Source organism: Lepus europaeus, assembly GCF_033115175.1.
Source record: "Lepus europaeus isolate LE1 chromosome 21 unlocalized genomic scaffold, mLepTim1.pri SUPER_21_unloc_2, whole genome shotgun sequence".
Classification (NCBI taxonomy): Eukaryota; Metazoa; Chordata; class Mammalia; order Lagomorpha; family Leporidae; genus Lepus; species Lepus europaeus.
This window is the reverse complement of record NW_026909007.1, coordinates 17,548-161,726: the sequence shown is the minus strand read 5'-3', so window position 1 is coordinate 161,726 and position 144,179 is coordinate 17,548. Positions and strand designations below refer to the sequence as shown.

Genomic DNA, 144,179 nt, shown 5'->3' with positions numbered 1-144,179 from the left:
TATTTTGGTGTAATTTTTTTGAACTTTTATTTAGTAAATATAAATTTCTAAAGTACGGTTTGAGGATTACAATGGCTTCACCCCCCATAACTTCCCTCCCTCTCCCTCTCCCTCTCCCTCTCCCATTCCATTCACATCAGATTCATTTTCTCTTATCTTTATATACAGAAGATCGATTTAGTATATATTAAGTAAAGATTTCGTCAGTTTGCACCCATTCAGAACATAAAGCATAAAATACTGTTTCAGTACTAGTTATAGCATTAATTCACGTTGGACAACACATTAAGGACAGAGATCCCACATGAGGAGAAAGTACACAGTGACTCCTGTTGTTGACTTAACAATTTGACACTCTTGTTTTTGGCATCAGTAATCTCCCTAGGCTCTAGTCATGAGTTGCCAAGGCTATGGAAGCCTTTTGAGTTCGCTGACTTCGATATTTTTTAGGCAAAGTCATAGTCAAAGTGGCAGTTCTCTCCTCCCTTCAGAGAAAGGTACCTTCTTCTTTGATAGCCCCGTTCTTTCTACTGGGATCTCACTCACAGAGATCTTTCATTTAGGTCCCCTCCCTCCCTCCCTTCCTTTTTTTTTGCAAGAGTGTCTTGGCTTTCCATGCCTAAAATACTCTCATGGGCTCCTCAGCCAGATCCAAATGCCTTAAGGCCTCATTCTGAGGCCAGAGTGCTGTTTAGGACATCTGCCATTCTGTGAGTCTGCTGTGTCTCCCACTTCCCATGTTGGATCTTTCTCTCCCTTTTTGATTCTATCAGTTAGTATTAGCAGACTTGTTTGTGTGATCACTTTGACTCTTAGACCTATCAGTGTGATCAGTTGTGAACTGAAATTGATCACTTGGACTAGTGAGATGATATTGGTACCTGCAGCCTTGATGGGATTGAAATGGAATCCCCTGGCACATTTCTAACTCCACCATTTGAGGCAAGTCCTATGGAGCATGTCCCAAATTGTACATCTCCTTCCTCTCTTATTCCCACTCTTATATTTAACAAGGATCATTTTTCAATTAAATTTAAACACCTAAGAATAATTGTGTGTTAATTACACAGTTCAACCAATAGCATTAACTAGAACAAAAAAATACTAAAAGGGATAATGTATTAAATTGTACATCAACAGTGAGGACAAGGGCTGATCAAGTCACTGTTTCTCATAGTGTCCCCTTCACTTCAATAGGTTTCCTTTTATGTACTTGGTTAGTTGTCACCGATCAGGGAGAACATATGATATTTGCCCCTTTGGGACTGGCTTAATTCACTCAGCATGATGTTTTCCAGATTCCTCCATCTTGTTGCAAATGACTGGATTTCATTGTTTTTGACTGCTGTGTAGTATTCTATAGAGTACATGTCCCATAATTTCTTTATCCAGTCTACTGTTGATGGGCATTTGGGTTGGTTCCAGGTCTTAGCAATTGTGAATTGAGCTGCAATAAACATTAATGTGCAGACAGCTTTTTTGTTTGCCAATTAAATTTCCTTTGGGTAAATTCCAAGGAGTGGTATGGCTGGGTTGTATGGTAGGGTTATATTCAGGTTTCTGAGGAATCTCCAGACTGACTTCTATAGTGGCTTTACCAGTTTGCATTCCCACCAACAGTGGGTCAGTGTCCCTTTTTCCCCACATCCTCTCCAGCATCTATTGTTGATAGATTTCTGAATGTGAGCCATTCTAACTGGGGTGAGATGGAACCTCATTGTGGTTTTGATTTACGTTTCCCTGATTGCTAGTGATCTTGAACTTTTTTTCATGTGTCTGTTATCCGTTTGGATTTCCTCTTTCGAAAAATGTCTACTGAGGTCCTTGGCCCATCTCTTAAATGGGTTGTTTATTTTCATGTTCTGGAATTTCTTGATCTCTTTGTAGATTCTTGGTATTAACCCTTTATCTGTAGTATAGTTTGCAAATATTTTTCCCATTCTGTTGGTTGCCTCTTCACTTTCCTGACTGTTTCTTTTGAAGTACAGAAACTTCTCAATTTGATACAATCCCAAATGTAAATTTTGGCTTTGACTGCCTGTGCTTCTGGGGTCTTTTCTAAGAAGTTTTTGCTGGTACCTATATCTTGCAGGGTTTCTCCAATGCTCTCTAATAATTTGATGGTGTCAGGTTGTAGATTTAAGTCTTTAATGCATGTTGAGTGGATTTTTGTGTAAGGTGGAAGGTAGGGGTCTTGCTTCAAGCTTCTGCATGTGGAAATCCAATTTTCCCAGCACCATTTATTGAATAGACTGTCCTTGCTCCAGGGATTGGTTTTGGATCTTTGATCAAATATAAGTTGGTTATAGATGTTTGGGTTGATTTCTGGTGTTTCTATTCTGTTCCATTGGTCTATCCATCTGTTTCTGTACCAGTACCATGTTGTTTTGATAACAACTGCCCTGTAGTATGTCCTGAAATCTGGTATTGTGATGCCTCCAGCTTTGTTTTTGTTGTACAAAATTGCTTTCGCTATTCGAGGTCTCCTGTGTCTTCATATGAATTTCAGAATCATTTTATTCCAGATCTGAGAAGAATGTCTTTGGTATTTTGATTGGTATCGCATTGAATCTATAAATTGCTTTTGGGAGAATGGACATTTTGATGATATTGATTCTTCCAGTCCATGAGCATGGAAGATTTCTCCATTTTTTGGTATCCTCTTCTATTTCTTTCTTTAAGGTTTTGTAGTTTTCATCGTAGAGATCTTTAATGTCCTTGGTTAAGTTTATTCCAAGGTATTTGATTGTTTTTGTAGCTATTGTGAATGGGATTGATCTTAGAAGTTCTTCCTCAGCCATGGCATTGCCTGTGTATACAAAGGCTGTTGATTTTTGTGTATCGAATTTATATCCTGCTTCTTTGCCAAACTCTTTTATGAGTTCCAATAGTCTATTAGTAGAGTTCTTTGGATCCCCTAAATAAAGAATCATATCATCTGCAAAGAGGAATAGTTTGAGTTCTTCCTTCCCAATTTGTATCCCTGTAATTTCTTTTTCTTGCCTAATAGCTCTGGCAAAAACTTCCAGAACTATATTGAATAGCATTGATGATAGAGGTCATCCCTGTCTGGTACCAGATCTCAGTGGAAATGCTTCCAACTTTTCCCCATTCCATAGGATGTTGCCCGTTGGGTTTTTTTTTTTTTTTTTTTTGGCAGGCAGAGTGGATAGAGAGAGAGAGAGACAGAGAGAAAGGTCTTCCTTTTTGCCGCTGGTTCACCCTCCAATGGCCGCTGCGGCCGGTGCATCTCGCTGATCTGAAGCCAGGAGCTAGGTGCTTCTCCTGGTCTCCCTTGCGGGTGCAGGGTCCAAGGACTTGGGCCATCCTTCACTGCCTTCCCGGGCCATAGCAGACAGCTGGCCTGGAAGAGGGGCAACCAGGACAGAATCCGGCACCCCAACCAGGACTAGAACCTGGTGTGCTGGCTTCACAAGGTGGAGGATTAGCCTGTTAAGCCACGGCGCCGGCAACCGTGGGTTTTTCATAAATTGCTTTTATTGTATTGAGGAATATTCCTTCCATATCCAATTTGCTTAGAGTTTTCATCATGAAAGGGTGTTGTATTTTATCGAATGCTTTCTCTGTGTTTATTGAGATAATCATATGGTTTTTCTTCTGCAGTCTGTTAATGTGGTGTATCACATTGATTGATTTATGAACATGGAACCATCCCTGCATACCAGGGATAAATCCCACTTGGTCTGGGTGGATGATCTTTCTGATGTGTTGTTGCATTCTATTGGCCAGAATTTTATTGAGGATTTTTCCATCTATGTTCATCAGGGATATTGGTCTATAATTCTCTTTCAATACTGCATCTTTTTCCGGCTTAAAAATTAAGGTGATGCTGGCTTCATAGAAAGAATTTGGGAGGATTCCCTCTTTTTTTGATTGTTCTGAATTGTTTGAGAAGAATTGGAGTTAGTCCTTCTTTAAATGTCTGGTAGAACTCAGCAGTGAATCCATCTGGTCCTGAGCTTTTCTTTGTTGGGAGTGCCTTTATTACTGATTCAATTTCTTTCTCAGTTATGGGTCTGTTTAGGTTTTCTATGTCTTTCTGGTTCAATTTGGGTAGGTTGCATGTGTCCAGGATTCTATCCATTTCTGATAGATTTCCCTTTTGCTGGCATTCAGGTACTTGTAGTAATTTCTGATGATTCTTTTTATTTCTGTGGTGTCTGTTGTTACGTTTCCTTTTTCATCGCTGACTTTATTGATTTGGGTCTTTTTTTAGTTAGTTGGGCCAGTGGAGTATCAATTTTGTTTATTTTTTCAAAAAACCAGCTCCTCGTTTGGCTGATTTTTTGTAATTTTTTAAATTCAATTCTATTGATTTCTTCTCTGATTTTAATTATTTCTCTTCTACTACTAGATTTGGGTCTGGTTTGCTGTAGATTTCCTAGATCCTTGAGATGAATTGAAAGCTCATCTATTTGGTGCCTTTCCAATTTCTTGATGTAGGCACCTATTGATATAAACTTTCCTCTTAACACTGCTTTTGTTGTATCCCATAGGTTTTGGTATGTTGTGCTGTTATCCTCATTTACTTCCAGAAAATTATTGATTTCTCTTTTAATTTCTTCTATGACCCATTGTTCATTCAGGAGCATGTTGTTCAATCTCCATGTGTTTGCACGTGCTCTAGGGATTCCCGCGTTGCTAATTTCCAATTTCAATCCTTTGTGGTCTGAGAAGCTGCATGGTATGATTCTAATTCTTTTGAATTTGCTGAGACTTGTTTTATGGCCTAGTATGTGGTCAATCCTAGAGAAGGTTCCATGTACTTCTGAGAAAATGTAAAGTCCTTAGATGTAGGATGAAATGTTTTGTAGATATCTGTTAGATCCATTTGGGCTATAGTGTCATTTAAATCTACTGTCTCCTTCTTGATCTGTCTATCTCTGAGAGTGGAGTATTGAAGTCCCCCAGTACTATTGTATTGGTGTCTAAGTCTCCCTTTAAGTCCCTTAACAAGTCTTTTAAATAAGCTGGTGCCCTGTAATTAGGTGCATATACATTGATAATTGTTATATCTTCCTGTTGAATGGATCCCTTAATCATTATATAGTGCCCCTCTTTGTCTCTCCTAATAGTTTTTGTGGTAAAATTTATGTTATCTGATATTAAGATGGCTACTCCCGCTCTTTTTTTCATTTCTGTTGGCATGGTATATATTTTTCCAGCCTTTCACTTTCAGTCTATATGCATCTTTGTTGGAAAGATGTGTTTCTTGTAAGCAACACAAAGATGGGTTTTGTTCCTTAACCCAATCAGCCAATCTGTGTCTTTTAACTGGAAAAGTCAGGCCTTTAACATTCAGTGTGACTATTGAGAAGGAGTAACTTTGCCCTGCCATTTGCCAAAGATATTTTCTAATATATGTTTTGAGATTCCTGTGATCTTTTGCTGTGAGGTTTCCAACCTTTACCTTCTTTCATATTGGTGACCATGTTTCTGTGTTTCTATGTGTAACACATCTTTAAGCATCTTTTGCAGGGCTGGACCAGTGGCGACAAATTCTTTCAATTTCTGTTTGCTGTGAAAGGTCTTAATTTCACCTTCATTCACAAATGAGAGCTTTGCAGGATATAATATTCTAGGCTGGCAGTTTTTCTCTCTTAGTACCTGGGCTGTATCTCGCCATTCCCTTCTAACTTGTAGGGTTTCTGATGAGAAGTCAGCTGTGAGTCTAATTGGAGATCCTCTGAGAGTAATCTGACGTTTCTCTCTTGCACATTTTAGAATCTTTTCTTTATGTTTCACTGCGGTGAGTTGATTACGACGTGTCGTTGTGAGGATCTCTTTTGAGCATGTTTACTAGGAGTTCTATGAGCTTCCTTCCACCAACGTGTTGTGGTGAGGATCTCTTTTGGTCATGTTTACTAGGAGTTCTATGAGCTTCCTGTACTAGGAAGGTTACCTTCTCCAAACCTGGGAAATTTTTGCTAGTATCTCACTAAAAATGTCTTCTAATCCTTTCTCCCTCTGCATGCCTTCAGGAACTCCTAGAACCCGAATGTTGGGTTTTTTAATAGTACCCTGTAGATTCCCAACAATACTTTTTAGATTTCTAATTTCCTCTTCTTTTCTTTGGTTTGACTGTATGCTTTCCCTTTCTCTGTGTTCTACGTCCGATATTCTCTCTTCTGTTTTACTGACTCTGTTTTTAAGGCTCTCTAATGTGTTTGTCATTTGATCTATTGAGTTCTTGATTTCATTTTGATTTCTCTTCACTATCACACTTTCCTGTTCTACTAGTTTCTGTGTTTCCTTTTGATTCCTCCTTAAGATTTCATTTTCATGAGAGAGATTTTCTATCCTGTCCAGTAAGGATTTCCGTAGCTCAAGCATTTGTTTTTGAAAACTTCTACGTGTTCTTATCATAAATTTTTTGAAATCCGTATCTTGCATTTCTTTCATCTCATCATCTTCATAATCTTGACTTGGGGTGTCTTGTTCATTTGGGGTTGTCATAATGTCTTCCTGGTTCTTGTTTCCTCGGTTTCTGTGTTTGTTGCTTGGCATTGTGGAGATATTCTTTGGATTCTTCTTCCCTCGCTGTGGTGTTTTTTTCTTGTTATACTATGATTGTATTAAGTGGACTGTCTGTTTTTGATGGAGCCTTAGAGGCTTGAGATGGGTGTGGCCAGAGAGCTCTGTTTGGTTCCTCGGGGTTAAGGGTGTCCCCAAGTTGACACTCCCAGGGTGGCGTGGTAAATCTCTCTTTCTTTCTTTTTATTTTTTTTAATTCCGAAGGGATGTAATTCTGCACAGCTGGGTGGAATTGAAGGTAGTTAGCCTCCGATCTCTGGTTTCTGGTGGTGTAACATTCGCCTGCTGTTTTCCAAAGATCACACAGGGAATCTGTGCTGCCCTCAATGTGGGCTCAAATTCTCCTGCAGTCTCCCACTGGGTTGCCAAGGTTACCAAATTGTAGCATCTCTGGAAAGTACTCACATGAACTCCTTGAGTTCTCTTACCCATTGTCTCTTTTTTCACAGTCTCATTTCATTAGCACCACACATTCACTAGATCCTAATCCCCTGTTATTTCACCCCCCAAGAGTCAGGTTTTTCTGCTTGGCAGAGGGCAGTTGCAGCCCTGAGGTCGTGCCGCTTATGACGTATGTCCAAAATGGCACCTTCTCTTTGTCTTGCTCACCTTTCAGAGGTGAGCGGAGAGAGAGAAACTCATTTCTGTACCAGTCACTTTTTTTTCCTCTCTCTTCTAGTTAGCCTGGTTAACATTCCCCTACAGGGCTTCAAGCCTCATTCCATCTATGCTCCTCCTTTTGATTTCCCGCCAGTGTCTCGGGCTATTGAGGTTCAGCTCACCTCGTGTTGCAGCGCTGGTGCGTTGATTCTGCTACTGGTGTCCCAAGCTGTGGGCTCCCACGCCCTCCACGCAGGTCCACTGTGAATCACTAGTTCCAGAAGAGTTTCCTCTGCTGTTTCTTCCCCAAGTCTTCCTTGAACCTGCAGTATCTCCACTTTTATTAAACTGTCTCTTCGCGAACTATCAGTGTGCTCCCTTCCTATTCTGCCATCTTGCCGCTCTCCCTCTGAAATTTTTTGAAACCCACGCATTTTTTTGTAATACATATTTTTCATATAATGTTTGAAGATCGCACATGTATCATAACAAGTCTTTACAAATCTTTATATTTTTTATATTTTTTGATAGGCAGAGTGGACAGTGAGAGAGAGAGACAGAGAGAAAGGTCTTCCTTTACTGTTGGCTTACCCTCCAATGGCCGCTGCGGCCGGTGCACTGCAGCTGGTGCACTGCGCCAATCTGAAGCCAGGAGCCTGGTGCTTCTCTTGGTCTCCCATGCGGGTGCAGGACCCAAGGACTTGGGCCATCCTCCACTGCACCCCAGGGCACAGCAGAGAGCTGGACTGGAAGAGGGGCAACTGGGACAGAATCCAGCGCCCCAACCAGGTCTGGAACCCGGGGTGCTGGCACTGCAGGTGGAAGATTGAGCTGCGGCGCCAGCCTCCAAACTTTGTGATTGTCTTGTTCCTTTAGTTATTCCTATAAGTTATTTTGTTAGGTTGAAATTAGCCTATTTGAATTAGTGTCAAATCTTATTTGCTGTAACATAAAGAATTCCTTTATGGATAATTAAAGCAATTTTAGTGGTGTGGTCTAAAGAAAAAAACAATATTGCTCAAGCTGTTAACATCAGGGGACTTCTTGCTGACTTCTTACAGTGCCCTGCAGACTGTACATTATTGCACTCTTGAGGATCCAGGGGCTGAAGTCTGACCTGAAGTTATTATAGAGAATGCTCCATGTGCAAAAGTAATAAAAAACCTGAGAAATATAAGTAGCAATAAATGAGAATGCAGAAAAGACTTCTAGAATTGAACTGACCACAAGGTTTGCTGGGATTTTTTGAGCAGGACAGCACTAGGTTGTCTGTATTGGGCACCAGGTATAATCAGTACAGCCTTGTGAAATTAAAAACTCTATGAAGTTTTGCAGAATGGTGTTTGAGACTCACTAATAGGACCCAACCTACAAGGAATGCAGATGAGACAGAGCATCTCTGACCTTAACATTGGCACTGTGATTGGTCATTCTTTACTTTCCCTTTATATTGCTATAGCAACTTTAAAATGCCTTTTGTTTAAAAACCTGAGGAAATGTATGTGAAAAGTGTTTTTGGTAATCTTTTGTTATCTGTAAATTAACCATCTTAAGTTTGTTATAACTTATTGAACCCATGGTACTAGGAACTTGATAGAACTTTGCAGCATTAGAATACAATTTGCTGCTTGCTCAAACCTGAGGGAGTTGGAGCTTACCCAGCATAATTAGGAATGTAGCCTCTATTTGAAGCCTTGGCAAGAACCATAATTTAGGATTGTGGCTGTGTGTCACTGGTAGAACGTGCTGTTCAGTCCTGAGTTTGGACACCTTGTTTGTATATGACAGAAAAACAGCTTTCATAAACTTCCTGGTGGATAAAGTATCCTTTTCACAATCTGGTGGTTTCATTGTTTTTCTTCTAAAGGTTTCATTTTCCCTTCAAGTGCAGGCAGGTTCATTTTATCAAAGCTGGCATTTTCTCTTCTTTAAAGTAAATCTTGAGTATTTGCTAGCGTATATAAAAGCATGTTGTGTGAGCATAATTACAAGGATGAACTGCTTTGCTTTTGAGTAGTAATGGACCAACCCTTGGTGTGATAAGAAACATAGTTTTTATTCTATCTTGTGGTTCAAAGCCTGCTTACCACTGCTCTTGATCATAATCTTAGTCCATTTTATCAAACGGATTTAGAGTCCAGCGCACCTTTTTATCCACCATCTCTCTGAAAAGCAGTGGGAGATAAAGCAAATTTTTAAATATTTATGTATTTATTTGTGAGGTAGATTTACAGAGGTCTTCTGTCCACTGGTTTTCTCCCCAAATGGTTACAATGGCCAGAGCTGAACCGATTCAAAAGCTGGAGCCAGGTGCTTCTTTGAGGTCCCCTACATGGTTTCAGAGGCCCAAGAACTTGGGCTATCTACCGCTGCTTTCCCAGGCCATAAGCAGAAAACTGGATTGGAAGAATAGCATCTGGGACACGAACCTGCACCCATAAGGGATGCTGGCACCGCAGGCGGAAGCTTTATCTACTTTACCACAGTGTTGGCCCACAGAGCAAGTTTTTAAGTCAGAGCATTTGATTCTCATTCTGCATTCTGAGAACAAAACTTAATTTCTCCCTGCCCTAGTTTCGTTTTCTATGAAAACCAAAGTACTTCTTAGAGAGTATTCGTGAGTGTAAGTGATATGTAATGCTCCTGAGAAGCTTAAAGCATATACGTGATGACCTCTTTAGGCTTAACAGTGATTTAAAAATGTTTCTGAAAGGACATCATGTTAAGTGAAAATAAGCCAGAGATTTAATAATGATTTAAACATGTTTCAAAAGGATAGGATGTTAAGTGGAACAGGCCAGACAGATAAATACTTCCCATTATCCCTCAGAAGTGGAAGCTAAAAACCTCCGTTTGAATACAAAATGATGTTTACTCGAAGATGGGTGGTGGGGATAGAGGGAGTTGGATAACACACACCAAATCAGAGTTTGATCAAAAACCCCATCACTGGTGTTCAGGCATGGCTGGCTGACTGTATTTCACAGTAACCCATTATGGGTTACATGAACAAGCAGGATAGGGCTGTTTCAGGACTCCAGTATCCAAAAAGTGGTATTGGTAAAGGAATGTTGGTTACCCTGATTTAATCAGTAGACATTGTATATGCGTTTGGAAATGTCACATTGTAGCCCATAAATATGCATGATTATTATTAACAATAAATTAATGTCAAAATTCAAGGGTTTTTAAAAATATTTTTAAATATTTATTTATTTGAAAGTCATAGTTACACAGAGAGAGGAGAGACAGAGAGAGAGAGAGAGAGAGAGAGAGAGGTCTTCCATCTGCTGGTTCACTCCCCTATTGGCTGCAATGGCCCGAGCTGCGCTGATCAGGAGCGAGGAGCCAGGAGCTTCCTCCGGGTCTCCCACGTGGGTGCAGGGGCCCTCTTCTACTGCTTTTGCAGGCCATAGCAGAGAGCTGGACCGGAAGCAGAGCAGCCAGGTCTTGAACCGGCGCCCATATAGGATGCTGGCGCTTCAGGCTAGGAAGTTAACCCACTGTGCCAAAATGCCAGCCCCTAAAAGATATTTTTGAAAGGCATAATTACAGAGAGATGGGGAGAGCGAGAGACAGAGAGAGAGAGAAAGAAGGAGGGAAGGAGGGAAGGAGGGAGTGGGGGAGGTAGGGAGGAAGAGAGAGGTATCTTCCATCCTCTGGTTCACTCCTCAAATGGCTGCCATGACTGGAGCTGGATGCATCTGAAGCCAAGAGCCAGGAGCCAGGTTTCTCATTAGGGGTTGCAGGAACCCAAGAGTTGGGCCATCCTCCTCTGCTTTCTCAGGCACATTAGCAGGGCGCTAGATTGGAATTGGAATACTAGGAATCAAACTGCTGCCTATATGGTATGCTGGCAGGAGTCAACACTACAGCACAGCGCTCGCCCCTAAGTCTTTTGTTTGTTTTGTTTTCGCTTTTAATTCTTCCTCTGGCTTTATCCCTGAGCAGAATGTGATTTACTTGTCCCTAAAGTGTGCACATTACAAAATTTATGATTTAGAAAGTGGAAGTTGAGAAAAAGAAAATGGAAGTTACACCTCAGTTCTGTTTGGAGATGTCCGAAGCACTGTTGACAGTTTTGTGTGCCCTTTTACAGGTACTTTCCCTGCATTAATAAAAGTGTGTGTTTGTGTTTGTGTGTGGAGGGGTATTTGTATGTGACAGTGCTCACATGCACATAGAAATGACTTTGTGCAGAACTGTGCTCTTAATAGGATGGTTTTCCATCTTCCCTTTTATACTTGCCAGTATAGTAATTGTTGTATCATTATAAATATATAGATTTAATTCTCTTCAGTGACTGTATAAGATTACATTGTATTCCAACATAAGTGGTTGCTATTTTGTATGAGAATTCTGATTTTTCACCATTAAAATAATACTGCAGTGAGAAACCTGGAATATCCATACCTGAGCATTCCTGGAACTGCTGTTTTGATGACCTGTGTTATTTGAGAATCACTAGCTCAAGTACAGTCCTGTTTAAAATGTTGCTAGGTCCTTCTAAATTATCCTCCAGGGTTGCCTCCATCTACACTTCCACAAACAGTGAGGTAAATCTCCTGTGCTTTCCATCAACACCAGGTTTTGATAATTCACATTCCTTTCAGTGATGCCTCTCTGCTTTAGCACAAGACATCTGGAAGGGGAGAGCTGCCCTTCCATCACTGCCTGTTGGCACACCAAGGGCAGTCAGTGTAGAGGAGTCTGTTAAAGCTAACAGGGAGGTGAGCATCTCCAAAGCTAGAAACAGAGGTGTTTGGCTTCCATTCCTGTTTATTAATTGAGATAATGTTTATTGAAAGCTGTTACTGGCCGGGGACCCTGGGAATAGCATGGTAAACAAGACCATGCTCTGCCTTCACAAGCTTGCATTCTAGAGTGGGTTAGCCTTGAACACATCCAGTAGGATATAATGTCAAGTATGGTGAAGACTTCAGATGAAAAATAAAGCAGAGAAAAGGACAAGGGAGGAGGTGTGTGTGGGGAGACCAGGTGCAGGAGAGGATGCCACTCGGATGGTCTTGGAAGGTTCTCTGCTGATGGGTCTCTTGAATAGAGACCCACGTGCAGTAAAGCCTGAGCCCCACTGATAACCTGTATAAGGCCCCATCCAGCTGGGTCTGGCAATAGCAAGTACAGAAGGCCTGAGAAAAGAGCCAGTCAGGCAGGTTCCAGAAGAAGCCGGGGAGCTGCACTGACTTTGGATTTGCTAGAGGGAGATAATTGAGCTACTTACTTTCTTTGTCAAATGCCATGTTCAGGAGAATGAAACGGTGAACCGCATGTGTGTGTCTTTGAAAGAGTGATGCTGCTCATGTACAGTAACACTTGAACCACTAGAATGCAGCATCTTAACCACTGGACAGCAGGTCTCTGTCAGCATTCTGTAGAATGAAGTGGCGTTGCATGCCAGCTCTCTTACTACCACAAGGCTGACTGTTGAAATTTACACAGGTGTTGAACAGACCTCGGCACCTTCAGTGTGGAAAAGACTAGAGCAGTGCACTCTTGTGCCTGACTGCCCTTCGTTCTGCCTCTTTGTGTTGTACATCATTAAATGTGCTTTCAAAGCTCTGGTGCTCACAGCTGAAAATAAGTAGGTTTGGGGGACAGTCACAGACAGCACTGTCCACTCAGCAGGTCAGGTAGTTTCTCCTTAACCATTGTACCAAATGCCCTACTCCACCCATTATTAACTCTCGTCCTTTCAGAGTTATTAGCTGTGTTATAAAATTTCTAGATTTCTGGGTGGTTTTGTCAATCTTAAAGTAAAAAATAAGAACATTGGTTGCCAGCATTGTGGCTTAGGTGGTAAAGCCACCACCTGTGATGCCAGCATCCCATATGGACACTGATTCAAAGTCCCAGCTAAACTTCCAATCCAGCTCTCTGCTAACGCACTTGGGAGGGCAGCACAAGGTAGCCCAAGTGCTTGGGCTGCTGCATCCATGTGGGAAAGCCAGAAGAAGCTCCTGGCTCTTGGCTTCAGTCTGGCTCAGCCCTGGCCATCGTGGCCATTTAGGGAGTGAACTAGTGTATGGAAGACCTCTCTCTTTCTCTGTCTCTCCCTCTCTTTCTGTAAGTCTGCCTTTAAAATATATGAAATGTTTTTAAAAAACAACCTTTAAGCATTCAAAGAAAGCCTCAAGTAGAAAGAAAAAGAATCTTGCTGACCCACAGTACTCACTGACCTAAAACCTTGCCTGAAAATTTTGTTGAAGTTTGCTGATAAAGTGTTCACCAGAAATGACACATACTGACTTGTGTGAGGTGAGCTGGTAGATATTCTTGAAACTGTAAAAATCACTTCTGCTAGTTTTTACACGATGTACCTGTTATACTCTTGAGCTACTCGAGAGCTGTTGGGTAGAGATGTTATTACTGGCAAAGTGGTCACACTGCACAGCTCCCGTGGGCACCATTATACTCTTTGAGTGGCATTTCCAGGGCTGGTGCTGTGCACACCTGGGATGTCTTGCCCACAGGTGGTGTGGTATCTGCACAATGTCTGCATGATGGTTCTCTTTTCATTTAGATGGTTGGCAGGGTTCTGTTAGTACACAGTCTCTCAACTTGTGGTTTTTCAATATTGCTCACTCACATGTTTTTGAGTCCCTTCGGGGGTTTGGGTACATTTGTGGCCCTGAGGGCTTGCCCACTTTTCTAGAGACAAGGATAGGCCTGACTTTGCCTCCTGGAACTTCCTCTGAGTTAGAAACCTCTTAGAGTTATTGTACATCCTTGAAATTTTGTATTTAATGGTGGATCTTTAAGCAGAACAATCTTATAAACATAGTACAGCAGACATAGACTTATTTTTATTATTCTATTTTTATTAAAGAGGAGGGAGTAAAGTATTATTGGTCAGTGCACATGGTGCTTAATGTGGAATCTGGAGGTAGAGATGGTGTTTTCTTACTTATATATAGTTTATGATTTCCAATTATCGCCAAGAGGTAAACACTAAATTTAGGTCTAGACTGTGGTTCTAGCTGGTATGCCTCTGTTTTAAATTTCATCTCACATCTGTTTAGCATCAAGATTTCCAGCTTTCCAAGGCTGGCCACAAACTTAAAGCAAGCGTCTAAACCAATTGTTAGAGGAAAAGATACAGCAATGGTAACGATGATGCTAAATCAATCATCTGTGTGATATCTTTCACCTCATCATCTAATTGAAATATCTTTGTTTTCTTGTTTACTGCAATGAAAATAATTCTGACTTACCGAAACTATGCATTTGCATTCCTTCCACATATGAGACAATCAATTTCTGAATCATTGGGCTTCTAAAATTCTGTGGGTAGGGGCTAGTGTAGTGATGCAGGGGGTTAAGCCACCACCTGCAATGCCAGCATCCCATACTTGTTTTCTTTCTGTAATCCAGAGGTTGAAAACCAACCACCACTCTGAAGACATGAGTCGTATGAAAGCAATTTCACTTTATTTAACACTCTCAGGAGAAAAAGCAGATGAGTGTATACGGTACCTAAAGAGAAAAACTCTGTCAAATTTTAAATGGAATGGTGGAATAAATTCCATGACAAAAGTGAAACAATCGACCTGTGGCCCCAACACACTGGAGCCTGGCCTTGCTTCCTACTTGGGACAGAAAGTAAGAGCTCAGGAGAAGCCTGGAGCCATACCCCCTGTGCAGGCCTGTGCAGGCTTGGTCTTTGTTTTCTGACTGGACAATCAGAACTGATGCATGCCATTGAATTCTGAGTTTATAAAAAGGGTGCTCAGTGCTGCTGTTTCCCTTTTCTCTTCTTGGTGTCCAGCGATGTGGAATTCTTCATTGGAACGTGTGCTAAGCCCTGGCACTAAGAATAAGGAAGGGAGCAGCCAAGAGCGACACTGCAGGAAGGGCCGGGCTTCTGGTCAGGGGAGTGGCAGTGGATTCCACAGGACCCTCAGGTTTGACCATCCTTGCCTGGTGAGTCTTCTTGAAATGTTTGTGCTTATCATATGCCGGCCTGGACAGAGGCAGGGGACACTTGGGCCTTCAGGAGTCAGGGGGAAGGAAGAAAAATTGTGTATTATATTATACGTTAGAAATTGAATGCTATATTTTACATTATAAATTTTTATTATGTAAGTTTCATATCATATGTTCTAAATAGATTTTAAATTGTGTATTGTAAAACGTACATGTGCTTGGAGATATCACCTACAGTTCCAGGAGGTGTGAGCCTGCCTGGCTGAATTCTGATGCCAGGATGGGTGAACCAGCAGGTGAGTCATCTTCTTTTGGGTGGGCAATTAAGATGCCCAGTGACTGTGTTAATTTCCAGGTCTCTTGCTTTATTTTCTGGGTTTATAGTTCTACTTAGTGTATAGGAGCTGAGAAAATGGATCTGGTCCTCCAGAAAGGAAGTTTCTGCTCTCCGGATTTGCTTCCTGTTTTTCCTAATTTGCTAAGATAGCTTATCTCAGTTGGCATTGAAGGTTCTGCCACACAGCAGTGATAGCATTGAGTGGTAAACCCAAAAAGATGGTTGTATATTGTTGTTATTGCCCCACTGAAATCTGATGCTATCCAGTGTTTCCCTAATTTTATGAAAAAGTTCCTGAGGAATACATTGTTATATTGTGTTAATGAATGTGGTTATGTGGGGAGACATATCATGTAAAATTTACATGTCCCAGTCATATTATTGCATTAACTAGGAATATGGGGACTCTGTTTATCATCAGAAGCACCTAGATCAGAGGATGGCACCGGAATTTGTAGAAGTCAGCATTACTTTCTAAGTATATTTGTTTCAGTTATAAAACTATAAGGTTCTGAATAACTCAATACAGGTTCTTTTTACTTCTGAATTAGATTTTGAAATATGAGATATTGAAATCATTTGGATTATGATATGTTTAGAGCATTTTAGGTCTGAGAAGGCAGGGGCATTGTTTCTGCATAGTATCCACAATGGTTGCCATATAATTAGTTCTAAAACTTTGGTTGATGAAATGAAATTCTTATTTGTTCTTGTGTTTTAAACAACACAGAATTTCAAAATCTGTAGGTATTGTGTTTTGTGGTTTGGTTCTTACAGTATGTGGTGAATTAAGTCTCCCCTCCTTCTGGCTAGCAGTTACTTGTGTTGACACCCAAGGATCATTCCTTGAACCTCATCTAATGAGATGCTGACCAGTAACTACTCAGAAACAGCCCCTTGGTACAAGTCCTCATGGCTGTTCCAGTTTCCTCATTATCCACTCTTGCTGTTCCTGTTAGTGCTGATTGTTCAGATCCAGAAGTTGAAATGACCCCATGTTAAGTCTAAGCGTTTGTTCTCACTGGTCTTCCCATCCTAGACAGCCTTATCTCTGTACCGTGTTTCAGGAAGGTCTTGGCTTTTTCTCCCATCATTAGCTAGACCTGTTTATATTGCCCGTGGTTTTCTCCTTTTGGCTATTTTCAAACTGGATTCCTTGATTCCATAATTCTTTTCCCTCACACACAACACACCAAGAAAAATCTGTTCTTTTGTTTTCTCATGCTCCCCATCCACAGATGTTCTCTGATAACAATCACCAGGCATCTCAAAGGCTGGCTGGTCCCTGCACCCTTCTCAAAGCCACTCGAATATGTGATTCTTTGCTTTTCGCTTTTATGTCTCAATTCTGTCACCTTTTCCACACCTCTGCTCATGTGACCACCATTAAACTTTAGCATCTCCCACAAAAATCCTAGGCTAGCATCTACTAGTGCACTACAAATAAGAAGTTAAAATATAGATGCTTTCTGGGGAAATTCCAAAATTAGAGTGGTTTATGCCAAGCATCTTAAGATGCTTTTTCTGTTTAACTAAAGTCACATCTAAGGGGGAAAACTAGATGCAGAGTTTGCTACAAACGATGCCTTTGTTTCACCTTTATACAATTTTGTTTGTGAGTTATGTAGGCCTCAATAATTATGAATGGGAAAACTAAAACTGACTTGCAGTTCAATATTGGAAATATTTTGAAGCTTTTCTACTGAAGTGCTGTAGTGAGAGAACAGGCATGGAGTCCAGGAAATCCTTCAATGAATTGGTATATGTGTAGTTTTCAGAGTGCAGCTTTCAAAGACATTTAAACTTTGTAAACATTTTCTTACATATGATGTTAAATTTCAAATTGCTGCTCTAACGAACACTGAGCTCTATGTGATTGGTAACCCCCCTACCCTATTGAATCACCTTGGTTGATTTTCCCACCTGATTACTGTGGAAGATGGCATGTGAGTGTCAAATAGGGAAAGAATGATTTTTTAAGATTTATTTATCTATTTGAAAGGTAGAGCTACACACAACACAGGTAGGGGCAGAGAGAGAGAAAGAGATAGATCTTCGATCTGCTGGTTCACTCCCCATAGGGCCGCAGTGGCCAGAGCTGAGCTGATATGTAGCCAGGAGCCCGGAGCTTCTTCTGGGTCTCTCACGTGGGTGCAGGGGCCCAAGCACTTGGGACATCTTCCACTTTCTTAGGCCATATCACAGAGCTGGATCAGAAGTGGAGCAGTGGGGACTCAAACCAGCACTCTTATGAGATGCCGGCACTGCAGGCAGAAGCTTTTCCTGCTCTGCCACAGTGTCGTCCCCATGAAATATTCTTGTGGTAGACTAATGTTCATGGTGTATAGCCCTCTGCTCTGTGCAGGTAGAATTTGAGTAATTCTTGGCAGACCCCTGTATTTTGAGGTACATAGAGATAACATGATAAATGTAATGGGATCCACAGTTTTCCAGTAAAATATCTCATGATATCTGCTGGGGTCCTGCCATTCATGAAAATGGGCTGTAAAGCAACCTGAACAGTGAATACATTGCCACCTATTGATCCAGTGAAACAAGTCCAGAGTGAGCACCTCTAACCCTGGCAGAGGCTACACCCCTGGTGACTAAGATGCTGTAGATCTGTGCTGCTACTCATTCCACGAAGAAGGCCCTGCCATACTGCTGTGAGCATCCTGGCTTAATATTTTGGTATTGTCATGTTTTGGTTTGTTCTTCAACTTAAATACACGGAATCTCCATTTGGTTTGTATATTTCATCTTGCAGTTTTCACAGGTAAATTTCTTTTTTAATAATTTTTATTTATATAAAGGTGAACAGATATCATGTATTTCATATACAGAGGTTGAGGAGTGTGGTGATACTTCCCACCTTCCCCTCCTCCCCCCAGCATCCTGCCCTCCTTCCTCCTTCCTTTCTTGTGATTATAAAATGAACTGAAAGAATGTCATCGTGAAAATTAAAAGAAAGTGTAAATTCTAAACCTTGACAGAACTAACTCCATAATGTGTAGCTCCTAGTAGGAACTGAAAATGCAGATTGTGTTGTTTAAAAATTGTCATGCATTTAAATATGGAAACCCTAGGAATTTAGGTTGAGTTTAGGTGAGAAACTACCATGGTGCCTCCCCAAGCATGTGTTCTGTAAACATAATGTGCCCACAACCAAGTATTGCTTTGAACCAAGGGCCATAGTGGTCACCTGTGATGGGAAATGGAAGGCTTTTTAGGGCAGTGAACCTGAGGACTGTGACCAAGACCTGTCCCAGTGAGTCAGTGAGAGCTCAGACTGTGCACTGGCCCCATCTTCCTATCAGACTTCATTTACGAAGCACAAATTCAAGTTAAATTCAGTAAGAATTTCGACAGCAGGGAGTATATTCTTTAGAGTTTGGTACAGTTGCAGTGTCACTGGTCACATCCTGATGAAGCAGGCCCTGCATTTTCAGTTCCATGGTTTAGTTGGGCTAATTCTCAACCTGCCTGTAATATGTAACTGTGTTACATGCACATAGGAATGTACACCCATTGGTGGGAGAATAGCATGTAGTAATTTATAATTCTCATTTCACTTTTCACTTTCCTGGTTTCCTTTAGATACACTTCCTTTCCTTTTCTATTTCTGAGTTTTCAGTTTGAGGGAGGTGAGATGACAGTGTAATATGTTACTTGGATATTGTCTTAAATATTCTCTTGATAGAATTCTCAAATCTGTATTTTCAAGATATAAACTGCCTGAAATTTAGTTTAGTCAAGCTCATGAATTTTTTTTAAGATTTATTTATCTGAAAGTCAGAGTTACACAGAGAGAGAAGGAGAAGTGGAGAGAGAGAGGTCTTTCATCTGCTGGATCACTCCCCAGTTGGCCGCAATGGCCAGAACTGTGCTGCTCTGAAGCCTGCAGCCAGGAGCTTCCTCCAGGTCTCCCACGTGGGTACAAGGGCCCAAGGACTTGGGCCATCCTTTACTGCTTTCCCAAGCCATAGCAGAGAGCTGGATCGGAAGTGGAGCAGCCAGTACTTGAACCGGTGCCCATATGGGATGCCAGTACTGCATTTGGTGGCCTCACCTGCTACGCCACAGTGCCAGCCCCAATCATGAATGATTTAAAAATCATTGCTGTCCCATGAAGCCTACCAAAACCCCACAGTATTAACCTAAGTTCCTTAATTTTTATTTGCATTTTAATTATAGGGACCTATTTTTGCATGTTTTATTTTCCAGCCTTATTACAATATAACTGAGAAACAAAAATTCTATATATTCAAGGCACGCAATGTGTGTTTTGATATGAGTCTCATCTTTATAATGCTTTTCCACACAAACCTTTCGGCTCTGCTGGTACTTACAGTACACTATGAAAGGATAGTACAATGAAGCTACTTAACAAATTTATCATTCTTACAGTGTTTTTTAATTTTTTTATTTATTTATGTGTTTTTCCAGAAAGCTTTTCTTTAAGGTTTACATACTTCATGCAATCATTCAGTACAGCTTTAGCAGCATAGTAATTCTTCCTATGATACCTGCTCACTCATTTATACCCCTGTCCTTTTTGTAGTGATTTTTAAGAACATTGACCTAGGAAATTACAAGTTCAGAATATAGTGTGAACTGGTTACCCACTCCTCCACCTGTGGTGCCGGAATCTCATATGGGCGCCGGGTTCTAGTGCCGGTTGCTCCTCTTCCAGTCCAGCTTTCTTCTGTGACCTGGGATGGCAGTGGAGATTGGCCCAAGTGCTTGGGCCCCTGCACCTGCATGGGAGACCAGGAGGAAGCATCTGGCTCCTGGCTTCGGATCGGCGCAGCGCCGGCTGTAGGGGCCATTTGGGGAGTGAACCAACAGAAGGGAGACCTTTCTCTCTGTCTCTCTCTCAGTGTCTATAACTCTACCTGTCAAATAGAAAAAAAGAAAGGCAGGAAACAGAGAAAGAGAGTAAGACAGAGACAGAGAGAGAGAGAGATGACGAGGGATAAACATCTCATGCATTATTTCACTCCTCAAATGTCCTCAGTGGCAGGGCTGGCCCCAGGTCTCCCACTTTGGCACAGGGGCCCAAGTCATGGGGTCATCTTCTAGTGCTTTCCCAGGCACATTAGCAGGGAGGTGAATAGGACGTGGAGCAGCTGGGACTCGGTGGCAGTCCAGGTGGAGGCTCAAGCATTTACACCCCAGCTCCAGCACCATAACCATATATTTGTATCTTTTGACTAACATCTCTTCATTTTCCTGCTCCCAGTTCATCACAAACACCATCCTGATCTCTGACTATGTTAGTTTGACTTTTGTATATTCCACATGTAAGTGTGCTCATGTAGTGTTTCTTATTTCTGTGTCTTGCTTCACTCCTTGTAATGTTCTATAGTTCCATGCTTTTGGATCCATCTTGTGACAAGTAGTAGTATTTCCTTTCTTTTTAGGTTTGGCGAGGATTCCACTGTGTGTGTATCCCATTTTTCCTTATGGGTCCGTCAACAAACATTTGGGTTATTTCCGTATCGTGAAATTGTGAATGATGCTGAAGTGAATGTGGGGGTGCAGACAGTTCTTTGAGATGGTGATTTTCTTTTGGATTCGTGGCTAATAAAAGTTGTTCCTTTTTTAATTTTCTTGGAGGAACTTCATATTGCTTTTCCGAATGGATGGTGCAATTTACATTCCCTCCAATACTGTATGTTCTGTTTTCTCTACATTGTGCCCAATACTTGTTATCTTTTAACTTTTTAATAGTAGCTGTTTAACAGATATGAGATAATAAACATTGTCATCTTGATTTGCATTTTGCTGATGATAGCAATGTTCAGAACTTTTTCACATACCCAGTGGGTACATCGTCTGTCTTTGTTGGAAAACATTGATTCAGTCCTTTGTACTTTTTTAATTGTATTCTTTGCTTCTTAGTGTATGCATTCCTTGTATTACTCCCTTGATCACACATATGGTTTGCTAATATTTTCTCCTATTCATTGGTTTGCCTTTTCATTTCATTGATCTTTGCTTTACTGCTTTACTAGTTGTAGTTTCATTTTCTTTTATTTGTTTTTACTCTCTGTGTTTAATTGTTAACACATAAGCGACCACTCTTGAGGCTAATGTCAAGGAATTTTCTATTTTATAAATTGTAAGTGTTCAGATCTTCTGTGTGGACTTTCAGTTCATTTTGAGTTGATTTTAATATGTGGTGTAACAATGATCCAGTTTCAGTTTTGGACATGTGGTTATCCAGGTTGCTTCTGCCTCAGATGTGGGCCTTTATGTCCAGTGACTGCATGTTTGGTAACCCTGGTGGGCCAGGGTTCCCAGTGTCTTCATTTGTATCCATTAAACCAGATGCTGTGGTTGGAGTTAAGCAGGAGCTTGGCATGTGTGGTGATTGGGGAGTAGGAGACCATGCAGTAATGGGGTCAAGACAGGGGACTGTGGCCTCCTGCTCTGGAAGCCAGGGCTATATGAAGGTATGTCAGGAAGTTTTTTGAAGGGTAGACATTTGGCAATAGTGGGAAAGACAATTCTCAGGATACCAATGGCAGCCAGTGATGGCTTAAGTAGTTGGATTCTTGCTACCACATTGGAGACCATCCCAGCTTCAACCTGGGTCAGATCAGCCCTGAGTATTTTGGGCATTTGGGTAATGAACTACTAGATGGGTGGTATCTCTCTCTCTCTCTCTCTCTCTCTCTCTCTCTCTCTCCCTTCCCCCCCCTTTTTCTCCCTCCCCCTTATTGATTCTATGTTTTGCTTTTGAAACCAATTGCAATACTAAAACTAGGTGGAAAAATGGATACGGATGATTATCACAGTAACATTAGATTATTGAGTAATTTCCTAGAATCACACAGGTGGATGTGTGTAGCTCACAGTGATCCATTATATCTGTTGTTAGAAAATGAAATAAAGGAGCTTAAGGCTCTGTCCTTAAAATAATGTCAAAAGATTAATGTAGATTTGATCAGTACAAATTTTATATTAGTACTGAAATGTCACACTAGCCCATAAATATGTACAACTCTTGTTGATAAAATGTAAGTAAAAACAGCAACATGTTACTTGGTATATAAAGTTAAGGGGTTTAAATGATTAATGTCATAACTAATATTATGGTATTTGAAAATGGTTAATTAAGACAAGCAAAACCAGAGCCTGTAAATAACTGAACTGTTCTTTCTTGTCATGCTCAGTCGAAAGGCTACTATGCTGTGTTTTAAGTTGGTGACGGATATTTATTTTAGATTGTTTCCTTTAATCAAGAAAAATGGTAATATGTTTTCATGTGTATGTGAAATTGAATAGCGTCAGAGCAATACAATGTGTACAAGATAAGCTGTTTTTCATATTTGGGATTTTACTGTTTTTTGAGAATCACTACAGCGGCATTTCAATTTGCACACTGTTGTTAACGAACCAAAAATTTAAAAAGTGAGGGCTTCCAAATGGTAGAGTTAGAAACGTGCCAGGGGATTCCAATTCAGTCCCATCAAGGTGGCATGTACCAATGCCATCTAACTAGTCCAAGTGATCAATTTCAGTTCACAACTGATCACACTGATAGGTCTAAGATTCGAATGGATCACACAAACAAGACTAGTGTCTGCTAATACTAACTGTTAGAATTAAAAAGGGAGAGAACGATCCAACATGGGAAGCGGGAGACACAGCAGACTCATAGAATGGTAGATGTCCTAAACAGCACTCTGGCCTCAGAATCAGCCCTTAAGGCATTTGGATCTGGCTGAAGAGCCCATGAGAATATTTTAGACATGGAAAGCCAAGACATTCTGGCAAAAAGAAAAAAAATCTCTGCGAGTGAGATCCCCAGTGGGAAAGAATGGGCCATCAAAGAAGGAGGTACCTTTCTCTGAAGGGAGGAGAGAACTGCCACTTTGACTATGACCTTATCTAAGAAAGATCAGAGTTGGCGAACTCAAAAGGCTTCCATAGCCTTGGCAACTCATGGCAAGAGCCTAGGGTGATTACTGAAGCCATAAACAAGGGTGTCAAATTGTTAATTCAACAATAGGAGTCACTGTGCACTTCCTCCTCATGTAGGATCTCTGTCCTTAATGTGTTGTCCAATGTGAATTAAGGCTATAATTAGTACTCAAACAGTATTTTAGACTTTGTGTTTCTGTGTGGCTGCAACCTGTTGAAAGCTTTACTTAATATATATTAAATTGATCTTCTGTATATAAAGATAATTGAAAATGAATCTTGATGCAAATGGAATGGGAGAGGGGAGGGTTGCAGGTGGGAGGGAAGCTATGGAGGTGAAAATCCATTGTAATCCGTAAGTTGTACTTTGGAAATTCATATTTATTAAATAAAAGTTTAAAATAAATAAATAAATAGGTAATGAAAATGCAAAAAATAAAATAAAAAGTGAGGGATTGTCATTCTTTTTAAATCTTTTATTTTTTAAATAGTGTATTTTTTACTTTACCTCATGAGAGCTTTATAGTCCACTCAATAAAGAGTTCCACTAGTAATGAAGAATATAGGCAAGGGCAATAAAAATAATCAAACAATAAATGTCCTGTCTTTATGATCAGTTATAAACTGAAACTGATCATTTTGACTAGTAAGATGGCATTAAGTATCATAGGGATCACATCAATAAGACCAAGTGTCTGCTGATAATAATAGATAGACTTAAAAAAGGAGAGAATGATCCAACATGGGAAGCAGGCCACGTAGCAGACTCATAGAATGACAAATACCCTAAGCAGCACTCTGGCCTCAGAATCAGCCCTTAAGGCATTCGGATCTGGCTAAAAAGCCCATGAGAGCATTTCAAGCATTGAAAGCCAAGACGCTATTGCAAAAAAATCACCCACATGAAAGATGTCTGAGAATGAGATCCCAGGGAAAAGAAAGGGCCGCCAAAGAGGTCAGTACCTTTCTCTGAAGGGAGGAGAGAACTTCTTCTTTGATTATGGCCTTGTCTAAATAATGTTGGTATTTGTGGACTCAAGGAGCTTCCATAGCCTTGGCAGCTCAAGACCAAGAGCCTAGGGTGATCACTAATGTCAAATATAAGAATGTCAGTTGTTAAATCAACAACAGGTGTCACCGTGCCCTTGCTTCCCATGTAGGACCTCTGTCCTTAATGTGTTGTGCTATGAGAATTAACGGTAAAACTAGTCTTCAAACAGTACTTTAAACTTTGTGTTTCAGTGTGGGTGTAGTCTGTTGAAATCTTTACTTAGTATAGAATTGATCTTCTGTATATAAAGGTAATTAAAAATGAATCTCAATGAAGAATGGGATGGAAGACAGAGTAGGAGTTGGGATGGTTTGTGGGTGGGAGGGCAGTATGGGGGGAAGAACTGCTATAATCCAAAAGTTGTACTTACAAGGTTTTGTTGATGAAATCAAAGGTTTCTATAAAAATGTCTACCACACTCATACACAGTAAATTTTAAAACAATCATTCTTAAGAATTTGTTTGAAAAAGATATAAAACAAAGTTTCACAGAACTGTATTTGCAGCAATACTGGTACACACAGGCATTAGTTTCTTTTCTGATTTTCTTTTGTTGTTGTCTGATTTTTTTAAAAGAAAATTTTAGCTCCCATGTATAAAGGGGAACATCTAGTATTTGTCTTTCCATGTCAGGATAGTTTCAATGAGCATGACGTCTTCCAGTTGCAATGATTTTGATACTAATAACAGAATTTCATTTTTTTAGTACTGTAATATTCAATTCTACGTATATGCATCCAATTTTGCCAGCACCACTTACTGAATGAATTATACTTTTTCTCCACTGTATAGTCTGGGCACTTTCATGAAAAATCAATTGGCTCTACCTGTTTGTATTAATTAATTAATTAATTAATTTCCACTGTCATGCTGCTTTGATTGCTATAGCTTTGTAGTAAGCTTTGAAGTCAGGTATTCTTATGCCTCCAAGTTGATTTTTTTTATTTTGCACAGGATCATTTTAGCTATTCTTGATATTTTGTGATTTTTTAAGGGAATTTAGGATTATTTTCTCATTCTGTAAAAAATGCCATTGGTGTTTGATAGGAATTTTATTTATTTTGTAGGTTGCTTTAAGTAATATAGGTATTTTGATTATACTAATTCTTCTAATCCATGAGCAAGTGATATTTTTCCATTTTGGGAGTCATTGATGATTTATTTCTTCAGCATTTTAGAATTTTTATTGTAGATATCTTTCACTTAATTGGTTGCATTTATTCCTAAATGTTTTATTTTTGTCCCTATTGCATATGGGATTAATTTTTAGATTTCATTTTTGGCAAGCTGGTTATTAGAATATAACAAAGCTACTGTTTCTGTATGTTGATTTGTAACCTGTAACGTCACTGAATTGGTTTTTCATCTTGACCCATTTTTTGGTGGAGTGTTTAGATTTTTCCGTGCACAGCATCATGTATTCTACAATGTTGTTGAATTCAGTTATTGTTAATAGTTGTGTAGAGGAATATGTAATGTCAAAAAGGCTTAAAGGTTACCTGTGGAAAATTACTCTGTCGTTTGCCATGTGGGAATTAGAGTAGTACCTGGTAGACTTGTGGACTACCATTGCTAATGGTGCATGCACCCAGACAGCTTCCAGTGGGCTGCCTCTATGGTCCTCCAGGGCTCATGGTCTGTTAACAGGATCTGGCTGGCCTTCAGTTGTCACCTAACATCCACCTGTGACACTATGTTGAGGACATTGTTTCAACTGATAATCAAGAGGAGGAGGATAAATGGGCCTCGAACATCAGCAACTGACTTCTTGACTGAGTGGGTGTGGACTTTAGTTCCATAGGAGATGAGAGCTTGCAACCTCAATATTTTGGTTTATCACTGCTTTCCGTGTCCCTCCACAGACTCCCAGTGAGACAGTGAGGCTTCTTAAGAGAAGGCCTATACTCAAGGTTGTGTGCAGAGTGTTGCTGGCAGCAGCATCCAAGTAACATGGTCTCATGGGATCATTTCAGACATTTGTACCTCCACCTCGGTAATGCAGAGTCTTGTGTGCTGTGGGATGGTGAGTCTAGATGCACCAGATAACTGCTGGCTGCCCCTCACATGCTGCCAAGTACCACCCAGGACATGGTTAAGAAAGTTGATGCCTCATCTGCAACTGGCTCAGATGGTGAAGTGCCGTATCTCAGACACCAACGAAGTCCACACAGATGTACACACCTTGCTGTGGATGGAGACACAAAGCCTGTTCAAAGACTGGGCAGGGCCACATTGAGAAGGGCAACCTTGCTGTGTTCCTGACAGGAAGTAGTCTATAAATCACTGGGCAACAGAGTTGGCAGCTGGCAGCTCTCACTGAACTACATCAAGATCCTGTCCAACTTGTCTGGAAAGCACAAACAGATGGTGCCATGTTGGCACAGAGAGTGAACATAAACTGTCCCTTTTTCTACTGCAGTGGGTGTCCAGAGCATGTGAAACACCACACTACAGAAGGAACCTATTTATTTCAATGGACAGTGTACAGTTAAAAATAAAAAAGAGCTACTGAGGCTGTTAGGCATTCTTCAGCAAGTATGTGCAGCCACCACCCCCGAATGGCAAAGCTGCCCCTAGGACAGTCCCAAACAAGCTGCGTTGGACCCAGTGGAATTATTTATTAACTTACTTAAGCATTATTTATTATGTTTCATTGAAAGACAAGAAAACAGATTTCCCATTTGCTGGATCACTCCACTTGAGTGGCAACGGAGCAAGTCTGAGCCATTCTCTGTTGTTTCCCAGGGTATGCATAAGTAGGAACCTGGATTTGAATGCACGACAGATATTGATCCTAGATACTCTGTGATAGGATGCTGCCACCAAAAATGATGTCTTTAATTTCCGTGCCAGTACAGTGTATTCAAGCCTTTAATTTCTGATTAATATAATGGTAGTGTGAGATAGAGAAATGTATTTCCATCTGTTGGCCTCACCCCCCAAAGCCTGCAAACATTATGGAAGGGCTAGGCCAAAGTCAGAAGCCAAGAACTCCATCCAGCTCTCTCACATTGGTGGAAGAGACCTAAGTAACTGACCCAATGCCTGCTCTCTATCAGAGTGTACATTAGCAGGAAACCTGACAGCAGGAAGATTATACTGAAATCCAGGTGCTCAGATATGGAGCGTGGGTAAACCAAATGGCATCTTAACAGCTCTGTCACAGTTCCTTGGCCATTGTTATATTTTAATGATTTTTTTGTTTGGAAAAAATATTATTGAGGGAGAGACATAGAGATATCATCCAACCCACTACCTCACTCTCCAAATGGCTGCAACAGCTACAGATTAGCCAAGGTGAAGCCAGGAGCAGGAACTCCATCTTCTTCTCCTACATGGGTTGCAGAGTCCTGAGATCTTCCGACATCACCCACTGTCTATCCATGGACCATAGGAGGAAGCTAGACTGTAAATACAGTAGCTGGGGCATGACCCAGCACTACAAAATGAAATGGAAGCATTGTTATCTGAAGCCTTACCTGCTGCGCCATAGCAGAGAGCTGGATGGGAAGTGGGGCAGGCGGATCTTGAACCGGTGCCCATATGGGATGCTGGCGCTCAGGCCAGAGCGTTAATCCGCTGCACCATAGCACCAGCCCCACCATTTACTTTTTAATTTAAAGGCCAATGATGCACCTTTATGAGACTTCGAGTGGGCTGCTTCTATGGTCCTCCAGGGCTCATGGTCTGTTAACAGGATCTGGCTGGCCTTCAGTTGTCACCTAGCATCCACCTGTGACACTATGTTGAGGACATTGTTTCAACTGATAAGAGGAGGAGGAAAAATGGGCCTCAAACATCAGCAACTGAGTTCTTGACCGAGTGGGTGTGGACTTTAGTTTCATACGAGATGAGAGCTTGCAACCTCAAATTTTTGGTCTACATTTTGAAAAAGGAATTCAGAAAAATCCCCAACAAATCCACATATATCTCCTTTTCCTCAGTGATTCGGTTTCAACCAAGGAAGTCCAGCACATTTTCACCTTCTGATAACACCAATTTCCTCACCTTTAGTGAACGCTAAGACCCACCTATCTCACCAGTCACCCACAAGGATGCACCTTGGTCAGGCGTACTTCCAAAGAAAAAGCTGATGGCTACTCTATGGATAGTTTTTGGTTCTGAGGGTCACATAGGTAAAGGACTTTAAATTAGATTTGAGCTTTTAGTGACACTACTGTTTGATTCACAGAGAGTTTGGACTACCTCCCTCGGCATCATGAACTGGGTCCTGGCCCCCAGCCACTGAGAATCTCTTGTTAAATGGAAGTGGTATTTTCAGAGCCCAGACAAACCCACACCCTGAGGAGTCTGTGTCCTTAATGAGGATGTCAGCCTCTGACCGTTTGTCTATTTGGAGAGCCACCATCAGTCATCTCACATCAGATACCTCCTTCCAGATACAGGGGTAGTGTCATGTGTTTCAGGGGGCAGAACTTGTGATCATCCTACTTGTCGTTGAGCAGTCCACCCTCACTCAAGGCCTTCTTGAAATTCACATGTCTGCCAATTCTAGGGACATCACCAATTGCTAATGGACTTTGTGTGGCCTCAAACTGGACCATCCATACCCTTATGTTGGAGTACCTCCTTTGGTGGGTCACTGTTGATATCTGTACTACCGGCCTAACCTCACGGACCAACTCAGCTATTTTGCTTGCCAAAATTCTACTGCCTTTTAATGTAGCAAAACTGCACTATACATTATCTGCATCCTTGCTTTCATAGTGGAGCCTCCCAGGCTTGTATGATTTGGGACATCATAGGCCTATCAACTTGGATTTGAGCTTGTAGCTTTCCTGTTGTATCCAAGTCAGTTGTGGAAGTCTTCCAGGAATGCCCGCTGTACAGGCAAAACTGTCATTCCTCCTCGCATTGTTGCATTTGTAGTGGTGATTATTCACATGCTACCTGGCAAGTGGATTTTATTGGCCTGTTGTAGCAAATGGCAGGTTCTTACTGTTCTGTAAGCCTACACCAGACTTCTATTGCTTCTTTATTAATGGCTGAAATTGTCATCAGATTCTAAGTACTTCATCCCTGGTGCATTAAACATGGGACCAGAAGTATCTGAAATACTTAGTTCCTGTCCATTTGGTGTTTACACAGTGATGGAGTTTCTTTCTAGTTCATGTGAAGGTTTTTTTTGGAAAATTTTGAAATTAATAATAATTGTACATACTCAGAGGCTACTGTGTGACATTTTGGTACCTGTCTGCAATGTGTCCTGATTAAAAATGGGATGATCAATATTTCCCTTTATTTTTCAGTACTTAGGATTGAAGTCTTGGAGTTCCTTCTGTATGTTCATTCAGTACACACTCAGTTATTGTGAGATATCCTCTCCATTACTCTGTGTAACATTAGAAAGTTACTCCTTGATCTAACGCTGATTTGGAACCCATCATCCAAACTCCTTGCATTTTCCCTCCAACCTCTTACAGCCTTTATTAATTATTATGTATTCATATAGGGGTATTTTAAAGATTTATTTATTTTTATTTGAAAAGCTGAGCTACAGAGAGAGGGAGAGACAGAGAGATGTTTTCCTTCTGCTCATTCATTACCCAAATGGCTGCAACAGCTGCATCAGAGTAAATTCAAAGCCAGGAGCCAGGAGCTTTTTCTGGGTCTCCCAAAGTGGATGTAGGGGCCCAAGCACTAGGGCCATCTCCCATTGCTTTCTCAACCCATAACCAGTGCGCTGGTTCAGAAGAGGAGCAGCAAGGATATGAACTGATGGGTGCCCACATGGGATTCTGGCACCACAGGCAGAACCTTAACCTACCATGCCACAGCACTGGCCCCCGATTGTTTTAGCTTGTGTTTGTGAGGGAGTGGGTACAGTATTTGCCTTTCTGTGTCTGGATTGTTTTCATTTACTTCCAGTTCCATACATCTAGCTTCAAGTGACAGGGTGTCATTCTTTTCAAGTGGCTGGATAATATTTTGTTTCATATATATACAACGAACTCTTGACCCCTTCATCTGATGAACTCTCAACTCATTTTGTTTGCCAAGATACTATTCCCTTTTAGTGAGGCAAAAATGCAGTCTACTTTTTCTGCATTCCTGCCCTCATAGTGGAGACTGTGGTACCAAAATGAGTTTGAACTCCTGGGCATATCTGATTTGGAGACATTTTCCTATTGTGGTACCAGAATGAGTTTCTTGTCCCAGGCATATCTGATTTGGGGGCATCTTATGGCTGTCATTTTGGATTTCTGATTGTGGTTTTCCTATTCCATCCAACTCAGTTGGAATATTCCCCCAGGAATGTCTGCTTTGCAGACAAAACTTACATCATTCCTTTTTCTCCCATGGTGGCATTTGGAGAGGTGATTACTCTCACGTGCCACCTGGCAGGTGGATTTTATTGGTCTGCTGTTGCAAGAGGCCAGTGATTATTATTGTTGATAACCACACCAGACTGCTCCCTGCTCTTTCCTTCATGGCTGAAAATGTGCTTCAAACATGGGACTGTAGATACGTGAACTATTTAGTTCCTTTCTGTGGGACATGTACCCAGTGGTGTTGCTGGTTGATGGTATGGTTCTGTTTTCTGAAAATTTTGACATTAACAATAATTTCACCTACCTAAGGGCTACAGTATTATGTCTTGGTGCATGTCTGCAATGTGTCCTGATGAAAAATGAGATGATCAACATTTCCCTTCCTTTGTCAATATTTTATGATGGAAGACTTGGAATTTCTTGTGTATGTTCATATAATACATTCTAGGTTATTGTGAGCTAGTCTCCTCACTGTGCTGTGTAACAATAGGAATTTATTCCTTTGATCTAATTCTGATTTTGTGCCCATCATCAAAACTCCCTTCATCCACCCGAGTGCCTGCCATCCTGTATTAATCATTATGCATTCATGTTTTTAGCTTGCTTATGTGAAGGTTTGCATGTGTTGTCTTTCTGTAGCTGGCTTTTTTTTTTATTTTTGACAGGCAGAGTGGACAGTGAGAGAGAGAGAGACAGAGAGAAAGGTCTTCCTTTGCCGTTGGTTCACCCTCTAATGGCCGCCGCGGTAGCGCGCTGCGGCCAGCGCACCGCGCTGTTCCGATGGCAGGAGCCAGGTGCTTCTCCTGGTCTCCCATGGGGTGCAGAGCCCAAACACTTGGGCCATCCTCCACTGCACTCCCTGGCCACAGCAGAGAGCTGGCCTGGAAGAGGGGCAACCGGGACAGGATCGGTGCCCCGACCGGGACTAGAACCCGGTGTGCCGGCGCCGCAAGGCGGTGTAGCTGGCTTTTTTCAGTTAACATGATATCCTCCAGTTGCATACATTTTGCTGCAAAGGACAGGATTTCATTTTTAAATGGCTGAATAGTATTCCATTTAGTAGATACACAACAAATTCTTATGTCTTCATCTGCTGATGGATATGTTGGTTGATTCCATATCTTGACCATTGTTAACAGTGCTGAAGTAATCATGGTGGAGCAGGTATCTCTTAGATACAATGATTTCATGTCTTTTGGACGTATACTGAGTATTGAGATTGTTGAGTCATATGGCAGTTCTGTTCTTAGTTTTTAGAAATCTCCACGGTGTTTGCTGCAGTGGTTGTACTCATTTGGATTCCCATGCTCAGTATACGAGAGTTCTCCTTTCTCCATATCCTTGGGAGATTTTTTTTTACTTTTTCTTTATGATAGGCATTCTATCATTATGAGGTAATACTACTCTTTTGGAGTTCTGATTTGCGTTTCGTTTTTTAAAGGGTTTTCTTTTTAACTTTTATTTAATGAATATAAATTTCCAATGTACAGCTTATGGATTACAATGGCTTCCTCCTCATAACTTCCCTCCCACCCGCAACCCTCCCCTTTCCCGCTCCCTTTCCCCTTCCATTCACATCAAGATTCATTTTCAATTCTCTTTATATACAGAAGATCAATTTAGTATATATTAAGTAAAGATTTCAACAGTTTGCACCCACATAGAAACACAAAGTGAAACATACTGTTTGAGCACTAGTTATAGCATTAAATCACAATGTACAGCACATTAAGGACAGAGATCCCACATGAGGAGCAAGTGCACAGTGGCTCCTGTTGTTGACCCAACAAATTGACACTCTAGTTTATGGCGCCAGTAACCACCCTAGGCTCTCGTCATGAGTTGCCAAGGCTATGGAAGCCTTCCAAGTTTGCCGACTCTGATCATATTTAGACAAGGTCATAAAAGAGAGAGTGAGGATAGTAACCAATGATCCTAAGAGTGGCATTGACCAGGTCTGAACAATAAAACAGCATTAAGTGGGGAAGAGGACCTTCAGTCCACACAGGTTGGGAGTAGAGCCATTGGTGGTAGAGTAGAGGTTATGATTACAAAGGAATGAGGCCCAAGTGCGCTAGACAGGGACTAGAACAAAGGACAGAATCATTATTAGAGGAGCTAAGAAAGGTGCTGTCTAAGCTACAATTAAGTTTTCTGATTGAGAGGCAAATAGAACCTGACAGAAGGGGCTTGATAATAATCTGGTGGGCTTTAGGCCTTGTAAGTTAAGAGGCCCAGACCAATCTATCTCTTCACATGGGGTACATCCTAAGGGAGGTGTGAACCTCCTAGGGGAAGGCACCCTGTTGACTTTCATTACTTGGCTGGCCTGGGAGGAGAGCTGGCCAGGTAAAGGCAGGGGGCATCTCTAACAAGAAATTTACAGTTCTGCCTGCAATGTTGCTGACCCTGCTTGGCTGTCCCCTCAGCTGCAGTGGTCACTTTGGAAGTTGGGCTGAGTGAAGGGCTTTTCAGCTTAGAGCTAATAAGATCTGTGGCTCTGACCTGGGCATCCTTCGACTCCAGGGCAGGTCCATTTCCAGTGATCCAACTCTTGGCAGAGCTGCCAGGGCTCTTCACAAGCTGACTTCTGCTGAAGCCCAGGCTTACCACATTGAAAGCCACTGCAGTGGACTGGCCTGTTGGGTCTCCTTGAGGGCAGATCACTGTACAGATCAGCCATTAACAGGCCTGCCACCCATTGCTTCTGATGCCTAGCTTTCTTTTCCTCCTGGTTTTTGTTCAAGCAGACCAGAGGATGCAAGTCAAGGGAGTGCCCATGTCCCATCTCTCATCTTCGGTGGCCTGAACTACAAGTCTGTAGTCACAGGCATGTTCTGTAGTAGTTTTTATAAGGTAGACAATGCCCATGAGGAAAATTATATTCTCACTTTAAAACTTTCTTTCCCTTTGGTCTGAAAGGGAGGTTTTTTCTACTTACTGTTTGCTTCGCTGATGGCGAAGTAAATCTAGCTATGAGATTATAATTTAAGCTCTTATTTTGGCTATGCTATTACAGAAAAATGTTAGCCATCTCTTTTATAAGGTCTAAAGATTAAATTGTGCGTCCTACAGATTCCTTCATAATAGAATTAGTTTCCTACCTTGAAGAGAATAGAGAAATGAAAGAAGAAGTTGGGCTTAGAATAGAGAAATGAGGGAGCAAGTCCTAGATCGCTTGCTGACAATAGCAATTCACATGAATACTTAGCAAACAGTTTCAATCATTAGATAACAACTTAAGAAAACATTTACCAGATTGGCTGGCGCCACGGCTCACAGGGCTAATCCTCTTCCTTGCAGCGCCGTCACACCGGGTTCTAGTCCCAGTCGGGGTGCCGGATTCTGTCCCGGTTACCCCTCTTCCAGGCCAGCTCTCTGCTGTGGCCAGGGAGTGCAGTGGAGGATGGAGCAAGTCCTTGGGCCCTGCACCCCATGGGAGACCAGGAGAAGTACCTGGCTCCTGCCATTGGATCAGCATGGTACGCTGGCTGCAGCGCGCCAGCCACGGCAGCCATTGGAGGGTGAACCAACAGCAAGGGAAGACCATTCTCTGTCTCTCTCTCTCTCTCACTGTCCACTCTGCCTGTCAAAAAAAAAAAAGAAAACATTTACCAGAAGGTCCAATGCCTTTTATAAATTTTAAGAATCATGTATTTGGAAACACCTCTTAAATATCTAACATGGTGTAGTTTGTTTAACCAGTAAACTTAAGCACAAACATATAAAATGTTTTTAGTTTCTTTCTACCAACAAGTATAAAACATATGATACAGAGATTCAGGTCACACGAATTAAAATGTATCTTTGATTAAATTTAGCAGCTTAAATTTATGGACGATCTTATCTATAAGCCGATTAAAATAAAATTCTTAATGAAATTTTCCCATGTGGACATACAATATGTACACATATATAAAATAACATAATAGACCAATATAGCAATTTTAACAATAGCTTTTAAAACCTTTAACTTTTAAAGAGTTATTTGAGAGGCAGAGTTAACAGACACAGAAGGAGGCACACAAAGGTCTTCCATATGCTGGTTAACTCCCCAGATGGCTGCAATGGCGAGAGCTGAGCCCATGCAAAACCAGGAGCCAGGAGTTTCTTCCAGGTCTCCCACGTGGTTGCAGGGACCCAAGCAGTTCGGCCATCTTCCACTGCTTTCCAGGCCATATGCAGAGATCAGAATCAAAAGAAGAGCATCGGCAGAGGCTTCGCCTACCGTGCCACAGTGTGAGCCCCTATCTTCATTTCTCTGATGGCTAGTAATAGTTTTATTCATATATTTGTTGGCCATTTTAATTTCTTTGAGGATTGTCTTTTTAGGCCCCTTGTGCCCATTTCTTAACTGCATTGGATGCTTGATTTTGAGTTTGTTGAGTTCCTGATATATTCTGAATATTAATCCTGTGTTGGATAAGTAGTTTGCAAGTATTTTGTCCCTTTCCATTGGTTGTTTATTCACTCTATTACTGTTTTCTTTGCTGTACAGAAGCTTCAGTGTTTGATGTAGTCCCATTCATCTAGTTTTACTTTTGCTGCCTGAACTTCTGGGGTTTTAACCAAAAAATCATTGCCTCTACCTCCTTTAAGAGATGTCTCCCTATGTTTTATTCCAGCAATTTTGTATTTTCAGGTCTCAGATTTAGGTCGTTGATCTATCTGAGTTGATTTTTATGTGTGGTGAAACGTAGACATTTAATTCATTCTTCTACATATGTATATCTGGTATTGTCAGCACCACTTATTGAAAAGACTATGGGATTCTCATCAAAAATCAGTTAGCTGTTATGTATGTATGTTTGTATTTATGTATTTTTTCTCTTTTTTGTTGATCTTTGTATCCATGTTCATTCCAGTTTCATCTTATTTTATTTACTATACCTTTGTGAAATCAGGTATTGTTATGCCCCCAGGTTTGTATATTTTTTCTTATGTAGGATCACTTTGGCTGCTCTGGGTCTTCTGTAGTACCATATGAATGTTATAATGTTTTTTTTTCTGACTGTATAAGTATGCCGTTGGTATTTTGATAGGACTTGCTTTGAATCTGGATATTTCCTAAGGAATATGAACATGTTAATGTTAATTCTTCTAATTCATGAACAGAGAATGTCTTTCCATTTTCATGTGTCTTTGATGATTTATTTCATCAGTGCTTTATGCCTTTATTGTGATCTTTCACTTATTTGGTTAAATTTATTATTAAATATGTAATTTTTGTAGCTATTGTAAATTTAGCTTTCTTTTTTCCTGTTTCATACTTTTTTATTTAAGATATACAAACTTCATATATTTCATATATACAGATTCAGGAAGGTGATGATACTTTCCACTTTACTCACCATCCACTCATATTCCCACCCTTCTTCCTCTTCCCTCTACTATTCCCATTCTTACTTTTTACAAAGATCTTAGACTTAACTTTGCAGAGGATAATTATTAGTGTGTAATTTTTTGTACATTGATTTTTATATCCTGCAACTTATTGGTTTATCACTCCCAACATATTTTTACTGCAGTATTTTAAGTTTTTTTCTGTCTAAAATCATGTCTCCTGAAAAAAACAGAAATTTTGACTTCCTCCTTACCAGTTTTCATCCTTTATTTCTTTACTTTGCCTGAGTACTCTTGTGAATACTTGAGATACTATATTGACTAAGAATGGTTTATTTGGAGTTCTTTTCTTGTTCAACACTCAGGAGAAATGTTTTCAGGTTTTTCCCATTCAGTATGATATTGGCTATCATTTTATCATATAGCTTTGATAATTTTAAGCTATATTTCCTCTGTTCCTTGTTAGTTCCATTTTTTTAATCATGAAGGGATGTTGAATCTTGTGATGGAAGCATCCACTGCATCTATTGAGATGTGCATTTGTTTTATGTTGTTCATTCTACTGATGTGATTTTGTTGATTTTTATAGATGTTGAACCACACTTGCATGCCTGTGATAAAACCCACTTCATCATATTACATGTTGTGTATATATATATATATATATACACATATGTTTATATAACATACATATGTATATCTATGATATCTTTTGGATGTATTGTTGCATTCATCATGTTTCCAGAGCCTCACAGCCTCTAGAAAGTGTTTGAACTGATGAAATCTTTACTTAGTATATACTGAAGCAATCTTCTGTATATAAAGATAATTGAAAATGAAAAAAAAACCCTTGGTGTTAAATTGGAAATTACATGGAAAGTTAATCTTTTTTACAAAATATCATGCAGGATCTCTGTCATTAATGTGCTGTACACTGTTATTTAATGCTGTAACTAGTACTCCAACAGTATTTTTTCACTTTGTGTTGCTATGTGAGGGCAAACTGTTGAAATACTTATATATACTAAACTGATTTTATGTATATAAAGAGAATTGAAAATGAATCTTGATGTGAATGGAAGGGGGAAAGGGGAGGGTTGCAGGTGGAAGGGAAGTTAAGGGGGGGGAGCCATTGTAATCCATAAGCTGTACTTTGGAAATTTATATTCATTAAATAAAAAAAGAAAGTGTTTGAAATAAGAAAGCTTGAACTCACTACCCATGCTTTTTCAATCCCAAAAAGCCCAAAACATTTTCCCAAGGTCACAGAATGACAGACTGTACTAAGGAAAATCTTAAAAACCTAATTGCAGGTCTGGCACTGTGGTGTGGTAGGGTAGGCCTCTACCTGCAGCACTGGCATCCCATATGGGCACCAGTTCATGTCCCAGCTGGACCTGTTCTGATCCAGCTCTCTGCTATCGCCTGAAAAAGCAGTAGAAGGTGGCCCAAGTGGTTGGGCCCCTGCACTCATGTGGGAGAACCGGAAGAAGCTCCTGGATCCTGGATTCAGTTCGGCCCAGCTTTGCCCATTGTGGCCATTTGGGGAGTGAAGCAATGGATAGAAAAGCTTTTTCTCTGTCGTTCCCACTCTTTGTCTTTAACTCTGTCTCTCAATTAAAGAAATCTTCAAAAAAACACTATTCCCAATGACAATAAATCTTTCTGTACAGATATAACAATGTTAAATTCCTTCTGTATGGATAAGAATAAGTTGCATGGTCTAGTTTTGTATTCATTCAATAATTTTTTCATACATTTCAAACTGAACCATTAAAAATCAACAATAATTGGAAATTTAAATCAAATGAATAGGGTCTCATATAAATTTCATCAAGATTTTTCTAAAGCCATGAGAACAAGCATCCTGACAAAAGGAACTAAAAATGTATTCCAAAATTTTGCTGGAAAGGAATCATGCTTTCCTTGATGGTTTCTACACAATAAGCAGTAGCTTTCTGCATGTTCTTGTATTCGAATCCTCTCTGATAGGACTGCTGGCCAGAATCAGTAAAGTGTCATCAGGTTTGCGTGTTTGGTTTATTACATGCTGTCTTTCTGTGACCTTGGGAAATGGCTTCAACTTTCTGGGATTGAAAAGGCATTGGTAGTGAGTTCAAGCATTCTTACTTCAACCACTGTCTAGGCTGTGAGGCTCTGGGAATGTTACGAAGTCTTAGTTTGGTTGTACTGTTTGTGCAACTCTTCAAGTCTAAAATGATTTCTTCTAAAAAGTTTAGAGGGAGAGATTTTTTTTATGAGTCAACATACATGTGAATGAACCCTCACGTCATCAGATTATTTTGTGTACTCATTTCTAAAAAAATACCTATTTTCAACTTTGTTTAATTTAAAGGGTGGAATGTTCTAAGTTTAGAGTCTGTTTATCATAAAAGTCATGACTTTTGTTTGTTCAAACTAGAGAAAGAATCCTTGTAGCTAATCTCAGGTGACACCAAGTTGGCATTATATTTCTTGATAAATTCAGAGCTCCTTCAATTTCCTGATTAGTGGTGTATTTATAGTGAACGGCACGCAGTTGAATGCTTCAGAAGATTTATCTACTTATCTGAAAGGTGGAGTTACAGAGAGGGAGAAGCAGAAAGAGACGCTTTCTATCAGCTGGTTCACTCCCCAAATGGCTGCAATGGCCAGGGATGGGCCAGGCTGAAGCCAGAAGCCAGGAGCTTCATGTGGGTGTCCCACATGGGTGCAGGGGCCCGAGAACTTGTGGCCATCTTCCATCGCTCTCCTAGATGCATTAGCAGTGAGCCAGATCAGCAGTGGAGCAGCCGGGACTCGAACTACCACCCAGCTGGGATGCCAGCACTCCAGATGGCGACTTAACTCGCTGCGTCACAGCACCAGCGCAACACAATTGAGTTTTTAATTTTATGCTTACCTGCTAACATCATGCCTTTCTTTAGATAAGGGAAATCCCTCTTTTCACAAGGACAATTACATAAAGAAGTTGACAGGTGTATCTGTTGTCTTCTTTTCCAGAGTGTTTGGTTATCTTTGCAAGAACTCCTTTTCCTTCTCAGAAACAAACATCTGAGGAGTTACTGAGATGAACATTCCATTTCTTTATGTGTTAATGGTTTATTATCATTGGAGGAAGTCTTCATTGATTTTTCTCATCAGTACAATCCCAGACATTCACCTAAAAATCCACCCCAGCAGTTCTTTGTTCTTTATGGTGAGAGCTTTTGTGTTTAGATAACTAAAATTTGAGGGGTTCCAGCGCTGTGGTGTAATGGATAAAGCTGCTGCCTATAGTGCTAGCATCTCATGTGAGTTCTGGTTCAAGTCCTGGTTGCTCCACTTTGATCCAGCTCCCTGCTATGGCCTGTGAAAGCAGTAGAAGATGGCCCAAGTCCTTGGGCCCCTGTACCCACTTGGAAGACCTGGAGGAGTCTCCTGGGTCCTGGCTTTGAATCGGCGCAGCTCCAGCTGTTGTGGCCAACTGGGGAGTGACCCAGCAGATGGAATACCCTCTCTCTCTCTCGGCCTCTGCTTCTCTCTCTGTGTAACTCTGACTTTAAATAAATAAATGATTAAAAAATTAACATTTTGAGCTATGTTTTACTTTTGCTCAATAATTTTATTGAAAAGTGCTTTGAGAAATCAAAAATAAAACTATCCATGAAAAACTTACTTATTCTTACTATATTACAGCTATTTTTACTATATTATGCAGCTATCATTTTAATGTTTTAATGGTAAAACATGCATTAGATTTTTTGCATATTTTTCTTCCCTACAAGTTTAGTTATTTCAATTTAATTCATGCAGATGGTATTTATCCTATAGTAGAATGGAGAAAAAGCATATAGATAAAAGTGCAAACATGCAAATTTTCAACTTCAAATATGTAAATAATTTCTTTTTCAAGATTGGTGTTTGAGAGGTAGAGTAACAGACAGAGAGAAGAGGAGACAGAGAGAAAAGTCTTCCATCTTCTGGGTCACTCCCCAATGACTGCTACAGCCAGAGCTGAGCTGATTGGAAACCAGGAGCCAAGAGCCTCCTTGGGGTCTCCCACATGGGTGCAGGGGCCTGAGCACTTGGGCCAACTTTCATTGGTTTTCCTGGGCATAGCAGAGAGCTGGATTGGAAGAGATGCAGCTAGGTCGAACTGCTGCCCATATGGGACGTTGGTTCTGCAGGTGGTGGCTTAGCCCATTACACTGCTGCACTGGCCCCAGTAATTCCTTTTGTAAGTTAAATGTATCATATTTGTTAGATGCTCTTTACACACACACACACACACACTCACACTCAAACGTTTGTAACCAAAAAGTCATATTTGTATTTGATGTTTGGAAAATACAGCAAGTCTATCTGCAAAGACACTTAAGCAGGTCAAGGGTACACAATAATGAGACATTTATTAGGATGACTTTATGGAGAAGGTGATCTGCATGAATGAGAGCCATCAGAATAAAACCATCTTCTGCAATTTTCGTCAAAACTTTCTTATTCTTTTCTTGCTTAGTCTAATAAGGAATGAAATTGATAACAAATAGATCATCTGTTTCATAGTCTTACATACATTTTACTAACACCAGATGTGTTGGAAGTGATATTTGTAGGAGAAACAAGGTTGCGACTTCTAAACATAAGTTATGATAATCTTTGAATCTTAAAAGGTACTGATGATTTTGGAAGAGAATTTTGGAAGGAGTAGATAAGCACCAGTGATGATCTAGTTACACAGATTAATTCTCAGAAGTTGTGAGGCTTTATAAAAACTACAGGAAAAACAAAACATCATTAAGATTTGTAGTTCTAGTTAGTCCCATTTAAAAAGTTTTGCTTTTGTGGCCTGGATTTTGGAGCTTTCCTCCTACATTGTCTCCTAGGAGTTTTACAATTTCTGTTCTTAGAGTTATTCATTTTGAGTTGTTGTTGAGCATGGTAGAATGATCCAATTCCATTCTTTTTCTTATAGAAATCCAGTTTATCTGTAACTATTATTTTAAAAGATTTATTTTCTCCTTTTGAAAGGCAGAGTTAGAGAGAGGAAGAGACAGAGACCATCCATCTGCAGGTTCACTCCCCAGATGGCTGCAATGTCCAGGGCTGGGCCAGACCAAAGCCAGGAGCCAGGAGCTACTACCAGGTCTCCCATGAGAGTGCTGGGGCACAAGTACTTGCTCCATCTTCAACTGATTTCTGGAAATGGAGCAGCTGAGACTCTAACCAGTGACCATATGGGATGCCAGCATTCTAGGCAACAGCTCAACTTGTTATGCCACAATTCTGGCCCCCATTTATTTATTTTTTAAGAAGTTGAAAGTTTTATTTTGCTGCAGATTTGTTACTTCACTGTATGAAATACCATTAGAAAAGACAGCACATTGAAAAGTTAATATGGTATTGTTCTCTGATACTGTAAAACTAGCAAAAATCCTTTCTCTGCTTCCACCCATTTTCTTTTTTTTTTTTTGACAGGCAGAGTGGACAGTGAGAGAGAGACAGAGAGAAAGGTCTTCCTTTGCCGTTGGTTCACCCTCCAATGGCCACCGCGGTAGGCGTGCTGCGGCCGGCGCACCGCGCTGATCCGATGGCAGGAGCCAGGTGCTTCTCCTGGTCTCCCATGGGGTGCAGGGCCCAAGGACTTGGGCCATCCTCCACTGCACTCTCGGGCCACAGCAGAGAGCTGGCCTGGAAGAGGGGCAACCGGGACAGGATCGGTGCCCCGACCGGGACTAGAACCCGGTGTGCCGGCGCCGCTAGGTGGAGGATTAGCCTAGTGAGCCGCGGCGCCGGCCCCATTTTCTTTTTTTTAAGGGAAAGAGTTTATGGGGGGGAAACCCGACAGACTGGAGAGAAGGGACGAAGAAGGAAAAAGGCAGAAAGAAAGTGTAAGAGAGAGACAGAGATTAGGAGATGGAGAGGAAGAGAGAGCTGCGTGCTCAGGAATAGCTCCCTTTAAAACGTTGCCAGGGGGCGGGCAGGGAAGTAGAAGTGTCGGCTCCTTGCCTGCAAGGTGCCAACGTAGTCACGACATGACCGCAGTTTATCGGTTCTAAAGGAACTTTATTCTCAGCAAAAGAGGCACTTATAGAAAAGAACGAGGAGAAGAGAAAAGAAGAAGAAGTGGTAGTGGTAGTCATACCCCCCCCCCAAGCCAACAGGATTCATATATATCATCCAAGCCCCGGGAGCATACAGTCCTCAGCCAATGATGGCTCTGTCCACGCGCCATGCACGCAGATGTGGTCCAATCCAATGGAAGGGCACATATAGCTTCAGGTCAAAAGTTCATCTGTTTCATCTAGTTCCTCCTAGTTGTTTGTGCAGAGTCCATCCTGTTTCAACTTGGTTGTTGGTGTAGGACTTGTGGTAGGCACTTCCTGGAGTTGATTGCTGCAAGCTACGTAGATACAGAAATGAGGCAGTTCCCACAGGTGGCCAGCCTGCAGTTCCCCACAAGAAGCCTCGAATCCCATTAGGATGTGGATGGGGCTGACATTGATGTTTGGACCACGTGGCCACCTGGCTTCCTGCCGTGGCGGTGGGGGCTGGGGCATAGGATGGTGTCAGGGTGTAGATCATGCAGTAGTAAGACTGCATCATTTTACTAACATTCCCCCTGTTTGTGTTTTATGAAGCAGGAGTTTTATGGGATTACATTAGCCCCAAAAGTCCAGGAGGGCTAGAGGGACGATGATCTGTCTTAAGCTACTTCCTGCTGACATGGGGCGACGAGGTACTCTTCTCTGGCGTGGGACAATGTCTCAAGCCGCTGTCTCCCGGATGGGGAGCCAAGTATATCCCTGTAGCAGCATTTGGTTGACCAGCAGGTTGCTGAAGGCCTTGGTTCGTTCCATTATCAATAAGTAAATACAGTAGTATAAAAGGGTGAACTAGCAACCAATGATCCTAAGAGTGGCGTTAACCCGGTAATGAGAGGATTTCATAGAGGAGAGGAAATGTTTTAGTTTCATGAGCAGAAAATCTGAGATATAAAACTGTGGATGATAAGACTTCAAATAGGCGTGTTTAAAATTATAAGCTCATTAACCAACAGGAGGCACTTACTTACTTCACACAGTATTTTCTTTTCTTTTTTTTTTTTTAACTTTTATTTAATGAATATAAATTTCCAGTGTACAGCTTATGGACCACAATGGCCTCCCCCCCCCCCATAACTTCCCTCCCACCCGCAACCCTCCCCTCTCCCGCTCCCTCTCCCCTTCCATTTGCATCAAGATTCATTTTCAATTCTCTTTATATACAGAAGATCAATTTAGTATAAAGATTTCAACAGTTTGCACCCACATAGAAACACAAAGTGAAACATACTGTTTGAGTACTAGTTATAGCATTAAATCACAATGTACAGCACATTAAGGACAGAGATCCCACATGAGGAGCAAGTGCACAGTGGCTCCTGTTGTTGACCCAACAAATTGACACTCTAGTTTATGGCGCCAGTAACCACCCTAGGCTCTCGTCATGAGTTGCCAAGGCTATGGAAGCCTTCCAAGTTTGCCGACTCTGATCATATTTAGACAAGGTCATAAAAGAGAGAGTGAGGATAGTAACCAATGATCCTAAGAGTGGCATTTACCAGGTTTGAACAATTATACAGCATTAAGTGGGGAAGAGGACCATCAGTACACACATGTTGGGAGTAGAGTCATTGGTGGTAGAGTAGAGGTTATGATTACAAAGGAATGAGGCCCAAGTGCACTAGACAGGGCCTAGAACAAAGGACAGAATCATTATTAGAGGAGCTAAGAAAGGTGCTAAGCTACAATTAAGTTTTCTGATTGAGAGGCAAATAGAACCTGATAGAAGGGGCTTGATAATAATCTGGTGGGCTTTAGGCCTTGTAAATTCAGAGGCCCAGACCTATCTATCTCTTCACATGGGGTATATCCTAAGGGAGGTGTGAACCTCCTAGGGGAAGGCACCCTGTTGACTTTCATTACTTGGCTGGCCTGGGAGGAGAGCTGGCCAGGTAAAGGCAGGGGGCATCTCTAACAAGAAATTTACAGTTCTGCCTGCAATGTTGCTGACCCTACTTGAATCACACAGTATTTTCAAAAGCAGCTGAAGGATTTTACAAAACACTTAATCCTTTAGCCCCTGGTCCTTTCTCATTAAGATAACCATCACATCTAGTAACACAAGATCATTAGACTTTTTAGCTTTCAGATATTTGTATCAGTAGCATTTTATATTATAAAAACTTAAAATGTGGCCAGCGCCGTGGCTTAACAGGCTAATCCTCCGCCTTGCAGCGCCAGCACACCGGGTTCTAGTCCCAGTTGGGGCGCCGGATTCCATCCCGGTTGCCCCTCTTCCAGGCCAGCTCTCTGCTATGGCCCGGGAAGGCAGTGGAGGATGGCCCAAGTCCTTGGGCCCTGCACCCGCATGGGAGACCAGGAGAAGCACCTGGCTCCTGGCTTCGGATCAGCTAGATGCGCTGGCCGCAGTGGCCATTGGAGGGTGAACCAACGGCAAAGGAAGACCTTTCTATCTGTCTCTCTCTCTCACTATCCAATCTGCCTGTCAAAAAAAAATTAAAATGTAACACCACCTCACATCTTGACAGTACTTCTAACATCCAAATAGCCTAATTAGTTGGTGTCTCTGTGTCTTTGACAGTTTCCAGGGGCCCATCTGGAAATTGTCAAAGTCTAGATTTTTGAAATTTTGATTTTTTGAATGCCTGTCAAGGATGCCAAGAAGGCTCAAAATCCAAAATATCTCGTTTACATAGGATCCCTTAACATCGTGACATAATATAGACCACATTTGATGAGTTACAAGGTTATTATTCAAATGTTTTAGAATAAGCATATATTTAATAACCCATAGCTCTTAATAAAAAACTCATCTGTTTTGAAACAATTAGAATTTAACAGAGACATTAAGAGAACATAATAGACTAGTTTAACTGCTTTATCAGAGGTTCAGATTCTATGTCTTAGGAAAATAATAGCTTTTGTGTCCAAAATTTCTTTCTTTCTTAACATTCTGTGATTTCCACATACCCTCTTCAACTTACTTGAAATGTTACATCATTTCTATTCCAGTCTAGAGCAAACTAGGCATCAGGATGAAGTAATTCTTTTTTTTTTTTTTGACTTTTGAACTGCTTTTATTGTTATTCTAAAGAAAATTTTCTACAAAATTCACAGACATAAGGATAAAGCTGATAAAATTATGAGGAAAAAGAATTATTAATGGTGACTCAATATTCTGAGTCACAAAAGGTACAAAATTGCATAACTTTAACAGGTATTTGTAATATGCTGATTCCCACTGTCCCAGCACCATTTATCTGTTGTTCTCCATTGGATTTATCTGTTGCTTTCTCATTGGATTATCATGTTACCGTAGCTACTGTAGGTGACTAGCTAGTGTTCCTAGTGTCCCAGTACACTAGGTACAAGAGATATCCTGACAATGAAAGGCGTCAGATCCTCCCACACTGAGAAGGAGGTGTTCCGTGGATATGAGATCCTCGGGATCATTGGCAAGGGCAGCTTTGGCCAAGTGAAGCTGGCCCTCCATCTGGAGAGCAGAACCAAGGGGGCTGTGGAGATCATTGCCAGACATGACGGGGATTCTTCCAAGTTCCTGCAAGCTTGGGTAGAAGCAGAAATTATGCATTCTCTGCATCACCCTAACATTATAAAGCTGATACAGGTAGACTACACAGCAGATAGAGCCTGTCTTTTCATTGGGTATTTTAGCGGGGTGGGGGTGGACCTTGAAAAGTATGCCGAGGTGTGCAGCCACCTTCATGAAGGAAGCATGTTGGTACTTCATTCAGACATTAGCAGCAGTGCAGTACTGCCGCACGCAACACATTGTTCACAGAGACTTAAAATTGGAAAATCTCCTTCTGGGCTGATCCGTTAAGCTAATTGGCTTGGGCTTTAGCCAAAAACTGACTGAAGGCCAACAACTAAAGTCATTGTGTGGGACACTTGAATATTACGCCCCAGAAGAATTCCTAGATAAGGAGTTTGATGGGTATAAAGCCGACGTGTGGAGCCTGGGCTTGGTCCTGTGCACTATAGCAACAGGTGGCTGCCCTTTGAAGGGGAGAGCTTTGGGCACCTGAAGCTGGCTTGTAACCTAATCCCCTCCTATGTAAGTGAGGAACTGGAGAGATGCCGGACTGGTTAATGACTTTTGACCCTGCTGAGAGGCCCACACAGTGGCAGATGCTATGGGGCACAAGTGGCTCAGCGTGGAGCAGAAAAAGGACCCAAAGCAAGTGACATCACACTTTGCAGTCTCTGAGTTCTCCCGAGAACCAGGAAATCAATGAAGCTATGGAGAACCTGGTGTCTCTGGAGGGCCTAAAGAACAGGACTGCCCCATTCCCCTCCCTCCACAATGCTGGGGAAAATACCAGCCAAAGGCTTACAGCAGAGATGTAGAAAATCAAACTGACATGGGGATCCTGAAAGTCAGAAATACCTGCCAGGCCTTGTCTTCCAGCTGGGCTGTGAGGAGGAGGATGGCTGCTTGTCCCCTGCTCTGAGCTGTGGGAAATCCCAGCCAAAGACTTACAGCACACAAGGAGAAAACGAAATTTACATGGGGTTCCTAGGTCCTTCCAAAATTGCTGAAGGTCAGCAGTACCTGCCAGTCCTTGTCTTCCAGCTGGGCCGTGAGGAGGAGGATGACTGCTGGTCCCCTGTGCTGGGCTGTGGGAAATCCCAGGAGAGCTTCAGTGGAGCAGCAAGAACTGAGTTCACTCAAGGGGAGCTTCTAGGATCTGCTCAGTACGCTGAGGCTCAAAACTACCTGTGGAGCTGGGCTTCCAGCTGATCCATAAAGCAGTCTCCCTGATGCCCAGTCTTCAGGCCAGTGCTGTGTCCCCAGTGCTGCCTGATGGTGACCAGTCATCAGGGCTAAATGCCTGCCCTGGAGCCCACAGGATGGACAGTTCCCCACCTGGTCTGATGAGGAGCCACACTTCCTGGCCAGTCCTCAGGTACAAGAGCCCCGTTACCTCTGTGTCCAGTCTCAACACCAGCAGCAGTGAAGCCCGCAGTTCAGATAGTCCTCAACCTGCATAAGGAGGAGGACCTACACTCCCAGACCTCAGGCACAACAGCCCAGTGTCCTCCATACCCACTCTCAGCACCAGCAGCAGTGAGGCTGACAGGACAGATGGTCCCCAACCTGCTGTGAGGAGGAAGACCTACATTCCCTGGCCAGTCCTCAGGTACAACAGCCCTGTGTCCTCCAAGGTGGAAATATTGCTGACTTAAAAGGCAGATTTGAAACTGAGGACTGTTGGTGAACAACAGTTGTTTGTGCTGCCACCCAGGATACTGATTGAACCTTCTGCTTGTCGACAGCAGGACACAAAGGCTCAGTATCTGTAGAAGCAGTGTCCCCATCTCTTATGGGGGAACTTCTTCATCTGAGGATGTCAGAAGAGAACCTCAAAAAGCTGACAAAGAGCCGGCGCCGTGGCTTACTAGGCTAATCCTCCGCCTTGCGGCGCCGGCACACTGGGTTCTAGTCCCGGTCGGGGCACCGATCCTGTCCCGGTTGCCCCTCTTCCAGGCCAGCTCTCTGCTGTGGCCAGGGAGTGCAGTGGAGGATGGCCCAAGTGCTTGGGCCCTGCACCCCATGGGAGACCAGGAGAAGCACCTGGCTCCTGCCATCGGATCAGCGCCGTGCGCCGGCCGCAGCACACCAGCCATGGCGGCCATTGGAGGGTGAACCAACGGCAAAAAAAGGAAGACCTTTCTCTCTGTCTCTCTCTCACTGTCCACACTCTGCCTGTCCAAAAAAAAAAAAAAAAAAAAAACTGACGAAGGACATGCGGGTGCAGAGGGCCTGAATTTGCTAACTACAAGTCAGAAAATGACTCCTGAATCAAAGGTTTTAGAAAATAAAGTTTCCTCAGAACAGTTAAAAGCCTCTCATCAGAATTGTGAATATCATTTTCAAGAGACTTCAGAAAGGTATAACGAAGATACTTATGTAATGAGTTTTCTGCTTGTTCATATTCAGAACTGGCCTTGTGAATAATGACAGTGGACGATGGCTCTCAAAAAAAAAAAAAAAGACTCAGCTCTGGCCTAATGCTGTCCAGGGTGAGCACTGTGATGGCAGCTGGGGACAAGTTCTCAAACAGGTAAACACCTGTGAGAATCTGAAAATGACCCCACTCCTGGGACAAAATGAGGACAGAAGATTCGTTGCAGGATCCACAGCCTCCCCAGGGCCAGGCAGCGGCTCACTCCTTCTCTTCCCCAGGCCCCTCCATGGTGACTCTGAAACCAAGGAGGGGGGTGCTGGTGAGAGGCCATGGACACTCGGGGACTGGTGGAACCAGGGCAGCCCTCTGGTGTTCTGTGTGCTGAGGAAGCGCATGACCCTGCAGCTATGGGGGCAGCACATGAGGCAGAATCCCAACTCGTCGATCTGCAGCCTCCAGTTCTGTAACTGCTCACACTCCGCAATGATGTGTGCTGCCTGCTGGGCCAGCCAGACCTCCAGGGCTCACAGCTCCTTGAAGCTGAAAGGCAAAAATCCCGTCACGACACAACCCCAAAGAACCACAGGGAACTGCTCCCCACAGTTCCTGTCCATCAGATCAGAGGGATCAGCCCCACAGGCAGTGCCTGATGCCAAGGTCCCTGAATGGTGAACAGTGCGGAGGATAGGGACAATGAATAGCCCACCCCACTTCCCTAGGAAGGTCACTCTTCATCCTCCTTGGCCATCCAGCTGTCCTCCCATAACCATCACTGCAGCTGTGCAGAAGGCTCCCTGGGAACCACATGCCTGGTGGGTTCACAGATGGGCTCACCCCACACCTGAATTCAGTGCTCACCATATTGCCTGCCCAGACATCCGTGTCCTGACACGGGTTCACACTCAGGGCACACAGGCCCCCACGCTCCAGATTCACTCTGAGGAAGCAACAGCATGACTATATCCATGGTCAGCACACAATGGGCACCACTGAAGACTCAGCCAGCATCACCCTCAGCAGCAGCCCAGAGAGGCGTGGGCCACCCACCTGGAAGCAAATGTCCCCAAGTCAGCAGGACACACAGAGCTGGATCCACCCATCTCTGCCAAACATGCTTCCTGTCTAGAAAATGATCCCCAGGTCAGGCAGTTACTGGACACAGTGGTCCTCTAACTGCCACAGAACACAGAAAGAGGGGGTTCTGGGTAATGGAAGCATTGTGGAGTTCTAGCAGCCCTGTCCCAGTGGTGCCCTCCCAGGTCAGGAGGGCCGAGTGTCAGCCTCCTCAACCTCAGAGTCAACAAAATTCCCTACATGGGGCTGCTGTGGTCTTTCCAAGGCTCAGAAAGAGGGAAGAACTGTGGCAAATGTGCCACGACCTAGCTCTGCCACCACCCTCTGTCACCTGCTTGATAAATCCCAACCTTCTTCAGAGCTCTACCTGTAACCTGTCCTCTTCCTCCAATATACCTCTATTTTGTAACAATGTATTATTATTATTATTAGTTTTAGTTTTATTTGTAAATCAGAGCAAGAGAGAAAAAGAGGGAGAGAGATTTTTCTAATCTCTGGTTTACTCCTCAAATGGCTGCGACAGCTAGGTCTCAGCCAGGCATGCTGTACTCTTACATGGGTGGCAGGGACTCAAGAACATGGAATATCCTCTGCTACCTTCCCAGTCACATTAGCTGGGAGCTGAATTGGAAGAGGAGCAGCCAGGATTCAAACCAGCCCTCCAGTATGGGATGCCCGTTTCCCAAGCAGTAGTTTAATCTGCTATGCCATTGCTACCCCTTGTAACAACTTTCAAAGCCTTGGCATTTTGAATTTCAGTTAGTGCAATGAGTTTCCCCCCACACCTCACCCAGCTCCCTGAGTTCAGTCTGTGTGCACCCCTGTAGTAAGCAGAACTGCCATGGCAACAAACTTCTGACAGAGGACAAGTCTCAGCCCTGCTGATCCATTCTGTGTCCTCCCACTCTGCTCCTGTCCTGTTCTCTGTGGTGCTGTCAGCATTGGTCACCAGAGAGTTTACCCAGGATGACAGAGAAGGGAGCAGATGGCTGAGCATGGACTTCTTTGTGTCCTGTGTCAGCCCCACCTAGTCTGTCTGTGGGAGGAACTGGGCCTCTACCCTGGGTGCAGATGAGAGGTTAAGAGAGGAAACACTGTGATTTCAGCACAGGTACTTGAGACACATGCAGGTAACAATGAAGCCAATGCTGATAATAATGGCATGGCAAGTGTGGGGGAGGGGTCAGGAGCACCTGGAAGAGCTGGGTGCTGGGGATACCACCAGGGAATGCTAGGGATCCCTGTCCCCAGGAGCAGCTCAGACTCCCCTAATGCTGTGTTCCTCCAGATCACCTCTGGCCCCTGCAGCAGTGTGGAGAACCTGGTGGGTTTGGTCCAGCTTTGTGGGCTTGCTCCTGCTGCATTCCAGCGGCTTCTGCTCTTCCCAATGCAGCAGAACCTGAACTGCACTCCCTTGTGGAGTGAGCATGTGTGAATCTCTGTGTGTGTGTGTGTGTGTGTGTGTAAGCGTATATGTATGACCTAGCTCTGTGGTTTCTGCTCCAGCTGGGCCTGGCTGCTCCACACATGAGCATACAGGTCCTTGTCACTATCACCAGTGGCATGAGTCTGGCATCAGAGTTGCTGTGGATGCTCCCCAATTCCCCACCACACTTCCCTGGGACATTCTAGGGGTACAGATGGAGGCTGGCAGAGTTCTCAGCTCCATGATGAAGCTCAACCTCAGATGGGGGTGGGGCAGGTAGTGTGTGAGGTGTTAGGTCTACCCAGCATGGCAGGAGCCACACACATTCAAGAATTCAAGTGCCCCTCAGAGCAGCCCTTATGGACAATGCTGAGGTGAGGTGCCCCAAGCTGGTGGGGGATCAGGGAATGAAAGCTCTGTCTATTCTCACCTAAGGTCACGGGGCAGCTGCCTGACTTGGTCCTGCTGATGTAACCTAGGGTTAAGGCTGTTTAGGAGGAAGGTGGTTGGACTCACCTGAGGAAGGTTACTTCTGTTCTTTGGGATGTCAGCTTGTGCGTCTGGGGGGGTCCCAATCTGTGTTTCTCCACCGCTGCCATCTTTATGAGCCCTGCAGAAGAAATGGAAGTGAGTCAGGTAATGTTTCACTCCAGCCTTTGGCACCATAACCCCAGGCCACCCTTACCTGCTCTTCAAACCTGGCCCTGTCATTGATAACCCCAGACTCGTTTGTGTCCTGGAATCAGGCACACGGCACCTCAGGGATGTGAGGTAGCACCTGATTCTCACTAGAAGGCCTGCTCCTTTGACTGACAGTTGTTCAGGCATCACCAAGGATGCTCTTAGATCTGGATCTCTCAAGTTTCCATTCCAACACCCTCCTGCCTGTCATCTCCTCTTGGCACAGCCTCTTTTTGCTCACCTGCTGTAACCACTAACCTTTCCCTGACACAGGGACCACAGTGTCCAGAGACCCTACGGAATGAATGTTCTCCGTGCCACATTCTGTTTAGGATGCACCATCAGCTTCCTCATTCCACAGACACCCACCTGTGTCCATGAGCCTACTCATGTGCCCCATTTACTCCCTTCTCTGCCCCATCCTGAGTTCCCAAAGAGCACTTTCTGCCCCTTCTAGAAAGTTCTCTTCAGGAGAGTGTGTGGTGAAGCATCCTGGGAACCCAGGGAAACTGCAGATCCATCATATCCACCTGCTTCGGGTTCTTTTTGACACTTAATGTGTGCAGCTACCACTCATTGTGTTTATCTCCTTACTTCTCTAAAGTCAAGGGTAATGTCTTTCGGGTTTGCATCTTAGTGCCTGATGCATGTGCCACGGACCGGCTCCACCGGAGACCCCAGACCGAGGGAGAACAAGCGTGAAGGTGTCCAGGAAAGCGAGGATCGACGGGGGAAATGACAGACAGACACTCAAGTTGTATGAGTATGCTGCTGCGTTTATTCTAGAGCAAGCTTACAATTTTTATACTATTACAGACAATTATAGGGGGCAAGAATCATTAACAAATTACAGAAACTTAGCAAGGTTATGTAGAGTTCACTGGAACAATGTGGGCACACAGTGGAAATGTTGTGGTTCCATTTGCCAAGATTTTTTTTTTAAGAACGAAAAGGTGAAGGTGAGGTTACTAGTTAACTTTTATTGTGGGACCCAAAGACAAAGGAAACTTGCTGAACAGGTCACCCAGCGAAATCCCCATTCATCATAAGATCCCGTATAATCTAATAGTTTTAAATTAGCTGAAGGGGTCCAACGTGGACGTTGGACCATCTGCCGTTCAGTAAGTATTGCTCATAACCTCCCGGCAGGGAGCGCTTGGGAATTTTATCTAATAGTTGTTTTTGCTTTTGATTAGGGTTCGAGTGCTCATTTCCAATAAGCCTTTCAAGCCTAATTTCTTCTGAGGTTACTGGAGTTTCTATTAACAATTCCTGTTGTTCCACTTCATCTAGGAAAGAACCCAATGTACTATTCTCATTTAACTTTAATAGTGCCTCAAATATTGCCCTAACTACTGGAGGACCAAAGTCCGTGATATTTTTTACCAAGTCTTGTGAAACATCAATTTTCTCTATTTGATTTTTTGTGTTTTGATCATGCTATGTTATTCCTTTACTATGTGGCGAAACTACAAAGTGCAAACAAAGCAGGTAGATGATGCATATCAAGATCACTACAATTGCAGGAACACACTGCTTCAGCAGCCACCAGCAAGCACGTCTCCAGCTCATTTTATGTGAGTCGGGGGTCATCACGACCGCGGACTACACAGGAACTACCCGAGGCTCCGCTCCACAGAGCACACACCCCGACCCTCCAAGCTTAGACCACAAACGCAACAACATTTTGCTACGCTGGAATCACAGCTGTGGGCGTGGCATGCATGGCCGAAGCCTAATAAGTAAAACAGATTGAAACATGTACGATTCACAAACACGCTGGGGTCGAGTGGCATTTTAGGCAATAAAGATTCCTAGGTTTGAAATGCAAGCATTTCTCACAGCTTTTGCTCCAAAGCTGTCAGCAGCTGGGTCCAAGTGTGAGAAGAGTTGCTGAACTGTGCCTTCCACACCCAGACCACTTGCTCAATGTCAGTGTGTTTACTGTTAAAATGTTCATGCTACCCAAAGTGATTTACAGATGCAGTATAATCCCTGTTAGTGTATCAAGAGCATTTTCCAAAAGGTAGAAAAACACCCTACTTGAATATGCGGAGGTGAAGTAATCTTGAGTGAAAAGTGGTAGGAACTATCTGGCTTTAAAATACTCTACAAAGCTCTGGTTATAAAAACAGCAGGGTATTGTCATAAAAGCACATACAACAAAAGAGCAGGGGTCAACATTGTGTTGCAGTGGGTTAAGCTGCTGCCTGCAAAGCCAGCATCCCATATGGCTGCCAGTTCAAATCCCAAATGTTCCACTTCTGTTTCAGGTCCCTGCTAATGTTCCTAATCCTTGGGCTCCTGCACACACCTAGGAGACCCAGATGGAGTCTCGTGGCTTTGGCCTGGCTCAGTTCTGGATGTTGTGGCCATCTGGGGAGTGAACCAGCAGATTAAAGATCCCTCCTCCCTTTTCCTCTCTCTCCACCCTCCCCCTCCTTCTAATAAAAAAATCTAAAGGAACAGAGAGCCTAGAAATAAACCCACATATTTATAGCCATGTGACCTTTGCCAGGGTGCTTAGAATGTACTTTGGCAAAACAATAGTCTCTTCAGTGAAAATCATTTGGGAAAACTGGGTATCACATGCATCAGAAGAAACTAGATGCTGTCTCTCAACATGTACATAAATAAACTAACATGGATCAAAGACCTAAATTTAAGATCTGAAGCTAATGAGCTAGTAAAAACAAACACAGAGGAAATTCTTCACTACATTGGAATGGGCACCCATTATTTTCATCAGACCCCAAAAGCATAGGAAAGGAAGCAAACATAGTTGAATGGGATTTCATCAAATTAAAAAACTTCTGTATTCCAAAGGAAGCAAAGACTAGGGCGAAGAGACAACTTACAGAGTGGAGGAAATATTTGCAAGGTATACTTTGAGAATGGATTAGTAATGCTATGTAAGAAACAAATAAATAGCAAAAATAACATGATTCTATTATAATAGAATGCACAGATTAAGCAGAAGTTATTTCAAGGAAGACAGAAGTGACCATCAGGGATATGAAAAAGTGTTCAACATCACATCATCAGGGTGATAGAGATCAAATCCACAGTAAGATATCCATCACCGACACTCCGGTTATCTCGGCTGTCATCAAAAAGACAAAAGATAAGGGTTCCATGTTATAGCTCTACACAGGAGATAGAAGTGGTGTTCTGTTTCACAGTAGGGTGACTACAGTTAATGATAATGTACTGTCCATTAAAAATATTAGAAGATAGGATTGTGAATATTTTCAGCATACAAAATGATACCTGTTTGAGGAGATAGATTTGTTTAACCTGATTTGAACCTGTGTAAAAACACTATCTACGTATCTCAAAATACAACATAGTACTCTATAAATATGTATAATTTTTGCCTGTTGGTTAAAATTTTAAAAGTATACAAATAATAAAAAGCCAAAGAAAAAGAGAAAAATTATCCCAAAGGAAGTAAGTTCAAATAACAATGATCATAGCGGACACCACATACAGTAGAAGAATTAACAATTTGCAAAGCTACTTGAAATAAATCAACAAAATATTAACTCTAGCAGTGGAAAAGCTACTATTTTATTTATTCATCATATATTAGAATTATATAATAGAAATTAAGAAAAATTCAGTGTATTAAGGTAGGCCTCAGGATATGAAGTGAGCATGCAAAATTCAGTGGTATTTCTATGAGAAAGAAATGAAAATTAAATAAAATAATTTACAAAAGAATTAAAAATCATAAAATACTTGAGAATTTTTTAAAAAAGATTTATTTATTTATCTGAAAGGCAGAGTTACAGAGAGGCAGAGGAAGAAGCTCCACTGATCTGAAGCCAGGATCCAAGAACTTCTTCCAGGTCTCCTATGCAGGTGCTAGGGCCCAAGGACTTGGGCCATCTTCTGCTGCTTTTCCAGGCCATAGCAGAGAACTGGATGGGAAGTGGAGCAGTTGGGACTTGAAACGGCACCCAAATGGGATGCTTTACCTGCTATGCCGCAGTGTCGGCCCTGGGAAAAAATAAAAGACATGTAATACCCCTATGCTAAGAACAAAATAGTACCGTGAGAATTTAAAGAAGATCCAGTTGAATTGGAGAGACATATGTTTTTGATTTTTAAAAAACTGGTTTTGTGATATACATTCTCCAAAATTGATTTTAAAATACATAGAAATGCCATCAAATCCTTACAACTGTGTGTGTGCGCGTTCATGCGAAAATGTATTTGAAAATGCATAATGCATGAAATAAGCAGATTTTGAAAAAGAACAAATATTGTGATATTAAACTGCTGGTATCAAAACTTACAATAGAGCTGCACTAATACAAATCTATGAGCAAAGGAAGAGATGAAGGAGTCAAGAAAGAGACACAAGCATGCAGGGCGTGAGATTTCTGGTCATATGCTTAGGGGAACCTAGGCCTGGTTCCTGGGTACCTGCTGGGCCCAAGTTCTAATGGGTTTCCATGTCCACAGGGCCAGAGTCTCTGAGAGCAGCTCTTTGTGACAACCTCAGAGCAGCTGGAAGAACCTTCTGGGAAATTCTTATCTGTGAGGAGACAAAAATGCATTCTGTTATTTATTTGTTTACCAGACTGAGCCACAGTATTTCTTCATTTATTTGAAAAAAAATTTTTTCTCAGAACTAGACAGTTGGGGAATTAAAATGTGGTAACCATGGAAACTAGAGTCCTTGGCATCTCAAAATTACTTTAGGTAGTAGTTTATTTCTATAGTGAGCTTATCAAAATATTTTTTTTTGACAGGAAGAGTGGACAGTGAGAGAGAGACAGAGAGAAAGGTCTTCCTTTTGCCATTGGTTCACCCTCCAATGGCCGCCACGGTAGGCGCGCTGCGGCTGGCGCACCACGCTAATCCGATGGCAGGAGCCAGGTGCTTCTCCTGGTCTCCCATGGGGTGCAGGGCCCAAGCACTTGGGCCGTCCTCCACTGCACTCCCTGGCCACAGCAGAGAGCTGGCCTGGAAGAGGGGCACCCAGGACAGAATCCGCCGCCCCGACCGGGACTAGAACCCGGTGTGCTGGCGCCGCAAGGCGGAGGATTAGCCTAGTGAGCCGCGGCGCCGGCCCAAAATATTTTTTAGTCTTTAATTCCTGTGACGTGTGGTTGCTGAACTTTTTGTAGCATTATCTATGGTCATAGTGTTACTGATATTTTCTTAAACAGCAAACTGTTACAAACACTCCTTTAAACACGGACAGTTCTGGTGGATGTTATGGTCACATTATGATAAAGAGTTTTCCCAAAGTTGATTCTGATCACGGTTTCTAACTTACTGGTTGCTCCAATGAAATGGCATGTCCATGGATCTTCCTAGATCAATATTCTATGTGGGATCTTCAGTTCATTTTATGAACTTAAGGGAAGATAATTCTTTACTTATGGTCTGTGAAATAGAAAAGTTTTAACTCACGAAAATATAGGAAGTTTGTTACAGATTACATATGATTTTGATATTAAAAGCAATGTGTAATGGAACCCAACAGGAAATTTTAATCAGGAGTTTATAAATTGATAGAACTTAGGAATTTTAAGCATATTAAATCTGCAATATGGAAAATGGAATACAGATGGTTAAGGGTATAATATGTCAGATTCTAATAGGAGATATATTAAGGCAAGACTATTAAATGAATCAGGAGCATTGAATTTATTATTTTCTTGTGTTCCAGAAGAGAGATTGTTGTGTATCAACTGCAGAAAGTTGATATGGAGAAGTGGATGGAATTGAAATCAGGTTTGGATGTAAAGTCAATAAAACTATTAACTAATTGAGCACCTAGGTTTATTCAAATGTGATGGATGGATAAGTTGTGTGTGTGTGTGTGTGTGTGTGTGTGTGTGGAGAGAGAGAGAGAGAAAGAGAGAGAGCGAGCGAGCGCTGAGAGGGAGAGGAAGGGTATATATAGAGAGAGACACAGGCACCAAGAGCTGGAACAGGTAAGTTTGGTGCTTCCTATTAGACATACTTTATCATGTCATGTAGGGAAGTGAATTTAGAAGACAAACTGAATATAAGTGATTTCAGCTTAGGGAGAGATGGATATCCAGATTTTATCAGCCTCACGATGGTCTCTAAAGTTGGCAGACTGAGGGATATCCCCCAGGATGCAAGTGTTGATCGAGGAGACTTGTTTTGCCCTTTCCTGCAACAGATCCAAGACACAAAAATCAGTTACTTATTATATCTTCCAGCGCACGTGTCACTCCTGAGGGTAAGTCTTCCCTGATTTTCCTGATTTTTGCCCAATCAGTGTTAACGTGTCTGTCTCTAAGTCCCCTGTAGACCACAATACATGTCTTTGTCACTGCACTCATAATACTGATTGATTCATACAGAGATGTTTCCATAGCAGTCTTCCCCACACCTCTGTGGGCTTCCCATGGGTGCTCATGCACTGCTAGTTCCAGGAATTCTGGTTTGTTCTGTGTGCTAAGGCTCAGCTCAGTGTTGTATTTAGGGGGAAGAGAGACCTGATCCATCTGTGAGTTACTGATCAATCCTGGAGACTCTATAGAGAGAGACTGGGAGATGATTACCATGAGATCAAGAAGAGAATCGTGTAGTACCTTGCCATGTTGATTAACCCTTATCCTTGACATATTCCCATGCCTTTTGCTCACAATGTGCACTGGATTACTTAACAGCACAATCTGTTTTGGCAGAAATAGCCTTGGCTTGGGGACCTTGGGCGTCCATTAGTGGCAGGTATGGATCAGAAGAACCCAAACCTCCTGACCTCCAGTCTAACGTCCACACAACGAAGATGCCAAAATTGACATAGGTAAGTGAGTTCTTGGCTGAAGGACTCATTTCTAAATACTCATTCATGGGCTTAGGAATTGAGTAAGCTGAGAAGATCCCTTCTTCCCTTTCTTCATGGAGATTATGGATGAAGAAGATGTGAGCAGAAATGACATAATTTCAAAGCTTGGCACTACACATCCAACAGTTGAGGTTAATACAGAGTTCAGGGTGTGTTGGGCACTGTCTGAGGAGTATTTTCATGTAGAAGTATTTTACTCCCATAAGTTTTGGCAGTGAGTCCCTAAACTCCAGGGTAAAGTCGGTAACTCCTCTGACCTGGTGTTCTAAGTGTAAGCTGAGTTCCCCACATCACTGTACTTGTATGAGTACTGGCTTAGGGACATTTGGATACTTTTCATGGGAACAGTATAGAGTTGACACCATTAGAAAAATGTCCTGCTGCCCTACCACTCTGGAGACTCGGCCACTGCCTCCTGAACCACAAAGCACGCCCTGCATGGCAACCTGTAGCCACGACCCCTGTGCAAGGCTGCGCAGGCTTGCTCTTTGCTTTCTGATTGGTTGGCACCTATGGACAGTTGTCCAGTCAGAGTTGATGTACTCTGTTGGCTACCAGGTTTATATAAAGGCTGCTCAGGGGCGCTGTTGCCCTTTTGCCTGGTTGGAGTCCTATGTCGCACGTTACTTTCTTCAGGTGGGTGCCGAGTGCTGCTGTGGATCCTTGGAAAAAGGAGGTGAACCGTGAAGAAGCACAACTGCAGGAAGAGCGGTCTCGCTGGTGGAGGAGGCATGGCAGTAGGTTCTCCAGAGTCCACAGGGTCATCCATTCTGGCCGGGTAAGTCCTGTGGAAATCTGTGCATGTTCCCTATGTGGGCCCTGGCCACAGGCCCGAGAACTTGTGCCTTCAGGAGGGGGAGGCAGGGAGAATAAATTGGGTATTAGATTGTATGCTATAAATGGTAGGTTTTATTGTATATTAGGAATTATATATTCTATTGTATATGATAAAATATAGATTACATTGGTGGGATCCTGTACAGTTGCAGGAGGGATTTAGCCTACCTGTTTGCCTTCTGATGCCAGGTTGGGGAACTGCCAGGTGGGTAGTCTTCTGTTGAGTGGGGGATTAAGATGCCCTGACACTGTTAATTTCTACCACTTTTCATAGTTTTTTGAGTTATTGATGCCATCCTTCCCTCCCACTGAACTCTGATTCTGCCGCTGTGTTGTGCAGTGTTTCTCTAATTATGTGAAAAATTCCTGAGGAACATATCCAGCTATAATTGCCTGTTTTCTATCACTTTACGAACGTGGTAATATGAAGAGAAACATCATCTAAAAGTCTGTATCTTCTTGCATATTTTTACATTTACAGGGAATATGGGAACTCTGTTTATCATCAGAGGCAGTTCTATTAGAGAACTCCTCCATAATTTTAGGAAGTAATGGCTGCTGGCTGAGTACTCATTTTAGGAAATTTTAGGGTAATGGTTACTTGCTGAGTATGTTTGTTGCAGAAAGTTGTAAAATTGTAGACTCTGAGTAACTCAAAATAGATTATTTTTTTCTTGTAAGCTAGATTTTGGAATATGTGGGCCGGTCCCCCTCGTACCATGTACTGGTTCCATTACCACAGATGCTGCGACTGGAGCTGAGTAGGAATCTGGTAGAAACTGGCAGAAGCCAGTTTGGCCTTTACCTGCCTGCTCGTGGTCTGTGTTTGTTGCCTCAAGCCTGTCCTTTTGTGCTTTGCTGACCTGTTCTGTCTAGGTTACAGGGTCCAGCAGGTGGCAATGAGCAGCATGGCACGCTGGGGTTGTCAGTACCCACATCTCAGGCGGAGACAGACTTGGTATCCACATACCAAAAGTTGATGCTGTATTGTTATGTTATCCCATATACAGAAGTGGAGGTGGTAGGCTGATGGGGGATAAGAGATCATATCACAGTTATGTATGGAGGAGTGTGGAGTTAAGGTGGAGCAAGAGACTACATAGTGATGGAATGGACCCAGAGGCCTTTGGCCTCATTCCCTTGGAAGCTGGAGATATTTCAGAACATTTCCAAAAGTTTGTGGAATGACGTTTGGCATAGTGAGAAAGGCATTTGGCATAGTGAGAAAGACTGCTTGGGATTCCAGAGGAGGTAGGTAATGGCTTAAGTAGTTTCATTCACACTACCCAGAGTGGAGACCGGTATTGAATTCCCAGCTCCAAGTTTCAGTCTGGCCCAGATCAGCTCTGCTTATTGTGGTCATGGAAGTGCTGTCTCCCTCTCTTTCCCACTCTCTCCCTCTCTCACACACATATGCACACATATTCTCTCTCTGTTCTCTGTCTCTTTGCCTTTCAAAGAAATTCAATTTTTAAAACGATATGGGAAAACATTGTGGATATTTGGTGCCAGTCAGAGTTACATCAAAGGAGTAAGTTCCTAGTGTCATACGATATAATTGGGTGACTAGTTCACAGTAATCTATTACATGTTTTATGAGAAAATAGGAGAAAGGAGCACAAGGACTTCAACCATAGAATAATGTCAAAGAAGAATAAATGCTGATTTGATCACCATACAGTGTATAAGGATATTGAAATGTCATACTGTAGCCTGTAAATGTGTACAACTGTTGTTAATAAAAATTAAGCTAAAAATACCAACATCTTATTTGGTGCATAGGGTTAAAGGGTTATAAAATGTTTAATGTCATGCTAATATTAAAGTATTTGGAAATATTTTCATTAATATTGACAGTGATAATAAAGAAATAAGTGAATTGATTTTTATCGTCATGCTGAGTGGAAAGACTGGAAGTGAATATTTATTTTTGATTGTTTCATTAACAGAAGAAAAATGGTAGAGTGCTTTTATGTGTATTTGGAACTGACTTGCCTTAGAGCAATATTAAAACGAAATATGGAATTAAAAGATAGTCTTATTTTTTGTTTAAAATTTAGATTTTACTGATGTTGAGAAACATTACACAGACATTTCAATTTGTTCATAATTCTTTTTTTTAAGAAAGGTTTATTTATTTGAAAGGCAGAGTTATAGAGGGAGAGACACACACACACAGAGAGAGAGAGAGAGAGAGAGAGAGAGAGAGATGTCTTCTATTCGCTGGTTTACTCCCCAAATGACCACAATGGCTAGCACTGGGCCAGGATGAAACCAGGAGCCAGGAGTTTCTTCTGGATCTCTCATATGAGTGCATGGCCCAACCACTTGGGCCATCTTCCACTGCTTTACCAGGTGCATGAGCAGGGAGCTAGTGGAGCCACTGGAACTGGAACAGGTGCCCAAAGACATGTCCCTGGCTAGAGAAACATCCTCCAACACTGCAAAACCTATGGGGTTGATGCAGGCCCAGGAGGAAGGCACCACTTCTTACAACTTGTGCCCAGGTCCAGGGAGGCCCCTCGCTTGGATATCCATTCCTTTTGTCTCAGTTTTGCATTAGAGAGTTCCCTGCCCCCCATGCTTTGATTGACTCTCTATGACATAAGACCTCCTGACTGGAATATAGCCTGGGAATCTCATTTGGAACCTTTAGAGTGCCATAGGCAGAATACACCAACATCACAGGAAATGGGATTTGCCTCCTGGGAAAGAGAAAAGAGGGTTTTCCCAGTTTGCTGCTGAGGTCTAACAAGCTGTGAGAGCAACACTGAAGTCCTGTTGTGACCATCTGCCAATAAACAGTGAGGCCTTCAGGGAACATAGATGTTTGTTGAACTTGGGGAAAAATCTACACATAATGCAATGAAACTCAGATGTACAGTTGGGTGAATTTGTGTCTACTTGAGCAGTGTGTGGGAAGTACAGATGCAAGGGTTTGTACCCACATGGGTGTCTCCTAACCAGCAATGGTTTGAAGCCACGTTAGAGTGTCTCCTAAACACCAGTGGATTGAAACCACATGGGAGTGTCTGCTTACCACCAATGGTTTGAACCCTCATGGGAGTGTCTGCTAACCACCAGTCCAACAACTGAAGTAGCAGCTCCTTTGCCTGTAAGATCTCTGTGTGGCCCTTTGCAGTCAAACTCTTTGAACTCCACTGGCCTTGAACAACCATTCATTCGTGTGTTCTCCATCTCTATTTGGCCTTTCCCCAGAATGTCCTATGAGTTGAATCATACCATGTAGCCTTTAGGGTATGGCTTCTCTCTCTTAGAAAAATGCACCTGAAATTCACCCGCTCATCACATGACTCTACGTCTTGTTCCTCTTTCTCACTGAATCCTGTCCTCATTATGGATCTGGTACTGGTTGCATATTCATCCCTCATGAAGATCATCCAGTTGACAGTTTTTAGTGATTGTGAATAAGTGAACATGGCAAGGGGTTTCTATGTGCACTTGTTTTCCAAGTCAATTGTGTACATAGAGATACACATTTGGAGTCTGATGCTGTATGTGTACTTTTGTAAGAGACTCAAATTATCTTATAGGTTCCTGTTCTGTTTTGAATTCCTCTCTTCAGTAAATGCATGTTCCTCTTACTCCACATTTCTGTCAACATTTCCTACTAGCAGTTCTGTTGATTTTACTCAAATAGACTTGCAGTGGTATTTCTTCATGCTGTTAACACTCAGTATACTGTTTAAAAAATAAAAGAAACAATAATCTATGTTACAGAGACCAAACCTCAAGTTTTGCTTTGAACTCCCCATCTGATTTATCATCCTAATTAACTTGAGCCAAGGTCAATATGAAATTGAGTTTGCATTCTTCATGCACACATTCTAGCTGGCTGGAGATCACGAGGTGGTTTTGGAGGAGGCAGGAAGGAAAGGGAGGAAGTGTTCCAGGCACAGGGGATGATACTATGGGGAGGGCACTGGGAGAGCCGGGTGCAAAATGTGATGGTTGGCGATGCGTGTATTGTTCCCCAGATATCTCTGGTTGGAGGAGTAAAGGCTTTGCACTGGCATGGATCAAAAGGGCTGCACACGGAGACCATTCTGCCCACACCATGGAGTTTCTGTATCCCAGGAGGCCAAGGCATGAAGAGGGCCCCTTTTGTCCTTTGTTCTACAGTCTGGAGTGGGAGTGTGTCTTCAGGTTCCAGAAGGGGGAAGCAGCCTAACTGGGATTCTGTAAATCTGGTTGGAAGGGCAGAGGGATTGGTGACCCTCTGAAGGTTGGGGTCTTAACGACCAGGTCCCATCTGCCAAAGGACGCCAAGCACACAGTGATGACGGCTTTGGCAGCCTTGAGAGACTCCAGATTCTGAGGCACCGAGGAAGGGGGTGTCTGGGAGATCCTGTAGGTCTGCCTGCAGGCTGAGGGCAGTGGAGCCTTAGATGATGGAGGGCGAGGAGAATCTCAAGGCAAGTGAGTTCAGATGGGAGGGCTGCTGTGGGTAAGGCATTGTGTTCAGCCACCAGCACGCTGCATCTGTTAGTCCTGGGGGCTTAAGCAAGCTCTGGGGAAGACACTACTGCAGGCTCCAGTCGCAGCTGCCAGAATCCTTTAACTACAAGTGAGTGTTGAACTACTCACCAGGCGTAGAATTATGGTACCTGGTTTCCTTGTGTAAAGGGCCCCTGCATTTACAAGCTGCTGCCACTAGGTGGAGGTCACGGGCCAGTCCTTTTTGCACATTTCACAAATTCAACCTTCAGAAGCCTGTGGGATGGGCCCTCAGGGCCCCAGGGATCCTAGTGTGGGGATGGAAAGCACAGGCTCTGTGGGTGATAGGTTGCAAAGAGGCTCACTGCAAAATTACCTGCCATCTGTAACAGGGTCTGCTCACTAAGAGTGACTTGTACTGTCAGACAGTTCACATGGATGGAGTTAAAATGAATGAGTGCTAGTTTTAGGCCGGCACCGTGGCTTAACAGGCTAATCCTCTGCCTTGTGGCACCAGCACACGGGGTTCTAGTCCCAGTTGGGGCAGCGGATTCTATCCCAGTTGCCCCTCTTCCAGGCCAGCTCTCTGCTATGGCCCGGGAAGGCAGTGGAGGATGGCCCAAGTGCTTGGGCCCTGCACCCGCATGGGAGACCAGGAGAAGCACCTGGCTCCTGGCTCCGGATCGGCACGATGCGCCGGCCGCAGAGGCCATTGGAGGGTGCAATGGCAAAAAGGAAGACCCTTCTCTCTGTCTCTCACTATCCACTCTGCCTGTCAAAAAAAAAAAAAAATGAGTGCTAGTTTTTGTGTTATTATAGTGCCATGCATGTACGTGTTTAAAACCCAGAAACCCCAGTACATATTTCAGAATCTACACCCAGGAGCTGGAAGGATGCCTTCCAAACCCTTACAAAGGATAGCTTCTGTGGAGGAACACAGTAGAGTGGGTCAGGGCAGGAGACAAAGGGTCTTCAGACTTGTACATTAAGTACAGCAGAGACTGTTACAGATTGCAGGTAATTTTGCAATGATCTTCACACCTATCACGCATGGAGCCTGTGCTTTCCAGCCCCACACTGGGATCTGTATTTAATCAGACAAAAAAATAAAACCCACATGTGTTCATTTTGAACCAGATAGAAAGCGACAAATGAGCACATTTTAAGCATGAAAAATGAAAATCCCCCTGCCCAGGCACTGGATTTTTAGCGACATACTAGTTCCCAGCGTTAGAGAGTCCTCCCGTGGAGGTGGGGCCCTCCTAAAGCCTCACACAGCCCGAAGGCCTGGCAGGTGCCTGGGAGCTTCTGTGAGCAAGCGGGAGAAGATTTTTGACTAGGTTTTTACATAAACATCCTAGTGGTATTTTGTATGTTATTTTGCAGCCATTTTTTTTAAAGATTTATTTATTTATTTGAAAGAGTTACATAAAGAGAGCAGTGGCAGAGAGAGAGAGAGAGTGAGTCTTCCATCCGATGGTTCACTCCCCAATTGGCCGCAATGGCCAGAGCTGTGCTGATGCGGATCTGAAACTGGGAGCCAGCAGCTTCCTCTGGGTCTCTCACGTGGGTACAGGGGCCCAAGGACTTGAGCTATCTTTTACTGCTTTCCCAGGCCATAGCAGAGAGCTGGATTGGAAGTGGAGCAGCTGGGTCTCAAACCAGTGCCCATATAGGATGCTGGCGCTTCAGGCCAGGTTGTTAACCTGATGCACCACAGTACCGGCCCCTTTGAAGCCAATTTTCACAGTAAATGTATCTCTTGAATAATGTGTTCCAGAGTAGTCTATTTAGAAAAATCTCATCAGTAAACACATTTTAATACTCGCACCTCCAAGGAGTACATTCATTTGTACTTTAAGGTTCTAATTGGATTCACGTAAGTTGTCAGGTTGTTAAATCTAGATAAACCCACTGAGACCCCGGGAGCACCTGCCTGGAACTTGGAAGGGAGTGGTTGGGAAATGCATGAGCTGCTAAGCCTTATGCTTCTGGGTTGTCTTAAACAGCCTAGAAAGTATGACTGTTGGATCTGTGTCTTCTGCCCCAGGGTGGGTGTTATTTTTAAGTAAAAGGTTTATTGGATAAAACTGCCTTTCTACTGATAATAGATGAAGCATGATCACAGCAAGCATTTACTTGGGCTTTGTCCTCAATAAAACACAATGCAGTTGGGGTGGAGTCTCTGAAATGACCAGTGCCTTTCCTTTCGAATGAATAATGGACTTTCCAGTGGTTCCTGGAGACAGGAGAGAGGAGGTGAGGAGTGGGAACGTGGGCTGTGGTGGGAGAGGACAGGCCAGGTGGTGGAGCGGGGCTGGGTTGCTCTGATTACTGGCTGCCTCTGTCTCACTCCCAGGAGCTCACATCCAGTTCCTGAACTTCTCCACTGAGCCCGACCATGACTTCATGGAACTCCACAATGGCCCGTACAGGACCAGTCACACCATGTACTTCCACAGTGACCGCTCCCAGGACTGGCTGGGATTCAGGCTAGAGTTCCAGGGTAAGGACAGACACACTCCAGGCACCTTCCTAGCCCACATTCGTGTGGGCAGGGGAGATGGCAGGGAGGGGGCGGCAGGCCCAATGGTGGCTTCATGCCCTTGGCCACATGTGTTACCTGCAGCCTCTTCTAGAGGGGCAGCTTCCAGGGTTCCACCCTGTGGCCGGTAGCTGTCACTAGGCAAGCGGCCAGCTGTCCCTTCTCACTGCCCGTGCCATCAACCACTCCCCCCAGGTTCAGCAGTGGAATTCATCCTTCTGGGCCATTCCCTGGCCACAGAGCTCCTCCTGTGGCAGCGTCAGGGGCTCTCTGAGAGTCCTAGGAGCACCCACTAAGCCTGCCCCAGACAGGGTTTTCCTGGCTGAGGCTTAGCCACCCTCACTGCAGCTCTGCCTTGCCTGAGGGAAAACCCTGACAGGCCCCTCTCCTCCAGGCACATATTCCCTGTAAGGACCCCAGTTCTCCACATCAGGCTTGCCCTGAGCCATAGGCCATCAGACGCCTGCGGCTGTGGAGCCCTGTGCCCAGCCTGTGTAACAGTGTGGGGCTGCCCCAGTAGGTCCTCCATCTCCCTGGTGCTGCTGACTGAGGAGCCCTCTGTTCTAAGCCCTTCCCAGATTGTTCCACTGCTGCTTTATCTTGTTCCTAGACATCCTTTCTAATGCTAAACATGTCCTTGTTAAAAATGAAAGCATTGCAGATGGGTTCTGAGTACATCCTGAGTTGCCTCCAGCTGTATTAGCAAACCCCCAGGAGCTGGGGATGCTGATAAATAGCACAACCCTGCTTCTTCCTGCTCTGGGTACTGGGAAACCTGAGGTCAGGCAGAGAGAGTCCTTGTGTGTGTTTGGGGGGCAGCGCTTGGTTCACAGGTAGCCCCTTCTTGCTGTGTCCTCACTGACAGGACGAGTAGAGTAGCTCTCTCTGGACTTTTTTTATTATTATTAATTGAAAGAACGCGAGACAGAGGAGGTAAAGAGAGAACTCCGAACTCCTGTCCCCGGGTTCATTCCTTAAATGCCCCCAACAGCTGAGTCTGAGCCCTGCTGAAGCCAGGAGCTCCATGTGGGGCTCGCAAGTGGGTGGCAGGGAAACTGGGCTCAGAAGAAGAGCCTGAACTCAAACCCAGGCACCCCAGGATGGGAGGTGGGGGTCCCAAGTGATGGCCTAGCCACTTCCCCCAGCACCCACACCCAGGTCTCTTGTATAAGGAAGCCAGTGCCACCCGCCCTTAAAGAGCCCCTCCTCCAGACACCTCCATGTGAAGGAGGAGGCCTCAGTTACAGATTCTGATGGGACAGAAACATCAGGCCATAGCGACGTCACGGGAAGACGGAGCCCTTGTGGAGATGCTGAATTCCAACAATGAAATACGCATCTTTTTTTTTTGGAATTATTTTTAAAGATTTATTTATGGGCCGGGGCCGTGGTGCACTAGGTTAATCCTCCGCCTGCAGCGCTGGCATCCCATGTGGATGCCGGTTCTAGTCCCGGTTGCTCCTCTTCCAATCCAGCTCTCTGCTGTGGCCCGGGAGGGCAGTGGAGGATGGCCCAAGTGCTTGGGCTCCTACACCCGCATGGGAGACCAGAAAGAAGCACCTGGCTCCTGGCTTCGGATCGGTGCAGCTCCGGCCATAGCAGCCATTTGGAGAGTGAACCAACGGAAGGAAGACCTTTCTCTCTCTCACTGTCTGTAACTCTGCTTTTCAAATAAAATAAAAAAATTTTAAAGATTTTTATTTATTTATTTGACAGGTAGAGTTACAGAGAGGAGAGAGAAAGAGGTCTTCTATCTGCTGGTTCATTCTCCAACTGGCTGCAACAGCCAGAGCTGTGCAAATTTGAAGCCAGGAACCAGGAGCTTCTTCTAGGTCTCCCACATGAGTGCAAGGGCCCAAGCACTTTGGCCATCTTCTGCTTTCCCAGGCCATAGCAGAGAGCTGGATCGGAAGTGGAGCAGCCGGAACTCGAACTGGCACCCATATGGAATGGCAGCACTGCAGGCAGCAACTTTACCTGCTACACCACAGTGCCGCCCCTCCTCCCCCACAGTGTTTTAAAGTGTGCACTGTGTTTGAAATTCTCTCCACACCCACTGCAGCGTCTCCCTTCCGTACAAACCCACCTCACCTCCCGCAGGAGTCTCTCTTTGGGAAAGCTAAGGAGCCGCTGTCCTCAGGGTCATTTCTGCCCCCAGAAGCCCTGCCTTTCCCTTGGAACCCAGGCACCACATCGCTGATGTCACTGATGCTGTCCCCTCTCTCTCAAAAGCCTGACATGTCTCAAGGCCACATCTGGCTGTGGTATGGGTCTTGCCTGTGCTGCTGTGCACCACATGTTCCTCAGGGAGGCATTCTTTAAAGGCCCAGGCTGTCCTGTTCCAGTGATTCCTAGGGTAACAGGCTCCCTGCTTCCACTGTGGTGCCCATCACCCTCAGCCCTAACCCCCTGACAGAGCTATGGCTCCCCTTGGACCCCCCCATACCCATCGAGGCTTCCCTGTTCTTCAACCTGCCCTGCCAGCTGGGTGACTTCATAGTGACACCTGCCAGGTTCTTGCCATAGAGCCTGCCCTGGGCAACAGCAAACAGTGGTGTTATTGCCTCTGATAAAGGCATCCCCTGCTGGATGCCGCTATTTAGTCTCAGCTACTTCCATGAAGAATCTTTACTGTAGGAATGTTCCAGCTCCTTCTGCTGGTGGTTTTCTGTGCTGGATGCCTGCCATGAAAGCTGTTCCTTGTCCTTTGGGCCCCGCTCTACAGCTCCATTGGTGGCCTCCCCCATTGGGGTGGCTTCGGCCATTTAACACCTGGGCATGTCCTTTTGAGTCAGGGCTGCACATTCCCATGGAAACAGATTTCTGGTTTCTCAGAGGGGCTGGCTGGAATGACAGCTACACACTCCTGGTGGCCCAGCCACCCCTCTGAAAACTGTCTCCTCATCCAGGTTCACCTGCTTTCCTCCCTGAGAGGTTCTGAGTTCCCAGAGTCTGAAAGCCCTGTTTGCCCCCTGCTGCTTTTGTTTGTGGCCTTGGCCCTTATGAAGGTTAAATGCAGTGACCAACATGGAGGACCCCAGTCCACTGCCTGGCCCCAAGAGCTGCTCCGGAAATAGCAGTGGTCAGTGGCTTCCCCGAGCTTCCTTTCCCCGTGGAAATGCCAATGATGGGGCACCTCTATTGAGCTCTCACCATGAGCAGCTGTTGTGCCAGCAGTTGTGCAAGTGTTGCCCTGTGTATCCTCACAATAACCATGTTATAAGTAAAAAAAACCAGGGGCACAGCAGTTAAATGACTCAGGCAGCATCAACAGCTTTTAGTAAATGACTAAGGGCCTCCTGTGTCCAAGTCTCGGTGCTTCCCCACTGTGCCAGTTCTCTGCAGCTCCTGCATTCTGGTCACAAGAAGATACCTGGGGGAGGATAAAGCCCATTCTCTCCTATACTCTTCTAGCCTATGAGCTTCAGGAGTTCCCAGACCCAGAGCCCTTCACCAATGGCAGCATAAGGGGAACCGACTACAACGTGGGACAGTCTGTGACCTTCGAGTGCTTCCCAGGATATCAGCTAATGGGCCACACCATCCTCACATGTCAGCATTGCACCAACCAGAACTGGGACCACCCCCTGCCCAGGTGTGAAGGTATGTCCCTTGCTCACCCTTGGTGACTCTCCCTGGGTGGTCACACCATGCACTTGCCTGCTCCGGGGGTTCTCCAGTCAGTCCCATTCTCACGTGAGTGTGACCCACTCTGGCCAGGGAGGGCATCTTGGTGACAGAGCACTGGGCCAGCACCGGCAAAGTCCTAGAGGGGTGTGATCCGGGGGCCCACTGAGGCAGCCCTTGAGAAGATCCACCTGGACAGGCTAGATGTCCCCAGTTGGAAGGGAAGGCTCTACATGAGAGTGAAGTAGGTGAGTGCTGGGCTGAGTCCTGGAGAGGTTGAGAGAATCCTGGCATCTTCCCAAGGGAAGAGGAGAATGCACCTTTTTCCCAACAGCTTTCTTGCTTCTCTGGTCACTGTCCTGCGTCCCATATGGGTCTGGAGCCAACGGGTGGATTCCAGGGAGCTGTTGGTGCTTTTTTGAGTCCTCTTCCTTAATCAGAACCTAGATGGAAGATGACACAGGGTCATGCTGCCTCTGCCCCGCCCTCCACACCTCAGCCCCGTAGGCCCAGCATTTTCCCAGAGGGGAAGCTGGGTGGGGCCCATACCCCAGAAAGAGGGCTCAACCCTGGAATCAGATCACCAGGCCTCCCCCTGGAGACCCCTGAATGCCCTGAGCAACTGGGACCTCGCTGATGGCTTCCTCACCCTGGGGAGCGCTCAGCAGGAACTCTGCGTGGAAAGAAGCTCTGTGTGCAGCACTGGTTCTGGTGCTGGAGGTTAAACCTCCGCTAAGTTTTCCAGACTTCCAGAACCACCCTGTGCTTGCGCAGTGGATCATTCCCGAATTGCTAGTTGGTGGTGTGTCACTCCTTCCTCGCTCCTTGCGTGCTGTCTTCCAACACAGCTGGTGAGAGAAGGCAGCAGTCTGCTCTTCTACTTCTAGAGGCTTCTCCCATTGGTTTCTTTGACACCAAAGTTGCTTTTCCAACCACTGTTCCACCTCTGCCGCCTTTTGTGGTCATCTCTTCCTTTGCCCCTTAAATGTTCTTTGGAGTTCCTTCCCTTCTCTTCTTTTCTCTCACCCGCCTCCATGTCCCCCAAATGCCATCTTGATCTACAGTCCCTGGGCTGAGACTCCTGCCTGCCTGAGGGCACTGCAGAAAGGTCACAGAAGATGGAATCAAAGCCTGGCTTACTTTGGTCCAGAGCATGTACAAACGCATGCAGTTAAGGATCTTCTAAACGTTCTCAGGAAACACATCTCCTGAAAACACTGGGCGTGCCTCTCAGAATCTCTTTTCACCAAAGTCAACTTACCTTTCAGTGCCATTTTCCATGTGCCCTTGTCCGTGCAATGCTTCCTAAATACTTCCACTCCCTTCAGAGGTGTCTAGCGTCCCTGTATGTTCAGAATGGACCTTCTCATCTCAGCCTCTGCTAAGCTGAAATGCCTGTCTAGTGATGAGGACTCTGGCCGCTCACCCCTTCATTTGAGTGTCCTCCCACTTGTTCACTCCCATATTCACCAAGTGCTGCTTTCTGCATCCTAAGTGTCTTTCAAGTGTACCCACTTCTTTCTCTCCACTGCCTGTACCTTAACCCAGGCCACCAATGGTCTGACTTATCTCTGCTGTTGGCTTCCTCGATGGGCCAGCTTCACTCAACCCAGTCTTAGGTTCCTCAGTGCTGGCTTCTCAATGCAGGGAGAGCAAGCCTTCAGAACCACCAGTGTGGACTCCATTCCCCCACTCAGAGGTCAGCCAAGGCAGCCCCTTACTGCTTGGAGTAAATTCTAGACCCTTGGGGCAGCACACTGTGTGTCTCAGGACCTGGTACCTACCTACCTCTCATGTCTGCTCTCACAGACCCTGTGCCCTACCTAAGCTGACATGCCCTCCATTTCCCTAGTACACCAGGGCATCTTGCCTCTGGTTCTTGGCACCTGCTGCTCCTTGCTCTTATTAAAAACCCACTCTGCTACCTTGCCCTCTTGGGTCCTTGCCATCCCTCGGGGCTGTGTCTAGATGCACACACTCCCAGGGACTCTTCCCTACCCTCACACACAGGAGAGCCCCTCCAGAAGCCCTGGGACATTGCGCACCAATGACCTGGCTTACCTTGCATTGTACTGCTGCTGGGTGCGTGGCTGGGTGGCAGTGAGCTGTGAGTGCCGTGGGAAAAACTAGAGCCTCCTGCTCCCCACTGTCTCTCCAGGCCATTCCTGGCCCTGTGTGGATACTCAGCACGTGTGTGTGTGTGTGTGTGTGTGTGATGGGGGAAGCAGGTCCATGGCACCACACCTAGGAACCCTGTCCTCTGCATTTTGCATGGAGGCAGCTGGGGTTCTTCCTGCTCCGTCCCATCTACCCCGCCCTGGGTGTCTGCTTCAGGCTCCCATCAGCCAAAGACGCTCCTGACTCTGGACCAAGGAACTTGGGTGTTTTCTTTCCCAGCATCCCTGCTTATCCTCTCCCTGGTGACTGTGTCCCAACACCATGGGGCTTTCAAGGCCTCTGCATTCCCTTGCCTAAAGCTCCATCAGAGTGAGCCACAAAGTGGGTGTTGCCTTAGGGGAGCAGGAAGATAAGGAGAGGCAGCTGTGTCTATGTGGCAGGTGCAGGGCTGGGCATTCTGTGAGCGTCCCTCACCTCATGGCCACCACAGTCCTCTTGGGCTCATTTTCCAGGTGAGGAAACAGAAGCTGAGAGAGTCTGAAACACTTGTGGGCATCATCAGGTGAATAGATGGCTCTGCTCTAATTTGGCCCTGTCACCTCGCCACAGAAACCCTCAGCTCAAGGTCAAATCCACCCAAGAAAGAGCAGATCAAAGAGAAATTTTCCTTTCCAAAATCTCTTCCTAGTACTGCAGCCTTGGCCCTGACATCTGCTGGTTCCCATCCTGGAAAGCTTGAGCCGGGTGCTTCCTTCTTAGGTCTCTTCCATGACAGAGAGAGAGGGAGGTGGAGGGAGGGGCAGGCCCACAGGGCACCTGTCAGGTGAGGACTCCCCACCTCCCCAGCAGGGGGCTTTGTGTGGGAAGGTCCAGCGCACTCTGGGCACTCAGTGCGTGCTGTGCTCCCTCTCCTCAGTTCCCTGAGGCAGGAACGTCACCTTCTTCAGTGCTACTGTGTACTCCCCTGGATACCCCCCAGCCTACGCTAGCTCCCAGGACTGCGTCTGGCTGATCCCCGTGCCCATCAGTCATGGCGTCCTGTTCAACCTCAGCCTGCTGCAGACAGCCTTCTGGAGACTTCATCGCCATCTGGTAAGGCCAGGAGCCATGCGGCCAGCCCGTGAGAAAGGAGCAAACAAATACTGGACTAATTTTTTTTTAAAGATGTATTTATTTATTTGAAAGGCAGAAGTAGAGAGAGAGAAAGAGATAGACAGATCTTCCATCTGCTGGTTCATTCCCCAAGTTACCACAACTGCCCAGGGCTGGGACAGGCAGAAGCCAGGAGCCAGGAGCTTCCTCCAGATCTCCCATGTGGATGCAGGGACCTTAGTACTTAAGCCATCCTCTGATGCTTTCCCTCTGATGCATTAGCAGGGAGCTGGATTGGAAGTAGAGCAGCTGGACTTGAACCAGCAGTCATATGGGATGGCAGTACTGCAGATGGCAACTTTAACAATCATGCCACAGCTCCAGCCCACTGGACAAACTTTTCAAGAATGTTGATCAGAAGGGATGTCAGGTTATAACTTCAGAGCCAGCATGTGATACAGCAGGCTAAGTCGTCACTTGCAAATACCAGCATCCCATATCAGATTGCCAAGATGAGTCCCAGCTGCTCTGTTTCCAATGCAGCTCCCTGCTAATGTACCTGAGAAAGCAGTGGAACATGGCCCAAGTATTTGAGCCCCTGCCACCCATGGGGGAGACCTGGATAGAGTTCCTTGCTCCAGGCTTCAGTCTGGTCCAACCCTAGGTATTGCAGCCATATGGGGAGTGAATCAGTGGATTGAAGATCGCTGTGTGTGTGTCTCCCTCTCTCTCTCTCCCTGCCACCCTGCCTTCCAAATAAATAAATAAATCTTTAAAAAAATGGTTTGCTAAGTATTCATGTAATATTGCTATTGTCAGCAAGCGATCTAGGACTTGCTCCCTCATTTCTCTATTCTAAGCCCAACTTATTCTTTCATTTCTCTATTCTCTTCAAGCTAGGAAACTAATTCTATTATGAAGGAATCTGTAGGATGCACAATTTAATCTTTAGACCTTATAAAAGAGATGGCTAACATTTTTCTGCAATAGCATAGCCAAAATAAGAGCTTAAATAATAATCTCATAGCTAGATTCACTTCGCCATCAGCGAAGTATACAGTAAGTAGAAAAAACCTCCCTTTCAGACAAAAGGGAAAGAAAGTTTTAAAGTGAGAATATACTTTTCCTCATGGGCATTGTCTACCTTAGAAAAACTACTACAGAACATGCCTGTGACTATAGACTTGTAGTTCAGGCCACCGAAGATTAGAGATGGGACTTGGCACTCCCTTGACTTGCATCCTCTGGTCTGCTTTAACACAAACCAGGAGGAAAAGAAAGCTCGGCATCAGAAGCAATGGGTGGCAGGCCTATTAATGGCTGATCTGTACAGTGATCTGCCCTCAAGGAGACCCAACAGGCCAGTCCACTGCAGTGGCTTTCAGTGTGGTAAGCCTGGGCTTCAGCAGAAGTCAGCTTGTGAAGAGCCCTGGCAGCTCTGCCAAGAGTTGGATCACTGGAAATGGACCTGCCCTGGAGTCGAAGGATGCCCAGGTCAGAGCCACAGATCTTATTGGCTCTAAGCTGAAAAGCCCTACACTCAGCCCAACTTCCAAAGTGACCACTGCAGCTGAGGGGATGGTCAAGTAGGGTCAGCAACATTGCAGGCAGAACTGTAAATTTCTTATTAGAGATGCCCCCTGCCTTTACCTGGCCAGCTCTCCTCCCAGCCCAGCCAAGTAATGAAAGTCAACAGAGTGCCTTCCCCTAGGAGGTTCACACCTCCCTTAGGATATACCCCATGTGAAGAGATAGATAGGTCTGGGCCTCTGAACTTACAAGGCCTAAAGCCCACCAGATTATTATCAAGCCCCTTCCATCAGGTTCTATTTGCCTCTCAATCAGAAAACTTAATTGTAGCTTTGATAGCACCTTTCTTAGCTCCTCTAATAATGACTCTGTCCTTTCTTCTAGACCCTGTCTAGCACACTTGGGCCTCATTCCTTTGTAATCATAACCTCTACTCTACCACCAATGCTCTATTCCCAACCTGTGTGTACTGATGGTCCTCTTCCCCACTTAATGCTGTATAATTGTTCAAACCTGGTAAATGCCACTCTTAGGATCATTGGTTACTATCCTCACTCTGTCTTTTATGACCTTGTCTAAATATGATCAGAGTCGGCAAACTTGGAAGGCTTCCATAGCCTTGGCAACTCATGACAAGAGCCTAGGATGGTTACTGGCGCCATAAACTAGAGTGTCAATTTGTTGGGTCAACAACAAGAGCAACTGTGCACTTGCTCCTCATGTGGGATCTCTGTCCTTAATGTGCTGTACATTTTGACTTAATGCTATAACTAGTACTCAAACAGTATATTTCACTTTGTGTTTCTATGTGGGTGCAAACTGTTGAAATCTTTATACTAAATTGATCTTCTGTATATAAAGAGAATTGAAAATGAATCTTGATGCAAATGGAAAGGGAGAGGGAGCGGGAGAGGGGAGGGTTGCGGGTGGGAGGGAAGTTATGGGAGGGGGAAGCCATTGTAATCCATAAGCTGTACACTGGAAATTTATATTCATTAAATAAAAGTTAAAAAAAAAAGAAAAAAAAATTATAACCTGCCCAAGATGCCCCTTTTCTTAGTCCACCTCTTCTCATGGGGCCCCCTGCTTGCAAGGCTGGCTCAAAATCAGAGGCCCATCTGAGTAGGTGGAAAGAATCCTGCGTGTGGCTCCCAGGGCAGAGCCAGCAGATGATGCTGAGGGGAGCCTGGGAGGAGAGGGACCTGTTCTGCCTGAGAGTCCAGGCCTTTCTGCCAAGCCACCTGGGTGCTCCTTTCTCTGATGCAGGCAGAGAAGGCCCGGGCTGCCCTCACAACTGGTGCCCCAGAGCCAGTGACCAGCCTTGTCACTAACAGCCCAAGAGGATTAATAGATGAGGGTGGTGTTACTTCAGACTTCAGTTCCCTCATAGAGAAAAAGGAACCTTAAAATGCCTCCCAGGGGGAGCCCAGGATGAATGCATGCAAAAGAGAAATACAAGGGTACTTTTAAAAGTTTGTGGAAAATGTGATTAAAAGATAAGCTTATTTTGGCATAAAAATTGTGAAATATATGCATGGTTTTGTGTGTGTGTGTGTGTGTGTGTATACACACATATATAAAAATGCAATTTCCATGAACTTTTCAAAGACCCCTGAAATGCATGGATTTCAGAATTTGGGGCTCCAGAATAAGCTTACCTTTGAGTTTCCTTTCCCACCTACTTTTGTTTTAAATATTTATTTGTTATTGGAAAGGCAGAGTGACATGGAGAGAGAGGGGAACACAGAGAGAAGACAAGATCTTCCATGCTCTGGTTCACTCTCCAAATGGCCTTGACAGCTAGAGCTAGGCCAGGTTCAAGCCAGGAGCCAGGAACTCCATCCAGATCCCCCACCTGGATGGCAGAGGCCCAGGCACCTGGACCATCTTCTTCTGTCCATTTCCTTCCCAGGTGAGTTAACAGGGAGCTGGATTGGAAGAGGAACAGTCAGGTTTCAAACTGGCACTCATATGGGATGCTGGCATCACAGGCAGCAGCTTAACCTGCTGCCTCACAGTGCTAGCCCTTGGGTAGCAGCTCAGTGCATTTCACGAGGCTGGTTGCTAAAATCAGACCTGAAATCTTCTGAGGATTTGCCCTCTCCATGATATCCAAAGACTGATATGTTTAGGAGTCATGAGTCAGTTGTAGTTACAGGATGCCTGCTATGTAGAAAGAGGATTGATGACATTGAACACCAAGTAGTACTTAAGAATCAGAACACAGTGGACTTGTGTAAGTAGCTATGCATCTAGCATGATGACCAAGTGTACTTTTTTTTAAAGATTTTATTTATTTATTTGAGAGGCAGAGTTACAGACAGAGGGAGAGACAGAAAGTTTCTCTGTCTGCTAGTTCAGACATCCCAGGGCTGCGCCCATCTGAAGCCAGGATCCAGGAGCTTCTTCCTAGCCTCCCACGTGGGTGCAAGGGCCCAAGCACTTGGGCCATCTTCTACTGCTTTCCCAGGCCATAGCAGAGAGCTGGATTGGAAGAGGAGCATCTGGGACTAGAACAGGCACCCATATGGGATGCTGGTGCCACAGGTGGAGGCTTAGCCTACTACGCCAGAGTGCCAGCCCCTGACCAAGCATATCTTATAACTGAGATTCTTGTTCCTGAGTGAGATGGGCACATAGATACAGTATACATAGTACATGAGACAGAAGGACACACATCTGGCATGGAAGGGAGGAATTTAAGACACCAAGTTGGGGCTGATGTTTGTCCTGGTGGTTTAATGCCTGTGTTCTATATAAATGTCTGGGTTCAATCCTCAACTCTAGCTCCCAATTCCAGCTTCCTTTCACTGTAGATCCTGGGCAGCCATGATGGCTCTAGTTGAGTTCCTGCCACTCATGTGGAACGTTTAGATTGAGTTTCCCGCTCCTGACTTTGGCCTGGCCCAACCTCAGCTTTTTCAGGCTTTAGGGGAGTGAACCAGCAGATGGGAGCTCTGTTTCTTTCTCTCTCTTTCTCTCTCTTTTTCTCTCTTCCTTCTCCACCTCCTCCCTCCCTCCCTCCATCCCTCCATCCTTCTCTTCTCTTTTTCTCAAATAAGTATACCTTTTAATTAAAAAAAAAAGTTCAGGCATTTGGCACAGAAATTAAGACACCACTTGAGACACCCATGTCTAAGTGGCTGGTTTGAGTCCTGGCTCCTTGCTTCCAGTCCAGTTTCCTGCTAATGCACACCATGGGAGCCAACAAATTATGACTCAAGTTCTTGAGTCCCTTCACCCATGTAGAACAGATGACGTCCCTGGTTCCTGGCTTTGCCCTGGGCAGCCTGGCTGCTGTGAGCATTTGGAGAATGAACCAGCAAATGGAAGATCTTTCTCCATCATTCATATTCTCTCTCTCTCTCTCTCTCCCTTCCTCGCTCTCTCTCTCTCTGTCTCCACTTTTCAAATAAAGTGAAAATAAATAGATATTTTAAATATATAAACAAAAATAAAACACCAAGTTTGGCAGAGAGGCTGTGAAGGCCCTGGCACCCCAGTCCCACCTTGACCCTATGTGCTTAGGAAACCCAGGCAAGGACCCCAGGGACAAGCAAAAGGCAGAGTGGTCCTTTGGTTATCCTCTTCCCAGACTCACGTACTCCCCCCCACCAGAGCCCTGGCAGGGTTGGTAATGCCAGATCTCCGGGCTGGGTTTTCCCTTGCTGTATTTATGGTGCTGTCCCCAGCACTGAGAACAGTACCTGACACATAACAAACTTGAGATCGATGTGTTGAACCAATGAATGATCTACACTGAGGCCATGACCCTAGCCCTGCAGGCAAGTTCATGGTCTAGGTTGGCCCAGGTCTGCCTGGTCCCATTCCCTAAGAGCAGACAGCAGAGGGATGGCCTTTGCTGAGCTCTGTGTGTCCTGACCTCTGCTGTGCTGGTGATTGACAAGCACAAAAACCTGTGAGGTAGGTACAGTCCCAATGTCCAGCCAAGGAACCCAGAGCTACACAAGCCTCACGGATTCATCCTAAGCCACAGAGCTGGGGAGGTCAGAAAGGGGATGCTGTGGCAGTCACACCTTTCCAGAACCAGCGCTGTGAGGTGTGGCTCTCCAGGTCTGGGAGCTGCAGGGATTTGAGAGCTGAGCCTGGCCCTACAACCAGTTCTGCCTTCAGACCACAGTGGAGACTGAGTGCTTCTTGGGCTATTTTTCATTTTCCTGTGTTGTGGTGTGGTGTTTTGGCTTGTCTAAATGACTCACACCTTCCCCTATAGCAGAGGACCTGGCAGCGAGAAGACAGGAGATGGGGAGAGGAGAAAGGGGCAGGGGCAGGCATGAAAGACCACGTCCTCCTGGCAGAACCCAATTCCCTGAGCCCTGTCTTTGTTCAGCCCCTTAAGGCAGCCTGCCTCGGGCCCCTCTGCCCGGTTTCATCCTGGGCCAGATGAGCACCACACTAGGTGGCTCCATCCATTTCAGATGCAACGCTGGCTACCATGTGGTGGGACACAGCATGGCCATTTGCACCTGGCACCCCCCAGCACTACTACCTGTGGAGCGAAGCCATTCCTCTCTGCCAAGGTGAGGAGCAGGCAGGAAGTAGGGTGTCCACACCATGGCTTAGATCCAACTCACATCTTAGGCTTGTTCCAGGACAAGTCATTGCCAAATGTGGGTTTCTCCATGGGTCATTTGTGAGGCTCCGTCATATCTCCAGCCCTGGGGATGGCATATGCACGGTAGTCTCTGTATTCAGGGCAGGGGGGAGATGGGTATGTGAGCGCAGAAATGCCAGGTGACAGAGTGCGGAAGCTCTGTTTCAAGAGGTATAAGCTGGGTGTTGGGAGACCCAAGGTAAGCAGGACCCAGCCTCCTGCTGGACAACCCAAGAGGGCTCCCAGAGATGTGGTGTTTGGGCGTGGGCTCCCAAAGCAAGTGCACTGATCAAACACTGGAAATGCATCAGGCAGTTTGCATGCATTGCTTTTTATAATTTATTGCACATTCTGGGAAAAAATTATATAATGAAAAAAGTGAAAAGTTGACCTATAATCCTATCACTTGATTGTAACACTATTAACATTTGCACATTTTCTTTGTTCTTGAATATATTGATCACAAAAATAGGATCCTGAATGTACAAAATTCTTAATATCTCATTAACTCCTTGTATATCACTAAATGCACTTCCTTATCTGTGTTTTCCAGTGGTGCATAGCATTGTGGGAAAACTCATTTATTCAAGTCTCATCTCTTTCTTGGTCATTTAGATTCTGTAAACCTGTCTTTATGAACATCCATACTTATTTCCTTAAAATAAATCCCCACCAGTGACCTTGCTGAATCATAACTGATGCTAAATTTTCCACTTGATTGTTATTGCCCTGAAGAAAGTTAGTTTTCATTTAAATGTCCACCAGCAGCAGGTAAAAGCTGTCATTTTTCTCACAGTCCCCACATTCAGTACCGCATTAAAAAAAGAAGAAAACAACTTTTCCCATTGCATGGACAGTGACAGGACATTGCTTTGCTGTTTGGTGTGACTTCCTTTGCTGCCCAGCATGGTGAAGGGCTGTTAACAGCACCTGCCAGCTCTGATCCTCACAATCTTCTCGTCTGTGCCTGCATTTTCTCAGTCGAGGAAAACTGTTATTCGTATTCTAATCTAAGCCCTAAGTAAAGGTCCCAGAGAACTGACCATCTGTCCACACAGGGCAGCTGTCTTTGGCTCCCGGGTCTGCATCTGTAACTGCATCTGTGCTTTCCAGAGCTCCCGTTGGAACTACCAAGCCTCTAGTCTGTTATCGTACATCATCACCCAAATGCAGCCCACTTGGGCTCCTGCCCACTCGCCCCAGTACTGCTCTGTGTCTTCTCCCAATCCCACTCTGCACCTCCTCCAATGCCTTCTGCGTTCTCTGGAATGCTAGTTCCATGGCCAACCGCGCACACCCTCGCTTGTAATCCAGGAGGCTCCATGGAGACTGCAGCCCTGTCAAGTGCAGTGTGTGAACCTCCGCCCACCCCAACCATTTCCCATGTTAACTCAGGGCCAGGAAAAGCCTGGCCTTCTCCCAGTTCTCTGTGACTTTTCCAAATGATGGCTTCCTTCTCTCCATTAGAGATTCTGTGCTTCCTCTCTTTCCTTCCCCCAGCCCCATTCTCTCAGCATAGTATCTGTCTTTCTCTCAGACCACAGGTTTCAAATGCTTTGGGCTTGTGTCCTCTCTTCCCACCCCCCAGGATGTGTTCCTCCTAGTCTCAGACTGGGAAGTTATCTCTGTCTGCTCAGTTATGCACAAGGGCAGGGCCAGGCCAAGCCAGGAGAAGCACCTGCTTCACCTGCTTTGACTCCCCATGCTACACATCAGGGAGGATCTAAGTATCTCCTCGTGAGGGTTCTGGAAGCAGGGCAGCTAGGTGAGGTGATGTGACAGTTGGATGATCTAGTATTGCTGAGGAAGCTCAAGGTCTTGGCGGGTGGGCCTTAGGGGATTCCCAGGTACAGGTGCTCCCCTATCCCCTTATTGTTCTGTGGCCTGTCTTTCGGTGTCAGGTGCGGCCTTTGAACCTGTACTTCGTCTTGATGTCCCAGCCCCTGCTCTATCATGTAGCATAATGGGACCCCAGCCTGATGCCTCTTCTTGGTTGTGCAAATTCTAGTTGATTCAAGCACCGTTGTTTGTCCTTATCAGTGGGACTTTCCTCTGTTTGAGCTCATTCTGGCTGTGAGTGAAGGAAGTCTGAGATTTTAACCAGTTGGCATGGCGAGTGGGGATATGGGGTAGTAGGGGGGCACTTGGAATATGTAGCTTCTAAACCATCCAAAGGCAATGGTTGGGGACTCTTTCTTTCTTTCTTTCTTTTTTTTTTTGACAGGCAGAATGGACAGTGAGAGAGAGAGAGAGAAAGGTCTTCTTTGCCGTTGGTTCACCCTCCAATGGCCAGTGCTGCCAGCATGCTGTGGCCGGCGCAGTGCGCTGATCTGAAGCCAGGAGCCAGGTGTTTCTCCTGGTCTCCCATGGGGTGCAGGGCCCAAGCACTTGGGCCTGCGGTGACTCTTCCTCATCACCGTCACCGCCAGAATTAGGCAGGCTGCCCGCAGCTTCCCTTGGCTGAGGAGGGGAAGTGCGCCACCCACCACTCAGCCTTCCCCAACCCCCAGAACGGTGTGTGTGTGTGTGTGTGTGTATGGTACAGAGCGGAAGCGGGCAAGAGGTGGGGTGATGTGATGCAAAAGGGTCTTAGCCACTCCGATTATACCACCTTAATGATCAATAGGCAGAAGCATCCTGGGGCTGGGGTGTTTGCCACCAGGGATTTGAAACTTTAAAGACAGCTTTTCAAATTCAAGGGAGGATCAGGAAGTTTCCTCTAGGCCTCTCCAGATTCAGCCTCCCGTACAGGGCCATCCTGCACTGCACTCCCGGGCCACAGCAGAGAGCTGTCCTGGAAGAGGGGCAAGCGGGACTAGAACCCCGTGTGCCAGCGCCTCAGGCAGAGGATTAGCCTAGTGAGCCACGGCGCCAGCCACTGTTTATTTCTTTCAAGGACCCATAAGATGTACTCTGCAGATTTCTCTCCAGAGCTGTCACCTTGAGATTTCATTATACTCCTAATTTAGTACTATTATTTAATATCCAATATATTGCCCTTTCTTGGATTCATCCTTTTCTCCTCCCAGAAACCTTTTATTTAAGGATTACAAACTTCATGCTTTTCATTCTTTTTTTAAAGATTTATTTATTCATTTGAAAGAGTTACACAGAGAAAGGAGAGGGGAAGGGAGGGAGGGAGTGAGGGGGAGAGAGAGACCCATCCACTGGGTCACTCCCCAATTGGGCTGCAGTGGCTGGAGCTGTGCTGATCTGAAGCCAGGAGCCAGGAGCTTCCTCCAGGTTTCCCACACAGGTGCAGGGGTGTCCATATGGGATGCTAAAACTGCAGGCCAGGGCTGTTTAACCTGCTGTGCCAAAGTGCCAGCCGGCCCCCCATGCATTTCATAAGTACAACTTAGTAACATAGTAATTATTCCTACCCACACTCCCACCCTCTTCCTCCTCCCTCTCCTATTCCCATTCTTATTTTTTTTTACTAAGATCTATTTTCAATTAACTGTATACACAATGATTAACTCTACACTAAATAGAGTTCAACAAATAGTGTGAAAACAACAACAAAAACTGTTCCTCAAGAGTCCAGACAAGGGCTGTTCAAAGTCATTGCATCTCAAAGTCTCAGTTCCTCCTTCTTTGATGAAATACACACACACACACACACACACACGAGTTCCTCAGAGAGGGTTGATGACAAGTACATCTTCTGAGTTTCTCTCTGTCTGAAAATATCTTTATTTTAGTCTTCACACTTGCTTGTGAATAGGAAAAATTCTAGACTAAAAACCATTTCCTTCAGGAGTTTAAAGGCTCTGTTCCGTTATCGTTGAAGGTCCGGTGTTGCTGCTGAGAAGTCTGATGCCATTCTGATTCTCATTCCTTCATGGTTATGTCATATTCATTCTCTCTCTGTCTCTCTGTCTCTCTCTCCCTCCATCCCTCCCTTCTTCCCTCTCAGAACCTGTGAGTTTGTTTGGGATTGTTTGCACCTGTCTTTGGACTTCTGAAATTCCATGACAATGTATCCAAGAATGGTTCCCTTTACATCCCTTTTGCTCCCTTTCAGTCTGAAGATCTATGTGTCTGTCTCCCAGCTCTGGGAGAGTTTTTTTTTCTCTTTTTTAAAGATTTATTTATTTTTTAGTTTAGAGTCAGAGTTACACAGAGAGAAGAAAGGCAGAGAGAAAGAGAGGTCTTCCATCCGAAGGTTCCCTCCCCAATTGGCTTTAATGGCTGGAGCTGCGCCGATCTGAAGCCAGGAGCCAGGAGCTTCTTCTGTGTCTCCCATGCGGATGCAGGGGCCCAAGGCCTTAGGCCATCTTCTACTAATTTCCCAGGCCATAGCAGAGAGCTGGATCGGAAGTGGAGCAGCTGGAACTGGAACCGGCATCCATTTGGGATGCCTGCACCTCAGGCCTGGGCATTAACCCGCTGCACCACAGGTCTGAAAGGGACTCTAGCTAGCATCACAGACAACTATGGGAAAAGACCTGACATCTGCACAGCGCTTATAACTGTGGCCACCAGGGCCAGCAAGGAAGACTGCCTCTGAACTGGGAAGTGTGTGCCTGCAGGCTCACGTGATGACGCCACCCTGAACTTTAAAATAAGTTATAAGATCATTTCATCTGTCAACCTGCAAGCACATGGGTTAGAAAGTACCCTGGCTGATGTGCCTTTCCATGAAAAACCTTTCCTATCTTTTGCTCTCTTGCACAGAGAGAGCCCAATAAGCACTTGGCAGAAAAAGGACATTCAGGCAAATGCCCTTGATGAAATTCCTCCCGATGCTATGCTAAATCCTAATTCTCTAGAAAAGCATAATGTCCCTTCCAAACCACAAGTACACAGCACAATCCAGAACCAGTAAGTCTTCCCCCTACAGCACACAACTTGAACAGAATGGCTGTTTAACAAAGTCATGTTCAAGTTTAAGAGAGCACTGGGAGACTTCTCTGAGCTTATAAGGCAGAGCTGTTTCCTAGAGAGCGAACATCCCACCCAACTTGTACACACATCACTGACAAAATAAGCCACTGCTCACCATGACTTCAGTGCAAAAACCCAAAGGATAAAGTAAACCATACCAAATTACTAGCGTTTATGGCATTAGGTACCATGTTAGTAACTGCAAGAAGCCCTGCTAGGTTGGAAGCCTTGGGGGCTAAAGCAAAAAACAAACAAAAAAACCCCAAACCAGAAAACAAACAGAACCGCATATGTGCTCTCAGACCTTTCGATTGCTAACTTTATTGGGCATAGAATTACAGACATGCCGAATTTTAGTGTCAGTTGCCCCTATAAAGTTTATGATTAAGAACATAATTTCCATTTATAGAGTTTCCCATCCCCTGGGAAGCACATGGCTCATTTAAAAGAAATTTCACAAAGCCCTAGTGTGGGCAGTTATCCAAACTGCCCTTACCAAAACATGCTTCGGATGAGCAAAGACTTCAGTGGGACACCAACAACTGTACTAAGAGCAGACCCTCCGGCCGGTGTCGTGGCTCAATAGGTTAATCTTCTGCTTGCGGTGCCGGCACACGGGGTTCTAATCCAGGTCAGGGTGCCAAATTCTGTCCTGGTTGCTCCTCTTCCTGTCCAGCTCTCTGCTGTGGCCCAGGAGTGCGGTGGAGGATGGCCCAAGTGCTTGGGCCCCGCACCTGCATGGGAGACCAGGAGAAGCACCTGGCTCCTGGCTTCAGATCAGTGTGGTGTGCTGGCCTTTGGGGGCTGAACCAACGGAAAAGGAAGACCTTTCTCTGTTTTTCTCTGTCTCACTGTCCACTCTGCCTGTCAAAAAAAAAAAAAAACAAAAACCCTCCAACAGCCACTCCAAGAAACCAATCTGCCCAGGAAACACTGGAATTCTGAAGCCATCTGAGAGTCCTAACAGCACTTTGGAAAGCCCTGGAACAAAACCCAGCAGACTCCATCCACTGCCACTCACTCACCCCTACCAGGAAAAAATAAAAAAAAACTCACGGATTTTTCCTACTTCCAATCCTTCTCCTTCCCTCCAAAGGTGAGAAGGAGCCTAAGGACTAACTTCACTTTGAATTTCTATTTTACCAGACTTTGAAGACGGAGGAAAAAACAAGTTTTTAAACACCTTACATCCTGAAGGTGCTCAAGAAGTCTAGAAATTCCAAATGGCACGAGAAACACACATCACCCAAGACTCATGTCCTCACCTTAAAATTAATAAATCCTGACATTTTTGGAGGGAAGGCCAAGGGGGAGGGGTGCCATGGGAAACTGGGATTCCTGGAAGTGGGTACATCTACATCATAACAGCCAGTCTAAGAGGACCTGGAAGCCCCTTGTTTACACCTTTAAAACAATGACATGAATATTTAAAGCTGGGTTTAACCCTTTCTGTCCTGGGCATTTCTCCCTCCTCCTAAGCCAGTGCACGCCTCCGGGGCGGGGGCCAGGCAGAACCATGGGCAGCCCCATACCTACCTCCCAAGTCCTGAGCCCCAGAAGTGCGCAGCAGGGTGGGCTCAGGGGCTGGGCCTGCTCCTGGAAGCCTGTGTAGCCTGGGGTGAAGGACCCTTATGGGGGAGAGGGACAGGAAACTAGGCCTGGGCAAATATCAGGGGCTTCTTAAGAGGTTAGATGGTACCCAGAGCAGAACTGCCCCTCCCCTCCAGGAAACCTCTGGGCGCGCCCCAGAGCAGAGCTGCCCCTCCCTTCGGAGGGTCTCTAGGCGCACACTTATGATGTCACTGCGACCGGCCAATCCTGTAACACCTTAGCACTCTCCCTCAGCATTCTCCGGTATGCTAATTGTCCCTCCGAACCAACCAATCCCGTGCCACCTCTGCATTTTATACCAGCACTCTCCACCAGCATTCTTCGCCAGCATTCTCCCATATGCTAACGGTCCCTCTGAACTGACCAATCCTATGCATGCGTTAGGAATATGCTAATTCGTTGCCTATATAACCTGTGTAAAACTGCCGCTCAAGGCTCCTCACTGCCTGAGGTGGGGGGCCCGTTTGCGCAAACGTACAATAAATACCTCATGCTTTTTGCATCAGCTGGTTTGGAGTCTGGGTTTTTGGGCGTCCTCTCGAGCAAGTGGGCATCTCTGCAACTGAGAGGTCCAACATTTTTGGCGCCCAACGTGGGGCTCGAGGTCGCCCTCAGACCCATTCTCTGCGGACCAGTTGGAGGTATAATTAAGTGTTTTCTGTCTGTTGTTGTCTTCGTCTTGAGTATTCTGACTGGCCAGTATCTGACCTGACTCTGTGGGACCAGTGGGGGAGGCAGGCGTGCCCAGCAACCCCTGGCCCGTTACCCGGAGGACGCTCCGGGTTATGAGGGGAAACCCTCGGTCTGTTCCCCCGGAAGACGCACTCGGGGTGGTCTGGAGGTGGGTCGGAGACTAAGTCTCCCTCCTTCCCGGGGAGGGCTGGTCAGGCAGCCGCTCCCAAAAATAGCGCAATAGCGTTCGATTTGTCCTAGCCATGTGTTTTGTCTTGCTTACTGTATATGTCTGTGCATTGGCTGTTCTTTTTGTTTGGGCTGAAATCCTTACACGCAAGGGTCAACAAATAACCACCCCTTTAAGTCTCACTCTAGATCACTGGAAGGACGTTCGAGAACGCGCGCGCCACCTCTCAGTGGAGGTTAAAAAGAAACAATGGGCAAGATTCTGTTCCTCAGAGTGGCCGGCCTTCGAGGTCGGCTGGCCAAGGAACGGCACTTTTAACCTCGATATTATTTTACAGATTAAAGAGCGCGTCTTTCAGCCAGGATCCGATGGACACCCTGATCAGGTGGCCTACATTACCACGTGGGAGGATCTTTCACGTAACCCCCCTCCCTGGATAGAACCCTTCTCCTTCCCGACGGAGCCCATACGGACCCCGATACCCCCTCCTCCTATCCCGGTTGTGCCAACCTCCTCCCTATTCCCTCTGAAGGAGATTCGAGGTCCAAAACCTGACAAGCCACCGGTTCTTCCGGCTGATCAGGACTTTCTGCTCCTTGACTCTCCCCCACCCTATCTTCCCAGCCAACCTGCTTCCCCGCAGGAACCCCCACTACAACCAGAGCGGGATGTGCAGCCTTCTGCACCATCCCCTGATTCCACGAGGGCAGGGGAAGAAGTCTCAGCGCCTTCCCCGCCCTCCAGCCGCCTGCGCCTCCGTCGGGGGCAGGCAGGGGGCTCGGGAAGCGTCTGGACTTCGCAGGCTTTTCCTCTTCGCTCGGTGGCTGGCCAGATGCAGTACTGGCCATTCTCTGCTTCCGATCTTTACAATTGGAAAACCCATAACCCCTCTTTCTCTCAAGACCCCTAGGCTCTGACTGGGCTGATCGAGTCAATTTTATTGACTCATCAGCCCACCTGGGATGATTGTCAGCAGCTTCTGCAGACCCTCCTCACTACTGAGGAAAAGCAGCGCGTCTACCTCGAGGCACGGAAAAACGTCCCTGGAGCAGATGGCCGACCGACCCTACTGCCAAACGAAATCGAGGAGGCGTTTCCCTTAACCCGTCCTGATTGGGACTACACCACCGTTGCTGGTAGGGAGCGACTTCGTCTTTACCGCCAGGTTCTCCTTGCGGGTCTCAGAGGGGCTGGAAAGCGCCCCACCAATTTGGCCAAGGTACGTGCAGTAGTGCAGGGGGCTGAGGAAACGCCGGCAGGCTTCCTAAAAAGATTAATGGAAGCCTACCGTATGTACACCCCGTTTGACCCCCTGGCAGAGGACCGGCAGGGAGATGTAATCATGTCCTTTATAGGACAGTCAGCGCCGAACATCCGCAATAAATTGCAGCGGCTAGAGGGGCTTCAGGGATATACTATACAAGATTTAATGAAGGAGGCAGAAAGGATTTACAACAAAAAGGATCCACAAGGAGCAGGAGGAAAGGGAAGGCCTGCACTGGCCTGAGGGAGGCTCGTAAATCCCCAAAGGCAGTTAAAACTAAGGTGGAGCCTTCAGGTGTGGCAGCAACCCCTAAAAGCCCAACACTGCCTCAAGGCACTGCGCCTCCAATTCCGCCCATGTGGCCACCCCTTTTTGGTTATTCCCCTCCCTTAAATCACCCGCCGCCATCTTGTAAACAGCGTGCCTACCCAACCTCACAGCCAGTCCTACTAGGCCCCGACGTGCACAGTCTTCCCTGTAAATGGGGGACCACGGCCTTTCTCTGCACTCTCTTCCAGTCAGTGTAGCCTGTTGCACCCTTGCAGACCACAGCCAAATACTCTAGGGGAGACTAGTCCTTGGGCTGCTTTTTTCCTCTCCATTTACAATTCAATGCTGTCCTCACTAGGAAGAAAAAAATGCCTTTGGCTACCACTGGCCTTACCTAAAGGAACAAAAACCTTCATCCATTAACCCTTTCCAACCTAATGAGTCTTTATTTGCAGTTAATGAAACTTTTTCTCCAGCACTACGGAAGCCTCTCATTCCCTGCCGCTTTGTTTCAGATGTGTTTCCCTGTCCTAAGCAACGGGCTTCTATGCTGATGACCAGCTCTTTTCTGTGCTGCTGTAGTTAACTTATCTAAGAGTTTACACGTGTCTTGAAGGTTTCATGTTTTATTGGATTTGTCTGTCTTTAATGTTTGAGTGATTACCTAACTCTGATCAGATCTGCCCCACAGCTTTGGTTAAAATATTCAGGTTATACGTACTAGTTTTTGGCTAAGCGGTTGACTCTCTAACAGTTTAAATTCTCAAATGGAGTCTAACAACTTTGGGACTTCCAGTAGGATCCCTGGAACTCTCAAAGGATGGGACTCTAAATTTGTTAAAGTAACAACTGTTTAAGTCTATTTAAATTATGCAGTGTATTAAAATATTGTAGATGATGTCGGACCTATGTTGTATTCGTGTTTTTGCTTTCCAGCTAAGGTGGTCTTACAAGTTTTTATATGTCCTTAATATGCTTTAAACTTGTTTCTTTTACAGATCTGCTTTTGCAAAAACTATAGTGTCTCTTTTTAACAGTGTCTGCTTAGTGGGTTACTCTGCCATTTCTAAAGTTAGGTCATGTAAGCTCTTTTTAGCTCTGTTAAATAGTTCTAAGTTATGTGCGGATTTTGTGTGCTAACTCTTATGTTCAAGGTGTTTATTTCTGGTTTCCAAGGTAATCTAGTGTGTACTCCAAAAAAGCCTCTTTTGGATGAGCCTTAATGGACTCTTTCCCTACCTCTTCTCTCTTCTTGGACTGCTTCTTGCCCTGCTTTTAATCCTTGCTATTGGCCCATGCATAACGAATAGGCTGAGGCAACTAGGGTAAGACAGGTTGAGGTTCATTACCAAAGGCTGCTAGCCACAGAGGGCTATGATCCCCTGAACTGGGGAAGCACCCCCGGTGCTCTCCACATTACCAATGACGGGTAAGATTCCGGATGGACCGGAACAACCTAAGACAGGCGGTGGAGAAAGCTCACCACGCCCCCATAATTACAAGTCACGCGACACCCCAAGACGGGTAAAGCACCCAGCGTCCTGCACCAACCTAAGACAGGGCTCATGGCCAAACTGCCTGGGTTACCAATGACGGGTAAGGGCAAGGACGGCTGGGGGCAACCTAAGACAGGGATCGCGTGCTAAAACAAAAAGGGGGAATCTGTGGGGCATGAGCGCGGCCAGGCCAGGCCAGGCCAGGCCCGGCCCGGCCCGGGGGCTCCGCATGCGCAGCTGCTCCAGGGTGCCCCCGCCCGAGCTGCGCGGAAGAAAGCCACGCGGAGCCAAGTAAGATGGCGCCCAGAGGAAGTAAGATGGGCGGAATCCAAAGTTGTTTACCACTAAAACTAATTGGCTGCACAACAACAAGGGAGGTAACAAAACTAGTAACAAGTGTATAGACATAGGGCTAGTCCTATAGAAATCCCCCCCCCAAGGTGTTTTTTAAGTAATTGGTTGGTCCTTAGCCCTGCCCCAATGACTCTGCAGTTTTGTGTTATAAAAGGTACTATTATGCAGAAGGTGACTGAGTCCTTGCTAGACTTGGCTCCCCGCTGCGTCTGATTGTCTCCGGGACCAGGAGGCTGGGGAACGGGCGAGCGGCGCGCTTACCTTTCCTCGGACCCAGTCCATCCTTGTACGGGTGGACTAAGACCCAACATCTGGCGCCTTGACCAAATTAGCGTTGGAGACTGGCGTTAAAGACTGGGTCCAACTCCTCCCTATGGTGTTGTTCCGGGTCCGAAACACGCCCTCTCATTGCGGACTAACACCATGCGAGGTCCTTTGTGGAGGGCCCCCACCAATAGCAGGCTTGCTTGACCTTGCCAGTGACTCCGTTGCCGATGCCCCTAGGTTACAGGCCCGGATGAGAGCGCTCCAGATCATCCAGAACCAGGTCTGGAAACCTCTTGCAGCAGCCTACCAACCCAAGACGACAACTATCCCACATCCTTTCCAAATCGGTGATGCCGTGTATGTCCAAATCTAAAACTCTAGAGCCCCGGTGGCAAGGCCCTTTCACTGTGCTGTTGACAACTCCCACCGCTCTCAAGGTCGATGGAATCGCTGCTTGGGTCCACGCCTCACACGTGAAGCGAGCACCACCCCCCCAGGGCCCCGAGGATCCGGATAGACCAGCCAAATGGAAGCTCCAGCGCACTCAGAACCCGCTCAAGCTAAGACTTTCAAAAACTGTTTAATATTTGTGATGTTCCTGGCCTCTCCCCATTGTTTTTCCAATCCCCATGCTCCACAATTGTTAACGTGGGAAGTAATTTCCCCCACAGGACGGGTGGCCTGGTCTGTTAGTGGTTACATACCCCCAGGGCATGGTGGCCCACCTTATACCCGAACGTATGTCAACTGGTTACTGGGTTAGATACCTGGGATGTACCTGACCAGAATAATTTGACAAAAATCCCTAAAAATAGTCTTAACTATTGGGGCGTGTATGGCTCCCAGTCCCCAGTCAGTGGGACTCAACCCAGTCCAGCAAGAACAGAGTTCCCTCCCTCCAGTGAGGCAGGCTCTCCCCAGACCACCCCTCTTGCCAGCCACCCTTTCGCCTAGCTTGGCAAGTTTAACTCCAAACCCAGGTGCTGACTCAACAGTACCAGTGTCAAGCTTCAAAGATCTCCGAGGTCCAATAGATTTTAGGATTAAAATCTGTGCAAAGAGAAAAGGAGGGAATGAAGGACCCTTATGGGGGAGAGGGACAGGAAACTAGGCCTGGGCAAATATCAGGGGCTTCTTAAGAGGTTAGATGCTACCCAGAGCAGAACTGCCCCTCCCCTCCAGGAAACCTCTGGGCGCGCCCCAGAGCAGAGCTGCCCCTCCCTTCGGAGGGTCTCTAGGCGCACACTTATGATGTCACTGCGACCGGCCAATCCTGTAACACCTTAGCACTCTCCCTCAGCATTCTCCGGTATGCTAATTGTCCCTCCGAACCAACCAATCCCGTGCCACCTCTGCATTTTATACCAGCACTCTCCACCAGCATTCTTCGCCAGCATTCTCCCATATGCTAACGGTCCCTCTGAACTGACCAATCCTATGCATGCGTTAGGAATATGCTAATTCGTTGCCTATATAACCTGTGTAAAACTGCCGCTCAAGGCTCCTCACTGCCTGAGGTGGGGGGCCCGTTTGCGCAAACGTACAATAAATACCTCATGCTTTTTGCATCAGCTGGTTTGGAGTCTGGGTTTTTGGGCGTCCTCTCGAGCAAGTGGGCATCTCTGCAACTGAGAGGTCCAACAGGGGTAGGGGGGAGGTGGGGGCAGCGTAGTGTACCAGTGCAGTGCTGGCTTCTACCTCATTGGCATGTCAGTGCATCTGCCAGCAGGATCACCACTGGTCTGGCAAGACCCCTCTCTGTGTGTGTAAGTATGTTGCCTGCTCTCCCTCACTGTGGGGCTGGGTTCAGCACGTGCTCCCCCCTTATCTTGTGATCCAGTTACCGAGGGGTTTTTATAGATTTATTCATTTTTTTCCCAAATACGTAATCATTCCGTGCATCATTTTCAGCTCTCTGCATCAGTAATTGCAGCTTTTACTTTACTTCCTCCTTGTGAATTCTTTCAGATGACTTTTAAGTTCATTTTCTAGTTTTTGAGTTAAGAATTTAAGTGGTTCTCATTCTTTAAAGATTGTATTGGTTTTATCAGTAAAGGTGTTAAGACAATCACATTTTTTCTGATCGCTGCTTTAACTGTATCCCATGGCTCCTAATAATGGTTATTTATTAGAAATTCTGTAATTTTACTACTACAGTCCCTTTTCACCCAGAAGATCTTTAATAGTTAATTTCTTTTTTAATTGCTAGGTTGAAAGTCCTTTTTGTTTTTATTTTGTTTTTAATTTCTAAATTTTCTGCTTGTATATTTCTAGCTCTTGGAATTTACTGATGCTTTCTTTGTGACTCTGGTCAATGATTATGAATGCTCTATATTCACTTGAGAAGAAAGGGATTACACTAACACTCTATGAACATTCATAAGTTAGACCTGATGGGTTACATTGTTTGAGTCCTCTGCATTTTTACTTATTTTTCATCCACTTGACCGGTTTCATTCTGAGACGTTGTTTATTAGTGTTTTTCTTTTTTCCTGCCTTTCCTGTTGTTTCTGCTGCATTAGAATCATTGCTGTGTTATTTGGTTCGTAGATATTCACATCCATTATATCTCCATTATAAGTTGTGATTTTGTTGTCGGATTCACTTTGCTGTTAAATGGTCTCAGTGGGGAGGACTGAAAAAGTTATGGACTGACTGGCAGTATATAAGCAATATTGTGTCATTATTAAAACCACAAAACTTAGAAGTTCAAAAATTTTGAGGGAAAATGATCATTATATAATGTTAAGTAAAGTCACCCAGAGCTGCTACATGTCTCTGCTCCAGCTCCTGCTCCATCACAGCCGGGCCGCTGTGCTGATCCCTGCTGAAGGGCAGGGTCCCTCACCCTCCCCTGTGCTGCTCTCTGTCCTTGCACTGCCAGCTTTGCTGTGCTCCTCCCTGGCACTGCAGAGGTCAAAACCAACCATGTCCTCCTCACCCTTCCAGGGTGCAGATTCTGACCTTGGTCAAGCCTCCTTGCTCATCTTCCTGTCTTCTTCCCTGTCCCTGTTCTTGTCCCTCTGTGTTACATATTTCAGTCTGTTTCGTACTGACTTCTCCTCCCCAACAAGTAAGCTCAGGTCTTCTTCACCCCAGATCAGCAGCCCGTGACTGTGTGGCCCCACTGAGTTGCACAGTTGGCTCCTTGTTTCTTATCAGATAAACTATTGCTTGGAGTCCCCGACCTCTTGTAATCTCCTGACCTCTTAGCGACCCAGCTTCCGCTTTGTTTGCTCCACCACTTGGTGGTGGTGAGAGTCCACCTCATCTCACCATGGCCTCAAAGTTTGTGTCCAGTTGAGGACATGGGAGGAAGAGAATGTGAATTGTTTGACCTTTGAAACTAAGGACCCGCCCACACTGCAGTAGAAAAAGAAAGAGCAGCACTACAGCTGGTATTAATGGATCCCAGGTGATCTTATCATACTCACCTGTGAGCTGCTCGTTGCTGTTGTGTAACTGAACTTTTTGAGATTGTTATAGATTCCCTGGCAAGAGTTTTCCCCATAGCTTACATTTGCATAACTGATGTATAGCATCACATCCAGGATACTGGCATACATACAATTCACTAATCTGATTAAGATTTCTCCTAGGTGGGTGCCATGGCTTAACAGGCTAATCCTCCGCCTTGCGGCGCCGGCACACCGGGTTCTAGTCCTGGTTGGGGCACCGGATTCTATCCCGGTTGCCCCTTTTCCAGGCTAGCTCTCTGCTATGGCCCAGGAAGGCAGTGGAGGATGGCCCAGGTCCTTGGGCCCTGCACCCTCATGGGAGACCAGGAGAAGCACCTGGCTCCTGGCTTCGGATCAGCATGATGCGCCGGCCTCAGCGGCCATTGGAGGGTGAACCAATGGCAAAAAAAGGAAGACCTTTCTCTCTGTCTCTCTCTCAATATCCACTCTGCCTGTCAAAAAAAAAAAAAGATTTCTCCTAGTCTTATATATTCTTATGTGTGTGTATGTGTATTTAGTTCTGGGCAATATGTCAACACCACAAACATTCTTCAGATTACTTTTTTGTAGTCACTCACCTTCCTCCATTCTTCCATTCTAATCTGTATCCCCTTTATTTTTCTTGCCTTATTTGCAGTGTCTGGAATTTTTAGTACAGATGACCCCCAACATACAATTGTTCAATGTACCACAGGTTTTCAACTTGGGATGGTGCAAAAGTGATGGATAATTGGTAGAAATCACACTGTGAGTTTTGATCTTGGATGATTTCCTCAGCTGAAGGGATGCAGTCTGCTCCTCTCCATGGCCCTTCATCCCCACAGTCATAAGGGGAAACAACACTCCATGGTGTGCTATGTCACTGAGCTGGGAAGCTTGCTAGGGGTTATTAAGTGTGTTTCTGATTTAGGATATCTTCAATTTAAAATGGGTTCATCATGACATAGCCACGTTGTGAGTTGAGGAGTGTCTGTATTGTGTGGAATAAGAATGGGGACAGCAAATATTCTTGCTTGGTCTCCATCTTGGAGGGAAAACATTCGATCTTTCACTCTGATGAATGATTTTTTTTCTTTGGTAGATGTTCTTTATCAAGTTGAGGTCATTCCCACTATTACTACTTTGTTGAGAGTTTCACCATGAACAGATTTTGGGTTTTTTTTTCTACATGCTTCTACTTTAACTATTGATACAAACTTTTTTTTTTCTTTTGCTTCTTGGGTTATTGAAATGTTGGATTACTATGATTGATTTTCAAATGTTAACAGCCTTGTCTACTTGGAATAAATTTCACTTTATCATGGTATTTAATTATTTATATATGTCGTTGGGTTCACTTAGCTTATATTTTGTGGTGGATTTTTTTATTCTAATTTGAGGTGTTCCTTAATTTCTACTGTAAGCATTCAATGGCTATGAATTTCCATCTCAGTGCTGCTTTGGCTGCATCCGCACATCCTGGTAAGCTGTTCTTTCATTTTCATTCAGTTCTATGTATTTTGTTTCTTGTAAGACTCCCTCTTTGACTCTTGTATTATTTATAAGTATGCTGTTTAATTTCCATGTCTTTGAAGACTATTCAGTTGATTCTTGGCATTGATTCTAATTTGATTCCATGATGGACATAGAACATAGATGGCATGATTTCAGTTCTTTTAAATTTGCTACGGTTTGTCTAATGGTATAGGATATGCTCTATGTTTGTGAATATCTAATGAATGCTCTAAAAAAGTTTGTATCTATGTGTGTGTGTGTATATATATATGTAATATATATATATATTAAATATATAAATGGTTGCTTTTCAGTCATAAATCTTATTACTCTCACATCAGGAAAAGCCAAAAGTTATGCCATGTTCTTGGAATTTTCTGACTGAATCACGATTTTGATGGGCTTGGAGCCTGTTCTTCCTGTTTAGAAGGATAGAGCATCCATGTCAATGTGAAATGTCACTCTGAAAGCTTGACGGAAGGCTGAAGTCATCTGAGGTCTGAGGCTCTTGCTTCTATTTCTTATGTTTTTATATTTGAGTGAGGGAAAGCCTTTAAAAGAAAAGTCTGGGTGCTGGGGAAATGGCCTCTGTCCTTCTCTTACCAGTGGTGCTGCAGTTACTTCCACCTAGCAGGCCTGCTTTTCCAGGGCTCCATTGAAATAAGAAGTCCTTGAAAGAGGGGGCAGTAAAGAGAAACAGAAGACAAATTTTAAGCCCAGCCTTTGCCAGCTGGTTCCAGCAGGGCTAAAGGGTCACATGCTAGGGCAGGAATCCAGGAAGCAGAAGCACTGAGAATGTGAAAGGAGCAAAACGCTTTGTTTGCTCCTCCATTCGAGAAAGAACAAGTCAGTTCAGAAATCTGTGGCTGTCTTTCTGGAAGCTCACAGTCGGGGGAGGACGAGACAGCCTTGACAGCCTTTCCATTCCACTGTCTTCACGCTCAAAAAGTGAAATTTGTCAGCGTGTGAGCCTTTTCCTGAAAAGTCTTCTGAAAACTTTAGCAGACGAATGTGTTTTCTGAAGCTGTTACTATTTTTGAAAAATTATGAGTTGTGTTAGAAGGCTTTGTCCAAGTCCCAGGATGGTGCTAAGGTATTGAATTCTACAAATTTGCTGTCTGCACAAGCAAGGCCAGCAGGGGTCAGAATAGCCCAGCTATTCCGCCTGGGGATCCTGCAAACACTGCCACCCTGGGCACCACCACCACACCCTTAGCTTCCTGCTCTCCTGGTTTCAGCCTAAAACAGGGTCGCTTTTTTTTTCTTATCATTGGAAAAGTGTTAGTGGCCTCGTGAGAGGTCCGTGAGGAAGGAGGTGGGTATTTATTGTTCCACCCTGGCCAGGGCAGGCACCTAACTGATGTGCGCAGAGACAGTGAGTCCCTGTCCCTTCCGCAGGTGCCCTCCCTCCTTTCAGTGTTTCCAATTCTGCCTTCCAGCCACGCTTTCTTTCTCCCTGACTTGTGATTTGTGTCTTGTATTTCTGCTGAATTGGGTACCACGGAGTAGGCTTTAGGTGGAGCTGTGATGGTGAGAGGGAAAGCAGTGCCAGTCGAGCTGAGCAGCTGGATTTTCTGGTTAGTGGATGGGCCCGGGGATGCCTGCCAGTAGTTGCACACCGCCTGGCCTTGTGAGTGTGCAGCCACCTCTCCTTTCCCCTTCACACCAGCCCTGTCTGACCCTAAGACCTCAGCCTGCCCATGAACATTTCCTCTTTGAGCTGCTCCCCTGACCCCATGCATCTGTGGCTGTGTAGGTGTCAAGGCAGGCTGCAGAGCAACCAGCATCTGTGGGAATGCAGCCCTCGTCATATTCTCCCCAGTGCCACCTTATCCCTTCTGGCCAGCACACGGGGCAGACCAGCCACAACAGACCATGGCAGGGGCAGTGCAGAACCCTGAGCCAGGTGAGCTGGAGGATGAGGTTCTCTCCAGCTGTAGGGGACTCATTCCCTGTCTTGCTGTCCCTGTGTTGAGACAGGAAAGCCTCACACTGCAGGTTGTTGCACTGAATTGAGCTGGGGGTCAGGGCTTGGACCTGGGTGTCTTTACCCTCCAGAGGCAATTTCTAGTCTGAGGACAGGCTTCTGCTTGGTAATGTGAGCAGCTCATGTTTGGTGAATGTCGGACCCTCGCCAGCAAGGGTCCAACACAATCATGACACGGTCACTGTTTCTCGGTTCTCAAGGAACTTTTACTTGTGGGGGCAGAAGAAAAGAGTGGGGGGAGAGAAGAAAAGAGAAGGAGGAGCTCCAAACCCCATTCCCAATGTCCCTTTATACCCCAAGTCCCGTGGAGCATCCGCTGCACAGCCAATAGCGGCTCTCTTCACGTGCAGTTCACGCTGGTATTGTCCAATCAGATGAAAGGGCGCGTATAGTCTCAGGCCGAAAGTTCATCTGTTTCACCGGGTTCCTCCTAGTTGTTTATGCAGAGTCCGTCCTGCCTCAACTTCATCTGTTTCACCGGGTTCCTCCTAGTTGTTTATGCAGAGTCCATTCTGTTTCATCTGTTTCACCTGGCTGTTTTCGTGGGCCTTGTGGTCGACCGATTGCTGCAAGCTATGCAGATGAGGAGGTTCTCACAGGTGGCCAGCCTGCGGTTCCCCACAGGTGAACATTTTCATAACACCAGGGCAGGCTGATTTGCATTTTATTGAATTTTATCCTCACAATTACCTTGCAGAGTTATTTTTATGTTTCCCATTTCACAGGTGAGGAAACTGAGGCTTGGGGCGTTTCATTGCAGAGCTGATCTCAGAGCAGGCAGCTCTTGAGCCCAGCCCTGACTCCGGTGTTAACTTCGACTGCTGCAGCCTCCCAGGCCAGCAGGGGGCTGTGCTGCAAAGAAGCTCCTGGAAACTCCAGGCAAATGAAGCCCCTGTTGCTGGAACTTGAGAATGTTCTTTCTCAAGCCCTGTCCCCAGAATCCCTTGGGAGGGAGAGAGGTGGTGACAGGTGGTATCTCATAGGTAGCTCCCCTACCCTGGCTTTTCTCAGAGCCCCTCCCAGGCCAGACCCAAGGCTGCAGACAGCTGTCCAGAGGGGCTCTGTGTGAAGGACCCTTATGGGGGAGAGGGACAAGAAATTAGGCCTGGGCAAATATCAGGGGCTTCTTAAGAGGTTAGATGTTCCCCAGAGTCTAGCAGGCAGGACGTTCTCTGGGAAGGAAAAGTCAATCCCCTTCAGAGAACCTCTAGGCACGCCCAGAGCAGAAATGCCCCTCCCCTCCAGGAAACCTCTGGGCGCGCCCAGAGCAGAGCTGCCCCTCCCTTCAGAGGGTCTCTAGGCGCACACTTATGATGTCACTGCGACCGGCCAATCCTGTAACACCTCAGCACTCTCGCTTAGCACTCTCCCTCAGCATTCTCCGGTATGCTAATTGTCCCTCCGAACCAACCAATCCCGTGCCACCTCTGCATTTTATACCAGCACTCTCCACCAGCATTCTTCGCCAGCATTCTCCCATATGCTAACGGTCCCTCTGAACTGACCAATCCTATGCATGCGTTAGGAATATGCTAATTCGTTGCCTATATAACCTGTGTGAAACTGCCGCTCAGGGCTCCTCACTGCCTGAGGTGGGGGCCCGTTTGCGCAAACGTACAATAAATACCTCATGCTTTTTGCATCAGCTGGTTTGGAGTCTGGATTTTTGGGCGTCCTCTCGAGCAAGTGGGCATCTCTACTACTGAGAGGTCCAACATTTGGCGCCCAACGTGGGGCTTGAGGTCGCCCTCAGACCCATTCTCTGCGGACCAGTTGGAGGTATAATTAAGTGTTTTCTGTCTGTTGTTGTCTTCGTCTTGAGTATTCTGACTGGAGTATTCTGACTGGCCAGTATCTGACCTGACTCTGTGGGACCAGTGGGGGAGGCAGGCGTGCCCAGCAACCCCTGGTCCGTTCCTCGGAGGACGCTCCGGGTTATGAGGGGAAACCCTCGGTCCGTTCCCCCGGGTCACGCTCCCGGGGTGGTCTGGAGGTGGGTCGGAGACCAAGTCTCCCTCCTTCCCGGGGAGGGCTGGTCAGGCAGCCGCTCCCAAAAATAGCGCAATAGCGTTCGATTTGTCCTAGCCATGCGGTTTGTCTTGTTTACTGTATGTGTCTGTGTATTGGCTATTCTTTTTGTTTGGGCTGAAATCTTTGCACCCATGGGTCAACAAATAACCACCCCTTTAAGTCTCACTCTAGATCACTGGAAGGACGTTCGAGAACGCGCGCGCCACCTCTCAGTGGAGGTTAAAAGAAAACGATGGGCAAAATTCTGTTCCTCAGAGTGGCCGGCCTTCGAGGTCGGCTGGCCAAGGAACGGCACTTTTAACCTCGATATTATTTTACAGATTAAGGCGCGAGTCTTTCAGCCAGCCCACCTGGGATGATTGTCAGCAGCTTTTGCAGACCCTCCTCACTACTGAGGAAAAGCAGCGTGTCTACCTTGAGGCACGGAAAAACGTCCCTGGAGCAGATGGCCGACCGACCCTACTGCCAAACGAAATCGAGGAGGCGTTTCCCTCAACCCGTCCTGATTGGGACCACACCACCGTTACTGGTAGGGAGCGACTTCGTCTTTACCGCCAGATTCTCCTTGCGGGTCTCAGAGGGGCTGGAAAGCGCCCCACCAATTTGGCCAAGGTACGTGCAGTAGTGCAGGGGGCTGAGGAAACGCCGGCAGGCTTCCTAAAAAGATTAATGGAAGCCTACCGTATGTACACCCCGTTTGACCCCCTGGCAGAGGACCGGCAGGGAGATGTAATCATGTCCTTTATAGGACAGTTAGCGCCGGACATCCGCAATAAATTGCAGCGGCTAGAGGGGCTTCAGGGGTATACCATACAAGATTTAATAAAGGAGGCAAAAAAAGATTTACAACAAAAGGGAGACCCGAGAGGAGAAGGAGGAAAGGATCCACAAGGAGCAGGAGGAAAGGAAAGACAAAAGAGATAAAAGACGTAATCGAGAGCTTAGTAGAATTTTGGCCACCGTAGTGCAGGATATAGAAAGGAGTAGACCAGGACAGAATAGGGACTTGGGAGACAAACGAAAGCCTCGGGTAAAAAGAGATCAATGTGCCTATTGTAAAAAAAGAGGACACTGGGTCAAAGACTGCCCAAAGAAAACACAGGGACCAAAGAAGAGACCAGTTCCAATCCTGTCCCTGGAAGAAGACGACTGGGTGAGTCAGGGCCAGGAGCCCCCCCCTGAGCCCAGGATAACCCTTGAAGTGGGGGGCAGACCAGTAACCTTCCTGATTGACACGGGAGCCCAGCACTCGGTACTGACTTCAGAAAAAGGGCCTTTAAGCTCCAAGACTTCCTGGGTTCAGGGGGCAACTGGAGGGAAGTTATATCGCTGGACAACCAATCGAGAGGTCCAGTTGAGTACAGGACTTGTGACACACTCGTTCTTACTAGTGCCAGACTGCCCCTACCCCCTCCTGGGCAGGGACCTACTCTCGAAGGTAGGAGCCCAAATTCACTTCCATGAGAAAGGAGCTACCATCACAGACTCAGGAGGGCGGCCTCTCCAGGTGTTAACACTACGCTTGGAGGACGAACATCGATTATTCGAGAGGCCCTCGTCCACCATGGCTCCCCTGGATCCCAAGTGGCTCGCAGATTTTCCTCAGGCCTGGGCAGAGACTGCGGGAATAGGGCTGGCCGTCAACCGGCCTCCCTTGATCATAGATCTGAAGCCCACGGCCATTCCCGTGTCAGTTCGTCAATATCCGATGGGCAAGGAAGCTAAGGAAGGTATCCGGTCACATATCCAGAGACTGTTACACCTAGGCATTTTAAAACCTTGTCGTTCACCTTGGAACACCCCCCTACTACCAGTAAAGAAGCCTGGTACGGGTGACTACCGCCCGGTACAGGACTTGCGGGAGGTTAACAGGAGAACGGAGGATATGCATCCCACAGTGCCCAACCCCTACAATCTGCTAAGTACCTTGCCTCCGACCCATGTATGGTACACTGTGTTAGATCTAAAAGATGCATTCTTTTGTTTAAGACTGAGCCCTCAGAGCCAATCCATCTTTGCTTTTGAGTGGAAAGACCCAGAGACCGGGTTTTCAGGACAACTCACCTGGACAAGGTTGCCCCAAGGATTTAAAAACTCGCCTACCTTGTTTAATGAAGCTCTGCACCTAGATTTGGCCGACTTCCGAGTCAACCATCCGGACCTGGTCCTCCTGCAATATGTGGACGACCTCCTCCTTGCCGCTGAAACTGAGCAGGACTGCCTAAAAGGTACCGGGGCCCTGCTACAGAGACTGGGGAAATTGGGCTATCGAGCCTCCGCGAAAAAGGCCCAAATATGTCAAAAACAGGTGGCCTACCTAGGCTACCTCCTAGAAGGAGGGCAACGGTGGCTGACAAAGAGCCGAAAAAGGGTGGTTGCTCTAATTCCACCCCCCACCGATGCCAGAAAGATGCGGGAATTCCTCGGGAGTGCGGGATTCTGCCGCCTTTGGATTCCTGGGTTTGCGGAGCTGGCAGCCCCATTGTACCCCCTCACGAAGTCCAATGCTCCCTTTCAATGGAGAGAAGAGCAACAGCGGGCGTTTGACAACATAAAAAAGGCCCTATTGTCAGCCCCAGCCCTGAGCCTCCCTGATATGACCAAGCCCTTCACATTATACGTGGATGAGAACAAGGGAGTGGCGAAGGGAGTGCTAACACAAATGCTTGGACCCTGGAAAAAGCCGGTGACATACTTTTCAAAAAAACTAGACAATGTAGCGGCCGGCTGGCCTCCGTGCCTCCGCATGATAGCGGCCGTGGCAGTTCTGGTAAAAGACTCGGACAAATTGACTCTAGGCCAACCTCTCACCGTAGTGGCACCTCATGCTGTGGAGACAGTTATCCGACAGCCACCAGATCGGTGGCTCTCAAATGCTCGGATAACTCATTACCAGACTATGTTATTAAACTCAGAGCGGGTCCGGATTGGGACTGCCACCTCTTTAAACCCGGCCACCCTGCTCCCGGAACTGGGGCCCCAGGCCCAGGTAATCCATAACTGTCACCAAATCCTGGCTGAGGCCCACGGCACCCGAAAAGACCTAACCGACCAGCCTCTGCCGGATGCCGAAATGACCTGGTTCACGGATGGGAGCAGCTTTCTACAGAACGGTGAGCGGAGGGCTGGGGCAGCGGTGGTGGATGGAAAAATTGTTATCTGGTCAAGTGCCTTAAAGCCTGGAACTTCTGCTCAAAAAGCCGAGCTCATAGCCTTAACTCAAGCTTTAAAACTGGCACAAGACAAAAAGGTCAACATTTACACAGACAGTCGGTATGCATTCGCCACTGCCCATGTACATGGGGAGATATACCGGCTAAGGGGCCTCTTAACCTCGGCAGGCAAGGACATTAAAAATAAGCAGGAAATCCTAGATCTTCTACAGGTCCTGTTCCTGCCCAAAAGGTTGAGTATAATCCATTGCCCCGGGCACCAACGAGGAGACGACCCCGTAGCAAGGGGAAACAGGATGGCAGACGAGGCCGCTAGGGCGGCAGCCCTGAGCCAACAGGTGCTCCCGTTAAAGACAACTGAGCCCACCCAAGTATCGAGGGAACCACCTTTCCTCTATTCGGACCAAGACTTAGATACGATCCAGCGGCTCGGTGCAGAGTATAATGAACAAATAAGGGTTTGGAGGCTCGGAGAAAAAATAGTCCTGCCACACCAATTGACTAAAAAAATAATTACCAGCCTCCATCAATGGACTCATTTGGGACACAAAAAACTAAAAGCAGCCTTACAGGAAGATAGGCAGTCTTATTACATCCCCGGACTTGACTCTTTAGTCCAGCAGGTGACTGAATCCTGTGTTCCGTGTGCCAAGGTAAATGCCAGACACCTCAAGCTCCCGGAGGGAGCTAGGGTAAGAGGAGACCGACCAGGAATCAACTGGGAGGTCGATTTCACTGAGATAAGGCCGGGCAGTTATGGGAATAAGTATCTTCTAGTTTTTGTAGACACCTTCTCCGGATGGACTGAGGCATTCCCCACAAAACGGGAAACCGCCCAGGTGGTCGTCAAGAAGATCATAGAGGAGATCTTCCCCCGGTTCGGCTTGCCTAAGGTAATCGGGTCCGACAATGGCCCAGCGTTTGTCTCCCAGGTAAGTCAGTTGGTGGCCAAAGCATTAGGCATAAATTGAAAATTACACTGTGCCTATAGACCCCAAAGTTCAGGACAGGTAAAAAATAAACAGAACAATTAAAGAGACCTTGACCAAATTAGCGTTGGAGACTGGCGTTAAAGACTGGGTCCAACTCCTCCCTATGGTGTTGTTCCGGGTCCGAAACACGCCCTCTCATTGCGGGCTGACACCATACGAAATCCTTTATGGAGGGCCCCCACCAGTAGCAGGCTTGCTTGACCTTGCCAGTGACTCCGTTGCCGATGCCCCTAAGTTACAGGCCCGGTTAAGAGCGCTCCAGATCATCCAGAACCAGGTCTGGAAACCTCTTGCAGCAGCCTACCAACCCAAGACGACAACTATCCCACATCCTTTCCAAATCGGTGATGCCATGTATGTCCGAAAACACCAATCTAAGACTCTAGAGCCCCGGTGGAAAGGCCCTTTCACTGTGCTGTTGACAACTCCCACCGCTCTCAAGGTCGACGGAATCGCTGCTTGGGTCCACGCCTCACACGTGAAGCGAGCACCACCTCCCCAGGGCCCCGAGGATCCGGATAGACCAGCCAAATGGAAGCTCCAGCGCACTCAGAACCCACTCAAGCTAAGACTTTCAAAAACTGTTTAATATTTGTGATGTTCCTGGCCTTTCCCCATTGTTTTTCCAATCCCCATGCTCCACAATTGTTAACGTGGAAAGTAATTTCCTCCACAGGACGGGTGGCCTGGTCTGTTAGTGGGTTACATACCCCCGGGGCATGGTGGCCCACCTTATACCCGGACGTATGTCAACTGGTTACTGGGTTAGATACCTGGGATGTACCTGACCAGAATAATTTGACAAAAATCCCTGGAAATAGTCTTAACTATTGGGGCGTGTATGGCTCCCAGTCCCCAGTCAGTGGGACCCAACCCAGTCCAGCAAGAACAGAGTTCCCTCCCTCCAGTGAGGCAGGCTCTCCCCAGGCCACCCCTCTTGCCAGCCACCCTTTCGCCTAGCTTGGCAAGTTTAACTCCAAACGCTTCGAGCCCCCGTACAACCGGACAGCGGCTGTTTAACCTTTTGACAGGGGCCTTTCTGGCCCTCAACCAGACCAATCTGGAGCTGACCGAGTCCTGTTGGCTATGCCTAGCCCCAGGTCCACCTTATTACGAGGGCCTCGCGGTCCCCAGGACCTGGAATGGCACTACAAAGGCAAATAATTGCCTCTTGCCCCTTTGGGCGCGTCTCACTCTTACAGAGGTGTCGGGACAAGGTACTTGTGTAGAAAATCCTCCCTTGTCCCACCGACACTTGTGCAATGTCACCCACAATGTTACTATACGAGACGGCTCATGTATTCTTAACAGGTTGCTCCAGTTTATCCGCGAGAGGCTTTTCCTTATCCAAACCCGGGTGCTGACTCAACAGTACCAGTGTCAAGCTTCAAAGACCTCCGAGGTCCAATAGATTTTAGGATTAAAATCTGTACAAAAAGAAAAGGAGGGAATGAAGGACCCTTATGGGGGAGAGGGACAAGAAATTAGGCCTGGGCAAATATCAGGGGCTTCTTAAGAGGTTAGATGTTCCCCAGAGTCTAGCAGGCAGGACGTTCTCTGGGAAGGAAAAGTCAATCCCCTTCAGAGAACCTCTAGGCACGCCCAGAGCAGAAATGCCCCTCCCCTCCAGGAAACCTCTGGGCGCGCCCAGAGCAGAGCTGCCCCTCCCTTCGGAGGGTCTCTAGGCGCACACTTATGATGTCACTGCGACCGGCCAATCCTGTAACACCTCAGCACTCTCGCTTAGCACTCTCCCTCAGCATTCTCCGGTATGCTAATTGTCCCTCCGAACCAACCAATCCCGTGCCACCTCTGCATTTTATACCAGCACTCTCCACCAGCATTCTTCGCCAGCATTCTCCCATATGCTAACGGTCCCTCTGAACTGACCAATCCTATGCATGCGTTAGGAATATGCTAATTCGTTGCCTATATAACCTGTGTGAAACTGCCGCTCAGGGCTCCTCACTGCCTGAGGTGGGGGCCCGTTTGCGCAAACGTACAATAAATACCTCATGCTTTTTGCATCAGCTGGTTTGGAGTCTGGATTTTTGGGCGTCCTCTCGAGCAAGTGGGCATCTCTACTACTGAGAGGTCCAACATGTGGAGCAGTTGCCTTCAGGATCCAGCTGGCCTGACTGCTCCACTTATATTAGATCACAGACAAAGAAACAACTGTGTATAAATCTCCAGCTTCAGCTTCAGCTCTCTGTGTGGCTGGGATGCCTTGAATTTTCTCATCCCTCCTGCATTTCTTCTGATGTTCCCTGCACATTTCAACTGGCCCTGGCTCTCCACTCCTGTCCGTAGTTAGACCCTTCCATGCAAATCAGATCAAAAGAGAGTTGGGCTATCGTGTTAACAGATGCTTTTATTTTTAATTTGTAGAATCAGGGACAGTGGGTCATCTGAGCTTCACAGAGATCCTGGACATATCTCAAGGTCAGCTGGCAGGACCCCCTGGAGAATAAATGGCATCATTACAGGTGAGTGCTCCTGTTCTTTGAAAAAGAAAAAAGAAAAAAAGTTTATTCTGACAAATACTGATTGCAAGGAAACTGCTCCCAGTGGGCCTTCTTGAGGGTAACCAGAAAGTCTTCCTGGCCATGTGGCGGGAAGCCAGAGAGCCAGCCCAGATTGTGGGCATCTTGCCCCGTGGGCGCCAACCTCTGTGTTTGGAGGTTAACTCTCCTTGTGCTGTCTTCCCAAGCCTTGGAAGTCTCTGACCAGTGGTAGTCAGTCATTTACTGATGTGCTCACTCACATGAATTTACTTCACTCAACTCCCAGAGCAGCGTGCTAAGTAAGTCTAGGTGCTGTGACCCTCGTACAGATGAGGACAGGAGGCCTTTCCCTCCCTCACTCCGCAGATGTGCACTGGAAGCCTACTGTCTGAGTGTGCAGCAAAGGCAGGGCAAAGAGAGGGCTCCTGACTGTCCCTACCAAGCCTCCCCATAGGACCCTCAGGACAAGAGACAGTGAGCAGCCTGGGTGGAGGTGCGGAGCTGAGCACGGGGAGGGTGGGCACCAGCTGCCCTTTCACAGCAACCTCACCTCTCCTGGTTCCAGAACCCCTGGGGGAAACAGCCCACCGTTCACGGGGTTTCCAGTGATTTCATTTTATGACAAAGGTTTCTGGAAAAGCTTTCAGGTTAAAGCTCAATTTCAGTCCTAGTGTTGTGGGCCAGGCTGGGCCTGAATTCCTATTCCAGGTCTTGCCCCTTACTTAGAGAAACATTCTAAGTACAGGCACACACACAGTGTACCAGGTGATCAGGTTTATTCAGAAGGTGAGGAAAACACACACACCTTTGGGCATTACTCAGCAAGAGTGGGCCAGGAAGGGAAAAGAGGGAGAATTCCATGCCCTACTTGCTCTGGGTCCACATGGAGGGAGGGAGGGAGGGAGAGAGAGAGAATGAGAGAACTCTTCCCTTTACTGAGTTTACAAGCTTAGAAAGGGGAGTGGTTACATGGTACTATCCCCAGGTCCCAGGCAGGGGGAAGCACATCCTAGGGAAAGGGTCATCTGATTGACAGGTGGGTGGATAGGATAACATGGGGCAGGGAAGGTATGGCCTCTAGCTCTGATCCTAATCTAGCTACCTGCCTTATCCCATATCATTAGTGGAAGATAAAAACTCGTGGTTTGATAAAACCAGCAGAGTTCTGAGCCTTGGGTGAAGTTGGGGAGGTCCTTCTTCCTCTGGGTCAGGTGGGAGCATTAACTTATCTCTCAGGCCTCCAACTCAGTCATGGGTGTCATAACACCCTCCTGGAACAGTCAGGATGATGGGCTGAGGCAGACTGTGCTAGGTGGCCTGCCATTGCCTGGCCAGGAGCAGCACAGCCACCGACAGCATCCTTCTCCTTTCAGTAACCATTACTCAGCATTCTGACCATGTGGCCCCCATGCACGGGGTGCTTATCTGTGCTCCCTAGGTACTCCAATGTGGTGCAGCACAGCTGACCTCTGGCTCCTGTCTGTTTGCTTCAGAGCTGGGCTCAGGTCCTGGGCTGTTCTGTCTTCTGAGTGAGTTGCTGCTCTTCATGCCAGTGAGTCTGTTTTGAGTTCGAGTTACCTGGCTGCACAGCAGCAGCAAACAAATGCAGGGAAGAAGTGCAAAGTGTTCCTGCTTGGACCCCTTGGGAACCAGTCCTGGGACTGAATTAGAGGCGTTCTGAGCATGAATTTCAGAAGCAGGCTGTGTGAGCAAGAGAAGCAGATAATCCATCTCGCCGCAGTTGCCTCTTCTGGCTCAGCCTGCCATGGTTTAGAAATCTGGGAGACAGGCAGGTTGGCAGAGGTCTTCCATGCTCACAGACACACACAGCTGGGCCCTGCCGCCCTTTCTGAGCACACCACATGCTTCATCCTTGTTTTAAAGCTCAGAGAAAGCTGCAGGCATAATCTTTTGAGTGGTGCCAATGTTTTCTGGGTAAGTGGTGGTTGCCAATTCTTCCCAATTTATGATAACCTTTTTGTACTCACCAATAAGGCTTAATGAACTCATTCCACTGTATTTAAATGAATACCTGCAGTCACAAACAACAGTCTATTGTCTACTGTGGAACTTGACCTTGGAAGCTTTGGCTTTTCAGGTAGGTTCAGTCACCAGTGTCTCCCTCCCCACTGAGGCCAGGGTTGGAGGTGACGGTGCCTCCATGGGCAGCAGAAGTCTGGGCCAGCTCTTCAGATGAATGCTCTGTTCCCAAGGTGGCTGCATTGACCCATCTCACCTTGGCTGGCCTGTGCGTTTCTGTCCCTGCCAACACCCTAAGGTGTGCCTTGTGTATCCAAGAGCTTGATAGATACCTGTGCCCCTGTCTCTGGGAGGGGAAGGCCCTACCAGAGCTGAAACAGGACAATTGTCATTTCAGTAGCCAGACACCACACAGTCACCTCTGACCCCTGACCTGGGTACAGCCCCACTGGCACCTGATGCACTGCCTCTCTTCCCTGCCACCCCCCAGCCCCAACACACTGTATCCAGGGAGCTTGCTGGCAGCACCACAGAGGTCTGTCTGGTGCAGAAAGCAGAAAGTAGCTCGTCATGTACAGCCAAAGAAAAGCCATGCATGTGGACAAACAGGACATCCAAAAGCCAGTTTCAGGCACCCAGTAATGCCCTTTGCTGCTATTGCAGGCAGGTGCTGGGAGCACATAAGCACCCAAGAGGGTAGTCCTCTGCTCTGGACCCCTCAGCAGCTGGGCATCCTGTTGGAAGGGAAGGTTTATCAGCCAGGGTTCTCAGCAAACAGCCCCCTTGCCTTGGTTTTGATTTAGGGCCCGAAGCAAGAGGGTGGTACTGAGCGGGAGGCTGCCTCACACCCACTGGGGAAATTGCCCATTGCGCTCCCACTGTAAATTTAAGTATCTTCCGGTCTCTTTCCATAAACTCTGACATATGAGGGCCAGGATGCAGACAGATAGTTTGTGATGTACTGCTCTCTTGTGGAGAATTTACTTCAGATCAACAGAAAATTATTTCTGAAGCCCCTCTGGTTGTTAGTTTCAGTTAGGCAGCCACTCGGAGAAAGTAAGACACCAAGCTGGAGGTGCCCCTGGGCCCTGGCTCCAGGCTCCCAACCCTCTCCTCTCATTCGCTGGAGCCAGGTGAAACACTCTCTGGCCAGGGCCTCTGGAGCTCACCAGGCCCAGTCCACAAAAGTGGTGTGTAAATTGGAGGGCATCTTTCCTGGCCACAAATCACCACTCTGCCATCTGTGGCTCATGCACAGCCCATGCCATCTGTTACCCGGGCTGTGCCAGTGCTCACTTTCTGTTGCTGTTTTTCTCGTTCCTCCTGAGCAGCTTGGGCTCTCGAGTTGTCCTTTTGGTTTTTGTTTGTATCCATAAAAACTTGAGCAGTGTGTGTTATCAGTGTTGATGCTCGTAAATCCTAGCAATGCTGCACCTATGAAGACCCTGGAATCGCTGTGTTTCTGCTCCAAGTTGACATGGTGAACAAGATGCTGCCTTTTAGTAAATGTTGATGAAGAGCAGCTTTTAAACAAACAACATTTTCTGGAAGGCAAGATGGAAGTGCTTAACAGAGCTGCTTCCTCCTGTGCATTCTGAGGTCATGCCAAGTACCAAATGGCTGGGAGATTTTCCAGCAAATCCTTCCAGTGTCGGTGGTTTTCAGTTTCCTGCAGACCCCAGGGAAGGGAGAGGGGGCGCTGTGGGAGGCAGGAGGAGGAACCTGGCTGTGAAGCAGGGCTGTTGGTTTCTAGCCTTGGGTTCTTCCTTTGTAGAATGGGGATAACAGTGGGCCCAAGCCCCAAGGTGTGTGGTGAATTTCAAATGAGCTAATATCTGTGAAGTGCTTAGAACACAGCCAGGGGTGTTAGTGCTCATTGCCCGAAGGTTTTGCTTTTGTTTCCTATTATGCAGTTGTCCCCCCCTCCCCTTCTGATGCAGCCAGAAAGACAGGGTTGCCAGAAAGCACTGTGGTTTCAGGACTGACCCCTTGAGAGGGAGCAGCTCAGTGTTGGCTGGGCAGGAGAGGGGAACAAGGTGCTGAGATCCAGCACTGGGGCAAGTGGGAGGAGGTGGCCATGAGTGGTTGGCCCAGCTAGCTTGCCTGCTCCAACACTGTGAGGAGGCAAAGGACTAGGCCCAAGAGGAGGTTGGTCCAGTGGTCCCCTTGGGCTGGGGTAAATGCTCAGATGTCAGCAGAGCTGCAGGCAGCTCTTGGCTCCGAGGCACTGAGCAGTGGGCTGTGGGCCAGCCCCTGGCCGCTTTGTCCTTTGCTGTTCTCATCTGCACCATCGCAGCCTGCAGACACTGCTGCCTGTGCTGGAAGCTGCCGGGCTCCATGAAGGCTGTGGGGACAGCAAGTGGGCAGTGGGTCTTTTTTTTTATATTAAAGTCCCCAAATGCTGTCCTGTACATTCTTGTTTTCCTGCAAGTGCACCTTTCCAGTATATTTATTGCTTTCATCAGAATGAGAAGGAAGCTTAAGACAAGTGCTGGTGCCTCAGTGTTGCCGAGTTTATTGCCTGAAAAGAAGGCAACGCAAGTGTGCTTAGCGATTTTCCTCTGCTGTGAGTCTGTAAGCGTTTTCCATCACAAGCCCCTTCCATTTCAAGCCCCTTTTAAGCACTCCCTAATCACATACTCTCCTCCGAGGGGCTTGATTCTGGAGCTAGTTGGATCTTTCTTCCCTAAGCTCTGAATCACTATGGAATGCAAGGTGGAATAAACTGTGATCAGGAGGCCCCAGTGAACGGACTAAATAGGAAATTAAATTTTGCAAGGAAAACAAGGCATTCAAAAATGGGAGAAGCAGAGCTGGAAGCAAATCTCGTGCACTCGGGTGAAACAAAACTTTCGCAGGCACAGTGCTTGGCAGAATGGACAGGTGCAGTCATTGCACAGGGCCAGCATCAGAGCATTTCCACAGGTTAGATGCAAGCCAAGGGCAAGCACTGGTGGGGGGCTCTGTTTACTGACAGCATCAGCTTGTGAAAACGGAGATACTAAACACCTCCATAATGTGACAGGAGAATGTTAAGTAGAACTCAGCCGGCTGGCGACCATTCTTCCATCTGTGCAGCAGGTACTGAGGATACCAAAATATAAGCCAGGCCCCTATCCCCTTGAAGCTTGCTGCCTGGGGGGCAGACAGGCCATTTGGTCTGAGAAGGGGTGTGGTTTCAATATCTGTGGGAGGCAGAGGGAGGGGCCTTGACCAGAGCTCTTGTTTTGGAGGGGCGGTGGTTCTGTCGCATCTCCAGTAGACCTCTCTGCGCTCCCTGTCATTCCAAACCTGCAAAGACATGGACTTGGTGTTGGGCCTCAGCCCTGGCCTTCGGGAGGCCCTGGCTCCACTCTCGCCTTTTCTTTACCACGCTACCAGGTTTTCTGGGAGGTGTGTGGGAAGAACGCCTCACGTCTCATGCACACTCTGAACAGCAGCACACATGAAGACAAGATCCAAGGACCGTTGTCTCCGACAACCTACACTATCGACCTAGCGGCTGTCACCGCTGTGGGGGCCAGCCTGACCACCTCATCCACCGTTTCCTCTAGAGTGCCCCAGGTCAGTACATGTGTGGATTTTCTGCTTCCTCTTAGAGATTTCTGCCACATGAGGGGGCCTGTTTGTGCAGAAGCCACTGAGGGCCTTGAAAGGGATGGGTGAGGGTGACCACGGACTCAAGGTCATCCTGGCATCCAGGGCCTTTGACGTGGCTTTGTCTCCCTTCTGCAAGAATGTGGAGCAGTTGGAGTGTGCAGGAGGGGGAGGAGACTCGGGTCCCAGAGTGTCAGCACCCTCTCAGGAGCCAGCACTGAGGGCCCCACCCTCAACGAATGGAGAAAAAGCCTTATTTGTGAGCAAGAGGGAAACGGGGAGAATTTCTATTACAAATCTGAAGCAGATAAAATGGTGCCCCCTTCACAGAACGATAGCAAGTTAAGAATCCAGAGAGCTGGGAAATAGAAGGAAGAGAGTCCCTTGTCCTCTAGTTTAAATACTTTCTACTTCAGATGACCCTTGAGATCTGAGAGGCCCTGGTGGAGCCAATACAGAATTGATCACCGGCATGCTTTTCCTGTTCCTGTGCAAGGCCTGGCTTAAGTACCTGAGCATTGGTGAGCCAGGGACTCCTCAGAGGTAGCACATCCAGCAGGCTGCACTAGCATTGCAATGTGTCCTGTCTCCATTTCACCCTGTTATCTTTCTCCAGAGCCTTTTTTCATTACACAGTGCTACAGAAGCTCTCATCCAAACCTACAGTGTCACACTTGAAGGTGGGACAGGTTCTTTGTGGAGTGGAGCAGTCTTCCCCAGGGTTCCCTCTCTGAGAGCCATGCGGTCCAGGTGATGGGAGCCTCGTTCTCACCCCACCTCCACCTGATTGTGTTGCAAGAGCAACTGAATACAGGCAGAATGGGAAGGCTTCCACACTGTCACCTGAATTTGGTTGTCTCTGAAACCAGACCCAGGAAGCCTAAGGCTCAGGACCTGACACCACCTGTGCCTGTGCTGGGAGCAGCGCACAGGCTTGTGTTCTGCTCACAGCACACCCCCTTTCTGCTCTCCAGTGCATCCTGGGAGCTACAAAAGGGAGTGCAGACCTTCAGTTTTCAGTGGTGTCTCAGGGGCTGGGAAGAATTAGGCTCACTCATCCAACCAGTACCTATTAATTACCTGCTGTGTACAGAGAGGAATCAGATGTGTGTCTGCCAGTGCCCCTATCAGGTGGCACAGAGCCTCACAATGACACTGTTAATATAAACATCAGGCCGTGATGATGTCCTGGGCAGAGCTGTGCTGCTTCTGACTGTCATGGTTTTGAAAACAAATCCTTCTCTGGCACAGAATCATCCTGACACTGTGCCTTCTCCCAAGCCATATCTGAATCTAAACCTCCTCCTTTTCTTTCTCCCTCATCCCTAGACCTCCCCAGGGCTCCATCCAGTTTAGTCATTTCCAGCATCAATCCTCGCTCAGCCACTCTTCAGTTCCGACCATGCTACGATGGGAAGACATCCATCTGCAGTGGATTGTGGAGGGGGCAGGTACGTGTATTCTTTATCAAGCTGGCATTGGAATCTCAACCAACACCTTCCTCTTCCTCTCTCACATCTCCACAATCCTGCTGGATAGGCGGCCAAAGCCCACTGACCTGACCAGCTGTCACCTGGCCTTTGTCCACATTGCTTTGCTCACTACTATGCTGTTTTTGCACTCTCCAGACCTGTTTGAGTCATTGAATGTATGGACTGAATTCAAGTGTAAAGCTTTGTTCGACATAAACAGGATGATGAGGGGCCTCTCCATCTGCACCACCTGCCTCCTGAGCATCATCTAGGCCATCACCATCAGTCCTAGCACCTCCTGGTCAGCACAGTTTAAGTATAAATACATGCATTTCATCTTCTACTTATTCTTTTTCATATGGTTAATCTGTTTGTGTTTCAGTACTAGCACACTCTTCCACACAATGGCATCTTCCAATGTGACCCAGACCAATCTGATGGCTGTCACTAAATACTGGTCATGTACTGGGTGGACTTTATCATCTCATCCACCTCCCTCATAATGTGGACATGTGATTCAGTCATCGTGGTGTTCAGTGTGTTGTGGTCCATGTCTATGCCACTATGAGTACAGAACAGCTTATCAGTTCCGATAAGAGAATATTCATTGTTTTGCACAATATATCATGGAAAAGCTTTTGGTTTTAATAAGTTGATGACAAAAATGTTTGTCTTTTAGTGGGCATATTGTTCAGTAATTAAAGTACCACTTGGGAAGCCCACATCCCATATTAGAGTGCCCAGGTGCAAATTTTGCCTCTGTTTCTGATCCAGGTTAGTGTTAGTGCACACTGTGATTGGCAGCTCATGTACTTGTTTTTTTTTTAAACTTTTATTTAATAAATATAAATTTTCAAAGTACAGCTTTTGGGTTACAGTGGCTTCCCCCCCCCCCATAACTTCCCTGCCACCGGCAACCCTCCCATCTCCCACTCCCTCTCCCATTCCATTCACATCGATTCATTTTCAATTATCTTTATATACAGAAGATCAATTTAGTATATATTAAGTAAAGATTTCAACAGTGCACCCACACAGAAACACAAAGTGTGAAGTACTCTTTGAGTACTAGTTATGCCATTAATTCACATAGTATAACACATTAAAGACAGAGTAAGTGCACAGTGACTCCTGTTGTTGACTTAACAATTGACACTCTTGTTTATGGCATCAGTGATCACCTTAGGCTCTTGTCATGAGCTGCTAAGGCAATGGAAGCCTTTTGAGTTCACCAACTCCAATCTTATTTAGACAAATATTTAGACAAATCATATTAAGTGTGTAATTGATCATATATGTGGGACTAAGTGTCATAGGATCATATAAATAAGACCAAGTGTCTGGTAATAACAATAGATAGAATGAAAAAGGAGAGAATGATCCAACATGAGAAGCAGGCCATACCACAGCCTCGTAGAATGACAAATGAACTAAACAGCACTCTGGCCTCAGAATTAGCTCTTAAGACATTCAGATCTGGCTGAAAAGCCCATGAGAGCATTTCAGACATGGAAAACCTGAGTTTAACTTAATGTTTAAACTCTGTATTGTATATTTGTTTATTACAATTTTCAAATGTTTATTTTGTTCTTTTACAAATATGATCAATATTTCTGTTCCTTGTTCTTATTTCTCGTGCTCATTATTATTTCAATTCTTTCATTTTCTGATATTTATTTAAATATTTGAAATGTAATTCCATTATCTAATCTGAAACTCAGTTCTAGTAGCTTATTTTTTTTGTATGCTTCATTAGTTCCAATTTAGTGCATACTTTGGCTATGCCTAGCCTTTGGATAGTCACGAGTTGGCATATTTTCTTATTTATTCCAGTTCGCCAGAGGGAGAGCTGGTTTACCCACAGGGGGTTGAAGCTCAAGTATTTAGCCACTGTCCTGGGGAAAAAATAGTCCTTCAGCTTGATTTGTCCTCTCAGTTTTTGTTTTGATTTATGTTGGGCTCTGGGAAATTCTCCAATGTTCCTTTTGATGATCTTGCACATTTTAATGATTTTTGTACTGGGAAGTAAGCATAATGGTTGTAATGTAAGAGTTTGAGGAACATGCAGTATATGTTTTATCATATGCATGTATACATCAAATGCACACAGAGTGGAATATTTCACAGGGATAGTTTGTGCAAGACAACATGATGTCATAAGAAATACTTGATTTCTGGGGCCAGCACTGTGGCATGGCGGGTAAAGCCACCACCTGTAGTGCTGGCATCCCATATGGGCGCCAGTTCGAGCCCTGGCTGCTCTACTTCTGATCCAGTTCTCTGCTATGGCCTGGAAAAGCACAAGAAGATGGCCTAAGTCTTGGGGTCCCTGCACCCACTTGGAGACCTGGAGGAAGATCCTGGCTCCTGGCTTCAGATCGCCACAACTCTGACCATTGTGGCCAATTGGGGAGTGAACCAGGGGATGGAAGACTCTCTCTCTCTCTCTGCCTCTCCTTCAATCTGTGTAACTCTGACTTTCAAGTAAATAAATATTTTTTAAATAAAAGAAATACTAGAGTTTTTATCTTGGAACATCTAATGACCAAGTAATATACTTTACACTGATAACGATTTCACAGTGATGACATATATTTAATGTGTTATAAATAATTTTATGCTTTATACAAATCTATGTTTTATACAAATCTATAAATAATTTGGCATTTCAGACAATTCTGGAATATGTCACATTTCACATTTAATATTTTTCTGTTTTATAAAGATAATTTTGTAAGAATTCTTAGCTGAATAATCTATCTGATTTCATGTTCTGACTGCAATAATCACAATCCCCACTTAATACTTTTCTGATTCCTGAAAAATAATTCTGGGGCAATGCAATGTAAGATGATCTTCAGTAAAATTTTCATGTGTCTAAATGACTTCTTGGTAACACTTTAATTGGTAATTTTTCTATTGTTTCATAGATGATAGAATACAGGATTTTTAGATTTATGCCTTTATGACATGACTGGACCCATAAACCTTGAAAGTTTCAAATGCCTTCCTATTTGGAAATAATGTTCTCTCTCTGTGTGAACTGGTTAAAATATTGTCTATAAGTGTATTTTAATATCTTGTCAATTTAGTAAAGTTACTTATCATTTATATGTTTATATATATGTTTACAATATACTAACATTTAGTTTGTGATAAGTTTAATATCACCTATTATAGTTTTAAATACATAAATTTATCCTTATTAAAGTGAATCATTATGCTTATTTTAAATATTTTGAAATTTTTTTTGAATTTCCAAATCTTACTTATTTAATTGAAAGGTGAAGTAACACAGAAAGAAAATGACAGAGAAGGAGAGTGTGAGAGAGAGGACTAAATGCCCAGAAGCTGGGATTGAGCCAAGCTGAAGTGAAAAGCCAGGAACTCCATCTGAGTATCCAATGTGAGTATCAGAGACCAAAGTACTTGAGTCCTCATCTTCCACCTAACAGGGTGTGCATTAGTAAGAAGCTGGGTAGGAAGCAAAGTAGGACTTGGTCTAAAAGCACGCCAAATAGAATGCGAGGGGCCCAAGCAGTGGTTTAACCTATGCGCCCTGATATTTTATTCATTTAAAATACTATATGCTTACATATAAATATATGTAAATGGGATGCTGTGTAACATATTAGATTTAAGCATTGGTTCATCAGATCAACATGTTTATGTTGTTCTTCATACAATTTTATGTTTTTTTCTTGTTTTAATGTCCATTATCTAAATTTTGACAAAAAAGAGAATGTACCCTCAGTTTGTCATGTTGGTAAAACCTAAAGCCAGATGGCACAATATATCAGTTTACATTATGCACAATATTTCATTTGTCTCATAAAATAACTGAGTAGCACATAGAGCAGTTAGTTATTTTCTGTGTGGTACATCGGAATAAACTGAAGTAGAGTGTGATGGCAGATTGTCCTGTGCATTCTTCTTTCACTTTATTTTTCCCACAACTTCCATGAAAATTCAGAAACATGGAATATGACCAAACACCTACAAGAATAAAAATTATCAAAATTGATGCAAGAACCACCATATTAATTGATATAAATATTAATAAAAATCTTGGTGCTAAATAAAATGAATTTGTTGATATGAGGGCTCCTCAAAAAGTTCTTTGAAAATAAGTATCTCAGAAAGAAAGAAAAACAGAAAATAATGCATATTAAGAAAAAACACAATGTGAATTTAAAGAGCATGTGATCATCTTAAAAGAAAAATCATCTGGCTGAATCCACCACCCATTAATGATTAAAACCCTAAGCAAATTAAGATGTGAAGGAAATTTCCACAACTAGATAAAAATCACCTGTGGGGAGCAGGAATTGAGTCTAGTAATTCACATACATGTAGGAAATCCCAAGTTCTGTATCAGAGTGCAAGGGTTCAATTTCAGGTTCTATTTCCTGACTTCCTCCTAATGCAGATCCTGGGAGGTAATGGTGACGTCTCAAGTGTTTGAGTTCATGCCACCCATCTGGGAGAGCTACACTGAGTTCCCATGTCCTGGCTCTGGCCTTGATTCAGCTCTGGATGTTGCAAGGATCTGTTATGGAAATCAGCATACGGGAGAGATCTCTGTGTGTAAATCACTTTTTCTCCTTCCTCTGGTTGTCCCTGTTTCTTTCTTTTCATTCAAAATGTATAAAATATCAAAATCTTAAAAAGAACACCTAAGGAAAGCCTACAGTAAACATTGCATATAATGGAGGAATGCAAAATGATTTCCCCAAATAGTTGGCCACAAGACTCAAATATTTTCTTGTGCATGTCTTTTAAATGTCGTAAGGAAGGTTTCTGCTGAAAAAAAGTAATGTGAAAACGGGGAAAAGGATTTTGGACAGCAGAGCAAGGAATAAAACTTGATTTTTTGTGACAAATATATAATCCAAAGTATAAAAGAATACTAAATAGTTCACTGAAAGTCCATTTCAGTTAATAAATTTAACAAAGTTGCAGTGTGTGAGATTAGTATAAGTTATATTTCTATAAAAAGTATAGTGAATATTCTGCACAGTGCTTAAGAATGTGATAGCATTCAGGGATGGGCGTTTTGCAGGGGTTAAGCTGCCCTTGGGGTGACCACATCCCATACTGGAGTGCCTGGGATGGAATTTTAAAATATTCTGATCCAGCTTTCTGCTAATGTGCCTGGGATGCAGAAGATGATGGCCTAGAGTTGGGGTTCCTGACTGCCATATGGGAGACACAGATGGAGTTCAACTCCTGGCCTTGGCCTGGCCCAGCCCAGGTGCTATGGGTATTTGGGGATTAAACTAGCAGAAAGGGTATCTCTCTCCACCTCCACCTCCCTATCCAGCTCTCCTATTTCCTCTATCTCATACTTTTTCTTCTTTATTTTTTAAATTAACTTTATATACAGAAGATCAACTCTATACTACGTAAAGATTTCAACAGTGTGCATCCCCACACACAATGTATAAAGTACTGTTTGAGATCAAGTTTTGCAGTTAATTCTCATAGTACAGCTCATTAAGGACAGAGTTCCTACATGGAGAGTAAATGCAGAGACTTCTGTTGTTAATTTTACAATTAACACTCTTATTTATGACATCAGTGATTACCCGAGGCTCTTGCCATGAGCTGCCAAGGCTATGGAAGGCTTTTAATACCACAACCTCTGGCAGAATTTAGACAAGGCCATAAACAAAGTGGAAGTTCTCTCCTCCCTTCAGAGAAAAGTACATTTTTTTGATGGCTCCTTTTTTTCTAATGGGGTCACAGTCACAGCGATCCTTCATGTAGGATATTTTTTGACACAGTGTCTTGGCTTTCCATGTCTGAAATGTTCTCATGGACTTTTCAGACACATCCAAATTCCTTAAGGACTGATTCTGAGGTCAGAGTGTTACTTAAAGAGATTATCATTCTATAAGTCTGCTATGTGGACTGCTTCTCATGTTGGACATTCCCTCCTTTTTTTTTTTTATTTTTGACAGGCAGAGTGGACAGTGAGAGAGAGACAGAGAGAAAGGTCTTCCTTTTGCCGTTGGTTCACCCTCCAATGGCCGCCGCGGTAGCGCGCTGCGGCCAGCGCACCGCGCTGTTCCGATGGCAGGAGCCAGGTGCTTATCCTGGTCTCCCCTGGGGTGCAGAGCCCAAACACTTGGGCCATCCTCCACTGCACTCCCTGGCCACAGCAGAGAGCTGGCCTGGAAGAGGGGCAACCGGGACAGGATCGGTGCCCCGACCGGGACTAGAACCCGGTGTGCCGGCGCCGCAAGGCGGAGGATTAGCCTGTTGAGCCACGGCGCCGGCCTATTCCCTCCTTTTTAATTCTATTATTATTACCAGGCACTTGATGCTATTCATATGATTTCTTTAACACTTAATCCTATCTATATGTTCACGTTAACACATAATATGTTCCTTTAACATTTTAAAAAAAATTATTTTATTTATTTGAAAGAGTTGTTACAGAGTGAGGTAGAGCCGGAGAAAGAGAGAAAGGTCTTCCATCTGCTGTTTCACTCCTCAAATGACCACAATGGGCAGAGATGAGCTGATCCAAAGCCAGGAGCTTCTTCTGGGTCTCCCACGCTTGTGCAAGAACCCAAGCACTTGGGCCATCTTCTACTGATTTCCCAGGCCATAGCAAAGAGCTGGTTTGGAAGTGGAGCAGCCGGGCCTGGAACCAGTGCCCATATGGGATGTCAGCACTGCAGGCAGCGGCTTTAACTTAATGCACCACAGCACTGGCCTCCAGTTGAACAATTAAGATGGGAGTTTTACCATCTATTTTAATGGGATTTGGAGTCCTATGGAAACTTTCTAAACTATACCCTTAGAAGTATGCCTGGGGGCCTGCACTGTGACACATCAGGTTAAAGCACTGGAATGAAGCACCAGCATCCCATATGGGAACTGGTTCTAGTCCCAGCTACTCATCTTGTGATGCAGCTTTCTGCTATGCCTAGGAAAGTAGTAGAAGTTGCCTTGGCCTCCCACTCTGTTAACATTCCTTTGCATGGGTATACCACATTTTCATTATCCATTCTGCAGTTGATGGGCACCTGATTCTACATCGTGGTTACCGTGAATAGTACAACATTACACATGAGTGCACATGTCTCTTCAATATACTTTCAACTCATAGATACACATAAGTAGTAGGATAACTGAGGCATATAGCAGTGCTTTTTCTAGGTTTCTCAGGATTGGCTGCATTGTTTTCCATAATAGCTACAGTCATATACATTCCTACCAAGAGATCCCCTTTCCCCACACCCTTACCAGAACTCATTACTTTTATCTTTTGATCAAACTGTTCTAACTAGAATGAGATGGTGATTTTGATTCTCAGTTCCCTGATGATTAGTGACATTGTACATTTTTCCATTACTTGTAGGTTACTTGTAAATCCTGTTTTGAGAATATCTGCACAGGTTATTTGCCCATTTTATACAAGTCAAATTTTTTTTATTTAGATTTTTGAGTTTCTTCTTCATTATGAATATTCATAAATATTCATTCTCAAAAACAAAGTTCTCTAAGGTGCACTTCTGTGTTTTTCAGTCATTTTAGAAGAGTCATCTTGGGGGCTTGCAGCTCTCTCATTCCCTCTGTTCAGTCAGTTGGGTCTGTGACCTAGGCTCTAGGTCTTTATCACTTCAGGGCCTCTTAGTGGCTCTAGTCTTGAAGAGGTTTTTACTATAGATTCTGCATTAACATCCCAACAGGAACATTCCAAAAGCACAAACTTCATTGTATCATTCCCTAGCCCCCCAACTTATTGAATCTTTAAAGCACACATAGAGAGGTGCCGGCAGTACAGTGCAGCTTAACATGGTGCACATAGAGGGATGCTGGCATCGCAGAGTGCAGCTTAACCAGTGCACCTCAACACCAGACCCAGGATGAGGGACTTTCTGCAGGGACTTTGGAGGGGTCCACTCACTTCTTCCACCTTGTGAGGACACTTCAAAAAGGGGCCATCTTTTCCCTAATGTTTGCATGTTGAACTCAGTCATACTGGTGTATTTAAAGGGGTGCAATGCTCCCTTTCAACTCTTACACATATGGTAAATAGCAGGCTTCCAGCCTTCCATTTCATTATCAGTTTTTTGAAGAGGGCACCAACATAGAAGCAGAAAGTGAGCCCTTTCAAATTACTGGATCTGCTGGTCTTCAATTTTACTCTCCCCAGCCTTGAGAACAGTGTGAAAATTTTCAAATACCCAAGACAAGGTCTTGTTACAATAGCAAAAAAGCACTGAAATCTCTGGGAATGTCTTGCTTTACTCCCTACAATTTGAAGCATAGCTTTGTGGGCTACAGATTCTTCAGTATGCACTTTTTTTGCCTTCTGCACTGGACCACATCAGCCCACTACCTCGTGGTCCTCCAGGGATTCCAATGAGCAATCTGAGCATGAACATAGGGGAAATGATGGAAGACATCTCCCGCTCAGCTCTACAGATATGAACAATGCACCTGAGCTGTCATGGGCAACAGAACATTTTGTGGTAGTGTCATGATGCCAGGGAAGTGGTCCCATCATGTTGGGACCTATCACTCAGATGTTAAAGAGGAAGGAAAGGCTATTTGGGGTGTAGACTTTAGGAGGCAATTGAAACATTCTACATGTGTTAATTTTGCAAAAAATAAATAGCAATTTCTATCACTAACCTAAGCAAAGATTTTCTGGGGTTACTTTCTCTTTAATCAAATGGACAGATATTGCTGGAAACTGCCATGGAGTATCCCCAACTGTGATGTGTCCATTTCTTGCTGTGATGTTGGGAGGTACATTGTGATGTCATTCCAGCTGCCTATTTGAATCCCTGACTTGGCGGAGGATTTTGTCCATTTCTTCCAGGAAGCAGTTGGATGCTGACCAGTGAGAACTGGACGAAGCCATGTGTCTTTCCATATTTTGCTGTTTTGTCTATTACTTGTTAGTGTGTTGTTTATTTTGTTCTTTTATTGTTCTATTCATTTTGTTCTCACCATTCCACCAAAATCTTTTACTACTTACCTGTGCATTTTTACTTCATTTCAATATCTCCTCGTTTCTGTTTTAATTTTTCTTGTCAATTCTTCTACTACTTTCCCGTTTTCATTATCTAATTGTTTAATTAGGGTATATCAACATTTTGTTTTTTTCTAATCTGTAATCATGTTATTTACATTGGAAGATTAGTATTGTAAGTTTAGTTAAAAGAGCTGGTGTTTACTTTCTGTTAGAGTTTTCCATGTTTTTGTTTCATCACTTTTGATTATTTTGTATGAACCACTGTGAGTACAGTGTAATTCATATATACTATTTGTTCAAAATATTAGCATAGTGAATAGTATTAATCTTAATAATTAGTGTAGTGGATATCCTGTTGTTTTGCCTGTTCTTTTTAGTACCCTTTATTTTGATCTTTTTGTTTTGTTTTGTTTTTCCTCTTTTCTCCCCCACAAACTTTTCCTTTTTAAGTGTGCATTTTATTTAAAAATTTCACTTCATTTTTGATTTCCTTGTTATTTCTTCTATTTATTTTCTGTTTCCATTCGCTAATTGTTTAATTCTTGTGTATCTCAAATTTTAATTTTTTTTTCTCATGTGTAATCACTTTATTTACATAGGACCAGTATTGTAAGTTCAGTTATAAGAGTTGGTGATTTACTTACTCTTATCGTTTTCCATAATTTTGTTTTGTCACTTTTGATTATTTAGTTTAATTCACTGATGAGTATAGTGTATTCATATGTAGTGTTTGTTGAAAATATTAGCATGGTGAATAGAATTAATCTTACTAATTAGTGTAGTTCATATCCTTTTGTTTTGCCTATTCTTAGTCCGTTTATTTTCTATTGTTTTGTTTTTCCTCTTTTCTCTCCCGCAAACTTTTGCTTTTTATGTGTGTATTTTATTTAAGAACATCATTTTTTAAATTTTCTTGTCATTCTTCTAATTTTGTTTTCATTTGCTAATTTTTGAATTCTTGTGTATCTCAACATTTTTGTTTTTTTCTCCTCTGTAATCACTTTATTTACATAGGGGGATCATGATTCATAGTTCAAGTATCAAAGTTGGTGTTTTACTTTCTTTTTTTTGTTTTTTGTTTTTGGACAGGCAGAGTAATTGTGAGAGAGAGAGAGACAGAGAGAAAGGTCTTCCTTTTTGCCATTGGTTCACCCTCCAATGGCCTCTGCCGCCGGAGCATCTCTGTGATCCAAAGCCAGGAGCCAGGTGCTTCTCCTGCTCTCCCATGCGGGTGCAGGGCCCAAGGCCTTGGGCCATCCTCCACTGCCTTCCCGGGCCATAGCAGAGAGCTGGCCTGGAAGAGGGGCAACCGGGATAGAATGCGGCGCCCCAACCGGGACTTGAACCCGGTGTGCCGGCGCCACAAGGCAGAATATTAGCCTGCTAAGCCATGGCGCTGCTGGCCTGTGTTTTACTTTCTGTTACATTAATTTTTTTACATAGGAGGATTAGTATTCTAAGTTTAGGTATCCGAGTTGGTGTTTGACTTTCTGTTACGTTTTTCCATGGTTTTGTTTTGTCACTTCTGACTATTTAGTTTGAATCACTGATGAGTATAGTGTATTCATATGTAGAGTTTGTTGAAAATATTCGCATAGGGCATAGAATTAATCTTACTAATTAGTGTAGTTCATATCTTGTTGTTTTGCCTGTTCTTTTTAGCGCCGTTTATTTTGTTCTTTGTGCTTTGTTTTTGCTCTTTTTCCCCCACAAGCGTGGCTGTTTATTTGTGTGTATTTTATTTAAAAGCATCATTTCTTTTTTGATTTTCTTGTCATTTCTTTTCTTTACTTTCTGTTTGCATTTCCTCTTTGTTTAATTCTTGTGTACCTCACTTTGTTAGTTTTTCTCCTCTGTAATCACTTGATTTATATAGGAAGGTTAGTATTCTAAGATTAAGTATCAGAGTTGGTGTTTTACTTTCTTTTTTTTTTTTTTTGACAGGCAGAGTGGGTTGGGAGAGAGAGAGAGACAGAGAGAAAGGTCTTCCTTTTTGCCATTGGTTCACCCTCCAATGGCCTCTGCCGCCGGCGCATCTCTGTGATCCAAAGCCAGGAGCCAGGTGCTTCTCCTGCTCTGCCATGCAGGTGCAGGGCCCAAGGCCTTGGGCCATCCTCCACTGCCTTCCCGGGCCATAGCAGAGAGCTGGCCTGGAAGAGGGGCAACCGGGATAGAATCCGGCGCCCCAACCGGGACTTGAAGCCGGTGTGCCGGCGCCACAAGGCAGAATATTAGCCTGCTAAGCCATGGCGCTGCTGGCCTGTGTTTTACTTTCTGTTACATTTTTCCATGTTTTTGTTGTGTCACTTTTGATTCTTTAGTTGGAATCACTGATGAGTGTAGTGTATTCGTATGTAGTGTTTGTTCAAAATGTTCGCATAGGGCATAGAATTTATCTTACTAATTAGTGTAGTTCATATCTTGTTGTTTTGCCTGTTCTTTTTAGTGCTGTTTATTTTGTTCTTTTTGTTTGGTTTTGTTTTTCCTCTTTTTCCCCCACAAGCCTGGCTTTTTATTTGCGTGGTTTTTTTTTAAAAGCATCATTTCTGGCCAGCACCGTGGCTTAACAGGCTAATCCTCCACCTTGCGGCGCCGGCACACTGGGTTCTAGTCGCGGTCGAGGCGCCTGATTCTATCCCGGTTGCCCCTCTTCCAGGCCAGCTCTCTGCTATGGCCCGGGAAGGCAGTGGAGGATGGCCCAAGGCCTTGGGCCCTGCACCCGCCTGGGAGAGCAGGAGAAGCACCTGGCTCCTGGCTTTGGATCAGCATGATGCGCTGGCCGCAGCGGCCAATGCAGGGTGAACCAACGACAAAAAGGAAGACCTTTCTATCTGTCTCTCTCTCTCACTATCCACTCTGCCTGTCAAAAAAAAAAAAAAAAAGTAAAGTGCAATAGAACTTATTTTAAAAAAAGAGCATCATTTCTTTTTTGATTATCTTGTCATTTCCTTATTTACTTTCTGCTTCCATGTGCTGTTGTTAAATTCTCGTTTACCTCACAGTTTTATTTTTCTCCACTTTAATTACTTTTTTTACATAGGAGGATTAGTATTCTAAGTTTAGGTATCCGAGTTGGTGTTTGACTTTCTGTTAGGTTTTTCCATGGTTTTGTTTTGTCACTTCTGACTATTTAGTTTGAATCACTGATGAGTATAGTCTATTCATATGTAGTGTTTGTTGAAAATATTCGCATAGGGCATAGAATTAATCTTACTAATTAGTGTAGTTCATATCTTGTTGTTTTGCCTGTTCTTTTTAGTGCCGTTTATTTTGTTCTTTTTGTTTGGTTTTGTTTTTCCTCTTTTTCCCCCACAAGCCTGGCTGTTTATTTGTGTGTATTTTATATAAAGCATCATTTCTTTTTTGATTTTCTTGTCATTTCTTTTCTTTACTTTCTGTTTGCATTTCCTCTTTGTTTAATTCTTGTGTACCTCACGTTGTTAGTTTTTCTCCTCTGTAATCACTTGATTTACAAAGGAAGGTTAGTATTCTAAGATTAGGTATCAGAGTTGGTGTTTTACTTTCTTTTTTTTTTTTTAAACAGGCAGAGTGGTTTGGGAGAGAGAGAGAGAGAGAGAGAAAGGTCTTCCTTTTTGCCATTGGTTCACCCTCCAATGGCCTCTGCCGCCGGCGCATCTCTGTGATCCAAAGCCAGGAGCCAGGTGCTTCTCCTGCTCTCCCATGCGGGTGCAGGGCCCAAGGCCTTGGGCCATCCTCCACTGCCTTCCCGGGCCATAGCAGAAAGCTGGCCTGGAAGAGGGGCAACCGGGATAGAATCCGGCGCCCCAACCGGGACTTGAACCCGGTGTGCCGGCGCCACAAGGCAGAATATTAGCCTGCTAAGCCATGGCGCTGCTGGCCTGTGTTTTACTTTCTGTTACATTAATTTTTTTACATAGGAGGATTAGTACTCTTTTTTTTTTTCATTTTCAATTATCTTTATATACAGAAGATCAATTTAGTATAAAGATTTCAACAGTTTGCACCCACATAGAAACACAAAGTGAAACATACTGTTTGAGTACTAGTTATAGCATTAAATCACAATGTACAGCACATTAAGGACAGAGATCCCACATGAGGAGCAAGTGCACAGTGGCTCCTGTTGTTGACCCAACAAATTGACACTCTAGTTTATGGCCCCAGTAACCATCCTAGGCTGTCGTCATGAGTTGCCAAGGCTATGGAAGCCTTCCAAGTTTGCCGACTCTGATCATATTTAGACAAGGTCATAAAAGACAGAGTGAGGATAGTAACCAATGATCTTAAGAGTGGCATTTACCAGGTTTGAACAATTATACAGCATTAAGTGGGGAAGAGGACCATCAGTACACACAGGTTGGGAGTAGAGCCATTGGTGGTAGAGTAGAGGTTATGATTACAAAGGAATGAGGCCCAAGTGCACTAGACAGGGCCTAGAACAAAGGACAGAGTCATTATTAGAGGAGCTAAGAAAGGTGCTGTCTAAGCTACAATTAAGTTTTCTGATTGAGAGGCAAATAGAACCTGATAGAAGGGGCTTGATAATAATCTGGTGGGCTTTAGGCCTTGTAAATTCAGAGGCCCAGACCTATCTATCTCTTCACATGGGGTATATCCTAAGGGAGGTGTGAACCTCCTAGGGGAAGGCACTCTGTTGACTTTCATTACTTGGCTGGCCTGGGAGGAGAGCTGGCCAGGTAAAGGCAGGGGGCATCTCTAACAAGAAATTTACAGTTCTGCCTGCAATGTTGCTGACCCTACTTGACCATCCCCTCAGCTGCAGTGGTCACTTTGGAAGTTGGGCTGAGTGAAGGGCTTTTCAGCTTAGAGCCAATAAGATCTGTGGCTCTGACCTGGGCATCCTTCGACTCCAGGGCAGGTCCATTTCCAGTGATCCAACTCTTGGCAGTGCTGCCAGGGCTCTTCACAAGCTGACTTCTGCTGAAGCCCAGGCTTACCACATTGAAAGCCACTGCAGTGGACTGGCCTGTTGGGTCTCCTTGAGGGCAGATCACTGTACAGATCAGCCATTTATAGGCCTGCCACCCATTGCTTCTGATGCCGAGCTTTCTTTTCCTCCTGGTTTTTGTTCAAGCAGACCAGAGGATGCAAGTCAAGGGAGTGGCCAAGTCCCATCTCTAATTTTCGGTGGCCTGAACTACAAGTCTATAGTCACAGGCATGTTCTGTAGTAGTTTTTCTAAGGTAGACAATGCCCATGAGGAAAATTATATTCTCACTTTAAAACTTTCTTTCCCTTTGGTCTGAAAGGGAGGTTTTTTCTACTTACTGTATACTTCGCTGATGGCGAAGTGAATCTAGCTATGAGATTATTATTTGAGTTCTTATTTTGGCTATGCTATTGCAGAAAAATATTAGCCATCTCTTTTATAAGGTCTAAAGATTAAATTGTGCATCCTACAGATTCCTTCATAATAGAATTAGTTTCCTACGTTGAAGAGAATAGAGAAATGAAAGAATAAGTTGGGCTTAGAATAGAGAAATGAGGGAGCAAGTCCTAGATCGCTTGCTGACAATAGCAATATCACATGAATACTTAGCAAACAGTTTCAACCATTAGATAACAACTTAAGAAAACATTTACCAGAAGGTCCAATGCCTTCTATAAATTTTAAGAATCATGTATTTGAAAACACCTCTTAAATATCTAACATGGTGTAGTTTGTTTAGCCAGTAAACTTAAGCACAACCATCTAAAATGTTTTTAGTTTCTTTCTACCAACAAGTCTAAAACATATGATACACAGATTCAGGTCCCACAAATTAAAATGTATCTTTGATTGATTTTAGCAGCTTAAATTTATGGACAATCTTATCTATAAGCCATTTAAAATAAAACTCTTAATAAAATTTCCCCATGTGGACATACAATATGTACACACATATAATATAGCATAATAGACCAATATAGCAATTTTAATAATAGCTTTTAAAATCTTTAACTCTTTTTGTAGATTGCCAATTGATTTGAATTTCTTTTTGTTTTTAGTAACCTCAGTTAACCATACTTTCTCTCAGTTGGTACTGTTAATACATTATTGGCTTCATCTGTTTACAGAGCCATCCCAAAGTACTGAATACAATAGAAGTGGCTGGAAAAAGTCCATAGGAACCTATAGGAGGACAGCTAAACACAGAACCAACAACGCTTTAGTTTTATGAGCAGCAGATCATATATAACTGTGGATGACAAAAGACTTTAAGTCGCCATGTTTAAAATTATAAACTCATCAACCAACAAGAGGCACTTGCTTACTTCACAGTATTTTTGAAAGCACCTGTAGGATTTTACAAGTATTTAACCCTTTAAGCCTCTGGGGCTTTCTCATTAAGATAACATAGGAGGATTAGTATTCTAAGTTTAGGTATCCGAGTTGGTGTTTGACTTTCTGTTAGGTTTTTCCATGGTTTTGTTTTGTCACTTTTGACTATTTAGTTTGAATCACTGATGAGTATAGTCTATTCATATGTAGTGTTTGTTGAAAATATTCGCATAGGGCATAGAATTAATCTTACTAATTAGTGTAGTTCATATCTTGTTGTTTTGCCTGTTCTTTTTAGTGCCGTTTATTTTGTTCTTTTTGTTTGGTTTTGTTTTTCCTCTTTTTCCCCCACAAGCCTGGCTGTTTATTTGTGTGTATTTTATTTAAAAGCATCATTTCTTTTTTGATTTTCTTGTCATTTCTTTTCTTTACTTTCTGTTTGCATTTCCTCTTTGTTTAATTCTTGTGTTACCTCACTTTGTTAGTTTTTCTCCTCTGTAATCACTTGATTTACATAGGAAGGTTAGTATTCTAAGATTAGGTATCAGAGTTGGTGTTTTACTTCCTTTTTTTTTTTTAAACAGGCAGAATGGGTTGGGAGAGAGAGAGAGACAGAGAGAAAGGTCTTCCTTTTTGCCATTGGTCACCCTCCAATGGCCTCTGCCGCCGGCGCATCTCTGTGATCCAAAGCCAGGAGCCAGGTGCTTCTCCTGCTCTGCCATGCAGGTGCAGGGCCCAAGGCCTTGGGCCATCCTCCACTGCCTTCCCGGGCCATAGCAGAGAGCTGGCCTGGAAGAGGGGCAACCGGGCTAGAATCCGACACCCCAACCGGGACTTGAACCCGGTGTGCCGGCGCCACAAGGCAGAATATTAGCCTGCTAAGCCATGGCGCTGCTGGCCTGTGTTTTACTTTCTGTTACATTTTTCCATGTTTTTGTTGTGTCACTTTTGATTCTTTAGTTGGAATCACTGATGAGTATAGTGTATTCGTATGTAGTGTTTGTTCAAAATGTTCGCATAGGGCATAGAATTTATCTTACTAATTAGTGTAGTTCATCTCTTGTTGTTTTGCCTGTTCTTTTTAGTGCCGTTTATTTTGTTCTTTTTGTTTGGTTTTGTTTTTCCTCTTTTTCCCCCACAAGCCTGGCTGTTTATTTGTGTGTATTTTATTTAAAAGCATCATTTCTTTTTTGATTTTCTTGTCATTTCTTTTCTTTACTTTCTGTTTGCATTTCCTCTTTGTTTAATTCTTGTGTTACCTCACTTTGTTAGTTTTTCTCCTCTGTAATCACTTGATTTACATAGGAAGGTTAGTATTCTAAGATTAGTTATCAGAGTTGGTGTTTTACTTTTTTTTTTTTTTTAAACAGGCAGAGTGGGTTGGGAGAGAGAGAGAGACAGAGAGAAAGGTCTTCCTTTTTGCCATTGGTTCACCCTCCAATGGCCTCTGCCGCCGGCGCATCTCTGTGATCCAAAGCCAGGAGCCAGGTGCTTCTCCTGCTCTGCCATGCGGGTGCAGGGCCCAAGGCCTTGGGCCATCCTCCACTGCCTTCCCGGGCCATAGCAGAGAGCTGGCCTGGAAGAGGGGCAACCGGGATAGAATGCGGCGCCCCAACCGGGACTTGAACCCGGTGTGCCGGCGCCACAAGGCAGAATATTAGCCTGCTAAGCCATGGCGCTGCTGGCCTGTGTTTTACTTTCTGTTACATTTTTCCATGTTTTTGTTGTGTCACTTTTGATTCTTTAGTTGGAATCACTGATGAGTATAGTGTATTCGTATGTAGTGTTTGTTCAAAATGTTCGCATAGGGCATAGAATTTATCTTACTAATTAGTGTAGTTCATATCTTGTTGTTTTGCCTGTTCTTTTTAGTGCCGTTTATTTTGTTCTTTTTGTTTGGTTTTGTTTTTCCTCTTTTTCCCCCACAAGCCTGGCTTTTTATTTGCGTGGTTTTTTTTTAAAAGCATCATTTCTGGCCGGCACCGTGGCTTAACAGGCTAATCCTCCACCTTGCGGCGCCGGCACACTGGGTTCTAGTCGCGGTCGAGGCGCCAGATTCTATCCCGGTTGCCCCTCTTCCAGGCCAGCTCTCTGCTATGGCCCGGGAAGGCAGTGGAGGATGGCCCAAGGCCTTGGGCCCTGCACCCGCCTGGGAGACCAGAAGCACCTGGCTCCTGGCTTTGGATCAGCATGATGCGCTGGCCGCAGCGGCCAATGCAGGGTGAACCAACGACAAAAAGGAAGACCTTTCTATCTGTCTCTCTCTCTCACTATCCACTCTGCCTGTCAAAAAAAAAAAAAAAAAGTAAAGTGCAATAGAACTTATTTTAAAAAAAGAGCATCATTTCTTTTTTGATTATCTTGTCATTTCCTTATTTACTTTCTGCTTCCATGTGCTGTTGTTAAATTCTCGTTTACCTCACAGTTTTATTTTTCTCCTCTTTAATTAATTTTTTTTACAGAGGAGGATTAGTATTCTAAGTTTAGGTATCCGAGTTGGTGTTTGACTTTCTGTTAGGTTTTTCCATGGTTTTGTTTTGTCACTTCTGACTATTTAGTTTGAATCACTGATGAGTATAGTGTATTCATATGTAGTGTTTGTTGAAAATATTCGCATAGGGCGTAGAATTAATCTTACTAATTAGTGTAGTTCATATCTTGTTGTTTTGCCTGTTCTTCTTAGTGCCGTTTATTTTGTTCTTTTTGCTTTGTTTTTCCTCTTTTTCCCCCACAAGTGTGGCTTTTTATTTGTGTGTATTTTATTTAAAAGCATCATTTCTTTTTTGATTTTCTTGTCATTTCTTTTCTTTACTTTCTGTTTGCATTTCCTCTTTGTTTAATTCTTGTGTACCTCACTTTGTTATTTTTTTTCCTCTGTAATCACTTGATTTACATAGGAAGGTTAGTATTCTAAGATTAGGTATCAGAGTTGGTGTTTTACTTTCTTTTTTTTTTTTTTGACAGGCAGAGTGGGTTGGGAGAGAGAGAGAGAGACAGAGAGAAAGGTCTTCCTTTTTGCCATTGGTTCACCCTCCAATGGCCTCTGCCGCCGGCGCATCTCTGTGATCCAAAGCCAGGAGCCAGGTGCTTCTCCTGCTCTGCCATGCGGGTGCAGGGCCCAAGGCCTTGGGCCATCCTCCACTGCCTTCCCGGGCCATAGCAGAGAGCTGGCCTGGAAGAGGGGCAACCGGGATAGAATGCGGCGCCCCAACCGGGACTTGAACCCGGTGTGCCGGCGCCACAAGGCAGAATATTAGCCTGCTAAGCCATGGCGCTGCTGGCCTGTGTTTTACTTTCTGTTACATTTTTCCATGTTTTTGTTGTGTCACTTTTGATTCTTTAGTTGGAATCACTGATGAGTATAGTGTATTCGTATGTAGTGTTTGTTCAAAATGTTCGCATAGGGCATAGAATTTATCTTACTAATTAGTGTAGTTCATCTCTTGTTGTTTTGCCTGTTCTTTTTAGTGCCGTTTATTTTGTTCTTTTTGTTTGGTTTTGTTTTTCCTCTTTTTCCCCCACAAGCCTGGCTGTTTATTTGTGTGTATTTTATTTAAAAGCATCATTTCTTTTTTGATTTTCTTGTCATTTCTTTTCTTTACTTTCTGTTTGCATTTCCTCTTTGTTTAATTCTTGTGTTACCTCACTTTGTTAGTTTTTCTCCTCTGTAATCACTTGATTTACATAGGAAGGTTAGTATTCTAAGATTAGTTATCAGAGTTGGTGTTTTACTTTTTTTTTTTTTTAAACAGGCAGAGTGGGTTGGGAGAGAGAGAGAGACAGAGAGAAAGGTCTTCCTTTTTGCCATTGGTTCACCCTCCAATGGCCTCTGCCGCCGGCGCATCTCTGTGATCCAAAGCCAGGAGCCAGGTGCTTCTCCTGCTCTGCCATGCGGGTGCAGGGCCCAAGGCCTTGGGCCATCCTCCACTGCCTTCCCGGGCCATAGCAGAGAGCTGGCCTGGAAGAGGGGCAACCGGGATAGAATGCGGCGCCCCAACCGGGACTTGAACCCGGTGTGCCGGCGCCACAAGGCAGAATATTAGCCTGCTAAGCCATGGCGCTGCTGGCCTGTGTTTTACTTTCTGTTACATTTTTCCATGTTTTTGTTGTGTCACTTTTGATTCTTTAGTTGGAATCACTGATGAGTATAGTGTATTCGTATGTAGTGTTTGTTCAAAATGTTCGCATAGGGCATAGAATTTATCTTACTAATTAGTGTAGTTCATATCTTGTTGTTTTGCCTGTTCTTTTTAGTGCCGTTTATTTTGTTCTTTTTGTTTGGTTTTGTTTTTCCTCTTTTTCCCCCACAAGCCTGGCTTTTTATTTGCGTGGTTTTTTTTTAAAAGCATCATTTCTGGCCGGCACCGTGGCTTAACAGGCTAATCCTCCACCTTGCGGCGCCGGCACACTGGGTTCTAGTGCGGTCGAGGCGCCAGATTCTATCCCGGTTGCCCCTCTTCCAGGCCAGCTCTCTGCTATGGCCCGGGAAGGCAGTGGAGGATGGCCCAAGGCCTTGGGCCCTGCACCCGCCTGGGAGACCAGGAGAAGCACCTGGCTCCTGGCTTTGGATCAGCATGATGCGCTGGCCGCAGCGGCCAATGCAGGGTGAACCAACGACAAAAAGGAAGACCTTTCTATCTGTCTCTCTCTCTCACTATCCACTCTGCCTGTCAAAAAAAAAAAAAAAAAGTAAAGTGCAATAGAACTTATTTTAAAAAAAGAGCATCATTTCTTTTTTGATTATCTTGTCATTTCCTTATTTACTTTCTGCTTCCATGTGCTGTTGTTAAATTCTCGTTTACCTCACAGTTTTATTTTTCTCCTCTTTAATTAATTTTTTTTACAGAGGAGGATTAGTATTCTAAGTTTAGGTATCCGAGTTGGTGTTTGACTTTCTGTTAGGTTTTTCCATGGTTTTGTTTTGTCACTTCTGACTATTTAGTTTGAATCACTGATGAGTATAGTGTATTCATATGTAGTGTTTGTTGAAAATATTCGCATAGGGCGTAGAATTAATCTTACTAATTAGTGTAGTTCATATCTTGTTGTTTTGCCTGTTCTTCTTAGTGCCGTTTATTTTGTTCTTTTTGCTTTGTTTTTCCTCTTTTTCCCCCACAAGTGTGGCTTTTTATTTGTGTGTATTTTATTTAAAAGCATCATTTCTTTTTTGATTTTCTTGTCATTTCTTTTCTTTACTTTCTGTTTGCATTTCCTCTTTGTTTAATTCTTGTGTACCTCACTTTGTTATTTTTTTTCCTCTGTAATCACTTGATTTACATAGGAAGGTTAGTATTCTAAGATTAGGTATCAGAGTTGGTGTTTTACTTTCTTTTTTTTTTTTTTTGACAGGCAGAGTGGGTTGGGAGAGAGAGAGAGAGACAGAGAGAAAGGTCTTCCTTTTTGCCATTGGTTCACCCTCCAATGGCCTCTGCCGCCGGCGCATCTCTGTGATCCAAAGCCAGGAGCCAGGTGCTTCTCCTGCTCTGCCATGCGGGTGCAGGGCCCAAGGCCTTGGGCCATCCTCCACTGCCTTCCCGGGCCATAGCAGAGAGCTGGCCTGGAAGAGGGGCAACCGGGATAGAATGCGGCGCCCCAACCGGGACTTGAACCCGGTGTGCCGGCGCCACAAGGCAGAATATTAGCCTGCTAAGCCATGGCGCTGCTGGCCTGTGTTTTACTTTCTGTTACATTTTTCCATGTTTTTGTTGTGTCACTTTTGATTCTTTAGTTGGAATCACTGATGAGTATAGTGTATTCGTATGTAGTGTTTGTTCAAAATATTCGCATAGGGCCTAGAATTTATCTTACTAATTAGTGTAGTTCATCTCTTGTTGTTTTGCCTGTTCTTTTTAGTGCCGTTGATTTTGTTCTTTTTGTTTGGTTTTGTTTTTCCTCTTTTTCCCCCACAAGCCTGGCTTTTTATTTGCGTGGTTTTTTTTTTTTAAAAGCATCATTTCTGGCCGGCACCGTGGCTTAACAGGCTAATCCTCCACCTTGCGGCGCCGGCACACTGGGTTCTAGTGCGGTCGAGGCGCCTGATTCTATCCCGGTTGCCCCTCTTCCAGGCCAGCTCTCTGCTATGGCCCGGAAGGCAGTGGAGGATGGCCCAAGGCCTTGGGCCCTGCACCCGCCTGGGAGACCAGGAGAAGCACCTGGCTCCTGGCTTTGGATCAGCATGATGCGCTGGCCGCAGCGGCCAATGCAGGGTGAACCAACGACAAAAAGGAAGACCTTTCTATCTGTCTCTCTCTCTCACTATCCACTCTGCCTGTCAAAAAAAAAAAAAAAAAAAAGTAAAGTGCGATGGAGCTTATTTTAAAAAAAGGAGCATCATTTCTTTTTTGATTCTCTTGTCATTTCCTTATTTACTTTCTGTTTCCATGTGCTGTTTGTTTAATTCTCGTTTACCTCACAGTTTTATTGTTCTCCTCTTTAATTACTTTTTTAACATAGGAGGATTAGTATTCTAAGTTTAGGTATCCGAGTTGGTGTTTGACTTTCTGTTACGTTTTTCCATGGTTTTGTTGTGTCACTTTTGACTATTTAGTTTGAATCACTGATGAGTATAGTGTATTCATATGTAGTGTTTGTAGAAAATATTCGCATAGGGCGTAGAATTAATCTTACTAATTAGTGTAGTTCATATCTTGTTGTTTTGCCTGTTCTTCTTAGTGCTGTTTATTTTTTTCCTTTTGCTTTGTTTTTCCTCTTTTTCCCCCACAAGCCTGGCTGTTTATTTGTGTGTATTTTATTTAAAAGCATCATTTCTTTTTTGATTTTCTTGTCATTTCTTTTCTTTACTTTCTGTTTGCATTTCCTCTTTGTTTAATTCTTGAGTACCTCACTTTGTTATTTTTTTTCCTCTGTAATCACTTGATTTATATAGGAAGGTTAGTATTCTAAGATTAGGTATCAGAGTTGGTGTTTTACTTTCTTTCTTTTTTTTTTTTTTTTGACAGGCAGAGTGGGTTGGGAGAGAGAGAGAGACAGAGAGAAAGGTCTTCCTTTTTGCCATTGGTTCACCCTCCAATGGCCTCTGCGGCCGGCGCATCTCTGTGATCCAAAGCCAGGAGCCAGGTGCTTCTCCTGCTCTCCCATGCGGGTGCAGGGCCCAAGGCCTTGGGCCATCCTCCACTGCCTTCCCGGGCCATAGCAGAGAGCTGGCCTGGAAGAGGGGCAACCGGGATAGAATGCGGCGCCCCAACCGGGACTTGAACCCGGTGTGCCGGCGCCACAAGGCAGAATATTAGCCTGCTAAGCCATGGCGCTGCTGGCCTGTGTTTTACTTTCTGTTACATTTTTCCATGTTTTTGTTGTGTCACTTTTGATTCTTTACTTTGAATCACTGATGTGAGTATAGTGTATTCCTTTGTAGTGTTGGTTCAAAATATTCGCATAGGGCCTAGAATTTATCTTACTAATTAGTGTAGTTCATATCTTGTTGTTTTGCCTGTTCTTTTTAGTGCCGTTTATTTTGTTCTTTTTGTTTGGTTTTGTTTTTCCTCTTTTTCCCCCACAAGCCTGGCTTTTTATTTGCGTGGTTTTTTTTTAAAAGCATCATTTCTGGCCGGCACCGTGGCTTAACAGGCTAATCCTCCACCTTGCGGCGCCGGCACACTGGGTTCTAGTCGCGGTCGAGGCGCCAGATTCTATCCCGGTTGCCCCTCTTCCAGGCCAGCTCTCTGCTATGGCCCGGGAAGGCAGTGGAGGATGGCCCAAGGCCTTGGGCCCTGCACCCGCCTGGGAGACCAGGAGAAGCACCTGGCTCCTGGCTTTGGATCAGCATGATGCGCTGGCCGCAGCGGCCAATGCAGGGTGAACCAACGACAAAAAGGAAGACCTTTCTATCTGTCTCTCTCTCTCACTATCCACTCTGCCTGTCAAAAAAAAAAAAAAAAAAGTAAAGTGCAATAGAACTTATTTTAAAAAAAGAGCATCATTTCTTTTTTGATTATCTTGTCATTTCCTTATTTACTTTCTGCTTCCATGTGCTGTTGTTAAATTCTCGTTTACCTCACAGTTTTATTTTTCTCCTCTTTAATTAATTTTTTTTACAGAGGAGGATTAGTATTCTAAGTTTAGGTATCCGAGTTGGTGTTTGACTTTCTGTTAGGTTTTTCCATGGTTTTGTTTTGTCACTTCTGACTATTTAGTTTGAATCACTGATGAGTATAGTGTATTCATATGTAGTGTTTGTTGAAAATATTCGCATAGGGCGTAGAATTAATCTTACTAATTAGTGTAGTTCATATCTTGTTGTTTTGCCTGTTCTTCTTAGTGCCGTTTATTTTGTTCTTTTTGCTTTGTTTTTCCTCTTTTTCCCCCACAAGTGTGGCTTTTTATTTGTGTGTATTTTATTTAAAAGCATCATTTCTTTTTTGATTTTCTTGTCATTTCTTTTCTTTACTTTCTGTTTGCATTTCCTCTTTGTTTAATTCTTGTGTACCTCACTTTGTTATTTTTTTTCCTCTGTAATCACTTGATTTACATAGGAAGGTTAGTATTCTAAGATTAGGTATCAGAGTTGGTGTTTTACTTTCTTTTTTTTTTTTTTGACAGGCAGAGTGGGTTGGGAGAGAGAGAGAGAGACAGAGAGAAAGGTCTTCCTTTTTGCCATTGGTTCACCCTCCAATGGCCTCTGCCGCCGGCGCATCTCTGTGATCCAAAGCCAGGAGCCAGGTGCTTCTCCTGCTCTCCCATGCGGGTGCAGGGCCCAAGGCCTTGGGCCATCCTCCACTGCCTTCCCGGGCCATAGCAGAGAGCTGGCCTGGAAGAGGGGCAACCGGGATAGAATGCGGCGCCCCAACCGGGACTTGAACCCGGTGTGCCGGCGCCACAAGGCAGAATATTAGCCTGCTAAGCCATGGCGCTGCTGGCCTGTGTTTTACTTTCTGTTACATTTTTCCATGTTTTTGTTGTGTCACTTTTGATTCTTTAGTTGGAATCACTGATGAGTATAGTGTATTCGTATGTAGTGTTTGTTCAAAATGTTCGCATAGGGCATAGAATTTATCTTACTAATTAGTGTAGTTCATATCTTGTTGTTTTGCCTGTTCTTTTTAGTGCCGTTTATTTTGTTCTTTTTGTTTGGTTTTGTTTTTCCTCTTTTTCCCCCACAAGCCTGGCTGTTTATTTGTGTGTATTTTATTTAAAAGCATCATTTCTTTTTTGATTTTCTTGTCATTTCTTTTCTTTACTTTCTGTTTGCATTTCCTCTTTGTTTAATTCTTGTGTTACCTCACTTTGTTAGTTTTTCTCCTCTGTAATCACTTGATTTACATAGGAAGGTTAGTATTCTAAGATTAGGTATCAGAGTTGGTGTTTTACTTTCTTTTTTTTTTTTTAAACAGGCAGAGTGGTTTGGGAGAGAGAGAGAGAGAGAGAGAAAGGTCTTCCTTTTTGCCATTGGTTCACCCTCCAATGGCCTCTGCCGCCGGCGCATCTCTGTGATCCAAAGCCAGGAGCCAGGTGCTTCTCCTGCTCTCCCATGCGGGTGCAGGGCCCAAGGCCTTGGGCCATCCTCCACTGCCTTCCCGGGCCATAGCAGAAAGCTGGCCTGGAAGAGGGGCAACCGGGATAGAATCCGGCGCCCCAACCGGGACTTGAACCCGGTGTGCCGGCGCCACAAGGCAGAATATTAGCCTGCTAAGCCATGGCGCTGCTGGCCTGTGTTTTACTTTCTGTTACATTAATTTTTTTACATAGGAGGATTAGTACTCTTTTTTTTTTTCATTTTCAATTATCTTTATATACAGAAGATCAATTTAGTATAAAGATTTCAACAGTTTGCACCCACATAGAAACACAAAGTGAAACATACTGTTTGAGTACTAGTTATAGCATTAAATCACAATGTACAGCACATTAAGGACAGAGATCCCACATGAGGAGCAAGTGCACAGTGGCTCCTGTTGTTGACCCAACAAATTGACACTCTAGTTTATGGCCCCAGTAACCATCCTAGGCTGTCGTCATGAGTTGCCAAGGCTATGGAAGCCTTCCAAGTTTGCCGACTCTGATCATATTTAGACAAGGTCATAAAAGACAGAGTGAGGATAGTAACCAATGATCTTAAGAGTGGCATTTACCAGGTTTGAACAATTATACAGCATTAAGTGGGGAAGAGGACCATCAGTACACACAGGTTGGGAGTAGAGCCATTGGTGGTAGAGTAGAGGTTATGATTACAAAGGAATGAGGCCCAAGTGCACTAGACAGGGCCTAGAACAAAGGACAGAGTCATTATTAGAGGAGCTAAGAAAGGTGCTGTCTAAGCTACAATTAAGTTTTCTGATTGAGAGGCAAATAGAACCTGATAGAAGGGGCTTGATAATAATCTGGTGGGCTTTAGGCCTTGTAAATTCAGAGGCCCAGACCTATCTATCTCTTCACATGGGGTATATCCTAAGGGAGGTGTGAACCTCCTAGGGGAAGGCACTCTGTTGACTTTCATTACTTGGCTGGCCTGGGAGGAGAGCTGGCCAGGTAAAGGCAGGGGGCATCTCTAACAAGAAATTTACAGTTCTGCCTGCAATGTTGCTGACCCTACTTGACCATCCCCTCAGCTGCAGTGGTCACTTTGGAAGTTGGGCTGAGTGAAGGGCTTTTCAGCTTAGAGCCAATAAGATCTGTGGCTCTGACCTGGGCATCCTTCGACTCCAGGGCAGGTCCATTTCCAGTGATCCAACTCTTGGCAGTGCTGCCAGGGCTCTTCACAAGCTGACTTCTGCTGAAGCCCAGGCTTACCACATTGAAAGCCACTGCAGTGGACTGGCCTGTTGGGTCTCCTTGAGGGCAGATCACTGTACAGATCAGCCATTTATAGGCCTGCCACCCATTGCTTCTGATGCCGAGCTTTCTTTTCCTCCTGGTTTTTGTTCAAGCAGACCAGAGGATGCAAGTCAAGGGAGTGGCCAAGTCCCATCTCTAATTTTCGGTGGCCTGAACTACAAGTCTATAGTCACAGGCATGTTCTGTAGTAGTTTTTCTAAGGTAGACAATGCCCATGAGGAAAATTATATTCTCACTTTAAAACTTTCTTTCCCTTTGGTCTGAAAGGGAGGTTTTTTCTACTTACTGTATACTTCGCTGATGGCGAAGTGAATCTAGCTATGAGATTATTATTTGAGTTCTTATTTTGGCTATGCTATTGCAGAAAAATGTTAGCCATCTCTTTTATAAGGTCTAAAGATTAAATTGTGCATCCTACAGATTCCTTCATAATAGAATTAGTTTCCTACGTTGAAGAGAATAGAGAAATGAAAGAATAAGTTGGGCTTAGAATAGAGAAATGAGGGAGCAAGTCCTAGATCGCTTGCTGACAATAGCAATATCACATGAATACTTAGCAAACAGTTTCAACCATTAGATAACAACTTAAGAAAACATTTACCAGAAGGTCCAATGCCTTCTATAAATTTTAAGAATCATGTATTTGAAAACACCTCTTAAATATCTAACATGGTGTAGTTTGTTTAGCCAGTAAACTTAAGCACAACCATCTAAAATGTTTTTAGTTTCTTTCTACCAACAAGTCTAAAACATATGATACACAGATTCAGGTCCCACAAATTAAAATGTATCTTTGATTGATTTTAGCAGCTTAAATTTATGGACAATCTTATCTATAAGCCATTTAAAATAAAACTCTTAATAAAATTTCCCCATGTGGACATACAATATGTACACACATATAATATAGCATAATAGACCAATATAGCAATTTTAATAATAGCTTTTAAAATCTTTAACTCTTTTTGTAGATTGCCAATTGATTTGAATTTCTTTTTGTTTTTAGTAACCTCAGTTAACCATACTTTCTCTCAGTTGGTACTGTTAATACATTATTGGCTTCATCTGTTTACAGAGCCATCCCAAAGTACTGAATACAATAGAAGTGGCTGGAAAAAGTCCATAGGAACCTATAGGAGGACAGCTAAACACAGAACCAACAACGCTTTAGTTTTATGAGCAGCAGATCATATATAACTGTGGATGACAAAAGACTTTAAGTCGCCATGTTTAAAATTATAAACTCATCAACCAACAAGAGGCACTTGCTTACTTCACAGTATTTTTGAAAGCACCTGTAGGATTTTACAAGTATTTAACCCTTTAAGCCTCTGGGGCTTTCTCATTAAGATAACATAGGAGGATTAGTATTCTAAGTTTAGGTATCCGAGTTGGTGTTTGACTTTCTGTTAGGTTTTTCCATGGTTTTGTTTTGTCACTTTTGACTATTTAGTTTGAATCACTGATGAGTATAGTCTATTCATATGTAGTGTTTGTTGAAAATATTCGCATAGGGCATAGAATTAATCTTACTAATTAGTGTAGTTCATATCTTGTTGTTTTGCCTGTTCTTTTTAGTGCCGTTTATTTTGTTCTTTTTGTTTGGTTTTGTTTTTCCTCTTTTTCCCCCACAAGCCTGGCTGTTTATTTGTGTGTATTTTATTTAAAAGCATCATTTCTTTTTTGATTTTCTTGTCATTTCTTTTCTTTACTTTCTGTTTGCATTTCCTCTTTGTTTAATTCTTGTGTTACCTCACTTTGTTAGTTTTTCTCCTCTGTAATCACTTGATTTACATAGGAAGGTTAGTATTCTAAGATTAGTTATCAGAGTTGGTGTTTTACTTTTTTTTTTTTTTTAAACAGGCAGAGTGGGTTGGGAGAGAGAGAGAGACAGAGAGAAAGGTCTTCCTTTTTGCCATTGGTTCACCCTCCAATGGCCTCTGCCGCCGGCGCATCTCTGTGATCCAAAGCCAGGAGCCAGGTGCTTCTCCTGCTCTGCCATGCGGGTGCAGGGCCCAAGGCCTTGGGCCATCCTCCACTGCCTTCCCGGGCCATAGCAGAGAGCTGGCCTGGAAGAGGGGCAACCGGGATAGAATGCGGCGCCCCAACCGGGACTTGAACCCGGTGTGCCGGCGCCACAAGGCAGAATATTAGCCTGCTAAGCCATGGCGCTGCTGGCCTGTGTTTTACTTTCTGTTACATTTTTCCATGTTTTTGTTGTGTCACTTTTGATTCTTTAGTTGGAATCACTGATGAGTATAGTGTATTCGTATGTAGTGTTTGTTCAAAATGTTCGCATAGGGCATAGAATTTATCTTACTAATTAGTGTAGTTCATCTCTTGTTGTTTTGCCTGTTCTTTTTAGTGCCGTTTATTTTGTTCTTTTTGTTTGGTTTTGTTTTTCCTCTTTTTCCCCCACAAGCCTGGCTTTTTATTTGCGTGGTTTTTTTTTTTTAAAAGCATCATTTCTGGCCGGCACCGTGGCTTAACAGGCTAATCCTCCACCTTGCGGCGCCGGCACACTGGGTTCTAGTGCGGTCGAGGCGCCTGATTCTATCCCGGTTGCCCCTCTTCCAGGCCAGCTCTCTGCTATGGCCCGGAAGGCAGTGGAGGATGGCCCAAGGCCTTGGGCCCTGCACCCGCCTGGGAGACCAGGAGAAGCACCTGGCTCCTGGCTTTGGATCAGCATGATGCGCTGGCCGCAGCGGCCAATGCAGGGTGAACCAACGACAAAAAGGAAGACCTTTCTATCTGTCTCTCTCTCTCACTATCCACTCTGCCTGTCAAAAAAAAAAAAAAAAAAAAGTAAAGTGCGATGGAGCTTATTTTAAAAAAAGGAGCATCATTTCTTTTTTGATTCTCTTGTCATTTCCTTATTTACTTTCTGTTTCCATGTGCTGTTTGTTTAATTCTCGTTTACCTCACAGTTTTATTGTTCTCCTCTTTAATTACTTTTTTAACATAGGAGGATTAGTATTCTAAGTTTAGGTATCCGAGTTGGTGTTTGACTTTCTGTTACGTTTTTCCATGGTTTTGTTGTGTCACTTTTGACTATTTAGTTTGAATCACTGATGAGTATAGTGTATTCATATGTAGTGTTTGTAGAAAATATTCGCATAGGGCGTAGAATTAATCTTACTAATTAGTGTAGTTCATATCTTGTTGTTTTGCCTGTTCTTCTTAGTGCTGTTTATTTTTTTCCTTTTGCTTTGTTTTTCCTCTTTTTCCCCCACAAGCCTGGCTGTTTATTTGTGTGTATTTTATTTAAAAGCATCATTTCTTTTTTGATTTTCTTGTCATTTCTTTTCTTTACTTTCTGTTTGCATTTCCTCTTTGTTTAATTCTTGAGTACCTCACTTTGTTATTTTTTTTCCTCTGTAATCACTTGATTTATATAGGAAGGTTAGTATTCTAAGATTAGGTATCAGAGTTGGTGTTTTACTTTCTTTCTTTTTTTTTTTTTTTTTGACAGGCAGAGTGGGTTGGGAGAGAGAGAGAGACAGAGAGAAAGGTCTTCCTTTTTGCCATTGGTTCACCCTCCAATGGCCTCTGCGGCCGGCGCATCTCTGTGATCCAAAGCCAGGAGCCAGGTGCTTCTCCTGCTCTCCCATGCGGGTGCAGGGCCCAAGGCCTTGGGCCATCCTCCACTGCCTTCCCGGGCCATAGCAGAGAGCTGGCCTGGAAGAGGGGCAACCGGGATAGAATCCGGCGCCCCAACCGGGACTTGAACCCGGTGTGCCGGCGCCACAAGGCAGAATATTAGCCTGCTAAGCCATGGCGCTGCTGGCCTGTGTTTTACTTTCTGTTACATTTTTCCATGTTTTTGTTGTGTCACTTTTGATTCTTTACTTTGAATCACTGATGTGAGTATAGTGTATTCCTTTGTAGTGTTGGTTCAAAATATTCGCATAGGGCCTAGAATTTATCTTACTAATTAGTGTAGTTCATATCTTGTTGTTTTGCCTGTTCTTTTTAGTGCCGTTTATTTTGTTCTTTTTGTTTGGTTTTGTTTTTCCTCTTTTTCCCCCACAAGCCTGGCTTTTTATTTGCGTGGTTTTTTTTTTAAAAGCATCATTTCTGGCCGGCACCGTGGCTTAACAGGCTAATCCTCCACCTTGCGGCGCCGGCACACTGGGTTCTAGTCGCGGTCGAGGCGCCAGATTCTATCCCGGTTGCCCCTCTTCCAGGCCAGCTCTCTGCTATGGCCCGGGAAGGCAGTGGAGGATGGCCCAAGGCCTTGGGCCCTGCACCCGCCTGGGAGACCAGGAGAAGCACCTGGCTCCTGGCTTTGGATCAGCATGATGCGCTGGCCGCAGCGGCCAATGCAGGGTGAACCAATGGCAAAAAGGAAGACCTTTCTATCTGTCTCTCTCTCTCACTATCCACTCTGCCTGTCAAAAAAAAAAAAAAAAAAAGTAAAGTGCAATAGAACTTATTTTAAAAAAAGAGCATCATTTCTTTTTTGATTATCTTGTCATTTCCTTATTTACTTTCTGCTTCCATGTGCTGTTGTTAAATTCTCGTTTACCTCACAGTTTTATTTTTCTCCTCTTTAATTAATTTTTTTTACAGAGGAGGATTAGTATTCTAAGTTTAGGTATCCGAGTTGGTGTTTGACTTTCTGTTAGGTTTTTCCATGGTTTTGTTTTGTCACTTCTGACTATTTAGTTTGAATCACTGATGAGTATAGTGTATTCATATGTAGTGTTTGTTGAAAATATTCGCATAGGGCGTAGAATTAATCTTACTAATTAGTGTAGTTCATATCTTGTTGTTTTGCCTGTTCTTCTTAGTGCCGTTTATTTTGTTCTTTTTGCTTTGTTTTTCCTCTTTTTCCCCCACAAGTGTGGCTTTTTATTTGTGTGTATTTTATTTAAAAGCATCATTTCTTTTTTGATTTTCTTGTCATTTCTTTTCTTTACTTTCTGTTTGCATTTCCTCTTTGTTTAATTCTTGTGTACCTCACTTTGTTATTTTTTTTCCTCTGTAATCACTTGATTTACATAGGAAGGTTAGTATTCTAAGATTAGGTATCAGAGTTGGTGTTTTACTTTCTTTTTTTTTTTTTGACAGGCAGAGTGGGTTGGGAGAGAGAGAGAGAGACAGAGAGAAAGGTCTTCCTTTTTGCCATTGGTTCACCCTCCAATGGCCTCTGCCGCCGGCGCATCTCTGTGATCCAAAGCCAGGAGCCAGGTGCTTCTCCTGCTCTGCCATGCGGGTGCAGGGCCCAAGGCCTTGGGCCATCCTCCACTGCCTTCCCGGGCCATAGCAGAGAGCTGGCCTGGAAGAGGGGCAACCGGGATAGAATGCGGCGCCCCAACCGGGACTTGAACCCGGTGTGCCGGCGCCACAAGGCAGAATATTAGCCTGCTAAGCCATGGCGCTGCTGGCCTGTGTTTTACTTTCTGTTACATTTTTCCATGTTTTTGTTGTGTCACTTTTGATTCTTTAGTTGGAATCACTGATGAGTATAGTGTATTCGTATGTAGTGTTTGTTCAAAATGTTCGCATAGGGCATAGAATTTATCTTACTAATTAGTGTAGTTC

General features: G+C 44.7%; 1 protein-coding gene and 1 long non-coding RNA gene across 2 annotated transcripts; both read left to right on the top strand.

Annotated features, from left to right (window-relative positions):
* The first annotated feature begins 57,909 nt into the window (after positions 1 to 57,909).
* LOC133754327 (CUB and sushi domain-containing protein 1-like) lies at positions 57,910 to 110,950 on the top strand. Its single transcript, XM_062184787.1, has 8 exons — positions 57,910 to 58,012; positions 58,691 to 58,832; positions 62,890 to 62,980; positions 65,521 to 65,608; positions 65,709 to 65,855; positions 69,309 to 69,497; positions 105,414 to 105,511; positions 110,891 to 110,950. The coding sequence occupies exons 4-7, from the start codon at positions 65,563 to 65,565 to the stop codon at positions 105,494 to 105,496; spliced, it is 465 nt and encodes a 154-aa protein (XP_062040771.1). The 5' UTR covers positions 57,910 to 58,012; positions 58,691 to 58,832; positions 62,890 to 62,980; positions 65,521 to 65,562; the 3' UTR covers positions 105,497 to 105,511; positions 110,891 to 110,950.
* Positions 110,951 to 111,010: 60 nt separating this feature from the next.
* Positions 111,011 to 116,188, top strand: LOC133754328 (uncharacterized). The gene is made up of 3 exons (XR_009865197.1): positions 111,011 to 111,073; positions 112,436 to 112,557; positions 115,863 to 116,188. It is a non-coding gene; the product is annotated as an uncharacterized LOC133754328 (long non-coding RNA).
* Positions 116,189 to 144,179: the final 27,991 nt, after the last annotated feature.

Coding starts and splice junctions, on each gene's coding strand:
- LOC133754327 (XM_062184787.1), top strand. CDS start 65,563: ATGAATAATGGACTTTCCAGTGGTTCCTGGAGACAGGAGAGAGGAG. Junction 65,856..69,308: donor ATTCAGGCTAGAGTTCCAGG/GTAAGGACAGAC, acceptor ATACTCTTCTAG/CCTATGAGCTTCAGGAGTTC. Junction 69,498..105,413: donor CCCCCTGCCCAGGTGTGAAG/GTATGTCCCTTG, acceptor TTTAATTTGTAG/AATCAGGGACAGTGGGTCAT.